At 45.1% G+C, this 122,750-nt stretch overlaps 3 protein-coding genes and 2 long non-coding RNA genes across 5 annotated transcripts; 2 read left to right on the top strand and 3 right to left on the bottom strand.

Moving 5' to 3' along the window:
- Nucleotides 1-14,107: 14,107 nt before the first annotated feature.
- SIRT4 (sirtuin 4) lies at nucleotides 14,108-29,288 on the top strand. The gene is made up of 5 exons (XM_079151416.1): nucleotides 14,108-14,309; nucleotides 22,127-22,624; nucleotides 25,730-26,024; nucleotides 26,147-26,357; nucleotides 28,824-29,288. Exons 1-4 carry the CDS (start codon nucleotides 14,125-14,127, stop codon nucleotides 26,297-26,299), a joined length of 1,131 nt encoding a protein of 376 aa, XP_079007542.1. The 5' UTR covers nucleotides 14,108-14,124; the 3' UTR covers nucleotides 26,300-26,357; nucleotides 28,824-29,288.
- LOC306668263 lies at nucleotides 26,482-28,302 on the bottom strand. Its single transcript, XR_013765801.1, has 2 exons — nucleotides 26,852-28,302; nucleotides 26,482-26,814 (listed from the first exon to the last, which is right to left on the bottom strand). It is a non-coding gene; the product is annotated as an uncharacterized lncRNA (long non-coding RNA).
- Nucleotides 29,289-35,793: 6,505 nt separating the features above from the next.
- On the bottom strand, nucleotides 35,794-43,838 carry PLA2G1B (phospholipase A2 group IB). The gene is made up of 4 exons (XM_079151613.1): nucleotides 43,729-43,838; nucleotides 42,110-42,269; nucleotides 40,964-41,091; nucleotides 35,794-35,980 (listed from the first exon to the last, which is right to left on the bottom strand). The coding sequence occupies exons 1-4, from the start codon at nucleotides 43,760-43,762 to the stop codon at nucleotides 35,862-35,864; spliced, it is 441 nt and encodes a 146-aa protein (XP_079007739.1). The 5' UTR covers nucleotides 43,763-43,838; the 3' UTR covers nucleotides 35,794-35,861.
- A 12,940-nt stretch (nucleotides 43,839-56,778) lies between these two features.
- MSI1 (musashi RNA binding protein 1) lies at nucleotides 56,779-79,959 on the bottom strand. The gene is given in 17 exon segments (XM_079150606.1): nucleotides 56,779-58,567; nucleotides 59,529-59,592; nucleotides 60,036-60,190; nucleotides 60,961-61,029; nucleotides 63,743-63,799; nucleotides 65,134-65,214; nucleotides 68,366-68,483; nucleotides 68,913-68,935; nucleotides 68,938-68,957; nucleotides 68,959-68,992; nucleotides 70,371-70,419; nucleotides 73,873-73,965; nucleotides 75,507-75,548; nucleotides 78,448-78,532; nucleotides 78,634-78,715; nucleotides 79,278-79,318; nucleotides 79,486-79,959. Coding segments are annotated over 16 exon segments (1,263 nt in total). The 5' UTR covers nucleotides 79,758-79,959; the 3' UTR covers nucleotides 56,779-58,567; nucleotides 59,529-59,550.
- Nucleotides 79,858-113,369, top strand: LOC306667813. Its single transcript, XR_013765650.1, has 3 exons — nucleotides 79,858-79,973; nucleotides 112,006-112,373; nucleotides 112,805-113,369. It is a non-coding gene; the product is annotated as an uncharacterized lncRNA (long non-coding RNA).
- Nucleotides 113,370-122,750: the final 9,381 nt, after the last annotated feature.

Below are 122,750 nucleotides of genomic sequence, written 5' to 3'. Positions count from 1 at the left end.
ATATATATATTATAAAATATATACTTTTTTATTTAAAGCTTCCATTCTGGAATGCTCACACAAAGTTTTGGCATAGCTATTCACATGCCTTCTCTGTGGGTCCCGCACATTTTATCTGAAATCTTCCCCACACTTCCATCAGACCCTATCTCTTTATACTGACTTACTTTCCTTTATTTCACTTTTGACATTATGTTCCTGCATTATTTGTCTAACCTGTTCATTATTCGTCTCTCTCCTCCCCATTAAAAGGTCACGACTAAAAAAAAAAAAAAAAAAAAAAAAAAAAAAAAAAAAGGTCATGACTATGGAAACAGGGACTACATCTGAGTTGTTTGCTGCTGGTTCACCAGGAGGTGTTCAGTCAATAGTGTTAGAAAGGGTCTGAGATGTAGCTCAGGTAGAACAGTTTGTACAAGGTCCTGAGCTCAATCTCCAGCACCCAAAAACAAAACCGTTGAAAAGAATGAAAGCTTCAAGCCTTTGTGTCTCGATGGAGACACAAAGAAAAATGCTGAATGGGTTGTGAAGTTTCATTGCAAGATCAGGATAAGAACCTCAGGTACAGGTTCCCAGCCCGATTCTCTGCCCTCAGCTGCAGACCATCCACAGCAGGTACAGGGTCCTAAATGCCAATGCTATTTCTCATCCACAGCCCTGCAGTGCTGTTTTTAAGGACAAAGGATTAAAAACAACCCAAATATTCATCAATAAGGGATTTGTTAAATAAATTACAGACAGTCCTACAGTGGAAAAAGATGTAGCCACAGAAAAGATCTAGTATGCTCAGGAGGCATCCTGGTACTGACAGGAAACAATCTTCAAGATTAAAATTGAGCCAGGTGTGGTGGGGCATGCCTGTAAATCCAGCAGCTCGGAAAGCTGAGGCAGGAAGATCGAGAATTCGAAACTGGTCTCAGCAACTTAGCAAAGCTCTAAGCAATTCAACAAGCTCTTGTCTCTAAATGAAGGGCTGGAGATGTGATTCAGTGGTTAAGAACCCCTGGTTTCAATCCCTGGTACCCCTCCCCAAAAAAAGAAAAGAATAAATAAAATTGTAACATGCATATCATTTGGCAGGGGGAGGGAGCAATATATTTGTTTCTGAAATATTTATACTGCTGAAGTGTCCTGGAAGGATACCTGGTAGGAGGTAGGGTGGGGGACCTCGTGGCTGGAGATCAGAAGTTGCAAAGAGACTCCACTAAATACCCTTTGGAATTTTTTTTCTTTTTCAGGAGAATAACTGAATACATTAACCTCAAGATACAACTATAGTCTAATACCATTATTTAAATTTAAAGAAACAGATCCTTGCAAGACCAAAATGACTCACAGGGCATGAGGTTGGTTTTCCTTTTCTTTTTTCTTCTGTCTTTGTTTGTTGATTATTTGTTTAAACAAATGTGCATCATGTTGTTTCACTAAGTAAGGCAAAGGCCATGAATTGAAAGCTGAAGTTTGCAGTGTACCACAGAGAACCCAGGAGAGGTGGATTAGACAGAAGTGGAAGTCATTTTAATTAAACAATCAGGTAACATCATGAAAAGCTGTTTGCAGCATCAAACTGTCCCATTTAAATTTCTTTTTCCTGACAATCAAAGATCCCATGTTGTCTCCAGTCTCTTCCTTATGTCTTGTGTGGGAACCCATCACAGAATGGGAACTTCTGCGACGTCCCAGCACTGCAGAACAAGGCTTTATCTCCCAGATCCCGCATGTCAAAAGCAAGTACTACCTTGGGGTTGTCCTTCCCGGATGTGAAGATTTACCATGGCTTTATTCTAACGAGTACCGAGGATTGAACCCAGAGGTGTTTAACGACGGGCCACATCCTGGCTCTTTTATTTTGAGATAGGATCTCACCAAGTTGCTGAGGCTGGCTTTGAGCTTTGCGATCCTTCCTGCCTTAGCCTCCAGAGCCACTGGATTGCAGGTGTGTGTTACTACACAGGGCTGGTACGCTGATGATCTTTAACACAGAATCTTCGGTGAGCTAGGGTAACCAACTGCAGCAATCCCAGCAGCAATGACAACTGCTGCATCCCAGTCAACTCTGAATGGAAAGATCAGACCCACAAGTGAGTGGTGCTGTCACTCACGAGGCGTTTGTTTGCACAGGAACGGACCACAATGGGGTCACGCAGACTAGTGGGCGTCAAGGCACAAGAAACGGCTAAGGGCACCGGACTGGGGGGTTGCTACTCGCAGGTGCTGCAACAGCCTGGAAGCCTGGAATTTTTTTTTTTTTTCTTCTTCTTTTCAGAATTAGGGATCGAACCCAGGGACACTCTACCACTCAGTTACATTTTCCAGCTTTTTTATTTTAGTTATTGAGAGGCAAGTTCTGTCCAAGTTGCACAGGCTGTCCTCAAACTTGAGATCCTCCTGTCTGAGCCTCCTGAGTCTCTGGTACAACAGGAGTAGGCACCATGCCCAGCTCCTTTGGCATCTTTGAGTTTTTGAACCACATATGTGATTTCACCTATTCCCCAAATGAAGTAATAAGTAGAAAGTAAAGTAAAACTACATTTTTAAAATGACACTATGGGGCCAAGAATGTTTCTGTCAACTGCTCACATAATTTCCCTAACATATGGCTGCCCTTACTGCTCTTGTGCTCAGAAAGCACAGGGACCCCCGTTTTCTTCTGCATTGGCAGTAACTCCTTTGTCATGCTTCTGAGGATCTCCATAGACTGTCCTGCTAGTTACAGTAGTCCCCATGTCTGTTGGTGAACCCCTGTTCACAAATGACCCTCTCCATTCATTAACACTGCACGCGTGCCACCCACATGGATGGCTGGGCTTCCTTCACATCACCTTAAATGTCCAAACCATGCTCTTCCAACGCAGTGTAAGTTTTACTTCTTCTTAAATTTAATGGAAGTTGGGCTGGGGTTGGCTCAGTAGTAGAGCACTTGCCTAGCATGGTGTGAGGCGCTGGGTTTGATCCTCAGCACCACATAAAAATAATAAAATAAAAGGTATTGTGTCCATCTACAACTAAAATATATTTTGAAAAATAAAATAAAGGTCTATTGACAACTAAAAAGTAATTTTTAGAAAATTTAATGGAAGCTAATGATTTTCTGCTTTTCCAAATTGCAGTAACAGCAGCAGTCTGTGCCAACAATAGTTTATTGCTTCATTTTTTTTTTTTTTTCTCACATTCTGGGTAATACCTTATCTCTGGCCCCAAAGTCCCCTCCCAAACCATCCTAGTATCCCATTTCCCTTTCCCAAAAAAAAAAAAAAAAAAAAAAAGAATGTAGCTAGGTGATACAGGATGTGCTTAGCATGCATGAGGCTGTGGGTTTCATCCACCCCTGGCAGAAAGGAGGAAAGGAAGAAAGACAAAAATAAATAAATAAATAAACAAACAAATACATAAATAAAAGAAAAAAGAAAAACAAAACACAGTGATTCCAATGAGACTTGCAAAATATTTTCTGGAAAAGAACTAACCCTGACCTGGTTTTGAAGAGGACTGTAGGAGAACATTCTGGAAGGAGAGGCTGATATTCAGACAGGGAGGCTGAGGGCCTCAGAATAGGGGTAGCGAGATTGAAAGCTTATCTCAGGGAGGAGCAAGTGACTCAAGGCTCAATGGGTGGATCCCAGCAGGGACTCTGGGACCTCGGGGGAGGAAGTGTCTGGTGTCCAGTGATCCTGAGACAGGTAAGAGTTCAAAGCCAGTTCTGCCACCTGCCCAACTGTGCCACTTTGGGCAAGATACCTCATCCATCTGAGCCTCAGTTTCTTATCTGTACAGTGGAAGTGAGCTTCTTTAGGGCTCTTACTTAGTAGCTATGTGGTTTTAGAACAACTGGCTTAACCTCTTGAGTCTCGGCTACTTTAACTGCAAAATCTGCAGAATAAAACCTATACCTTCATGGTTGCTATGTGGATTCAACAACAGTAAAAATGTATGAAAAGGACAAAGTGCACCTAAAACTATCATCGAAGAATCTGGGTAGGACTTGAAGGCGAGGAGACACAGGACAGGTTTGGACATTGGAGCTGGCCCCAAAGATCTGCAGAACCAGGGTGATTATTAGTAATTATTGCATGAACTACTCGTCATAGTATGATCATCATTATCATCATCATCATTATTATTGGAGCATTTATTGTTTAACACACGAGAAACCACAGTATTAAGTCTTCTACGTTATCGCATTTCGATTCTTTTGAAAAGTCACTGGATGTTTCATGCCTGTTTTGTAGGACAAGAAAATAAGGTTCATAAATAAAGCCACCTGCCTGCAGCCACGCAGCTGTGGAGAGGAAAAACTCAGACCGGAACCCAAGACGCAGCGTCCTGATTCGTGGTGTGGTCTGAGCCACAGCTCCTTGGCAAGTCCTAGTCCCTAGCTGGCGTGGAACACATGCCTTTGGAAGGCCCTGCTGCCCCTGAATTTGGGAGGGCACTGTCTGGGTCACTGTCTTGCTTAAAACCTTCATGACACCAGAATAAACCCACGACTCTGACCTTAGTAAGGAAACATTGCCATGAACTTCCTTCCCGACTCTCCCTACTTCCTCCCTGACTCTCCCTACTTCCTCCCTGACTCTCCCTACTTCCTCCCTTTTCAGCATCCAGTCACAGGGATGACATTATAACACTTTTTCAACCGCCAGTGATGAAGACTGAACCTACAGCCTGTGAAGCATTCCAGTACACCACTGTGTTGCAGCCCAGCCCGAATGACTTTTTTTTTTTTGGTACCAGGATTTGAACTCAGGGACACCCAACCACTGAGCCACATCCCCAGTCCTTTTTTGTATTTTATTTAGAGACAGGGTCTCACTGATTGCTTAGCACCTCACCATTGCTGAAGCTGGCTTGGAACTCATAATCCTTCTGTCTCACACCTTCCCTGCCGCTGGGAATACAGGTGGGTGCCACTGTACCCGGATCCAGAATGACTTTTAATTCCTCCAAGGGGCCTCAGTCTCGAGTTTCTAGGACTCTGCAGGTGCTTAAATCCATCCTGCCCTCTCTCTCCTTGTTATCTGCTCTCTGCCTTCCATTCAGAGCTTAGCTATCCTCTCCTCCAGGAAGCCTTCCATGACTGCACTCAAGGCTTGGAGAGTCAATGCAGAGGTGCTTTTCCTATATTATTTTGTTTAATGACAAAACTCTGTCCAGCAATGGGTCTCAGTTTTGGAGGCACACTGGAATCACCTGGGAAGCTAAAAATAAAATTAAAAAATTTTTTTTTTCTTCCCCCAGACCCAGTCCCCCAGACATTCTGATTTAATTGGTCTGGAATGCAGTCTGGTCATCAGGATTTTTAAAAGCTCCCCAGGCAATTCTCACACACAACCAGGGTGGAGGCCCACTGGCCTCTGAGATAGATACAACCATAATTCTCCTTTTACAGCCTCAGACAGTGAGGCACAGAGAGGCTAAGTGAGTGGCCTAGGGTCACACAGCTGGTGAATACTGGGGTAATGATTTGAACCGAAAAAGCCTGGAGTCTAAGCATCATGGGGGGGAAAAAAGCAAATCAACTGCCTTCGTTAATTGCCCCCAAGATGGCGAACTCATGGAACTGTGAGGCAGCTCTGTTCTGAGACAGACATTGAAGGCCCCAGGGCATGGGATATTTTTAACCTAGAAGCTGGTGATTCTTGAAAACATCCTGCAGTGAGTTAAACACTGAGCAGATTGTTTGGGGCCCTAGACCCTTTCTTTGCCACGATAACCCTCAGAGTTGGATTTTTCCATCCCATGGAGCCAGTGGATCCAGGCAGGCCTCAGGAGATAGAGGGGGTGGGGGTTTGCTCCTTTGGGGGCTCGTGTTTTGGAGGACATTTTTATACGTGGTGGAGGGGGAGCAGATCAGTTGGGATGGGCCCAGATTCTTCCTTCCTCCGCGAGGACAAGGATTACTTCACCCAACCCAAGCCCCTTCTTGCTCCCTGCCGGGGGACGGTGGGAGGAGGGGGCCAGCAAATGTGGGATCTGGATGGCACAGCGCCAGGGCCTTCCTCAGGACAGGGGGCGTGCGTTGCCCTCTTCCCCCTTCTCCAGCCTCGTGACAGCTGCAGAGCACACATATCAGATGTTCCTACTCGGATCTTCTCATACGTGGCTTCTCCAGCAGGTACTTTGGTACAGATTTTGAGCAACAAATTGGAGGGAATCCTCCAAATGGGAAACACGCGTGGCTCTTAAGCAGGCAATCCGCCAGTGGACCTTTCCCCCAGGGAACATCGAGGGTCAGTCTTAGTGATTTGCAGAGACATTCTTTCAAGGATTCAGGAAGGGCTGGGACTGTGGCTCAGTGGGAGAGTGCTTACCTAGCACACAGGGAGTCCTGGGTTCATACCACTACCCCTGTGAAAGAAAAAGAGAAAGCACAGAATGAGCCCATTTTTCCAGAGCTGGGACCTAGGGCCTGGCATGTGCTAGGCAAATACGCTGCCACTGAAGCACATCCCAGCCCGACTGGTCTAAGTGTTCACAGAGGGAAATCAGGAGAGAACTCTGATGCCTGACTTGCTTTGACACCTAGATCCACCATCTCAAGCAAACAACAGAGGCTGAAAAACAAACCGGAGGGCATTTCCAGAGTACATCATGGAAGATATTTACAGGGCTTGAAATTTCTGTTCTAGGGTAGCACCTGTTGGCAGTTCCTGAAATCAGTTTATCACCGAATCCCTCTTCCATCCCTTGGGCTCATCCTGACACATCAACTTGTCCAGGGGACTCTTGATTGTCTTTGGGCTGCCAGGCCTTGTACACTGGTCTGGTACTTGGGAACCTACCCTGGGTTCCAGAGAAGTGACATTAATTTATCTCATTCAGTCATGATATCTTCCCGGGTTAGGGGAGCGAATTTGGAAGGTAAAAAACTTTTAGCATCAAATGGGGGTTCCTATGTAAAATTGATTGTTTATTTCATAATTACACAGGGAAACATGCAGCTTTCTAGTTGAGGGGGAGAGAGAGAAAAGTTACTGGCTTAAGCAGGTGCTCAAACTGAGCATCATGAAGTAAGAGTTGACAATGTTACTTCTGAGTTCTTTTGCTGCTTTTCTTGGGGGCACCGGACAGCACCAGGGCCTAGCACCTGCTAGGCAAATACTCCCCACCTGAACTATACACCCAGTCTTTCTTACCAAAATTAACCTGAACCTGATCAGGCTACCAGGTGTAACTTACCATTTTTCAGGAAAATCCAGGGTACAAAGGAACATGCTAAATAGTACCATGGGGACCACAATCAAATGAAGCCAAATGTGGAACATTCTACAAGATTGCCAAGGACTCTTCAAAAAATCAGTGTCACGGGCTGAGGGTATAGGCTCAGCGGAAAAAGCACTTGCCTACATGCACAAGGCTCTGGGTTTGATCCCTAGCACTGCAAAAGAAAGAAAAAAAAAAAAAAAAATCAATGTCATAAAGGAAAGAGAAAAAGGCAGGGGCTGGGTTGTGGCTCAGTGGGAGAGCACTTGCTCAGCATGTGTGAGGCACTGGGTTCGATTCTCAGCACCGCATATAAATAAAGGTCCATCAACAAGCAACTAAAAAATGTTTAAAAAAAGAAAGAAAGGCAGAAGAACTGATCTAGATGTAAAAAGATTGCAGAAAAAAATTCTCATGCATTATACTTCCATTTATATAAAACTAGAAAATGTAAATTGATCTATAATGTCAGAAAGAGGAAGAATGATTGGAACTGGGGAAAATGAGGAGAGATTGAAGGAATGGGGAGAGAAGGGAGTGGAGAGGAATACAAAGGAACACCAAGAGACTTTTTTGTGGGGTGGGTACCAGGGATTGAACTCAGGGGCACTCAACCTCTAGCCACATCCCCAGTCCTATTTTTTATTTTATTTAGAGACGGGTCTCACTGAGTTACATAGAGCCTGCTGTTGCTGAAGCTGGCTTTGAACTCGGAATCCTCCTGTCTCAGCCTCCCGAGCTGCTGGGTATACAGGCGTGCGACACCGCGCCCAGCTTTATTTCATTATTTTGAGACAGGATCTCGCTAAATTGCTTAGGACCTTGTTAAACTGCTGAGGCTAGCTTTAAATTTGCGATCCTCCTGAGCCCCTGGGATTACAGGGATACGCCACAGCGCCAAGCGACTCTATTTTGAGATAAGGTCTCCCTAAATTTCTGAGGCTGGCCTAGGATTTGGTGATTCTCTCACTTCAATCTTCCAAATCGCTGGAATTACAGGCATAAGCCATAAGGCTCAATAAAGTTGTTGGGGGTGGGGAAGGAATGGTTTCTGTGAGAATGAAATGAAGTAAAGCAAATTAAGTACTCTGCACTGAGTCAGGCACACACATTAAGTGCTCGATGCTCAATACTATGTGAAACTTGGAACTTGGATGGTCTTCATCATATCTCCCTGTTTATCTTCATAGCGCTGAAATAATTTTTAATTACCCATCTTATTTATTCCCTTGTTTAGGTTTATTTACAGATTGCAAGCTTCTTGAAACAGAGACCGAGTCCAATTTATTGATAGGGCTGTCTTCCCCTATGCGTTTTGAACCACCTGTTTGCTAAGTGACCACATCCTTTAGCTAGGTGCCAGAAGGGTGTTGGAACAAGGTGGTTTAGACTCCAAACGACTCGGGCGGACAGAACAGTTACCGAATGAGGTTAGAGTTGTAGAAACCAACTGAAACCTCGGAAAATAGCAATACTAACTAAGCTCATCAATGTTCATTAGTTGGAAGAACACACACAAAACATATCCCGCGAGTAACAACACCTAAAAGCGTAGGTTACTAGAAAACCTTCCTGCAAAACAAACGAACGCTTACCTTTAAACTGAGAATATTCAGTCTCCGTAGAGACTGTCAAAAATTGCCAATGCCGACTATATTTCAAGTCGTCATGGCGGGGTATTGGGAAAAGTTTTCAATTAGCAATAATCGCGCCTCGGATAAACCTCATTGGCTACGATACTGCCACTGCGCAAAGCTGGCAGACATGATTTCTCATTCTGCGCTCCCATGAAAGATAACTACCTTTACAGTAAGGGTGAACAACTACCAGCACACTTGTGGATATAACGTGTTTTTATCCGATCACTTATTTTTAAGCACCGTTTTCGTATAAAGCTATTGTCGTTGGGTTATCTCACGTCCAATATACATTCATATTTTAGAAATAGAGAAGTCGCTGGGGATGCTGGGGACTTTAATGCAAATTAGAGTGACGTCATAGAAACGACAGGGTTGGGACTTTCAGAAACACCAGCCGGAAAGCGAGGACGAGCTGTAGGATCCTGGCTGGGTGAGGCGGGTGGAGAAAGAGCGCACAGGAGTTGTGCTTTTCCGAGAAAGCAGCTCTTTGAAAGACAATTAAAAACCCACTGCATTAAACTAAAACTTGAGCCAGGAAACTTAACGGGATAAGCTACTAGAAAACTAAGGAGTTAATGTAATAGCACAAGTAGCCACACAGCAGCGACTAGACACACACACACGATTACTTACAAAGTGCATAGGCACTTTCGCTCGCATTTCCACGAAGATTGTTCTCATGTTTAAACAAAGAATATTCAGTCTCCGTAGAGACTGTCAAAAATTGCCAATGCCGACTATATTGCAAGTCGTCACGGCGGGGTATTGGGAAAAGTTTTCAATTAGCAATAATCGCGCCTCGGATAAACCTCATTGGCTACGATACTGCCACTGCGCAAAGCTAAAGAGCAACGCCCACTGGCCTTTGTCCCCAGTAAGTGAGGTTCCTATTACACAAAGGCGAGTTTGAGTCTAATGGAAAAACTTTAAATTATTGTTTGATTGAAAATTCTGCATCAAGAGGATCGTCTGAGGGGCTCTAAAAAGTACATAGGGATTTCGGTTGTGATTTAGTTTAACTAGGTTTTGGTGGAGGTTGAAGCAAAGCACTATGGGAGGGAAGATGCTAATAGACCTAATTCACAGACTGCTAAGGGAAATTGAGGGAAACCGCTTGAGTCAGGGTGTTTTGGGCTCCAGTTCACTGCGTAACTACCTTCTCCAAGAGGGTTTGTTGGTTTTTATTGTTGTTTATTGTTGTTGGTATATGCAATAAAATTTGTGTAATGGCGCATACCTGTAATCCCGGTGATGTAGGAGACTGAAGCAGGAGGATCATAATTCAAGGCCATCCTGGCAATTAAGCAAGGCCCTGTTTCAAAATAAAAAATAAAAGGGCTGAGGCTGTATGTAGCTCAGTGGTAGAGCATCCCTGGGTTCAATCCCCAGTACCAGAATAAATAAATGAAATTTGTGTAAAATATACATAATATTTACCATCTTAACTAATTTTAAGTGTAAATTTGGTAGAATTTAATACATTCACATCATTGTGCAATCATAATCACCATTATCTCTAGAACCTTTTTATTTTTCTAAACTAAAACTCTGTCGCCAGTTAAACTCTTAACTCCCCTCTCCTTTCACCTCTGCAAAGGCTATGCCGCTTGTTAGTATGAACTTTTTTTTTTTAAACAGGGTCTCTATAAATTGCTCACATTGGCTTTGAACTTACCATCCTCCTGCCTCAGACTCCTGGAATTACAGGTGTGTGCCAACAAAGCCCAGCTGTCTTTATGAATTTGACCACTCTAGGTTCCTTACATAAAAGTATTATATGAAATCATACATATTTCACTGAGTATAATATTTTTGTGATTCACCCATATGTAGTACATATCAAAATTTAATTCCTTTTTAAATTTGAGCAATATTCCATTGGTGGAGTTTTTTAAAAATCCATTCTTTTTTTTTTTTGCTGTGCTGGGGATTGAACCCAGGACAATTTACCAACTAAGCTATATCCACAGCCCCCATCCTTTTTTTAATATATATATATATATATATATATATATATATTTAGTTGTTGATGGACCTTTATTTATTTATTTATATGTGGTGCTGAGAATCAAACCCAGTGCCTCGCACATGCCAGGCAAGTGCTCTACCACTGAGTCACAACCCCAGCAACCCCAAATCCATTCATTCTTTGATGGATGCTTGGTTATTTTCACTTTTAAGCTACATCCCCAGCCCTTCTGTGAACACTTCATTTCAGAGGAGAGAGGCTGAAAGGCTGTATTTCCACAGAAATTTCACTGTATGTGAAATTTGAAGTAACTTTCACCCTTACTATTTTTCTTCAGCGAGTAGAAAGCTGTTAAAGCCTATGTCTAAATTTGTTTCCTCCCCAAACTATATCCTCCAGAATATTTTCTTTTTGACTTTTGCTATTTCATTAAAATTTGAAAAATTGTCTCCGAAACAGTGACATTTCTCCAGTGTTTTATTTTGTTTGGTACTGGATTTTTTTTTTTTTTTTTGTATCAGGTATTGAACCCAGGGGTACTTAACCACTGAGCCACATCCCAAGCCCTTTTTTTATTTTACTTAGAAACAGGGTCTTACTGAGTTGCTTAGGGCCTCACTAAATTGCTGAAACTAGCTTTGAACTCACAATCCTCCCATCTCAGCCTCCCAAACTGCTGGGATTACAGGCATGGGCCATTGTACCTGGCCTAGTACTAGATATTGAAACCAGGGGTGCTTTACTAATGAGCTACATCCCCAGCCTTTTTTATTTTTTAATTTTGAGACAGGGTCTCACTGAGTTGCTTAGGGCCTCCCTAAATTGCCTAGGCTGGCCTCAAACTTGTAATCCTCCTGCCTCATCTTCTTGAGTTGCTGGGATTACAAGCATGTGCCACCTTGCCCAGCTGTAAAACATTTTCATAGACCAAAAGTTCAACTCAGGTGCAGTGGTGCACACCTGTAATCTCAGCTAAGGAGGCTAAGGCAGGAAGATTACAAGTTTGAGGCCATTTAGCAAAACTTTGCCTCAAAATTAAATTTTTTAAACAGGCTGGGGATATAGCTCAATGATGAAACCTAGCATTGTGTGTTAAGGCCCTGGGTTCGATCCCCAGTATAGTTAAAAAAAAAAAAAATCAAGGGTTTGTGGCTCAGTGGTAGAGCACTTGCCTAGCATGTGTGAGGCACTAGGTTTGATTATCAGCCCTGCATATAAATAAATGAATAAAATAAAGGCCCATGCCTATAATCCCAGTGACTTGGGAAGCTGAAGCAGGATTGCAAATTCCAGGCTAGTCTGCAATTTAGCAAGACCCTATCTCAAAATAAAAAATAAAAAGGGCTAGGGATGGGCTGGGGTTGTTGCTTAATGGTAGAGCACTTGCCTAGCATGCGTGAGGCACTGGGTTTGATTCTCAGCACTGCATATAAATAAATGAATAAATAAATAAATATTCATTGACAACTAAAAAAAAATATATTTTAAAAAAAGGTCTAGGGGACTAGGGCTGTAGCTCAATGGCAGAGCGCTTGCCTAGCACGTGTGAGGCACTGGGCTCCATCCTTAGCACCACATAAAAATAAACAAATAAAATAAGGGCATTCTGTCCATCTACAACTACAAATTTTTTTTTTTTTTAAAAAGGCCTGGGGCCAGGTGCAGTGGCACATGCCCGTAATCCCAGATGCTTGGGAAGCTAAGCCTGAGGATCTCGAGTTCAAAGCCAGCCTCAGCAACTTAGTGAGGCACTAAGCAACTCAGTGAGGCCCTGTCTCTATATAAAATACAAAAAAGGGCTGGGGATGTAGCTCAGTGGTTAAGTGCCCCAGAGTTCAATTCCTGGTACCAAAAAAAAAAAAAAAAAGGCCTGGGGATTTAACTAAGTGTTAGAACTCCAATAAATAGAGTGTCACTATTTTGACATTTTTATAGGTTTTTATCAAATACCCTTGTATGCAGAAAATGTGTTGGACTGCGTACGCTAGGGATCAAACCCAGGACCTTCCTCATGCCATGAGCGTGCTCTACCACTGAGCTACAACCCTAGCCCTGTAATTTTTTGCTTGTATTTTGGTTCTTTCAGTCAAAGTGATTAGGTTAACTAAGGCACTTAGGGCTCTCAGGTGATTGATTCTTCTGGTCTAGTAGATCCTATAGATAATGACCTATCCCAAATTACTTAATGAAGTCGCTTGACCAATATTTATCTCCATACATAGGATGAGAGAATCAGCAGACACTGCCTCCAGCTTCTTTATTGCTCCTCTGGGCTTCATTTCTTCTCTTAAATTTTTTTTTTTTTTTAGTTGTAGATGGACACACAATACCTTTATTTTATTTACTTACTTTTTATGTGATGCTGAAGGTGGAACCCAGTGTCTCACACTAGGCAAGCCCTCTACCGCTGAGCTACGACCCCAGCCTTTCAGTTCCTCTTTAAGCAGGGGAAGAGGGTTCTTAGGTGATCTTCAAGTCTCTGCTAGATTATGTTCTAAAATATACATACTAAGTGAGTGATGTCTTATTTAGGTGTGACAGTTCTCACACATGTTAGGAACAGCCAGGAACTCACTAGTAAACAAACTTAATACCCACGCATCTGCTCAGAACAATTAAATTAGAATCTCTGAGATGGAGACACAGGTATTGTGTGATTAATTCAATTAAAACATAAGAAATAACATTGGAGATGTCAAATAGGTGAGCACATTAGTCTAAGTATGTATTTGATTTTAATCATATTAACTGTAAAAAAAACAACAAATTTGCAGATACTTGTGAATCTATTTCATCAAAAACCCACCACAAAGTATTTGACCTATAGCAGGCAAACTTGATTCCATTGTTTTGAATGCAAAGGAACATGAACACTGAAGACAAAGATGAGTCAAGTATAGACTCGTTACTAAAAACGCCTATTAAGAAAGGATGAAATACCTAATTTTATCGCTGTTTGGATGGGCTTCTTTTGCACCCAGGACATTGGTACATAAGCTCTAAAGCTGGTACCTAACCTCTGAAAGACAACAGCTTCTATCATTGGCACAGCTGAGAGCGCACACCCGTAAGCCAAGATTCCAATACGTCTGACCAGGAAAGACGGGACAGGGGGCGCTCGCAGGACGATATGGGTCCCGCAAGTGTGGGTCCCAGAGGATTGTGGGACTTGTAGTTTTTCTTGCATCATTTTCCTTCCATGAACTACAATTCCCGAAATGCACTGATAACCGAACCGCCCCGATATCGGGTGTGAGGTGTCCCCTAAGCTGTGAAAGTAAGTGTGTTTTGAGCGGGCTGCAGGTTTCTAGAATGTTGTGCATTTCTTTCACTTTTCCTCTTTGCCCTGGTGGGATCTGGGAGAGGAGCCCCTGTTCCCGTGGGACGTGTTTTCACGCGGTGTATCTCTGGCCCTTAGGTTGCAGGAAAGAACTGTGTACTTGCTCCTTTCGCGGGTTGCGGTGGAATGTCAAGGAGAAAGCGGGGTCTGAACTCAGGTCTGCAAAGCCAGGCATGAAATGATGATTGCATATGGGATGCGTGTCACTAGAGAAGTTGCGTCTTGACTAATAATATATATACAAAGCCTTGCTTTCACAGCTAGAAAAGCTAACACGCAGGGGCCTCTCTCTCTCTCTCCCTCTCTCTCTCTCTCTCTCTCTCTCTCTCTCTCTCTCTCTCTCTCTCTCTCTCTCTCTCCCCCTCTCCCTCCCTCCCTCCCTCTCTCTCTCTCTCTCTCTCTCTTTTTTTCTGTGTCCCAGCAGCAGATTTTATAATGGAGAGGTAAAAAGTAATAGTGGTAAAACACTTGCATACAAGGACCCTAGATTCAATCCCAAACACCTCCCACAAAAAAAAGAATATTGGGGTAATTAGCCTTTTGAAATATATAAGGAATTCATTTCTGACCAGCCATTTCTTCTATTACAGAATAGACCTTATGTTATGTTAGAATCTGCTTTACCAGTTTTTTTTTCCCCTCCGTTTATTTATTTACTGTGATACTGGGGATTAAACCCAGGGGCACTCTACCACTGAGTTATAGCCCCAGCTCCAGCCTAGTCAAATCTTATTTCCCTGGTAGCATGCTCACCTAGCATGTGTGAAACCCTGAGTTTGATCCCTGGTACTACAAAAAAGAAAAAAAAAAAAAAAAAAAAGACTATTATGAAATAGTTTTGTGCCTAGATAAGACTTTATTTGGGGGCAGGTATGAGAGAGTCTTGATAAAAAATTTTTAAAAAGGTAATAAAGAAGGTGGGCTTAATTTCAGATTGGACTTGAAGGACCCAGGACAGGTTCTGGAATTAGTTTATACTGCTGAGGGGCCAGTTATTAAATATTTGGAAATTTGCTGAAGAGTTGTTAAATCACTTGTAGCCTGAAATGACCATGATGGGATTATTTTCCTTCCTTCTTGGGTGTGGAAGCCAGTTTATTGGCATACCCCTGGCAAAGCCAGTGTTTCTCTGTAAACCTGGAGACCTAGTGTTCAGTGCATCCCTGAGTTCTCAGATTCTTAACTGGCTCACACCCTTCACAATTTTACAGAATTTTGATTTTTTTTATATATTGGGGATTGAACCCAGGGGTGCTTAACCACTGAGCCACATCCCCAGCCTTTTTTTGTATTTCATTTAGAAACAGTGTCTTGCTGAGTTGTTTAGGGCCTCATTAAATTGCTGAGGCTGGCTTTGAACTAGTGATCCTCCTGCCTCAGCCTCCCTAGCTGCTGGGATTACAGGCCTGCACCACTGTACCCAGCTCAGAATATTGATTTGATTTTAAAAGAAAACACATTATCAGGCACAGTGACACACACCTGTAATCCCAGCAACCAGGGAGGGTAAGGCAGGAGGATATCAGGTTCAAGGCCAGCTTCAGCAACTCAGTGAAACCCTGTCTCAAAAAATAAAAAGGGCTGGGCTCTGTGGTAAAGCGCCCCTGGGTTAAATTCCTGGTAACAAAAATGAACAAACAAACAAACAAACGAAAAAAAACACCCACACTTTATAATATAGAGTGTTACATCATGGGGACTCGGGGGTAGCTCAGTGGTCTAATGCAGTCAAGGCCCTGGGTTCATCTTTAGCATCAAAAGAACAAAAACAAAAGCAGAAACACTGTAATATGGAGAAGAGGAAGAGGGGACTCTTTCTGTGACAGATGTATTTATTTATTTTGAGTGCATTGAAGTCATTGATCCATTATGAGTTGATTGATTATGAGCTGATAAGCATGGAATCTGCCACCAGGAAGAGTACAGTCTGGATAGATGTCTTTCTTAGGTTATAGAAAAACCTGTGCTTCTCTCCAATACATTTTTCTAATACTTAAATATCCTTCTTTTCCATAAAACAGTCTTGTATGAGTTTCTGATGAATTGTTACTCCTTGGCTATTTCTCAATATCAAACTGTCGTTGGCTCTCATTAACCTCTGCATAATACTTCGGTGTACAGATTTGCTGATTAGTAGATACTTTGGGTTGGCAGCTTCCCAAGAGGGCTTGATATCTCATCAGTAGGAGCTGGGGGTGTACAAAGCCATGAGTTAGAAGGTTGTGTTTGGGGGGAATGTCATTAGTAATCTGTTCTCGAATACAATTCAGGGTTAACTGTATGGGGGAAAATAAAGATGCCACCCAATCTTTATTTGTGGATTTCTTTTTTGTGTATGATACTGGGTGGTGTTGAACCCAGGGCCTTGTGCATTTTAGGCAAATGCCATACCCCTGAGCTACATCCCCAGCCCCATTCCCTCCTCTCAGCCACCCTGCAGCCCCTGTTCTGAGTACTGAACCCAGGCTTGCTCTTACCACTGACTTCCATCCAAGCCCTTTTTCATTTCAAGACAGGGTCTAACAAACTAAGATACTCAGGTTGGCTTTTAACTTCCTGCTTTGTCCTCTGAGTTGCTGGAATTAAAAGGCATGCTCCACTGTGTCTGGCATGCCCAGCCCTATTTAAAAAATTTATTTTGAGCCAGGGTCTTGCTAATTGTCCAAGCTGGCCTCGAACTTGTGATTCTCCTGCCTCAGCCTCCCAAGTATCTGGAATTATAAGCACACACCACTGCATTCCCTGTTTGTGAATGGTTTATTATCCTTATCCTTATTATTATTATTTTGCAGTGCTGGGGATGAACCCAGGGCCTCGAACATGCTAGGTAAGGGTTGTACCACTAAGTCCATCCCCACTTATTTGTGGGTTCTTAACAGAGACCCTGGTTCTTTGTAACTTGGGTACACATTTTTTCTTCTTTCTTTGCTTCAGTTATCTCCAGCCTATAATTTGAGTTTTGTCTGTGTTTTTTCAGGCTTTAGCCCTTGTTTCTCTCTATTCTGTTGATAATCATGAGCCCCAGCTTTCAGTTTTGTCTAGATCTAGGGCAACATGAGGGCACTGTATTATCAAGTTGTTTGGCCTAACTCGCTTTGCACATTTAGTTTATTTTTTAATTTTTTAAATTTTTACAGACTGCATTTTGATTCATTGTACACAAATAGGGTACAACTTTTCATTTCTATGGTTGTACACAATGTAGATTCCCACCATTCATATAATCATACATTTATATATATATATAGGGTAATACTGTCTGTTTCATTCTACTGTTTTTCCATCCCCACCCTCTCCCACCCCTTTTTCCTCTATACCATCCAAAGTTCCTTCATTTTTCTCTTCCCCCCATCACCCCCCTCATTATATACTGTCATGCACTTATCAGAGAAAACATTCAGCATTTGGTTTTTTGAACTTGGCCTGTTTCACCTAGCATGATATTTTCCAGCTTCATCCATTTACCAGCAAATGCCATAATTTTATTCTTCTTTATGGCTGAGTAATATTCCACTGTATACCACAGTTTCTTTATCCATTCGTCAATTGAAGGGCATCTAGGTTAGTTCCACAATCTAGCTCTTGTGAATTGAGCTGCTATGAACATTGACGTGGCTGCATCATTATAGTATGCTGACTTTAAGTCCTTTGGGTATAAACCAAGTAGTAGGATAGCTGGGTCAAATGGTGGGTCCATTCCAAGCTTTCTGAGGAATCTCCATACTGCTTTCCAGAGTGGCTGCACCAATTTGCAACTCCACCAGCAATGTGCAAGTGTGCCTTTTTCCCCACACCCACGCCAACACTTATTATTGCTTGTGTTCTTGATAATAGCCATTCTAATTGGAGTTAGATGAAATCTTAGGGTGGTTTTAATTTGCATTTCTCTAATTACTAGGGATGCTGAGCACTTTTTCATATATTTGTTGATCACCTGTATATCTTCTTCTGTGAAGTGTCTGCCCAGTTCCTTAGCCCATTAATTGATTGGGTTCTTTGTATTTTGGGTGTAAAGTTTTTTAAGTTCTTTATAAACTTGGAGATGAGTGCTCTGTCTGAAGTGTGTGTGGAAAAGATTTTCTCCCACTCTGTAGGCTCTCTTTTCACATTATTGATTGTTTCCTTTATTGAGAAAATGCTTTTAGTTTGAATCTATCCCATTTATTGATTCTTGCTTTTATTTCTTGTGCTATGGGGTCTTGTTAAGGAAGTCTGGTCCTAAGCCTACGTGATGGAGATTCGGGCCTTTTTCTTGTATTTGGTAAAGGGTCTCAGGACTAATTCCGAGACCCTTGATCCATTTTAGTTGAGTTTTGTACAGGGTGAGAGATAGGGGTTTAGTTTCATTTTACTGCATATGGATTTCCAGTTTTCCCAGCACTATTTGTCGAAGAGGCTATCTTTTCTCCATTGTAAATTTTTGGCACCCTTGTCTACTATGAGGTTACTGTACTTATGTGGGTATGTCTCCGTGTCTTCTATCCTGTGCCATTGATCTACCTGTCTATTTTGGTGCCAGTACCATGCTGTTTTTGTTACTATTGCTCTATAGTAGAGTTTAAGGTCTGGTATTGTGATACCTCCTGCATCACTCTTCCTGCCCAGGATTGCTTTGGCTAGTCTGGGTCTTTTGTTCCTCCAGATGAATTTCATGATTTCTTTTTCTGTTTCTATGAGAAATGTCATTGGGATTTTAATTGGAATTGCATTAAATCTGTATAGCGCCTTTGGAAGTATGGCCATTTTGATAATATTAATTCTGCCTATCCAAGAACATGGGAGATCTTTCCATCTTCTAAGGTCTTCCTCAATTTCTTTTTTTAATATTCTGTAGTTGTTATTGTAGAGATCTTTCGCCTCTTTAGTTTGATTGATTCTCAAGTATTTTATTTTTTTTGAGGCTATTGTGAATGGAGTTGTTATCCTCATTTCCCTTTCAGATGTTTCATCGCTTATGAATAAAATAGCCCCTTAGCAGGGGCTATGGCTCAGTGGTGGAGTGAACGCTTAGCATGCTCAAGACCCTGGGTTTAAGCTGCAGTGCCATACCCAAAAAACAAATAAATAAAATACTAATATCTTACTATCATCAATATCCTATTAATGTTCAGTTTTTCAATTGTCATATTGAAAAATGTCATAGAATGTCTTTTTTTTTTTTTTTTTTTTTTTTTTGGTACCAGGGATTGAATCCTTTGGTGCTTAACCACTGAGCCACATCCCTATCCCTTTTTATATTTTGAGACAGGGTCTCACTAGGTTGCCTACAGCCTCCCTAAGTTGCTGAGGTTGACCTCAAACCTGCGATCTTCCTGCCTCAGCCTCCCAAGCTACTAGGATTACAGGTGTGCGTAGAATGTTATATTTTAAAAGTTGGTTTGAATTAGGATCCAGATATTGCAATTGTTGATATGTTTTTAAATCTCTTTTCATTTTAATCCCCCTTCACATCTATCTTATGTAATTTATTTGTTGAAGAAACTGATTTGTTAGTCCTGTAGAGTTTCAGTTTCCAGTGGTTTGGACTTTGCCAGGTGAAAAATGGTGTCTTCTTACACAATATTTTGTCCTGTGTATTTTCTATAAATTATTAATTAGAGACTTGATCAGAGTCAAGTTTGATTTTTTTTTTTTTTTTTTTTTTTTTTTTTTGCCAAGACAACATCTTAGGTAGTCTTCCATCAAGAATCTCATCTTATAGTTCTCACCATATCTTTGTAATTTTTAAAAATTAATTACTTTCTTCTTGCAGTGCTGAGGATTAAACCTAGGATCTCACATGTGCTCTGCTGTCACGGCTCTTTGCAGTACCAAATCCGCAGATATTTGTCACCGCTTGCAGCAACAATTTGCACAGGTCTTATGGGTGGTGGACTGGAAACTGAGCTATTTCTATCTTTCTCTTTAGTGCACTGCTTTCTTGCTTGTTTGTTTATAGAGGATAGAGGAAATGAGGTTTACTTGCTTTGAGAGGAGAGAGGGAGAGACTTTGCTTAAGAGAGAGACTTTGAGAGAAGGACAGGCTTTGCTTAGAGCTTAGAGGAAGAGAGACTTGCTACACCTTACTTAAGGTCTGCTGCTTCTTACTGGTGCATCCTGCATCCTGTGAATTAGGGTGCGTCTACCTAAGGTGCTTTAGTGATGCGTCTCAGTTCTCTGCTCTGCGATCTGCCTTCCGCTGCTTTCTGCTAGCTGCTGTTCTGCTTTCTACTAGCTGCTGCTCCGCTGTCTTTTCTTTCTGCTTGCCACTTCTGCTAGCTGCTGTGTCTATCTGCTAGCTGCTGGCACTCCTTTCTACTAGCTGCTGTGTTGCGCAGTCTCGCTCCGCCTATACTTATATCACCTCCAGGAGGCGGACAGCAGGGCCACGCCTCTTACACAAAGATTAGCAAGACGCTAGATGTCCGAGCAGGCACAATTAGGAGTGCTTGAGAACACATGCGCATACATTGTGTGCATGGACGATAAATCACCTGAGTGTGCTTATGTCAATTAACCTCCTCGCTGCCGATGTGATCAAGCGCCATTCTGGCGCCGTCAACATGGCACAGCCCCCAACACTCTGCAAATGTTCTACCACTGAGCTACACCATCAGCCTGTCTTTTTGTAATCTTAGCAGCTGTTGATGCTCAACACCTATATCTTGCCTCTTATTTTTCAGCTATATAAATGAATGAATTTAGCTGGGCACAGTGGCACACACCTGTAATCCCAGTGACTCAGGAGGCTGAGGCCGGAGGATCACAAATTTGAGGCCAGCCTCAGCAACTTAATGAGACTCTGTCTCAAAATAAAAAATAACAATAAAAATAGAACTGGGAATGTAGCTCAGTGGTAAAGCGCCTTTGTGTTCAGTTCCTAGTACCAGAAAAAAAAAAAATGAATGATGAATTTTTTGCATATGCTTTAGCATTCTCCCTTCTGCCATTGGCAACTATAAATCAACTTTCTATTTCTATAGCTTTGCCTATTCTGGATATTTCATATAAGTAAAACCATATAATATTTGTCTTTTCATAGCTGACTTCTTACACTTAGCATGTTTTCAATGTTATAGTTTTTATGAGAACTTTTTTTTTTCCAGTACTGGGTATTGAATTTGGGGGTCTACCACTGACTTACATCCCAGTCCTTTTACTTTTTTATTTCAAAACAGGATCTCAATAAGTTGCTCAGGCTGTTTTGAATTTGTGATCCTCCTGTCTTAGCCTTTTCAGTAGCTGGGATTGCAGACTTGGGCCAACTGCCTAACTTCATTCATTTTTTTTAATATATATTTTTTTAGTTGTAGATGGACACAATACCTTTATATAATTTATATATATATATATATATATATATTTTTTTTTTTTTTTTAATTTTGGCACAGAATCTCACTAAGTTGGTTAGGGCTTTGCTAAATTGCTGAGGCTGGCTTTGAATATGCAATCCACCTGCCTCAACCTCCCAAGCCACATGGGATTATAGGCAAGTGCTGTGGTGCCCACCTCATACAATCAACATAAAAACCAAGGAACTACAACCTTAAGCTTACTTTAACCTCCCTTACCCCTATCTGCCCTACCCTGTAAGTGCTAGTTTCATCTATTTCTAGGTTTTGCTTTTTTTTTTTTTATTGTAAACAAATGGGATACATGTTGTTTCTCTGTACATGGAGTAAAGGCATATCATTTGTGTAATCATAAATTTACATAGGATAATGTTGTTTGATTCATTCTGTTGTTTTTTCCCTTCTCCCCCCCACCCCTCCCAATTAATATATTTTTATGTGTTGCCGGGGATCGAACCCAGGGCCTCACACATGCTAGGCAAGTGCTCTACCACTGAGCCACAACCCCAACCCCACTTCATTCATTCTGTACTTTAGACTCTCCACTGAATGGATAGACTGCATCTTGTTCCTCCATTCATCAGTTGGTGGTTACCTTTGTTTGCAAAACTCAGCTTCTCACATAAGGTTTCTTTTTCTCTAGAATGAGGATCAGCAGTGGGTTGACTTTCAGGTCAACAAAAGGCAGTTGGATCAGAAACTTCAGCCGGCAGGGCTCAAGCAGATCTGTCGAGTTATTTGTGCCACCAAGTCCTCCTTTGGACCCTGAGAAGGTCAGAGAGTTACAGCGCTTCATCACCCTTTCCAAGAAACTCCTAGTGATGACCGGGGCAGGAATCTCCACCGAGTCAGGAATCCCAGACTACAGGTCAGAAAAGGTGGGGCTTTATGCTCGCACTGACCGGAGGCCCATCCAGCATAGCGATTTTGTACGCAGTGCTCCAATCCGCCAGCAGTACTGGGCAAGAAACTTTGTGGGCTGGCCTCAGTTCTCGTCCCACCAGCCGAACCCTGCACACTGGGCTTTGAGCAACTGGGAGAAACATGGAAAACTGCATTGGCTGGTGACTCAAAATGTGGATGCCTTGCACACCAAGGCGGGGAGTCAGCGCCTGACAGAGCTCCATGGATGCATGCACAGGTGCAGGAAGGTCTAAACTGTTTGAACGTGACAATGTGTGTTGTTCCGTGAGAGCCAGAACCTTTTTTATCCTAGTCAAGCTTGTATTAGATAGATCCTGAGAAAAGAATTTGGGAAGCAAGTTGTTTAGTTTAGCGTTGATCCTGGTAAACTCAGTGAGGGAGTAGGGACACAAAAAAGGGGATAAAGACAGGGTATGTTCAAGGCTGGGGGTGTAGCTCAGTGCTAGAGCACTTACCTAGAATCACAAGGCCCTGGGTTGATTCCCCAGCAATAAGGGGGAAAATAAGTGTGTTTATGAGTGGGTTACTACTTTGAACAGATGGGCTCAGTCCTGCCAGGGACCCTTTATCTCGAACATGCTTCAGAATTATCTAATTGAAAGTCAAGGAAGCTGGGATGTCTAGCCACCATTTCCCATGGCTCACTGGTCTACAGTCGCTCTTGGGGAATTAGTTCCCTACCACTTTGACTCTGCTTCTCTCAAGAAGGCAACCATGGTCATAGACCATTCTAAGCAAGAGAGATGCAGGAAACTGCTTATAAGAATACTGTGTGCAGGTGGCTTTCAGGGTGTCCTGGGGATGTGTATGAGCATAACGCCAACAGTTTGTGCTACAAATTGCTCGGTCTCCAGTGCGTAGCCAAACAGAATACAAGATAGCCTGGAATATAGTCAGAACTCTAAATAATTATAGATGGAATGAATACATGGGAAGGGTCTCATGCCTCCAGCTTTGGCAATAACTTGTAGATAATTGCAGTCCCTGAGAGTCTCCTCTGAGGACTGAAATCAGTCTGCCAATTTATGAATTATTTCCTGAGTGCCTGTGATATGTGTATTGGCATGCCGCTTGATAGTATGGACAAGAGGTGGTCTACTTTATATGCAGTAATTCTGTAATATTTGGTGGGGGAGACACAAAAATAACATGTTTAGCAGCAAACAACTCAACACGCATTTGTTAATTTGTGTGGTCCTTGGTATATATGATGTGCACATTCAAAGAAAGAGACGTAGTAAAGATTGGCATAGGGCTGGGGATATAGCTCAGTTGGTAGAGCACTTGCCTCGCAAGCACAAGGCCGTGGGTTCAATCCCCAGCACTGCAAAAAAAAAAAGATTGGCATAATTGAGAAAGCTTGTATAGGTATGGTGGGACTTGAGACTGACTCAAGTTTGACTTAGGCAAAGGATTCTGGGAAAAGAGGGCTTTCTAAATGAAGGGAATTCATAGAGCCCAGGGGAGACAGGCCTGACCTCTGTGGAGGGTTTGGGATGTTAACTAGTGTGAAATCAGATTCTGAGAAGGTTAGACCCAAATCGGTTGCAATTGAAAATCAGATAGTGTAGTTTGGGTCTATTGTGACATAAAGCGGACCACTAGTGGTTTCTGAGCAAGAGAGCAACATGATAAAAATAGCATTGGAGAAACGCTAGATAGGACTAGATGGGGTCCAGGAGGTCAGCATGCAGGACCCAGGTTATGGTGGTATTGGGGGAATTAGAGAATTAATGGTGTGTATATGTTGATATAAAAATAAACAAAAACCTCTTTTTCATGATGAAAATTTCAAAATTCACAAAAGAGACTAAGTACTCATATACCATTCCCCAGATGCAAAGATTTTTTGAAGGGGGTTACTGGGGATTGAACCCAGGGGTGCTTCACACTGAGTCTCCTCCTCAGCCCCTGTTTATTTTTTATTTTGAGGTGGGGGTCTCACTAAGTGACTTAGGGCCTCACTAAGTTGCTAAGGCGGGCCTTTGAAGATTTTTATCAAGATGTTTTCATGTCTACTTCATTCCTTTCCCCTATCTTTTCTTAAATATTCTAAAACAAATTCAAGATTTGTCATTTTATGACAGGGAAAGAAAAACCAACATAATCCGATGGCTGAATAGACTATAAGAAAAAAAAAAATAACTGGAGGCATGAAGGTGACAGAGAAGTTGGGAATGGGGTTGATCTCAATAGGATAGTCAAGAAGACATGGAGATGGGCTAGGGTTTGGAGAAGGTGGGAGTAGAGTCTCAGAGGAGGGAACCATCATACAGAGACACTGAAATGAGGAGAGAGCTCCAGTCAGTGAGGAGAACATAGAAAGAAGACAGGGTAGAGGACTGAGGAGTCTCCAGAGGTGGAACCAATGGAACCACCTTTCCTTCTTTCTTTTCTTTTTATATTTTCAGAGGCAGGAGCTCGTTGTCCAGGCTGACCTCAAACCCCTGGGCTCAAGTGAACCTCCTACCTCCCCCTCCCAGTAACTGAAACAATATTTTTTCCTTCAACAGCTATTTAATGAGTTCCCAATCACTAAATTGGATGCAGGCACTATTGTAGGTGGTGGGCATTAGGGCAGTGACCACAGGATATGACATGCTTGCCCTCACGCAGTTCATGTTCAGGTGATGTGAGAAGAGAACCAGAAGGGGCTGTTTTTGGTTGGTCGATTGGGGTTTTTGTGCAGCGTTAGGGAGGGAATCCAGGTCCTTGCACATGCTAAGCACGTACTCTTCCACTGAACTATAACCCGAGCCCAGAAAAGTCTGAACAGAGTGGAGAATAAAGGGAAAAAGCACTTGTTCAGGTGCTCAGGAAATCATTTGGTACAGCATTTACTGTTGTAAGGATAGAAGTGAGCTGGCTGCAGTGTTGCACGCTTATAATCTCAGTGGCTTGGGAGGCTAAGGCAGGAGGATCACAAGTTCAAAGCCGGCCTCAGCAACAGCAAGGTACTAAGCAACTCAGTGAGACCCTGTCTCTAAATAAAATACAAAATAGGGTTGGGGCTAGGGCTCAGTGGTCAAGTGCCCCTGAGTTCAGTCTCCAGTAGAGAAAAGCAAGCTAGCAGAAGCCTACACAGGGGGTTATAGGGAGGAAACGGACGTACGTTACTTGCTCTAGAAGGCTAACAGTAGAGATAGATTTATGAAAGATCACGAATGCACAGGAGATCATGAAAATGGATGCCTAAGATGGGGAAAATTGTAGGGTTAGAAAAGAAAGTGACAGGGGGACTGACTGCTTGGGGAGGGAGAACCCAGGGACAGATATGTGCCCCCAAGGAGAGAGCATTCAGTGGCCTCACCTTTGGTTTCAGGGTCCTTTGCTTGAACTGCGGTGAGCAGACTTCCCGGTGGGTGCTGCAAGAGCGCATCAAAGTCCTGAACCCCACTTGGAGTGCCGAGGCCCAGGGCCTGGCTCCCGACGGTGACGTCTTTCTCTCTGAGGAGCAGGTGCGGAGCTTTCAGGTCCCATCCTGTGTTCGATGTGGAGGTCCTCTGAAACCAGATGTCGTGTTCTTCGGGGACACAGTGAACCCTAACAAGGTTGATTTTGTGCACAGTCGTGTGAAGGAAGCTGACTCCCTGTTGGTGGTGGGATCGTCCTTACAGGTATGACAGGTCAGGGCGGTGACTGACCCTTTCGTGGGCTGGAAAGTCCCAGAGGCTCCCTCCTATTCAGGTTGTCTTTTCCTGGATCTAGAGAGCTCTTACATGTGTCTTCTGCTGGGCAGGTGTATTCTGGTTACAGGTTTATCCTCACTGCCCGAGAGAAGAAGCTACCAATTGCCATATTGAACATCGGGCCCACCCGGTCGGATGACTTAGCATGTCTGAAACTGAATTCTCGTTGTGGCGAGTTGCTGCCTTTAATAGACCCACACTGACTACAGCCTGATGTTTCAGATCCAGAAACAGGGCTTCCTTTAAATCCTGCTGCTGAAGGTAAGTGCCTTCTCAGGTAGCAGATTCCAGTTCCCATACATAACATACGGTCATTCTTAAACCAGTTTCTTAAGACCCATTAAGGGACAGTATCAGAAAGATTATGATTTTTCAAATTCTAGCCACCTAGCTATTTAAAACACTAAAGGTTATAAAATCTGCCATTGATTCCCCCTGCTTTTTTTCTGGGTGCTGGGGATTGAACCCAGGGCCTAACACATGCTAACCAGGCACTCTACCACTGAACTTCACACCCAGGTCCCCATTTTTAAAATAACCACTTTATTGAGCTATAACTCACATACCATAAAGTTTACTTTTAAAAATGTACAACTGAGTGGTTTTTATTTTTTTTTAATTTTTCATAAAATCCATGAAATTGATAATTAAACTATCTATGAAACATACTGAAACATCTGAAATGCTTTCAATTGTTTAATATATGAACAATTAAATGCTTTTAATTGTTTAATATATTTCTTTGCACATTATACAGTGCAAAGAAATACAAATTTATCCTAAAGTTTCTTGATGTTTGCCTGAAGGTGACTGACAGGATGGCTAGGTTAGTCACGCTGCCCGTTTACCTCCAAAAGCTTATTTGGTGCATCAGAAATATCTTTTCTCTTGATATGAGAAAAAAGACAGAGTGGTTTTTAGTATACTTACAAAGTTGTCCATTGATTACTACTAATTTTAGAACATTAGAACATTTTGATCTTCTGCAAAAGAAACCTTGAACCCTTGAACCCACCGCTGCTGCCACCACCCAGCCTCTGGGAACAATTAATCTTTCTGTATCTGCCTGCTCTGGACATTTCATGTAGTGTGTGGCTTTCTATTTGGTTTATCCACTTAGCATAACGTATTCAAGGTTCATCCATATTATAGTATATTTTAGTACTTCATTCCTTTTTTTTTTCCTGGTACTGGAGATTGAGTCCAGCAGTGCTGTGCTCTACCACTGAGCTACACCCATAGTCCACTGATTGATTGTGGTATGGGAATTGAACCCAGAGCTTACCACTGAGCTACATCCCTAGTTTCATTTTTTATTTTTATTTATTTATTTTTTGTGTGTGCAGTGCTGGGGATTGAACCCAGGACCTTGTGCATGCAAGGCAAGCACTCTGCCAACTGAGATATATCCCCAGCCCTTCATTTTTTATTTTCGAGACACGGTCTTGCTAAGTTGCCCACGGTAGCCTTGAACTTACAGTCCTCCTGCCTCTGCCTCCCTGAGTAGCTGGAATTACAGGAATGCGCTACTATACCCAGCTTTTCTCTTTTCTTCCTTTCTTTTCTCTTCTCTTCTCTTCCCTCCCTCCCTCCCTCCCTCCCTTCTTCCCTTCCTTCTTTGGTTTCTTTCTCTCTTTCTTTCTTTGTGTGTGTGGGGTGGGGTGGTAGGTGCTGGGGATTGAATCCAGGGCCTCCTACATGTTAGTCAAGTGCTCTACCACTGAGCCATATCCCAAATCCCTTAATTCCTTTTTATGGTTGAATACTTATTCCATCATATAGACACACAATTAATGACTTCATCAGTTAATGAACATCTGGGTTGTTTCCACATTTGTGTGTGTGTGCTGGGAATCAAACCCAGAGTTTTACATGTGCTAATAAGCAAGTGCTCCACCACTGAGTGACACCCACAGCCCTCTAAACTTTTTGGCTATTATGAATAATGCCATTGGGAACATTTGTGTACAAGTTTTTCTGTGGAATTATGTTTTCATTTAAATATACAGCTGGGGGTGGAATTGATGGGTCTTTGTTTTACTCTCCTGAGAAACTTCCAGGCTATTTCCCAAAATGCCTGTCCCACTTTTTATATTCCCACCAGGAATACATAGGGGTTCCAATTTCTCCACGCACTTGCTAACACTTATTATTATGTATTTTTTGTAAAAGCCATCCTTGTGGGTGGGAATTGGTATTTCTTGGTTTTGATTTGTATTTCCCTAATTTCAACTAATGATGTTGAACATCTTTTCATGTGCTTATTGGTCACCTATGTGTCTTCTTTGAAGAAATATTTATTTAAATCCTTTTTTTTTTTTTGGCGGTGCAGTACTGGGGATTGTATCACACGCTGCTTTACCACTGAGCCTTACCCCAAGCCTTTCTTTTTTTTTTTTTTTTTGAGACATGTTTCACTAAGTTGCTTAAGGCCTCACTATAATTTGATGAGGCAGGTTTCGAACTTGCAATCTTCCTGCCTCAGCCTCCCAGTTTTTAACTTTTTTTTTTTTCTGGGTCAGTGCTGGGGATTGAACCCAGGGCCTTGTGCATGCAAGGCAAGCACTCTACCAACTGAGCTATCTCCCCAGCCCAGTTTTTAACTTCTTTAATCATTAAAGTATAAAAGTTGTATGTAGTGCCATGTATAAGGCTGATGTTCACAGTTATTCCCTCTACCCCGTTCCCAGCTTATTTTGGCATTAACTTGTTCCATTTCTTTTTCAGATCCCTCAAGATTCATCCCCTTTTCCTCCAACTAATTGAAATAGAGGGCAGAAAACTAACTGTTCTCTGCCAGCCAATCTCCAAACTGGGCAGGTTTCTGAGCCAAGAAGTTAAAGTCTTTAGGCTGATGAGATTTGCCTCTGAAGAAAGTCTTCCAGAGAAGCAGCTGCTCTTGATGGGAAAACTGCATTCATTTCCTTTTTATGTCACATGGCAGAAGAAATAGCCTGGGAAATATGTAGACCACAGTGGTCTAAACCAGGGATCTGGCTAATTCAGGGTTACCATAGGGTAGAAGGAAATGACTTATTTATAATTCCAAATAGTTGTGTCTTTAACTGAACCATCTGACACACACACACACACACACACACACATACACACACACAGTATTTTTTGTAACAAAATGAGAATTGGCATGATTTTTTTATTAACTAAGGAATAAATTAATCATTTTTAATAGCACACCAGGTGTGTGGGCTGTATGTTTATTTATTTTAATCAGCTAAAATAAGAATGTGGCTTTATGACACACTTCTCCAAGATTTTGACTTGATGTCATCTGTCAGACCAAGACACCTGCTTTGAATCTGGTTTGCAGAGAGAACACAGTTAATTCCCAAGTGGGCTCTTAAGTTAATTTGTTTCTGCTGAGGAAAGCAGTAAGCCTTGTTTGATTACTGCATTAGCCAAAAGAATCAGAGTACTCTGAAAAGTGAGGCAGATGGAAGAATCAGGCCTAGTCCGGATATCCTTTTGTCTAAAATTAGGGTGGGCAATACATGCTCATCCTGCACCTGCCTAGGAAGTAATTTCAGTTCTCTGGGACAGCCCCAGATCTTGAAAACACAAAGTTCTTTACATGTGCACAAACGTGGGTTTGTAAGATTGTAAATCTTATGCCAGTTTATTTGCAGATGGGGATCCTAAGGTGCTTTGAACCAGATATCCTCAGTTACTAAAAGTCAGTACTAATTAATGTATTAAAATCTGGGTCTTTTGAAACTCAAACCATTCTCAACCACAAATCTCATAAAGTTATTGATGGACACTATTAAGGTACTAAGGATTGAGGATATCACTTCTTGCTAAATAGCTCCAAGAAAATATGCTGCTCCTTCCAACCACCATCTTATTCTCTACCAGGAAATGTCACGAAGTAGTGCACACAGTGACAGAATTAGAGAAAATTTAGTCCTTCCCCCTCATTTTATTATTTTTATTTATTTATTGGCAGTCCTGGGGATGGAACACAGGGCCTCATGCATGACAGACAAGCATTCTATCACTATTTTTGAAGAAACTAAGATCTTGATTTACCTAAGTCCACAGGACCAGAATCCAAGTAGACTTTCCATGTTTTTTCCTTTCTTTCCTTCCTTGAAACTTGAGGCCCAGGGTCTTGCTAAATTGACCAGGCTGATCTCAGTTTTTTTTGTTTGTTTGTTTGTTTTTGCACCTGGGATTGAACCCAGGGGTGCTTAACCACTCCTGAGCCCCATCTCCAGTGCTCTTGCCCCACTTTTTTTTTTATTATTTATTTAATTTAATTAATTAATTTATTTATTTGCGGTGCTGGGGATCGAACCCAGGGCTTTGTGTTTGCAAGGCAAGCACTCTACCGACTGAGCTATCTCCCCAGCCCCAACTTTTTTTTAGACAGGGAGCGTCTCGGTAAGTTGCTGAGGCTGGCTTTGAACTCATGACCCTCCTGTCTCAGCCTCCCAAGCCACTGGGATTACAGGTGTGCGCCTTAGTGCCCAGCTTAGTTTTTTTTTTTTTTTCTTTTTAAACAGTGTTTCTTGTTTATCTACAGATTATGGTTAGATTATGGCAGATTTGTAGTTGGCCAAAAATTGCAGTAAAAGCTGGTCCCTTAATTTTTATGTCACAAAACAGATAAACTCCATCCACTTCATGAAGGAAAAACTTAAGCCAATCCAAGAAGAGACACCCCCGCCATGCCACCTCCTCTTACTAGAAAAGGAATATAGCTGGACACAGTGGTGCACGTCTATAATCCCAGCTATTTAGGAGACTGAGGCAGGAGGTTTGCAAGATCAAGGTCAGTCTCAGTAACTTAGCCAGACTGTGTTTCAAGATACAAAATTAAGGGGCTGGGATTGTATCTCAGTGTAGAGTACTTGCCTAGCATGTGTGAGGCACTGGGTTTGACTTTTAGCACCACATATAAATAAATGAATAAATAAAGGTCAATTGACATTATATATATGTATATATATTCCACACACACACACACACACACACAATTAAAAAGGGCTGGGACTGTATCTGTGGTAAAGTATCCCTGGGCTCAATCTCCAGTACTCTACCCCGCCCCCCAAAAAATCAGGGTATACATAGATGTGGATCCCAGTCTTGCTACTTACTAGCTAGATGAATTTGGGTAAGTTATTTTATCTAATCTTCAGGCTCTTTATAGTTGATATTAGAAGCTAACTTACTGGGTCGTTGAGTTTGAGGCACATAGTAAAAAGCCTGGTATGTAATAAAGAGATGTCACCATTATCATCAGGAAAAGGGAGGTGGGCAGCATGGTGGGAGGTGAAACAAACACATCTGCTAAACCTCTGTCCCTACATTAACTAGACTTCTCAATGATTCTCCCCAGAGTCTCATTTTCTTTTTGTGAATCTGCTTGTCTTTTGCCAAAAATTACAAAAGTGTCTTGATGTAATAAAGCCTTCCTAAAGAAAATAAAAGTGCCAGGAGCAGTGGTGCACACAATTCCAGCTACATAGGAGGCTGAGTCAAGAGGATTGCAAGTTCAAGGCCAGCCTCTGCAACTTAGTGTCTCTCAAAATTAAAAAATGAAAACGTTTTGGGATATAGCTCAGACGTCTGAATTCAAACCCTAGTACCACGCAAAAGAAAAAAAGGAAAGTGTGTATCCTTCCCTCTCCCTTTAGGAAAATATTTAACATTTACTATACAACGTACACTGTAGGAAACGCTCCAAAATGTATTTGGTCACTTAAATCCTATAACTCTATTGTAGATGATATGGGCAACACTATTTCTTTTGAAAGTTGAGGATCCTGAAGTTTGGAGATCTTAGCTAACTAGACCAAAGTCATCCAGCATGACCAGGTCAGTAATCAAACCGTCCATCTAGTTCTGAGTCCTCTCTTTTCAATACTGTAGAAATCTGATGGTGTAACTGAGTCACAATGCCTGGATAAGGAAAAAGGGCAAAACTCAAAAATTTTCCAGAAGCGATCCAGGCTAGGTCCTGAATGATGAACAGGCTTTCACCAGGCGGGGAAAAGGAGAGATTTCCAAACCAAGGAAACAAACGCATGGAGGGAACACCAGCAAATCCCTTCCCTTTTTTTCCTCTTCAAGGTAAGGATGGAGATTTAAGCTCCAGAGGCCCTGGGCTCACCCAGCACCCACTCTCCTCTCTGCTTGGCTATGCCTCCTCTCCACTCCCCTTGACTCCCCAGCACCTCACTTTTCCGACCCCGTCCTCTGTCCCTGGAATAAAAACACTGGAGGGTTGACAACCGGAAATAGGCGGCGGACAGGTGGGTGATGTGGCAAAGGGTGAGAAGAGCAAGCTCCTCTGTCACACCCCTGTGAGCTCGCCTTCTTTTTATATTCAAGTGCCCATTCTATCTTTACTATCGGATAGCTCAGGAAAATAGCACCAACCAGCTCCAGGAAGATGCGTACAACCATTACCACCCACCGCGCCTGCGCAGCCTCGGGCCTCCACAAACGCAGGCGAGGGTGGGGCCTGCGCCTGGGGGCGTGGAGGTAGGCCAAGGGCTGGGCCGCCGTTAACCAATAGGAAAGAGGGTTCGAGCGTCACGTGGTCATAAACTATCCAATCACACCTTCTACTCCGGAATGCCTCAGCCTTGGAGTAGAGACTGGAAATACACTGGGTTGGATGTGCAGGGCCACGTGAGGTGAGAAGGTAAATACGGCCACGTGGATTTTCCCCTTTGTAGCTACGCTGTACTTTCGTGGAACAGTTATTTAATGAGCGTGTGTCGTGTGTACGGCACTGTGAAGGCATTATGCTGCTAAGATGTAATCCTGCATCATTGCAGTGTATTTGGATATTTATTCGTTCAGATCATCCTAGGTTTTGTGCCAGAGTTTCCTGCATCCTACTTTCCACAACGAGCGCCCAGCAGATGCTCACTAAAAAATGTTAAAGAGGGCTGGGGTTGTGGCTCAGTGGTAGAGTGCTTGCCTAACATGCGTGAGGCACTGGGTTCAGTCCTTGGCACCGCATATGAATGAATGAGTGAGTGAGTGAGTGAATAATAAAGGTCCATGGACAGCTAAATTTGCCGGGCGCGATGGCGCATGCCTGTAATCCCAGCAGCAGCTCCGGGAGCTTGAGGCAGAAGGATCTTGAGTTCAAGGTCAGCCTCAGCAATTTAGTGAAACCCTGTCCCTAAATAACATATTAGAAAGGGCTGGGATGTGGCTCAGTGGTTAAGCACCCCTGGGTTCAATCCCCGGTATAAATAAATAAATAAAGGTTAAAGAGCTGGGGCATGGTGCAAGTCTGTAATCCCAGAGGAAGTTGGAGACTGGTAAATTCCAGGGCAACCTGGGCAATTTAGCAAAACCCTGTCTCAAATTTTTAAAAATTAAAAAAGGGCTCAATGCCCCATATGCAGGAGACCCTGGATTCAATCTCCAGTACCTAAAAAAAAAAAAAAAAAAAAAAAAAAAAAGCTAAAAGAAATTATTCTCTTCCAACTCTTGCGGTAATGGGAAAGAAGTAGAATTTTATGTCGGGGTTTTTTAAGGGCCCAACTACAGCCTTAATACGTGTGTGACTCTCTTCTGTTTTGTCATCTGAAAAAAAAGAAGAAAAAGCACTAATTTCCTAAAAGTCCACATTTTGTTCCATCTGAACAGGAGCTTGTAGCCATATATATGTATATATAGTTTAGTTGTAGGTGGACAAAATACCTTTATTTTACTTTTATGTGGTGCTGAAGATCAAACCCAGGGTCTCACCCGTGTGCTAGGTGAGCGTGCTACCACTGAGCCACAACCCCAGCCCTGTAGTTTCTTTCCATTGAGAAAAGATGTTTACGGACTTCATAATTCACTAAATGTTAAGACCAGCTCTCATTTAATTTTGCATCTCTTTAGGGTTGACGATGTATCTCGGTGGCAGAGAAAGCAAGACACTCTGGGTTCGATCCCCAGCACTAAAAAGAAAAAAAAAAAAAAAACTATAATTTTGTATCCCTTGCAGTCCTACCATAGTACAGTATTCAAAAATGGCCATCCAATTTATGAAGATTTGGGTTCCAAGCTCAGTTGCGCCACTTGGGAATGAGTGACCTTTGGAAAATCACTTACCTCTTTGAGCCAGTTTCCTTATTTGTAAAATGTGGATGTAATAGGACTTGCAACACATAGGTAGGAGAATAACTAAATAGTTGCACAAAATACACCATCTGGAGTACAGAGCATAGCATATATAAAGATGCCACTTTGAGGGCTGGGGAGATAGCTCAGTCAGTAGAGTGCTTGTCTTGCAAGCACAAGGCCCTGGGTTCCATCCCCAGCACCGCAAAAAAAAAAAAAAAAAAAAAAAAAAGTAAAGATGCCACTTTGAAAAACAGGAAAAAGCAGGGTGGGTAAGTCTCAGACCAGATTGAATTGCACAGAGACCTAACAATAAATCATTGTCTTGAGGCCAATCCCAGATACATTTTATTCTATGCCTTTTGTACACTTCCTGACCCAGGGTAAGTCATTGAATGGATGGATAAGATGAAGGAGAAATTGGCCCAAAAATAATTTTGGGGGAATTCCCTTCTTCATACTGAAGATCTTTTGCTGCCTACCACCCACCCAGAAGTGGCACTGTTCTGTCAATCTCCAAAAGTTTGAAATTGCTGCTTTGGTGGCTTCTCACAGTCCCTATTGTCCTTTCTTATTTTTGCTTTTTAAATTTAGCTCTCTTTGACCTCCACTGGTGAATTTCAATGCCATGGAGAAACATGGGTGGATAATTTAGTGGTTAAGAGCTCAGACATTTCTATCAGACAGACTCTGCCATTTATGTGATTGTGGGTAAGTGACTTATCTCCTCTGAGTTTTTTTTTTTTTTTTAGTTTCTCCTGTATAAAATGAGAAGGAATAACGGCAATATCATAGAGCTAATGAACACTTAAGATGCATAGAGCCCTAGCACAGAGTGGTGTGCAATAAGTGCTCAAACAATGCAAACCATTATGGCTTATTATATTTGATTGCTACAAAGTAAAAATCAGCTTATAGGGCGTGATGAAGTCTTTGAAGTGTTCAGAAAAGGTAAGAGTTGTAGAAAAATTATTTAACACAGTAAAAATGGAGACAAAAGAATGACAGTAGGTTATATCTGGCTCAGACTAAGCCAGAGTCCAACTCTACAGGCAGGCAACTCTAAGATTTGCTGATAATACCAACACCTCATAGAGCAATCCAGAGGATTTAGACATACACTGTCCTTGTACAGGGTAAATAATCAGTAGATGATGGTTGATGATCAATGCTTATGTTTCAGAGTGCTTGTGAGACTGGGATTGTGGCTCCGTGGTAGAGCACCCTAGCATGTGTGAGGCACTGGGTTCGATTCTCAGCACCACATATAAATAAACAAATTAAATAAAGGTCCATCAATAACTAAAAAGACATTTAAAAAGTGCTTCCTTCCTAGAAACGTCCTTCTAATTCAACTTCCATTTCCAAGGATAGAAGGAATGACGTTCCCAAAAGATCTAGTTATGAGCCCAGTGCAGTGGCACACAACTATCTAGAGACTCTGGAGGCTGAGGAAGGAGGATCACAAACTCTAGGCCAGCCTGGGAAACTTAGGGAGGACCTCAGTGCCCCTGGGTTTGATCTCCAGTACCACACATGAAAAAAAAAAAATCTATGTTCAGCCAACTGAGAATAAAATGATACCCAAACGAGATCTTTCCAACAATATGCTTTATTAGAGGGCACAGTGTAAGGTGAAGGCAACGAGGCAGATAGGGGAGACACTAGGTTCTAACAGTATTTCTCAGTATCCAGGTTCTTGTGCTCCTTGTTGTATGGAGCCTTGGAAAAGCAGATGGCAGCTTCGCGGTCGCAGTTACAGATGAAAGCTTCACACTCTCTGTTTTTGCCTGGAGACAGATAAGAGGAAAGGGTTGAGTAAGGCAGACCCTCCTTTTCACAATCCAAGAGCAGAAAGAATTAACTGGAATAAGCTGGGGGCCAACCCCTGGGTGAAGATTTAGGATTGAGAGATAAAGCAAATAAAAAACGGATCAATCCCAATGTCCAGCACCCTTTGACTTCCAGATAAACAAGGAATATAATCGTTGGGACATGCTTATACTAAAAATTCATTTGATGTTTATCTGAAAGTCTGTGACAGCAGTCTTTTGGAAAGTCCTGACTATTTCATACCTTACAGGAACTCACTAATTTTAAAACCTGTGTAGTTACAGATCTCTGATAACATAGGCAAGCAGTGATAAGCACCATGGAAAACACTAAAACATATACTTAAGGTAGTAAACTATTGTACATTTCAATTTAGTGAAATTTGGCAATCCAATTTCTCTACCTTAAAGTACTTATTTCTAAAATTACAGAATGGCCTCAAGTGGAATATTAAACAAACATTTAGAAAAATTAGGTATGTTTACATGTGAAAATGTTTCCCAGATTTTTTTTTTTTTTTTTTTTTTATGGTGGGGCACTGGGGATTGAACCCAGGGTCACTCTACTACTGAGCTGCATCCCCAACCCTTTTTATTTTTTATTTTGAGACAGGGTCTGGATAAGTTTTCCAGGCTGGCCTTGAACGCAATCCTCCTGGCTGAGTATTACAGGCATACACTACTCTACCTATTCTAGATTTTTATTAAAGAAAAAAGCTAGGATATGCCTGAAAGTTCTGGAGGGATATATATCTAAATGGCTGTCTTAGGGTAACAGAATTTTAGGAATCTTCCACTTCACATGATAAATATTTCTGTAGAGTGTGAAGTTGCATTACTTTGGGCTTGTTTTTAGAACCAAAAGAAACAATAAAGATAACATTTGGAGCTGGGACTGTAGCTCAGTGGTAGAGGATATGCTTATCATGCATGAGGCCCTGGGTTGATTCCCAGCACCACCAAAAATATATATACATATGTATTTAAAATATGTATGTATTTAAAATACATTCAGAGCTGGGCATGATGGCACACACCTGTAATACCAGCCACTCAGGAGGATCACAAGTTCAAGGCCAGCCTGGGCAAACTGGCAAGACTCTGTCTCAAAATAATAAGGGCTGGCCAAGCTGGGTGCTGTGGTACATGCCTGTAATCCCAGCAGCTTGGGAGGCTGAGGCAGGAGGATTCCAAGTTCAAAGCCAGCCTCAGCAAAAGTGAGGTGCTAAGCAACTCAGGGAGACCCTGTCTCTAAAAAAAAAAAAAAATAAAAAATAAAAAAAATAAAAATAGGTAGGGCTGGGATGTGGCTGGCTCAGTAGCTGAGTGCCTCGGATTTCAATCCCCATTTCCCCTCCCCTGTTCCAAAAAAGAGGTGGGGCTGGCCAGGCCCAGTGGCTCATGCCTCTAATCTCAGCGACTCAGGAGGCTGAGGCAGGAGGATTACAAATTCAAGGCCAGCTTCAGCAATTCAGTGAGACCCTCAGCAACTTAATGAGACCCTGTCTCAAAATAAAAAAAGAAAAAAAGACTGGGGATGTAGCTCAGTGGTAGAGTGCCTGTGAGTTCAATTCACAGTACCCCACCAAAAAATGCATTGAAACTTTAATATCTATGATTTATGTATAGCAATAATCTTATTCAAGTTTTGTTTCCCTCTGATTCTTTTTTTTAAACAATCACAAATATTTCTCTTACCAGTAAATTTCCATTAAAGTATAAATTAGCATGCAAATTACAAAGTATTCACAGTGAGGTAATTCTGTAGTGAGCTGTTACTGTGAGCAAACACCTTCAAATGCAGGCTACTTGGCCTGATTAGTGGAGAGGAGTCACCTGCATTAAAAATAAATTTGTGTGTGTATTCCCCTGGGGAGAGGATCCATAACTTTCATCAAATTTCTGAGTCACACAAAGGAGTCCTCAATGATCAAGCCACAGTGCAAAAATATATTTTTATGTTTTTGCTGTGGTTATTTTGTTTCATTTTGTTTTTGGTGCTGGGAATGGAAAGCAGGGCCTTGCACTTGCTAAGCATGCACTCTACCATTGAGTTATATCCCCAGCCCTGTAGTGCAGAATACAATTTCCCATATATTTGGCTTTCTAAAGGGGAATACAACCTAAATACCTGTTACCAAGCAGATGAATAAGCAAATTAAGATGTTATACAGGGTTGGGGTTGTGGCTCAGTGGTACAGCGCTTGCCTGGCATGTGTGAGGCACTAGGTTTGATCCTCAGCAACACATATAAATAAATAAAGGTATTGTGTCAGGCTGGGGTTGTAGCTCAGTGGTACAGTGCTTGCCTCACATGTGTGGGGCACTGGGTTCGATCCTCAGCACCACATAAAAAATAAAGGTATTGTGTCCATCTAAAACTTAAAAAAAAATTTAAAAAGGTATTTTGTGTCCACCAGCCACTGAAAAAAATTTTTTAAAAGATGTTATACATCCAGGTGTGGTGGCATACACCTGTGACTTGGGAGGCTGGAGCAGGAGGATTAAAAACTGGAGGCCAGCCTAAGCAATTTAGCAAGAACCTAAGCAACTTAGTGGGAACCTCTCTCAAAATAAAAATAAAAAGGGCTGGGGATATACCTGGTTTAATCCCTGGTAAGAAAAAAAAAAAAAAAGAAAGAAAGGTAGGTTATACTGAAATTAGAATAATAACAATACCTATGAGGCATTGTTTTTTGTTGTTGTTTCTTTTTGTTTGTTTTTTGTTTTTGTTTTTGTTTTTGTTTCTGTACCAGGGATTGAACCCAGGGGCACTTAACCACTGAGCCACATCCCCAACCCTTTCTAAAAAGACTATTTAGAAACAGTCGCACCAAGTTGCTTAGGGCCTTGCTAAGTGTCTGGAGTGGTGATCTGAATCAACGGGAGCTGGGTGCTTGCACTGGGAACTTCCTGTACAAAGTTGTAGGTCCAGACTGCCTTGGTGCGATGGTGACTCCCTCCTTAAAGGAGGTTCTGTGCTAGGCACAGGGATATCGGTCTTGACCCTGAGGTTCAGACGCCAGCTGCCATGGGTTCATAATTATAATTATAATTGAGCTCTAGTCTTTGACCTTCAATTCTGCATGCTTTGAAGAAACTTTTTCACAGAAAATCTTTTTGATAATAAAACCTATATAATAAACGTGCTGAGCTAGTTCTGGGTCATTGTTCCTCCATCACAGGGTAAGGTCCCACCTAGCCCGAGATTTTCTCTATGTCTTTGTATGTCTTTTCTCGGTCCCCCGTCTCCCCTCGCTAGTTTCTAAATTAACAGCCACAGCAGGCAGGTCTCAGCAGCTAAGTTGCTGAGGCTGGCTTTGAACTTGGTAATCCTCCTGCCTCAGCCTCCCGAGCCACTGGGATTCAAACTTGCACCACCTCACTCAGCCTATTAGGCATTGTTACTGAAAATCGTCTTTAACATGGTGTAATGTGAGACAAGGCAGAATGTCAGATTGTATCTAGGCTATGCATTCATCAAATATTTACTGAGCACTTGCTTGTATGCCCAGCCCTGTTCTAGACTCTGGGGATATATTAATAAAAAAATAAAACAATCCCTGTGCTTATGGACAGAGAAAAAAAGAAATAAGTTAAATATGTTAGATGGTGATTGATACTGTGGAGAAAATAAACCAGAGTATTAAAGAACATGGAGAAGGTAGACCTCACTGGGAAAGGATGTCGGAAGAAAGACCTCAAATAAGGAGCTATAGCAGGCAAATCGGTGGTAGGAAGTGTTTCAGGCAGAAGGAATGAAGGACTCCGAGTGGGTGCATGCCTACCCAGGATTAAAATGACAGGAACATTATTCTAAGGATAAGGACAAAAGGGAGCAGGGCAGCCCAAAACGGTTCACTTGTTAGGACTACGGGATTCTGGGTAATCTTTTTTCTTGGCACTTTTGGATTTGAATTATGCAATTATGGTAATTTCACTGCGTTTGTGCAGTTTTGAAAGGTGGGACCTGTCAATGAGGGCACAGTGGAGGTCGGCGAACACCTGCAGTGCTGGCCCAGCATCACAATGCTCTTCTCTCTTCTGTCTGCTCAGAAACGAGACCCACCTTCATGGCAGGGTGGTAGACCATTTGTCTAGCATGCTTAGGACCCTGCATTCCCGTTCCATTCCATCACAGAGAAAAAAAAATCTTGGGGAGGGACATGTCTCACTAGGGACACATTTCACATTTTGCCATGCCACTACGGCCACTTAGTGGCTAAGATGAGAATCTTTGAAATCAAATGAAACTCAGTTCAAATATCAACCTATGACATACCAAACTATACCATTCAGGGAAAATGACTGTCTTTGATCCCAGCTTTGAAAATGGGAAAAAATAAAACTTATCTTGTTTAGTTGCTTAACCCAGTACCTGGCATATAATAAAAACATAATAAATGATAGTTATTGACTCTTTTTCTCTTCCCCCAGTACTGGGGTTGGAACCAAAGCCTCACATATGGTAGGCAAGTGCTCTACTACCCGTTGCATCCCCCAATCCTTTTAATTTTATTTTGAGACAGGGTCTCGCTAAAGTGTCCAGGCTGGCTTTGAACTTAGGATCCTCCCCCTTTTAGCTTCCCTGGTAGCCAGGATTACAGGCATGTACCACTGCACCCAGCTTGATTCTTTTTATTAAAAAAAGGAAGCAGTATATCATAGTACTTAAGAGCAGAGGCTTTGGAGTCATAGAGTTGTGTTCAAAACCCAAACACCATGAATGAACTTGGACAGATGGCTTAGCTTTGAGCCTCAGTTTCCTCTCCTGTAAAATGGGGAAAATAAAAATATCTTAAAGGGTTGTTGTGAAGATTGAATGAGACATTGACCAACACCAAGAAAATGATCACTACATGGTGGCTATCATTGTTGTTACTTCCTCAAGGTCTACTTAGGGTCTACTGGAATTCATGGGTCAAGGTTGGGCAAACTTACTGCTGCAGGTGACCTCAGTGCCAGAGCAGGTGTATGAGTAGGTGTTGGTGTAGGGGTTGTCCACGAGGTTTTTACAGCTGGGCAACCTAATTGCCTGGTTGTAGCAGTGGTCATGTGTCTGACAGCACCTGGAGAGGGAAGAGAACAGTTGAGGAGCAAGGACCCCATGACAGGTCAGCCCTCACCTGCTCTCAGGCACAGGTGGGGTGTCTACCGGAGAAATGGTCCTATGGCTTGAAAAATTGTAAGCTCTCTTGTCATATATTTATCACTTTTTTTTTTTTTTTGGTACCAGGGATTGAATCCAGAGTTACTTAGCCACTGAGCCACATCCCCAGCTCTTTTTTAATATTTTATTTTATTTTTTAATTTATTCTTATTATAAACAAATGGGATACATGATATTTAGAGACAGGGTCTCCATAAGTTGCTTAGGGCCTCACTAAATTGCTGAGGATGGCTCTGAACTAGCGATCCTCCTGCCTCAACCTACCAAGCTTCTGAGATTACGGGCGTGCGCCACTGCACCCAGCACATATATCTATTGAAAATGATTTTAATATCGTTGTAAGAATACAGTAAAATTATATGTTCTGATGATGCTATGACACTTTTTTTTTTTTTTAAACCCAAGGTCGATGCCTAGATTGTGGTTGATGGTTTGCTTTGCCATTTTCTGCCACTAGAGGGGAGCATCGCATCGCCAACTGTTCTACATCAGCTATTCGGCAATTTTTTTTTTTTTTTTTTGGTATCAGGGGTCGAACCTAGGGGAACTTGACCCCTGAGCCACACAGCCCTAGTCCTTTTTACTTTTTATTTTTATTTTGATACAGGGTCTAATTTGCTCAGGGCTCTCGCCAAATTTTTGAGGCTGGCTTTGAACTTGCGATCCTCCTGCCTCAGCCTCCCGAGCCGCTGGGATTACAGGTGTGCGCTGCCACATTTGGCTTCTGCTTTCCATTTCTAACAGGGTTCACTGAATACAGGGCACTCTTGGACTATGCTTCTTTATATAAGAAGCGGAAACATGTTGTCCTTAGCTCACAGGCACGTCCCCCTTTGGTGCTTCATGAGATCCTTGGCTTGTGCCCTTTCCCCGCCCCAACACAGACTCTCCAGCCTCCCTCTAGATGGATCACTCACCTGTCCAATTCATCCACAGGGGTGCCTGAGCCACCCAAGCCACAGTAGCAGCCATAGTGGTTGTAGTCCTTCAAGGGGTCGCTCCCGGGGATTGTGCACTTGATGATATTGCGGAACTGCCACACAGCCCGAGGGCCGATGATGTGCTCAGTACCGCCCACTGCGAGAAAACCGAGTTCAAACCGGTCCTGGTGGGCTCTGCCAGCACCTCCAGAGGCCCACTGCCTGCCTGCTCTCTGCACCTTGACCCCTGCCGGCTGCCTCCTCAGAAGAGCGCTGAACCCAGGAACTTAATAAAGTGAATGGGGATTGATTTTTTTTTTTTTGGTCCTGGGGATTGAATCCAAGCTTAACGCTTAACCACCAGCTACATCCCCCCAGCCCTTAAATGGGGATTTTTTTTTTTCCAATGAAAAATTTTTTTAAAAAAACTTTGTATTGAAATGAAATCCACATAACATAAAATTGACCATTTTAATCACTTAAAAATCTCTTAAGATCACTTATCAATCTCAGATTGATTATTTTTTTCTTTTGGTACTGGGGATTGGACCCAGGGCCTCACACTTGCTAGGCAAGCACTCTACTACCAAACTACTTTTTTTTTGTTGTTTTTGTTTTGAGACAGGGTCTCACTAGATTGCCCAGGCTAGCCTTGAATTTGCAATCCTCCTGCTTCAGCCCCACAAGTCGCTGGGCTTACTGGTATGCACCACCATGCCTGGCCAAGGTACTATTTAACCAGCCACCACTATTTTCTTATTGCCCCATGATTTGACCCTCTTTTTCTCAATCTTCTGGGCACATTGGGACCACTCACTGTGCTTAAACCCAGGGCCAAGGACAGGATGGTAGCTGGTTGCTCTTTGTGAATGGCATCCAGGAGCAGAGGCCTAGAGCCTATTCTGGCAACAGTGACCTGACTGCCCCCTGGCTCTCCTGCTTTCTCTCTCCTCCCCTCTCTCCCTCTCTTTGATCCAGCCAACTCTACTCTGCAGAAGCCAGGCCTGCACAGAATCGCTGCTTGGTGCATGTATGCCCATGCGCGCTCGTGTGTGTGTGTGTGTGTGTGTGTGTGTGTGTGCGCGCTTGCACTCCTGGAGTGGGAACGTGGCTCATTCATCTCTGAGTTGCTGGTCTCAACCCAGAGCTTGATTCCTTGGAAGGCTCCATTAATGCTGAATGAATCATTGAACAATGGATGAATTAGGTGAGATTCAAACTCTGAGTTTAACTCACTGTGTCTGATCCAGTACAAGGTGCCAGCCATGTGGGTGGGACAGAAACAAGTGATTTAATCAACAAGATGAGAATTGCGGGCACAGTACCTTCTGGGAGGTCACCATGTCAAGGCAATATAGCAGAGAGAAAGAAAGGGGGCTGTCATAGCTTGGGTAGACAGGCAAGGGAGAACTTTCTAGAAGGGGTCATGTGAGTTCAGATCTGGAGGCCAAAAGGGAGATTTGAGAGAGGAGGAGGGAACCCCAACCCAGGAGATCTTCAGTCCCACAGGGAGGTTCACATGGAGCCTCTAGGTGTGGCTAGCCCTGTCTGCCATGACCTGAGTCCCCCATTCATGAGGAATATCTAGCACACACAGAGGGGAAAGGTATGCTTACCTGTGAGCAGAGCAGCCAGCAAGAGGAATTTCATCTTGAGTACGAAAAAGGCTAAAGAGACCAGTGGCCTCCCTCCTTATATTCAGGGGCCCCACACCCCCAAGATAAGGCTGTTTGTTTTGCTCTCAGCCAATTTGGGTTGGCCTTGAGTCTATTGGGGGAACAGCCCTGATGAGTTTGCCTGCAAGGGATCAATGGAAACAATGTTACAAATTCGTGGTTGGCACTTTTTAACTAAAGAGATGATTTCTGGCTTTTTGTAGATCTTGCAACCCTGACTCTCACCCCCTGGTACTCAGCCAGCTCCGTGTGGGAGGGATGGAAGCCATCAGTCCTGTAGTACGACTGGGAAAAAGGGGACAGGAAGGAAATGATGCTTGCCAAGTGCCAGTGCCGGACTGTGGGTGTCACTGAATAGTTCCAACAATCATTCACTTTGCAGATGAAGCAGCTAGTTTAGAGGGGTGAAGTAACTTGCCTAAAGTTACACAGCTAGCAAATGGCAGAGCAGGGGCCCGAGCTTAGGTCTGTCTGATGCTAAAGCCCAGGTCCCCTCTCCCCTCCCCATACCAAAACCACTTTCTTTCCCTACTTGCCAGTTTGGGTTTCAGAAATCCAGGGCTGTGGGGTTTCAAGGGCTTGGATGTGACTTGTAAAATAGAAAAGAGTTTTGGAACTGTCATATCAAATATTTACATATCACCTTTTTGGTGAATTTTACTTAACATTAAACCACTTTTGGTATACAATTTAGTGACATCTAGAACATTCATAGTGTTGTGTAACTACCACCTCTGTTTAGTTTCAGAACATTTTTGCCACCCTGAGGAAGCTTTGTGTGTGTGTGTGATAAATGGAAATTGAACCCAGGGGTGCTCTATCACTGAGCTATATCCCCTGCTCTTTAAAAAAATTTTTTACTTTGCACACACCTGTAATCCCAGCGGCTGAGGAGGCTGAGGCAGGAGGATCACATGTTCAAAGTCAGCCTCAGCAATTTATCAAGGCTCTAACCAACCGAGCAGGACTATGTCTCTCAATAAAAAATAAGGGGTGGGGATGTGGCTCAGTGGTTAAGTGCACCTGGGTTCAGTATCTGGTGCCTCCCCCCAGTTTTTGTTTTTGTTTTTTTGTTTTTTTTTAATTTTCAGATAGGGTCTTGCTTGGTTGCTCAGGTTGACTTTGAACTTGGAATCCTCCTAACTCAGCCTCCTGAGCCTTATTCAGCCCAAGAAGAAAACTTGTAGCCATAGGCAGTCACAGTACCATATCCCTTGACCACTGCTAATCTGCTGACTCTACAGCTTAACCTATTCTAGATATTTTTCATATAGATTGAGTATCCTTAATTTGAAAATATGAAATGCTCCAAAATCCAAAACATGAGGTCACAAGTGGAAAATTCCATACCTGACTTCATTTGATAGGTTGTTGTCAAAATACAAGCACACTAAAGTATTGTGTAAGGTTAATTTCTTGCTATGTGTATGAGGCAAAAATAAAATATTGATTAGACTTAGATCGCATCATCAAGATAGTTCATTATGCATATGCAAGTATTCCAAAATCCAGCAAAATCTGTAATCCAAATCCCAAGCATTTTGCATTTTTGGTTTGGTACCAGGGACTGAACTCAGGGGTGCTAACCACTGAGCAACACCCCCAGCCCTTTTTTATTTTTTGTTGAGATAGGGTCTCACTAAGTTACTGAGGGTCTCCCTAAGTTGCTCAGGCTAGCCTCAAACTTGTAGTCCTCCTGCCTCTGTCTCCCGAGCTGCTGGGATTATAGGACTGTGCCATTGTGCCCAGCTCCCAAGTATTTTGGATAAGGGATATTGAAACACATAAAATGCAATATTTATAAATTTTTATAATTTATTTGGTGCTTTTTGTTAAGTTCTTTATATTATACATATATGTTTAGTTATAGATGGACACAATACCTTTATTTTATTCATTTATTTTTATGTGGTGCTGAGAATTGAACCCAGTGCCTCACACATGCCAGGCAAGCCCTCTACCACTGAGCCACAACCTCAGCCCTCCTGCTGAATGCTTATGTGATCTCTACAACAACTCTGTGGGGTAGAAAATGGCCTTGTTATTTTAATTTAATCTATCATCGACTCTGTTTTTGTTTTTTTTTTTGTTTTTTTTGTAGTACTAAGGATTGAACCCAGGACCTTGAACATCCTAAGGCAAATCCTCTACCACTGAACTACATCCACAGCTGACCTTGAACTTTCAAATTCTCCTACCTCAGCCTCCTGAGAAGCTGAGATTATAGGCATATGCCACTGAACCCAGCCAAATGGCCTTTTTCTATTCCAGAATAGCATATTACATTTAGTTCTCATGTCTCCTTGGGCTCCCTTGGCTGGGACAGTGTCTCAGACTTCCCTTATTAATGACCTTGATAATTCTGAAGAGTTTTGGTGTATTGTAGGTTGAAGCCCTACTGGAATTAGTCTGATGTTTTTCTCATAATTGGAGTTATGGGTCTGGGGGAGGAAGACCGAGGAGGTAAAGTATCTTTTTTCAAGTACATGGCCATGTTTCATCTAATTTCTTTTTTCTGGCATGCATCTTGGCCACCTTCCAGATAAGGAAACTGAGATTCAGCATGGAGAACAGATGGAAATGGCCATGCGTGGGCTTGAACCTGTATCTGCCTCTTCCCTCCATCATCTCCCTCCATTCCAGACAGGGCTGTGTTGTGTGTGTGAATCTGTGTAGAATCCATTTGCCCGTTCTAACCTGGTGACCTCTGCCCGGGCCGGATTCCAGCTCGTTGTATGGTTCCCTCGAGGATCTACATCAGGGTCATGGGAGGAGAGATAGAGGCCAGCACTGTCACCCATACCTGTAGTCCCTACTACTCCGGAGGCTGAGGCAGGAGAGAATCGTTGGAACCCACGAATTACAAGCCTGAGTTAACACAATGAAACTCTGTCTAACAGTTAAAGAAATTCATTGAAATTCAATAAGATTAAAAAAAAAAATCAGTTTCTCAATCTCTAGCCATGCTTCCAGTGCTCTGTGAGCTCCTGGCCCTAGTAACTGTGTAGTAGAATGTTTCTGTTATCCAGAAGATTCTATGACCTATTAATGCTATAGATGCTCACAGAACCTGTCCCTGTGCTGACCCAGGGGCTGGTGGGGCCTATAAGAGCCACTGGAGGGAGTTTGCTCAGGACCCCACTTCTGTCCAACTGACTCATTTTGCCTCTTTATCCCCAACTTGAGTGACAGCTGCCGTAGATGGCAAAACACTATGTCTCTCTTTGTATATTTGAACCCTGTGCCTCCCACATGCTAGGCAAGCACTCTACCACTGAGCCACAACCCCAGCCCACTGTGTCTCTCTTGTGTGGGTTCCTTGGGGGTGAGAACAAGACAGAGATAGGCACAGCTCCTGGATTTGGGTCTGGAGGATGCTAAGTGGTGATTAGGGTGGTTCCAGGAAGGAGCAGCTGGTGCTAGAGTCTTCTAAGGCTAGTTAATGACCATGAACTGAGAACTAACTCTACCAGGTTGCATGATAGGAACTGGCACAAACCTTTGACACAGGTTGGAAATGATGGCTCTGGGACTCGAGGTAGCTCCAACTACAAACCCTATTTTACAGAGAAGGTAGTGGAAGCTGAGAGAGGTTAAGTGACTGCCCCAATGTCACACAGCAGAATCAAGATGAAAGTCGGGTTCGGTGTGTGTGGTACCAGGACAGGGACTGCCAGAGGTGCCGCTGGAAGTCCCCCCCCCCCAAGGGTAGTCTGGACGAATTCTGAGGGGGGCGGGGAGAGATAGCTACAACACTCTCTCCCATCGAAAGAGGCATGCTAAACTGTGACAGCCGGATCTGGGTGGCGCCTACCACAGGGTAGCAGAAGAATGGACCTGGCAAGTCACCGCGTAGAATTCTCCAAACCCTTGCTCCCTTTGTTCCTTTACCTTCTGCTGGCCCGGATCCATGCACAGGTGTGTAAAGCACAGCCTCTCCCAGCCTGAGAAAAACAGTCCCCGGTGGAAAGAACAGCTCATGATAGCTTCTTGACTTTCTCAGGTGACGGCCTACCCACACTCCAGCAAGGTCACATCAGCTGGGCCTCTGGAGGATAAGGTCCCTGCTCCCAGGAAATGCTTAAAAACGGCTACTTTATTTGCCGAGTGCTTCTGTAGGTTTAGCATTGTAAGCACTGAGCTTTACATCATCTCTCAGCCTAGTACATCTTCTGGCATAATGCAGGTGTTGTCATTATTGTCATCATTTGACAGATGGGGAAGCAGGTTCAGAGAGGTTGAGTAATATGCTCAAAATCACACAGCTAGAAAGTGGTGGAGACAGGATTTGAATCTGTGTCTACCTGCTTCTTAGTCCAGGGCTTTCTTCAATGCTAATGACAACGATAACAGAAGCAGCAGCTAACATACCTTGAGTGCTATGCCAGGATGGATACTGAGAGCTTTACCCAGGCTAGGTTACGATCAAGTGCTCCTGCAGATGAATAAACGGAGACAGTACATCGAAGTATCTAAACCATTTTCCCACGCTCAAAGCCACCAGCCTCAGCATCTGGATGTTCAAGACAGCTTTCTAACTGCTCTCACAACATCTGCTCCCTACCTGTCCTATCCAGAAAGGGTGCGGAACACACGGGATGCAGTGTCAGTAGTTCCCAAACAAGTGATCCCTGGAATCCCCTGGGAAACAGGGACAGAGAAACGTAGATTCTTGGAGCACAAGGTGCAGGTTGAGGATTGGGCTCTGAAATCTGTGCTTTTTAATTTTTTATATTTATTTATTTTTCAGTGCGGAGGACTGAATGCAGGTCCTTGTGCATGCTAGGCAAGTGCTCTACCACTGAGCTACAACCCCAGCCCTCATAATATTAATTATGTCACATAAATTCATGTATGAATTAGGCACGGTGACACAAGACTATAGTTTCAGCTACTCAGGAGGCTGAGGTAGAAGGAGGGCCACTTGCGCCAAAGAGTTCAAGACCAGCCTGAGCAACGTAGTGAGACTTCATTTAAACACACACACCCCAAAAAAAACAGAAGGAAAGCAAAAACCAAAAAAAAAAAAAAAGAAACAAAAAGAAAAACACTAGTGTATGCTACATACTTTTTTTCTTTAATTTTTTTCATTGTGCACTTGTGAAAATTTCTAATATACAGGAGAGAGTAGTATAATGAACTTGTATAACCAAATTTGGCTTCAATTCTTATCACATTTCCCAGTCTTTTTTTTTTTGGGTGGTGCTGGGCTCCCTGTCTTTTTTACCTACACCCTAATTCTTCTTCTTTGTCTTATTTTTATTATTACTACTACTATTACTGCTACCACTACTGTTATTTGGTACTGAGGGTCACACCCCCAGTTGTTTTTCTTTTTCTTTTTTTCTTTTCTTTTCTTTTTTTTTTCTTGAGACAGGGTCTCACCAAATTGCTGAGGCTGGCCTCAATTGAACATGCAGACCTCCTGCCTGGGCCTTCCGAATTGCTGGGATTACAGGTGTGCACTACCACGCCTACCCATTAGCACTTCTTTTATACATTTCTAACTTATGAGGATCTTTTTATTGTGGTTAAAAAAAAAAAAAATTACCACTTTAGCTTTTTTTTTTTTTTTCTTGCAGCGCCAGGGATTGAACGCAGGGCCTTGTGCTTACAAGGCAAGCACTCCAGCAACTGATTTATGTCCCCAGCCCAGCTTAGCTAATTTTAAATGGATAGTTCAACAGTGTTAAATATATTCATATTGGTGAACCTTTTCATTTTGCACGTCTGAAACTCTGTACCCATTAAACAATTCCTTTTTCTTCAACTCAGCCCCTGGTAACTACAATTAAAATTTCTATTTCCATGATTTCAGGTGCTTTAAGAGCCCTTATCTGGGCCGGGGATATAGCTCAGTTGGTAGAGTGCTTGCCTTGCAAAGCACAAGGTCCTGAGTTCAACTCCCAGCACACACAAATAAAAGTCCCCATCTAAGTGGAATCACAGCATTTCATCCACAGGTTTATTTCATGTAACACAAAGTCTTGAAGCTTCACCCATGTTGTAGCATATGACAGAATTTCCTCCTACTCTACTAATGAGATGCATACCCAGCCCCTTTTCATTTTTATTTTGAGACAGTGTCTCACTAAGTTGCCCAGGCTGACCTGGAACTTGCAATATTCCAGTCTTAGCCTCTCAAGCCACTGAGATTACAGGCATCCTCCACCACATCTGGGGATTTCCTTCCTTTTTAAGGCTGAATAGTATTCTAATGTATGGATATATCACATTTTATTTATCCATTTACTCATCCATCAGTGAACTTTTGGGTTGTTTCTACTTTTGGCTCTTTCAAACAATGCTACTATTAACATTGGTGTCCAAAATACCTATTTGAATTTCAGTTTCCAATTTCTTTGGGTATACCCCCAGAAGGGAAATTGCTGGGTCCTTTGTTAATTCTATGATTAGCTTTTTTTTTTTTTTTTTTTTTGTACTGAGGATTGAACCCAGAGATGCTTAACCACTGAACCACATTCCCAGGCCCTTCTTTTGTGTGTATATTTTATTTAGAGACAGGGTCTTGCTAAACTGCCGAGGTTGGCTTTGAACTTGTGATCCTCCTGTGTCAGCCTCCCAAACTGTTGGGATTACAAGCATGTGCCACCTTGCCCTGCTTTGAGAAACTGCCAAAATGTTTTCTTTTTTTCTATTTCTTTTTGGTTACCAGGGATTGAATCCAAGGACACTTAACCTACTGAGCCACATTTCCAGCCCTTAAGATTTTTAAATTTTGAGACAGGATCTCACTAGGTTGCTTACAGCCTCACTAAATTGCTGGGGCTGGCTTTGAATTCACGAACCTCCTCCTTTGGCCTTCCCAGCCCCTGGGATTACAGGTGTGTGCCACAGTGCCCAACTGCCAAAATCTTTTCCATAGTGGCTACATCATTTTACATTGCCACCAGCAATGCACAAGGGTTCCAGAATTCATTGTCTTCCTCCCTCCCTCTCTTCCTTCCTTCCTTTACATGAAACAGTTATCTCTTGACTCTAAGCTCTGAGGCTGGTCAAGAAAGTGGAGATGGCTGGTTGTAGGGATGCATGCTTGCAATCCCAGCAAGTTGGGAGGCTGAGGCAGGAGGATTGCAAGTTCAAGGCCAGCCTCAACAATTTAGTGAGACCCTAAGCAACTTAGTGAGACCCTGTCTCAAAATAAAAAAAATTAAAAGGGCTGGGGGTATCATTCACTGATAAAGCCCTCTGGTTTGCCCCAGTAACCCCCCAAAAATGTACATAAACCAAATATACCCCAATTCACTCTTCCACATAGGATCAGGATAAGAAACTAATCCCATGATGTGACTCAAGACAGAAATCACAGGTCAAAGACTGAGGGGCATCAAATGAAAGCCCAGAGACTGTGATGAAGGTCATGGAGGCAATTTCCTGACTACTTCCAAATTTAAATTTCCTAAAGAATATGAGAAAAGTGAAATGTACTTATGAGCTCCAGCACACACCTATAATCTCAGCAACTCAGGAGGCTGAGGCAGGAGGATCCCAAGCTCAAGGCCATCGTGGGCAACTGGGCAACTTAGCAAGGCTTTGTCTCGAACTAAAATGAAAAGATTTGGGGGCAGGAGCCCAGTGGGAGGGTGCTCCTGGATTCAATTGCCAGTGCTGAAAAAATTTTTAAAAAGGCCCAAAATTTTTATCAGATGGGCCAGGGGGTTCCGGAGAAGCCAGGCCAGTGTATACAGAAGGAGAAAATGACTGAATGGGAACTGGGAGGATAGGGCCAGGACCTATGGGCCAGCTAAGTAAAGATAGGCAGTTAATACCAAGTTGGCAATGCCAAGTGCTTTGGGCAGTGAGGTTCAGGCCAGGTGCTCAAGTCCAGGAATGCATGGGCTTCCGGATGGGGGCTGCAGGGCCGGGCAAGGGTGGAGGACCAGGTAAGTAAGTCCAGTAGACACAGATAGGGCAAAAGACCAATGGGGTGAGGCCAGGTGGTAAGGTCAAGAAGATAAGGCCAAATACTGAGGCCACCTCAGTAAATCCAGATGGTTAACACCAGGCTGGTCAGGCCAAGAGTTTAAGGCCAGGAGGGAAAGGCCACGTAAGTGTTGGCATGGGGGTGTGGGCAGCAGAGCTGGGCAGGGTGTACAATAATGGAAATATGGCCAGGGGTCTGTCTGAAGAAATGGCCAGGTGGGCCAGGCAAGAGGTAGTTAAGGGCAGGGGGAAAAGACCAGGATGCTAACACTGGTTATTATAAGGGTGGGTGATTCAAAATGATTTCCTAAGGGCCTCTTTTTGAGGCAATGAGACAGGAAAGTAAAGTAAAGGGGGTAAGGGCTCAGGATCAGGCCTGGGGCTGAGGATAGCCCATACTGTCGGGGAAGAAGGCCAGTGGGGAAAAGCTAGGAGGAATGGCCAGGTGAGCAAAGTTCATGGGCAAGGCCACCATGGGACACTTAAGCCCTAGAGCTCAAGACCAGGGTGTGAAGGGCAGCTAAGTAAAATATAAGTGGTCAGCACCAATTGGTGAAACTGTGCCAAGGGTAAAACACTCAAGTCAGGTGGGCAAAGCCAGGTAGATAAAGGTGTAAGGATGTGGTGGGAGGTGGAAGTGTGGACAGAACCCAGGGTGGAGGAAGTAGAAACTCTAGGGAGAGTCGGGATCATGGCGCGGTTGACCCATTAAAAAAAGCAGGTTAGCACTGGGAGGGTGGGTCGAGGATTAGAGGCCGGCTCAGTGGAGATAGGTGGCCCACACCAAGTCGGTGTGGCGGTTTGGGATGAAGGGATTAATAAGGCCAGGGTTGTTTGGGCAGGGGACTCGGGCACAGGTGGGGTGCCCGGAGAATAAGGAGAGGAAGTCCAGCCAGTACAAAAGTGCCTGCGGGGAGGGGCCAGGAGCTTAAGGCCCCTTAAATAAAGATAGGCCAGTTAAATAAAGATAGTGGTAAGGGCCAGTTAAGCCGGGTGTTGACCGCCTGGAGGCCAAAGCCAGTGGGCAAAGCCAGGTGGGGTTGTGTGTGGGGATGTGGTTGGGGACAGAAATATGGTTAGGCGATAGGGCCAGGGGAGTAGTGCTTTTGGATAAAGCCGTGAACAATGGCTTGGTGATAAGGCAAACTGGCTTAGGCCAAGAATTAAGGCCAGCCAGGAAAGATGAGGACTCAGACCAGACGAAATAGGTGGTAAAGCGCCGGCGTCATGGGCGTAGGACGAGGACCAGGTACACTAGGCCAGGGGTGTTCGGGCACAGGGCTGGGTCTGGGCATTAAAATAACTTTATATATATACACACACACACACACATATAATTATATATATATAATTATATAATGTATATATATACATTTATATATATATATATTTTTTTTTTAGTTGTTGATGGATCTTTATTTTATTTGTTTGTATGCAGTGCTGAGAATCAAACCCAGGGCCTCAAGCATGCTAGGCAAGCGCTTTACCACTGAGCCACAACCCCAGCCCTTAAAATAACTTTTAACTTTTAATCCTCTCCATATAATTTAGTTGATCCTTCCTAACTTAGCACTCTGGCTAGTATATAAGTGACCACCACTACCTACTTCTTTTGAGGTATTTTTTCTTTTTTCTTTCTTTCTTTTTTTTTTTTTTTTTTTGGTGGTACTGAGGGTTGAACCCAGAGGCACTTTATCACTGAGTCACATTCCCAGGCCTTATTAATTTTTAAAAATTTTATTTATTTATTTTGTATTTTATTTTATTTATTTTTGGTATTGGAGATTGAACTCAAGGGCATTTAACCTCTGAGCCACATCTCCAGCACTTTTTTTTTTTTTTAATTTTTAGTTGTATATTGATACAATACCTTTATTTTATGTGGTGCTAAGGAGCGAACCCAATGCACCATGTATGTGAGACAAGCGCTGTACCACTGTCCAGCCCTTTTTTAAACATTTTATTTAGAGACTTATTTGCTCAGGGCCTTGATAAGTTGCTGAGGCTGGCTTTGAACTTGTGATCCTCCTGCCTCAGCCTCCAGAGCTGCTGGGATTACAGGTGTGTGCCACTGTGTCTGGCTCCTTTTTTTTTTTTTTTTTTTTTTTTGAGACAGTGTTTCACTAAGTTTCTTAGGGCCTCCCCACGCTGCTGAGACTGGTCTTGAACTTGTGATCTCCTGCCTCAACCTTCTGAGTCACTGGGATTACAGGCGTTGACTACTGTGCCTGACTTTTTTCACATTTTTAATAGATGCATTATAGTTATATGTAATGGTGGGATTTATTGTTACATATTCATGTGTGCATGCAATATAACAATATAATTTGGCCAATATCACTCCCCAGTATTTCCTCCTTCCCCTCCCTCCTCCTTCCTCCTGACCCCTTTCCTAAATCCTACAGATCTCTCTTTGATTTTCAAGAGATTCCCTTTCTTTTCCTTTTTCCTTTCTAGCTTCCACATGAGAGAAAACATACAACCCATGACCTTCTGAGTTTGTCTTGTTTCCTTTAACATGATGGTCCCACGTTGTAACTATTTTCCTACAAAGGACATGATTTAATTTTTCTTTATGATTGAGTAAAACTCCGTTGTTTGTATATCCCACATTTTCTTTATCCGTTCATCCGTTGATGGACATCTAGGCTGGCTCCATAGTTTAACTATTGTGAATTATGCTGCTGTACACATGGATCTGCATCTATTGCTATAATATGCTGACTTTGATTCTTTAGGATAAACACCGAGCAGTGGTATGGCTGGGTCATGCGGTGGTTCCACGCCTTGTCTTTTGAGAAACCTCCATACTGATTTCCATAGTAGTTGTACTATTTTACAATCCCACCAACAGTATAAAAGTGTTCCCTTTCCTCCACATCCTCTCCAGCATTTATTATTGTTTGTATTCTTCATGACAGTCATTCTGAATGGAGTGAGATAAAATCTCAGTGTAGCCAGGCACAGTGGTGCACACCTGTAATCCCAGCAGCTTGGGAGGCTGAGGCAGGAGGATCTCAAGTTCAAAGCCAGCCTCAGCAACTTGGTGAGGCCCTAGGTAACTCAGGGAGACCCTGTCTCTAAATAAAATACAAAAAAGGGCTGCGGATGTGGCTCAATGGTTAAGCACCCTGGGTTCAATTCCTGGTACAAAAAAAAAAAAAATATATATATATATATATAGTGTAGTTTCGATTTGCATTTCCCTAATTGCTAATGATGTTGAACATTTTTTCATGTTTGTTGGCCATTTGTATTTATTTGAGAAATGGCTATTTAATTCACTTGCCCATTTATTAATTGGGTTAATTTTTGTGGTGTTTTTTGTGTTCTTTATATATTATATTCTAGATATTAATCCAGCCAGAAGAGAAGTTTGCAAAGATTTTCTCCCATTCTGAAGGTTCTCACTTCACATTTCTAATGGTTTCTTTTGCTGTGCAGAAGCTTTTTAATTTGTTGTCATCCCATTTATTAACTCTTGGCATTATTTCCTGAGCTTTAGGGGTTCTATTGAGAAAGTCATTGCCTAAACCAAGGTGTTGGAGTATGTACTCTGTTTTCTTCTAGGAGTTGTATGGTTTCTGGTCTAATTCTGAGGTCATTGATTCATTTTGAGTTGATTTTTGTGCAGGGCAAGAGAGAAGGGTCTAGTCTTGGTCTTATACACCTGGATAACCAGTTTCCCCAGCACCATTTGTTAGAAAGACTGTCTTTTCTCCAATGTTTTTGGCATCTTTGTAAAGGATCAGTTGACTGTATCCGTGTGGGTCTATCTCTGTGTCTTCTATTCTGTACTGTTGGTCCATGTGTCTATTTTAATACCAGTACCATGCAGTTTTGTTACTATAGCTCTGTAGGATAATTTGAAGTCAGGTCAATGTTGTGATACCTCCAGCATCGCTTTTTTTGGCTGAGAATTTCTTGGGCTATTCTGGGTCTTTTATTCTTCCAAATGAATTTTAGGAGTTTTTTCTAGTTCTGTGAAGAATGTCATTTGTATATTTATGGAAATTGCCTTCAATCTGTATAGTGCTTTTGGTAGTGTGGCCATTTTTAACGATATTAATTCTGCCTCTCTATGAACATGGGAGGTCTTTCCATTTTCTAAGGTCTTCAATTTCTTTCTTTAGTGTTCTAGTTTTCATTGTAGAGGTCTTTTACCTCCTTGGTTAGATTTATTCCTAGGTTTTTTTTTGTTTTGAGGCTGTTGTGAATAGGATTGTTTTTCTGATTACTTTCTTGGCAGATTCTTTGTTGGTATACAGGAAAGTTGATTTTTGAATGCTGATTTTTGTAACCTCCTACTTTGTTGAATTTATTAGCTCTAGTAGTTTTTTTTTGGCAGGGGGGATCAGAAATTGAACTCAGGGACCCTCAACCACTGAGCCACATCCCCAGCCCTATTTTGTATTTTAGAGATAGGATCTCACTGAGTTGCTTAGCACCTTTTGTTGAGGCTGGCTTTGAATTTGCAATCCTCCTGCCTCAGCCTCCCAAGCCACTGGGATTACAGGCAGGTGCTACCTGCCCAGCCTTCCTGTCCTATTTTTGTCCCTTTTATTTCCTTCTCCTTCCTAATTGCTCTGGCTAGAATTTCTAATATTATCTTAAATAGGAGTGGTGAGAGTGGACATCCTTGTCTTGTTCCAGACTTTAAAGGAAGTGCTTTCAGTTTTTCCCCACTTACTGTGGGTTTGACTTTGGGTTTTTCATATACAGCCTTTATGATGTTAAGGTAGTTTCCTTCCATCCATCCCTAGTTTCTTCAGTGTTTTTATCATGAATGGGTGTTGAATTTTGTTGAAGGTATTCTCTGTAGGGTTTTCACGTTTTTAATGAAGATGTCCACACTATGTAAAACTTGCATTAAATAAATGGGTACACTTTTCCTCTGTTAATATGTGAAAAGTCAGTTTAGTCCTTGGACCCATGAGGGACCCTAAGAGGATGGAATTCTGCCACCCTGTGCAGGAAAAATGAGGTATCCTGGGGCACTGTGACCTGAACACATAGGGACAAACTGCTCACAAGCTCAGCACCGTTTTCAAATAATTTATTAGGAATTTAAAACTGAAAATAAAACCTGGAAAAAGAAGTTACAGATGTGGAGAGAAGAGACACCGGAGGGTGGTAACGTGCTGGCTTCAAAACACCATGTAACATCTTAAAAAAAAAAAAAAATTCCCCAAACAAATCAGAAAACAGAATTCCAGGGCCCTGAGCCCACGGCTGGGCCCAGCGGGGTGGGAAGGTCAAGGGATGGGATGAAGAGGGAAGCTAAGTCTCTTTGAACTCAGCTCAAATGTGTAGAAAATTAAAAATAAAAACCAATAAAATGCAGCTTCTCTTTTATTAGGAAACATTTAAAAAAAAGAAAAAAGAAAAAAAAAAAAAAAAAAGAAAAAGAAAAAACCAAACAGCCGCGCATCTCAGTAACAAAGATTATTGCTTTGTGTTCTCAGGGCTAATAGGTTAAGCACCTCACACGGACAATTAACTCTCCAAAGGGTGGATGGGTGGGGTGGGGGCTCTGATGGGGCAGGGAGCTTAGGCCTCCGGCTTCAGGCCTGGGGGAGAGGGACACAGAATGGGGACAGTGGGTGGGCACCAGCCCTGCCACGCCAGCCGGGTCTCCCTTCGTATTCATACCCTGAGCCGCTTTTTCCTTTGAAGGGGGCTCCGGGGTAAGGGGCTGCCAAGGGCCTCTGGCCACAGGACCATCCTGGTGGGAAACTTCAGTGAGAGAATTGGGGGTTCCCTGAGAAGCCCTTTGCTTTCCCCAGGCGTCTGTTCCTTACCAAAGTGCCCCCAGCTTCCACTCACGTGGAGTGGGGGCTCAGAGCAGAAATCGTAAAGGTCCAACCTAGGCAGGGGACAGGGGAGACCTTTGGAGAGCTAATTCCTTTCCAGCAGTGGCTCTGGGCAAGCCCTTCTCTTCCCTCGCCCCCACACTGGGTTTTCGGGTGAGCAGGCCCAAGGCCTTGACCCGAGGGCCTGAGAGAGTGGGCCTGCTGCGGCCAGGCCAGGCCTGCAAGCTTACAGTAACGGTGTCTGAGGAGGGGACAGAAGGGGGGTGGGGGAGGCCTTTGCCCTGTGGGGTCCGGGCAATGCCCTCACCCCCAAGGGGTCTTAGAGAGGGGTGGGGGCTTCACCTCACAGTATTTACATATGATACAGGACGGGATGGTTCCAGGGGCTCGGCCTGGCCTACCCGCAGCCCTGCCCTCCTCTCCAGGGCTGGAGGGAGGCGGCCAGGGGCCACACCCACATAGACACTTTGTTCTCAGCTGGTGGGGGGCACCTGGCCCCTTGCCCCCTGCGGCCTGGGGCTTCACATTCACAAACCTAGAAATAGTTTAAAAACGGTTTCTTAACAAAAAAAAAAAAAGAAAAAAAAAAAAGGAACAAATAGAGGAGGGAAAAATCAGAATAAAAAACAAGGGTAGGGGCTGCGGCCTGTGGCAGGCTCCCTCCGCCCTCACTCTAGCTATGCACAAATACAAAAGCCTTCCTGGGGGCGTGTCCTACAGGGCGCGGCGGGAGGAGGGGCCGCGAGAGGGGAGGGCCACAGGGGAGGGGCGACCGGCTAATCCAAAATAAATAAAAGCGGGCAAGGGCGAGAGGCAGGTGGGAGGGGTCAGGGCAGAAGGGGAGGTTAGTAGGGGAGCCAGACGGATGTCGGGGCAGCAGGGCAGGGGCCGGGGCCCAGGGAGTGGGGGGCAGGCAGTAGCATCCGAGTCGCTGCAAGGGGAGGGGGCGGCGGCTGCGGCTGAGGTGTCCCCACCCCCTCGCTGGCTCACTCGTGGTCCTCTGTCAGCTGCAGGCTGGGGCGCTGGGAAGACATTGGCAGGTTATAGGGGCCTCTGACCCTGCCGGTCCCTATGGGGTGGGGGTGTCCCTAGAACACATACACCCTTTCCCTCAGTCCCCTTGCAGAAGAGCTTCGTCCAGACTGCTTTCCCCAGATTCAGAGTGGCTGGATTTAATCAAATGTCACCTTCTCAGGGGGCACCTCTGAATCCTAAAAGAGTCCCTCATACGCTATTTAGGATTCTCCCACTTATTTGCTTCACTTTTGTCTGGGGGATGAGAGAAAACCTCATCTCACTACCCCAGAATAGGGCTTAACAGATATTTGCATGAAAGAGGTAAAGAATGAAATATCACCAATTCACAGGGGGCCCCACCATCCCCACAGACACTGATGACTGCAGAGTCCCATGTGCCAGGGGTATTCTATTTTATAGCTGTGCAATACCCCGATGTAGGTACACTAATGTATCTAATCACTCTCCTTTTGATGGGCATTATAATTATTTGCAGTTTGGGGGTATTTTGTTTTCTTTGTTGGACTGGGGACTGAACTCAGGGGTACTCTACCACTGAGCTACATTCCCATCCTTTTTTGTAGATTTTTTTTTTTTTTTTCCTCATTTGAGGGGCCGGGGATTTGAACCGCGGTCCCTGGGCATGCAAGGCGTGCTCTCCCAAAGGACCTATTTCTTCAGCTCCCCAGTCCTTTTTATTTGAGATAGTGTCTTGCTAAGATGCCCAGGCTGGCCTCCAACTTGCAATCCCCCTGCCTCAGCCTCCAGAGTCGCTGGGAGTGTGCCAACATGCTTGGCTGAGCAGCTTGTCCTACATTCATGCACCACTGCTAGAATAAACGACTGTCTTCCCCAGTAGACTATGGTTCTGTGATGACAGGGACAGGATCTGTGTCCCAGATGGGATCAACCAGGATCAGCTTCCCCAGTGCCACCCTTATCCCATACCTGTTCCCACCTTCTCACCTCCTGCCACCTGTCCCCTGCTTCAGTGGTACCCATTGGTGAAGGCTGTGGCAATCAAGGGACCCTGAAAAGAAAAGAATTAGGCTCCTAGAATCTTGGGGGAAATGCAGAAAGTTTAGGGGCTCCTTCTCTCTCCCACAGGAAGCCCCAGATGAGGCACCAATCCTTCTCTACCCTACTGTAGACTGGTCAAAAGATTCCAAGGCAGGGCCTGGGAACCTGAGCACCCTGGTTAATGCTAGGACACCTCTGAGCTAGACTCTAATCTCAAGAGATGGCGTGACTCCACGGGCACACCTCGGAGCCCACCGAGTGCTGACATACACAGGGTGATGATTAAACGTCTACTACGCCAGTGCTGTCCTCCACTGTTCCCCATGAGTGACACTTTCATTCTCCATCCATCCTCTCTTTGCCCTACCTTTTGCCAGAGAAGACAAACACCTCTCCCTCCCTCACTTTGGGGTCTCCCAAATGAGGTGGAGGCAGCCAGACCTGGCCACTCACCCCAAGACTGTGGCCAAAGCCGGTGCTGGGGGCGGGGCTGGCGGCACTGATGTAACTGCTGACCCCCGAGTCCTGGTTGGCTGCCCCATAGAGCTCAGCCATGGGGCCAGGGCTGGTGGTCCCCAGGAAGCCCCCTGTGCGGCTGGGAGTTGAACCTGGAGGGGGAGCCATCGTCCAAGGGTGAGAGCCTGGCAACCCAGAAAGAAGATGGTGATAGCCCCGGTGCCCCCTGTTGCCCCATGGCACCCCACCCAACTCTTCCCCCCCGGCCTTGACCCCTGCATCCCAGCAATCCTATGTGTCTACCCCATGGAGATCTCTCCACATTCCTTTACCCGCCACCCGACCCCTGGCCCCCATCACCTCCTGTCTGCTCGCTCAGTAGCCTCCCCTTGAGCCCCTTCAAACCTGTCCCCAACCCACAGCCCCGTGCATTTTCTAAACCTGACCTCTGTCACTCTGCTGCTTGAAATTTCACTGCCCCCCTCCCGACTCCTGCACTCTCCCCATGCAACTGGCCTCCAAGCCTTTGCACAAGCTGTGCCCCAGGCTAGAAACCCTTTTCCTCTTCTTGGCCTTTAAATCTCAAGTCAAGAGGCCCTTGGCCCGGGAAGCCTTTCCTGACCTTCCTCAGAAGCCCCAGCTGGGAGCTCCCTCTGGCACCTGACTCCCCCCAGAGCAGAAGCATCCTTTGGTGTTATGGCCTTGTCCCCAACAGCCTGTAAGCCCCAGAGGGCAGAAGCCCTGTCAGTGTCAATCCTGGCTGGCTCACTGTGCGGGTACAACACCCAAGCCCAGTACAGAGTAGGTACTCAGTTAACACTTAAGTGAATAAATCAGTCCCTCTGTCAAGGGATAGCAGCAGCCACCTCATCTCCTCACTGCCATTCTCTGCTCCCTGCACTCCAACCCCAGAAGGCCTCACCTGTCCCTCGAACCACAGCTGCCGCCGCTGCTGCCGCCGCCATTGGTCCATAAGCAGTGAGAGGAATGGCTGAAAGAAAAGGTTTGAGCACCTCAGCGTGGCCAGAGAGGGGCAGCGAGGGATGAAGGAGGCCCCCAACCTCTGGGCAGAGGCTCTTCCTCCTGACCCTGTCTCAGTGCATCCCCAAGGCCAAGGCACACGAAGCTACCTTGGGCCACCATCCCATGCCCTGATGTGATGGGTAGAAAAAAGGCAGGAAAGAAGAAAGCTTCCCAGCAAGCAGCTCAGCCTCAGTTTCCCCCCGAGACTCAAACGATACACTGGAGCAACCTGTGGCTCACAGAGGGTGGCCCCCTGAGCTGTGTGAGCATTCAGTGCGGATGCCCCTTCTCCTTAGCACCCTTGGTACAACACAGGTCATGTAGCCCAGAGGTGACCAGAAGGTTATGTCCCTCTTCCCAGCCAGTGACTGACTGGGTGGGGATGCAGAAAGCCAGGCCCAATGCCCCAGCCTGCCATCGACTCTGGTGCATCAGGGCTCCAGAACTCCCCGTGGAGTAGGCTGAGGGCAGACTCCAGCGGAAGCCAAAGCTTTGCTGTGCCCCTCAGGGCCTCCCTGGCCACCCAGTCAGTAAATCACTCCTTCCCCAAATTCTTTGAGCCTCTTTTCAGTCAAACTCTCCTCAGGCACAGGGACCTTGCAGAGGGACCTGGCTCTTCCCTTGTCTGTTTACCTTACCCCCACCCAGACACCTCATACCTTTCCGTCTACACAGCAGGTATTTAATAACTGTCTGCTGGAGGAGCAGACGTGACCTCTGCTTAAATAACCTGTTGGCTTGAGCAGGGAACTCCCTGAGGCTGAGGTGAGTATCCCCACTGCGGCCCCAGAAGGGGCTCCAACCCCTGTCAAGCAATGGTCTTTCAGGATTTGCATTTGGCAAGCCTTAGGCCATCACTTCCCCCCACAAAAGTGCCCCTTGGGGCTGTTTGGGTGACTCTGGTCTTGAAATGACAGACCTGGGGCTAGGGATCCAGACAAGGCCCCCCAGAATCCTTGGCAAAGTCATTGGACTGGGAGATTCAAAATGAAGACTGTAGTTCCTGCATCCTGGAGAAATCTTTCCCAACCCCTTCATACAGCTGGTTCCTTGCCACGCAGAAGTCACCTCCTGAGAAGGCTTCCTTGACCATCCTCCCCCAGGCAGTGCCTTGGCCAACCCTAACCCCTCAGGACAGCTCCCTGCTCTGTCTTCCCTGGGGAACTTCTCACCCTCATTTACCTCTAGAGTATCAGCTCCCAGAAGACAGGGGCCTTGTCGATTTATTTACTGTAGTGTCCCCAGGGTCAGGGCCAGCATCAGCACTGGAAATATGTACTGAATACATGAAGGAAATATCCAAGTCCCCTTTTCTCCACGACAAGAGAAAAGTTCGGACCCTAGATTCCCAAGAATTGCTAGCCACAGAACCTACTTCCTCCCTGGCCAAGATAACAATAAAGCGGACACCTCTTGGTCTGGTCTGCCAGGGGCAGGGCTGGGGACTGGGTGCTGAGGTCTGTTTTTTGGCCCATACCACAGAGGGAAGGCAGAGAATGGCCAACCTTAGCCAGTGCTTATCACAACTGTAAACAATGACTTCTTTGTATGCCATTTGCTTTCCTGTCTAGCCCACATGCTCTGTGAGAGCAGGGTCTGGCTCTCTTCTGTCCCTGTCTGCTGGCACATGCCGCGCATAGTAGGTCCTCAATGCATGGTTCTTACTGAATTAGAAAGGAACTGCCCTCCTCCCGATTGCTGTCAACACCCCTCTGCTCAAGGTAGAGCCACTGTGTCTTCCGCCATCAGGACTCTCCTCCCTCCCCTTCCTTTATCCCTTGTCTCTCTTCCCCCGCCCTCTTCCTGGGGGAACCCTGAGCACCCCTTGGAAGGAAGGTCTCCACTAAAGCAGCATCCATGCTCACATCCTCCACACACGGCCAAGATAGGGGAGAGTCTAGGGGTGGGGTGGGGTAGAAGCAGATGGGACAGAGAAACCCCTTGTAGCCCCCTCCTGTGTACAAAGCCCACCCCCTCGGCCCGCCCAGCTCTGCAGCTGAGCTGCTTGGCTGGAGTGAAGGCTCCAGCTGGAGAGATGGCCCCCAATGGCCAAGCACCTCCATCCAACTTTCCCAGCAGTGACAAACGGGCAGACCTAGGGCCAGATTTGGCCCTTGGATGGGTTTCATTTGGCCCCGGGCTATTTTGATCATTTGGAATTTGTTGTCAGTATTTTAAAATGATCGAAAAATTCATAGGAAAGCAAAAGGTGGGTTTCTGGCTTCTCTAGAAAAAGGAGATGGGCGAGTAGTGGGTGTGCGTCCCCTTCCACCAAGGACGGGCTCGCACGGAGCGCAGGCATGCCCACCACGCAGGTCCAGAACTCCCCCACCTTCCCGCCAGGGCCCGCTCGGCTCTGAGTACGCGATCCTGGCCACTTCACTGCTGGATCCCAGAGCTTCTGTGGTGCCTGGCGCACGGGAGGTGCTGGGTAAATATTTGCCAAATGGGTGAATGAGCGATTTTGCCTCCATCTGTTTGGCTTGGCCCTATACCCCACCCTTAAGGGCAACGTAGCCATACAGACTGGCCAGTGCCCAGGCGCAGTCTGTTGTGTCCTCCCAGCCAGGGGGCTGGTGGGCAGGAGAAAAGAGTCCCACCGGCTCTCCCCAGGAAGGTCCGTGGGCCCTCCTCTTTCTCCCCACGTGGCCTATGAGATGTACGAAATCCGAGCGACTGACCTGTAAGCTCGGGGAGGACTGGGGCGCTCGGGAGAGGGGTCCGCTCTACACGGAATTCTAAAATGAAACGTAAAACAGCTTAGGAAGAAGTATGGGAGGCCCCTCAGACATGGCCCAGGGAGGACGAATGTACCCACAGGGACACTGGGTGAGGGGACAGGCCATGCACAGGACCCAAGAGCTGAGGATGGGGAAAGAGAGTCCCCAGCAGGGAAGGGAGGGAAAGGAGACACAAAGCAGAGAAATGGAGAGAGAACACAGGTAGAGTTGCCACCTAAACCCTAGGCTCAGGGCAATGCTGGCGCCAAGACTCTGGGTACTTCTTTAAAGGAGTTGCGGAGAGTGCTCAGGTAGCATGCAAAGGGCCCAGGGTTCAATCCCCAGCACCACCAAAGAGAGAGAGAAAGAAAAAAAAAAAAAAAAGGCTTAGAATGGAACCAAAGACACCTTCCAGAATCCTCTGCTCTCTCTCTCTCTAATGGGGAGGAGAGAGCTACAGAGGCAGCTTTAAGAAAAATAACCCTAACCCCAACCCTTTCCTTTCCAAACCTGTTTTCTCATCTATGAAATGGGAATAATCATCTCTCCCATGGAATTATTGGGAGGATTAGACAACATAATGTATATAAAGGATTCCAAGTTAAATCATAGCCCAAGGGGCAGAGGATACAAGTGCTTAGGAACCCTTCAAATAAAGAGGACCAAAAATGGACTGGGGGTGTAGCTCAGTGATAGACCAGTTGTCTCAGGTTCCATCCCCAGCCCTGCAAAACTAAATAATAAACAAATAAATTGCCTTGCAAAAGTTTGACATTTGATATTTCAAAAACAAATTGAATAGTCATCATGGAATAGTCCAGAACTTTGCTGGGCTTCCTGATCCTTTTTCAAGGTCTAGTGTTACCTTTATGTTGAATCACAAACCAAGGTGGTGATTATAATGCTTTTAATTTGTTTCTTGGCATTTAGAGTCTCAAGAGGGCTTGTGTGACCTTGAAAGGGCTCCGCAGAACACCTGGTCATTGTAAGTGCGTCCCTGAAGGCACAATGCACAATGATCCTTAGGGAGGGTGACCCTGCTGCCAACCTGGTGTCCTCTTTGGTGGAAGTGGCAACCCCAGAGTTGGGGAGAGGGGGTACAGAAGGCAGGAGGCAGGCAGAGAAGGACCTGGGAGAGAACAGTGCCATGCAGGGCCACAGCAGGAGCCTCTGTCCCCAGCTTCTGGGGAAGGGGCGGGTGGGGGAAGACCCTCCTTCATCAGACATGCCCTTCCTTCCAAGCCTCCAGCAGGCAGACCCCCAGCCATGCACCCCAGACACCACCCTGAGGAGTCAGACTACCTGGGAACCGGGGACATGCTAGCAACAGAAGGACACCAAGCAGGACTTACCGGGGAACTGGTAGGTGTAGCCAGGGGCAAGGCCTGTATAACTTCGACTGGCATAGGTTGTAGCTTGGAAACCTGGGTAACCTGATGGGGCAAAGGGGCAGCGTCAGATGCTGTACCCACAGCTCAGACCCTGCTAGGAGAGGAAGGATCTGAGCCAATCACTTCCTCCTCCCACACCTTGTTATCATGAATAATCCTCAGTCATGCTTTCCAAGTACCTTCAGAATGCCAAGCCCTGTGCTAAGAAGTGTATACTTTATGATCTCATTAAATCTCAAAAGCAAATAGTACTATTAATAGCCTCATTTTATTTACTTATTTGGTACTTGGGATTGAACCCCGTGACACTTAACCAGTGAACCACATCCCCAGTCTTCTTTTTTTCCTTTGACACACGGCCTTGCTAAATTGCTGAGGCTGGCTTTGAACTTGCCATCCTCCTGCCTCAGTCTCACGAGTCGCTGGGATTGCAGGTGTGCACCACCATGCCCCAAAAGCCTCATTTTATAGACAAGGGAACTCAGGCTCAGAGAGGTGATATTTACTAGCCCAGAATATTCTAAACCCCTTATCAAAGCCCTTCATGCTCTGATTCCCGCTCCCCCTCTCCCTGCTTAAGCCACACTGGTTTCCTTATTGTTTTTCAAATCCAAGCTCATCTCCACCTCAGGGCCTTTGCACATGCTGTTGCCTATGCCTGGAACACTCTTCCCCAGATGAGCATGACTGAGTCCTCATTGTACAAGTCTCAAAGAGGTCTTCCCACAGGAGTGCACCGTCCCAGCAGTTATAATCTTTACCAAGTCACCCTGGTTTTTTCCCTTTCATAGCACTGGTGATCACTGTCTGAACTTATCTCATGATTTCTTCAAGGGCTGATTTTCTGTCTTCCCAAAGAAAAATCCTATAGTTAGTAAAAATGGTGCAGCTGGGATTCAAATTCAGGTCTGACTGGCTCCAATACTCCTAACCACTAATCTCACTACTTATTAGAGGTTTTCTTTTTAAATGAGGGTGAAATCAGTTCAAGAAATACTCAAAAAAAACAAAACAAAAAAACCTTTCTCAAGGTACAAGATCAAAGGAGGCTAAACAGACAGGAAAATTAAATTCGAAATCTGATTCTGGTCCAGATCTTGTTCTGGGGGACAAAAGTTAGTATGTTATACAGAGCACCATTGGCAGGGTATGGTGGTGCATACCTGTAATCCTAGTGACTTGAGAGGCTGAGGCAGGAGGATCACACATTTGAGGCCAGCCTCAACAACTAAGGAGACCGTTAGCAACTCAGCAAGAAAAAATAAATAAATAAAAAAGGAGTGGATGTAGCTCCGTGGTAAAGCACCCGGGGTTCCATGCTGGGTATGGGGTGGGGGGAAGCATTATTGATAAAATTAAAAAACAGAAGATAGAGTAGATGAATTTTCCCCCCTCAGTGCTAGGGATCAAACCCAGGACCTTTCACAAGCTTGGCATGTGCTCTACCACAGAGTCACATCCCCGCACTAAATGAAAATAACTGCATCAATATAAATTGATGAGGTTGACAATTATACTGTGGTTATGTGAAAGATCATCTCTAATCTTAGGGAAAAAGGTAAACGACTCACATGTGTAATTTACCCTCAAATGATCCAGGGAAATATCACATGGGCATGTAACACACACACACACGCACATACTATGTGTAAACACACATGCACAGAATGAAAATGACAGATGCAGCAAATGGGATCAAACAGTAACAGGTGAATATGATACAACAGTACATGGATGTTCTTTTATGTTTTTATGTTATTCTAGTATTTGCCACTCTCCTGAGAGTTTGGAGTTACTACCAAATAAAAAGTTTAAAAAAAAAAAAAGCTTCAAGAGAAGACTGTGCTGCCTTTGTGTGTGTGTGGTGCTAGGGATCGAACCCAGGGCCTTGGGCTTGCAAGGCAAGCACTCTACCAACTGAGCCATCTCCCCAGCCCCAGACTGTGCTGCCTTTGGAGGGTGCTCTCGTCCCACCTGTCCTGTAATCCCAACCCTGACCTTCTAGCCCCTGCCTCTGAAGTCTCCGAGCGCCTCTCTGTGCACCCCTCCCCCACAGCAGGCATAGACCCCCTCCCACTGTCCTCTATGCACATCTTGCCTTTACAGGGAGACTGTGAGCTTTCTCAAATTTACCAGGCCCAAACTGTGACTGATCCCTGCTAAACTTTCAAGACTGATCGCAGCCTTTACCTCCCCCAGGGAGCCTCCCTGACTCCCATGTGGGTCTAGGTGGCTCCCTTGGTTCTCCCACAGTCCCCAAACACTCCACGATGACAGTGGCCACTTACTCCCGTCTCTCACTTAAGAACTCCATGAGGGCAGGTCCTGACCTCAAAAGCTGAATGAAATAAATTTTTGCAGTGGTTATCTGAAAGAATATCTCAGGACTGGGCTTGTGGCTCAGTGGTAGAGCGCTTGCCTAGCAAGTGTGAAGCACTGAGTTTGATCCTCAGCACCATATACAAATAAATAAAGGTATTGTGTCCATCTACAACTAAAAAAAATATTTAAAAAAGAAAGAATATCTCTAATTTTAGGGATAAAGGCAAAAGGGTCATGATATGTATAATTAGGAATAGAAATCAGCTGAATGAATAAGGAGAGGCAGCCTTCCTTTTGCCTTCTCACGTCCTCTGTCGTTGCAAATGCTGTTCTCCCCCTGCCCTCCCTAACTGGCTCTGACTCAACCTGCAGGCTCAGTGTAAATAGTACTTATTTTCCATTTTCTCCAAGTCTTGGTCAAGTTCCCTGTGACCATGCTCCCTTGGCACCCTACTGTCCACCTAAGTCTATTTGTCTTCTTTCTCACTTGTCTGTTCTCACAGACCATAACTCTGAGAAAAGTCATGGCTGGGATTCCTGGAATACTGCCTGGCCCATACAGGTGCTCAGCACCTATTTACTGAATAGGTGGATGGATGGAAAGAGAAAGGATGGATGGACGCAGGAATCAACTAATATGGAGCAGTTGGGCCATTCTTCTGGCTACCACGAGAGGGCAGCACTCCACAACCAAACCATCCCACCTTGGGCAGGACTGCCAGCCCTGACAGAGAGGCCTGGCCTCCACTGCCGCCCAATGACTCAGACAGGAGGGCAGACCACAGAAGAGATGCAACACCCACACAGCCCCTGGAAGTCCCCGGAGTAGTTCCGGGTAGAAAGAAGCCGCAGGTGCAGGCCTAGCTCATACCCAGCATGCCGATTCCCAGCATGAAGGCGTCCATTCCATAGGGCATGACTCGAGACCTGCCCCGGGCTGAGCCCGTTGGCGACATCACCTCCTTTGGCTGAGCTTTCTTACATTCCACCTGCAACAAGACCTGATGGTCAGTCCTTCCTCCAGCTAGGGTCACCACTCTTGTGAGTCCCCAGCAGAGCCTTTTATTATTAATTCGTAGTTACCATTTATGGAGCACTTATTGTGCAAGGTCCTGCGTAAAGGCTCTGCATGCAGTAGTCACTGAATGTTTGCACCAAGTCTGTGATGGAGGTGGTATTATGGGCTTCCCATTTTACAGATGCAGAAACTGAGGCTCAGAGAGGAACCCAGTTAACCGGTGACACTGCTTCCCTGTCTAGATTGTCAAGAGCTAAGAGAACCAGCTCTGCCCTGCTCACTTCGGACACCTCCCCTACCCGCACACCGCACCTCTGGAACCCTAGGGCTTCCCTGGATGCTCGCCTGGAGCCCCCGCTCTCTCTACACTTTGTTACCTTGCCATCCAATTTCAGCTTACCATTTTGTTGTTGATTTCATGGAGTGGATTTCACACACTTTTCCCGATGTCCTCGCTTTCGAATGTGACAAACCCAAACCCTAGAGGTTGGACAAGGGGCAAGGGCAGGGTCAGAACCAGGGCTCATGGTCAAAACCCAGCCCCAGGCTATTCCGATACCACAGATCCTCTTGTGGCCAAGTGTCTGAGAGTTAATGAAAGGCTCTGCCCACAGCCTAGGATTCTCTCAACTACCAGCTGAGACAGGGTATCAAGTCCCAAATTACAGATGAGCAAACCAAGGCTCAGTGAGGTGAAGTAACCTGCCCAAGGTCACACAGCAAGTTTTGAAAGTGGCAAAGCTGCCACGAGAATATAATTGTCCCTCCGATGGAGGGGGATTGGTTCCAGGATGTCTCACAGACACCAAAATCCGTGCTATGCTCAAGGTCCCTTATAAAATGAATTATTGCATAGAACCTGTATAGCCTCCCTTATACTTTCAATCATCTTCTAATACCTAATTCAACGTGAATCCTATGTACATAGCTATTATATTGCATGGCTGAGGTCAAAATGGGCAAGGAAAAAAAAAGTCTGCACAGATTTAGCACAGAATTTTTTTCTGAATATTTTTGATCCACAGTTGATTGAATCCAAAAACAGAAACTACAGATACAGAGGACTGATGTACACTTAGCATGCCTTCTCTCTCCCTCAGATGCTTACCAAGGAGGGGAGAAAAGAACACCCACGGACAAACTCACACAAAGGTGTACATGCCTGAACATACTTTCGTACACAGACACACACGCCCCTAGGCACCCATCCTATACACTCATGGCACCCTACAACTCCATAACGTGCTATTGCCCCAACAGACCAGACACACATATTCAGGCATGCGCACATGCCTGAGCGTGCGTGCATACACACATGGCCCAAGAAAAACTAAGAGGCCCAAAGCCCTGAATCAGCTGAAGACACTATCCTGTCTCCTCATGAGCATGCCCCAGGGGCTACAGTGGAATTTCTCAGAAGGTCCTTAAGAGAAAAATAACCAGGCAGATCAGAGTGTGGCCCAGCTGCTCACAGGTTCAGGGCCAAAGGAGCTGGGGGACAGTGGCAGAGCACTGGGGCTGTGAAGTCAGCTTGACCCTGGGGCAACCTGGCCTAAACTCTGGTTACCAGGAACAAGGTAAGCCTGGCAGGGGCAGAGGCTGGCTAGGGAGGGGGCGGAGGGCGCCATTGGTGGGAAGCCTGTCCTCCGCTCTGCAGATTCCAATTCGGGCAGTTTCTAGCACAGGAAACTCGTGGGACAAAAAGCCTTCTGTAGGCCAGGCCGGGAGGAGGATGCAGATCCTCAGGGATAGGATGTCAGGAGAGGAGATGCAAAGGGCATGCTGTGACCTGCACCCCCCTCTGGCTGACCACAGGCCCCAGAACCCAGCCTTGGGATGGGGGAGGGGACACAATCACCGCGGTGCCGGTGGGTGGTTTTGTCGAACATCAGCATGGCATCATCCACCTAAAACACAGCCTGCCATAGAGGATCCACCAGACACCAGGGGCTCCCTTGACCCACTCCCCTCTTGCCCATGACAGGCTTTCCCTTAAACCTGTTCCCTGTTCGGGAACAGCTTTCCAACTGCAACCCCACTCACTGGACACCACAGCACCCCCTAGTTAGTCACCAGGTTCTCAATGCATCAGCCTACATTTATCAAGCTCCCAATAGGTGCCTGGCACTTTCCCCATCATCCTAACACTTCCTGCAGGGGGAAATCCCTATTGGGTAGATAAGAAATGGCTCAGAGAGATGAAGTTGCCTGCCCAAGGTTACACAGCAAGTCCTGCACCAAGACAGAGAGGAGGTGGCACAGGGCAGGTGCTAGAGGAGAAAATATGGGAGCAAGATTGAGATGGTTTAGGAAAAGCCTCTTCTTTTTTTTTTTGCAAAAGGCCAGGCGGACAGGACAACAGCAAGACTAGACTCCCCTCTCCCAGTACAGATCTTTTCTCTAATTGAGGTTTCCTTTAGCTAGAGGCTGTAATTAAAGCAAGTAGAGTTCAGTGCCTGGACTGCTTGCCTCCCACTGTCTGGGGGAGGGGAAAGGATTGAGGAAGGGGAGGGTCTCCATTAGCCAACCTCCTCTTGAACCTCAGTCATCTCTCCTTGCTTCTCAGCCATTCTCTCAGACATGAAGGGCCAGAGGCTGCTCCACCTTCTCCTTCTTCCCTGTGCCTGGATCTGCTGTCTCCTCCTGGTCTCTTCACTAGGTCTGATTCACCCTTGGTGAAAATCAGGGGCTGCCTCTGATCCTCCCCAGGCACATCCCACTCTAGCCCCGGATTCTCGAGCAAATGATCAGTCATCCAAAGGGTGAGGGAAAACTTTCCTCAGGCCACAGGGCACAGCCTCTCTCCCACCCCATCCTTTCTTCTACTTCCCGAGCCCTTTACCCTGCCCTAGTCAGGGGCCATCCCTGCCTCATTAAAGTAGAAAGTGCAAACTCTGAAGGTGGTCCTCCAGCTCTCCCTAGGCATCACCTAAGCATCCCCTGTACCAGAGGGGAAGAAAGTACCCTGCCTAACAGGAGACAGAGGGGTTTCCTGGAGAGCCTCAAGAAGGAAATGGACACCTCCCCCTCCCAAAGGGCTTCCTTCCCCAGAACACTACAGCAAATGCCATCTCTGCCACCCCTCCCTGCCGCCCACTCTGAGTCCCAATCCCCAATCAGCTGGACAGAACACTGAGCTCAAACACATCTTCCCCATCTCTCACTTAAGCAATGGAAAACAGAAACCCAGAAAGGGTTTTGATCAAAGCACAGGCTTTAAGTAGGACAGGCCCAAACTGGAATCCTGGGTCCTGTATTTGCTGATTGGGTAACCTTGGGCAAGTGGCTTTAGGTCTCCGTGACTTTGGTTCCTCATCTGTGAAATGGGCATGGGAAGGAGTTAAATGAGATAGTGCATGTATAGCTCTTAACTCACAGCCCCTGGATTCAGTAGGGTGCTGAATAAATACAACTGTTATTATTATCTTTATTATGGAGGAACTTGCCCACGGTCACTAGAGGGAGCAGCCCAACACCCTGGCTGGCAAGTTCAGGACCGTGTCATCTGTGAGCATGATCACCATTCCGCTGAGCACCTTGACTTGTGCTCAATTAATTATTTTTTGAATGGATGAGTGAATGAACAGAAGAACCAGCCACACCTTTCTCCTTATCCTACAGCTTGGAGTTCTTGCCTGATCCACAAATTTGATTCAGGCCAAGTCCACAGTCTTTCCGACCTTCTTCCACTTAACCTTCTCAGTCCAACATCCCTGGTGCCCCCACAACCCTTCACCTGGGCCTTGGCTGGACCGACCCCAGTGGGGCACCTGAGGTTGAGGCCAGGGCAAGGAGCAAGGCAGGAGAGTGGCTGGGGGTCCTGGGTACCCCCACCGGTTGTCCCCTCCTGGGGCCAGTGAGGTGAGGGAGGCTCCCGGCCCAGTGTCCTTAATAGGCTTTGGTCTCCATGGGAAACCGGGGGCAGGGGGGCTCTGGCGGGGGGAGGGGAGGCGCACCGAGGCCTGCTGACCAGTGGGAGCCGCCAAGTTCGGCGGCCGCTAAGCCTGAGTGGCAGCCATGGCGGCTGACCATTGTTCCCCCCTCGGCGGCGGCCCCTCGATCCGGGCGGGGGGCCCCCGCCGGCGGGGCCCTTGGCATTCCCGGCTGTCCCCCCTCGCTCCCCTGGCAGCCTATTCTCCGGCTCCCCCTGGCCTCCCCGGGCCGGTTTCACATGCCAACGCCGATTTAGGCCCGAACAAAAGACGCGGCCGCTGACGGCTTCTCCTGGGGCCCGGTTGCCATGGCAACGCCGGCCCCGGGGGCAGGCGGCCTCCAATCACAGCTGCTGGATCAGATTAGTGCGAGCTCTAATGCTCGGCGCTCAGACACAAAGACCACCCCGCCGAAGCCGAGCCGGGCCTGCTGCTTCCCAGGAGCGCCCTTCCTCTGGGGCCCAGGCCCAGCCTGCCCAGCCTCCTGGACCCAGGTCCCCAAGGAGGTGCCTGAGCCGAGGCCTCTGCCCCCACACGTCAGCATCCGCGGCCAGGGGACCCCCCAACCCGCCACAGCTTACAGTCTATTTCTCTAGCCATCGTCCAGCTGGGCCTGCTGGCGAACGAAATGCCTTGCTGGGAAAGTGGAGACCCAACCTCTAGCCACTGTCACCTAAAAGAAACACCAGGGACCTGGGTCTCAAGCAAAGCCAGCCCTCTTACCTCACCAGAGCAGGGATTTGGAGCCCTTTCCATCTCCTCATAGGACCTTGAAGTTCATATTGCTCACCTTTCCAGGGACACCCCATTGTCTGACATTGCCACACTGCCTATCTTTCCATAGCCTACCTCTTCTTAGGCGCCCAAATTAAGGTTTGATACAACCCAGAACTGAGAGCAAAGTCTTGGTCAGATCAGAATTTGGGGGTGCTTTCTTCAGTTTCCCCCAGTACCTAGCAGCCCCTCAGCTCCTGCTCCAGGCTCTCCACCTGTGCAAGCAAGGTACTGAGTGCGATGGGGACTCTTATTTATTGCCTCCTTATCATCCTCCAGGAAGGGGTGGGGGGATGGTTACAACCACCCATGGCCTGGACAGGTGCAAACTCCCAGGAGGCCAAGGGGTGACTGGATTGAACTGGCTACAGAAGCACCCCCTCCCTCAGGAGAATGAAGATAAGCAGGAGAAAAATACAGAAGGGCAACAACAGGGACATTACTGTGTGGCTTCACTCCCTGGGGATGTCAAGAGTCAGAAGCCCATAGATGGGCCAAGAGCCCAAAAGGTGGGTTGGCCTGGCCTCACCTGCAGGACACAGCTTCCCAATAACCTTTTGCAGGAATCGGGCTGACCTGGCTGACCCGGCTTGCTACTGACCACTCCTCAGCATTTTCAGCCCTTGCAAGCACCCACCCCCAGTTAAGACCCACCTTCCCGAACTGTTCAAAATATTGCTTCACATCCTCCACTGTGGTGTTCACTGAGAGTCCCCCCACAAAGATCTTCTTCGTTCGAGTCACCATCTGTTAGGGGAGGGAAGGAGAAAGTGGGCATCTGAGGCCTGTGGCCTACCGCCACCAGCAGGGGCTGGAGCCCCCCTGCCAGGATGCCAGCTGACAAGCTCTCTGTGGCCCCAGCCTCTCAGAAGGCCCCCCACAAGCTCCACCTTAGAACCCCACCTCTAGGCTTGTCACAGGCAGCTGTGCATCCCACATCCTGACTGTCTTGAGTGTGCCCCGCTCCCTGGGGTCTATGTCTGGAAAAATCCCTTCCCAAAGGACTCACACAGGGAAGGGGGCGGGTCAGTGACCCAGACCCACGGCCTAGCTCCAAAACCCCACCAGCCCTCCTGGGAGATGCCAAGGCCATTGCAGGGTCTCCCTGAACTTAACTCCGACATTTTCCTCATCAACCTCTTCCCAGCCCAACCTCTGGCAGCCCCGTGGCCCCAGCCCTGTTTTAGGAAGAACACATGGTCCTAATTACCCCAGGAGCGCATGGCTAATCCGCGGCAATTCCCAGCCCCATCCTAACACTAAAGCACCTTCTGTCACCAAACTGCTTAATGGAATTAACCCAATTCCGACCATGTGCTCCCTGGTGCGGCTTCCTTCGAATACCTGCTCCATAATTGCTTTCAGGCCCTCTGCTGGACCTTTTCCAGAGATGCCCCTTTCTTGTCTCCTAAAACTGTTCCTCTCCCTCTACCCTGGCAGAAGTTCTGGGAACCTTGATGGAATTCACTGGCCAGAATCATAAAGCATCCTCGTTTCCACCAACTTCTGATAAAGGGGAAACAGATCTCATGGAGAAGCACCCAGTCCTAGGACATATGCTAAGTCAACAAACTCAGGGGTCCTGACTTCCTGTAAGTTAGCCCTTCCTCCTGCCCTCCTATAGTGGAAGACTTAAGAACTGGCTACCTTGCCAGGAGACCTAGACTCGAATCTGAGGCTTCTGCCCTGCACCGCAAATTTTGAGTGCTCTAGTGCTCAACTGCTCAGAAATCCATTTTCTGTATACACTGTCCCTCTCTCCAGAACACCAGGGAAAGTTACCTAAGTGGAAAGACAACAGGTGACAGACCCCCATGGTTCTCCTCCCCGTCTGCAAGTTCAACACACCTCATGCCAGAGGTAGGAGGGTGACTTGGGAGGTCAGAGGAAAGTTCCCTGGCCCAACTCTAGCTCAGCTTCAGTGGGCAGGGCAAATTTGCCCTGTGTTTGCTCTGCCAAGGCTCTGGGCAAAGAGGCTGTGACCTACGAGGTCAGAATTAGACTCGGGGTCCAAACTGTACTGGCTTCAAATGCAGGACAAAGAATCCCCTGAGCGGTTTCCCATTCTCTGCACACATGCAGTCCTCTTTCCAGAGCAGGTTGGGAAGATGCAAAGTGTCTTCATTCCACAGAACAAGGACATGAAGAATCCCCTCTTCCCACACCCCACTTATCCAGAAACACTCCAGAGGTTCCAGAAGCATCTGCCACCAAAAAGAAGGCTGGGGAAATTTCTGCTCAGAGTTGCCCTCAGTAACAGCGCTCCTCCCAGCCACCAATACACCTACCTTAGGCTGTGCTCGCCGAGGAAAGGCCACCTTGGGGTCGATCTAAAAGAGAAGGGAAAGGTAGACAGGGTCTTGCTTATCACACCTCAGATGGTAGGACCTCTCTCATCTCAGAACACAGAGGTGACAGAAACCACAACAGCCTCAGACAGGAAAGCATAATAGTTAAGCATGAGTTCAAATCTCACACTGCTTCCCTGCTGTAAGACCCTGGGCATGTTGTTTAACCTCTCTGAGCCTCAGGGTCACCTGCAAAATGGACAAATAATAATATCCCCCTCAAAGGGTCATCTGCAGATTATTTGAGATAAGTCATACAAAGCACTTGGCATGGTGTCTAGCTCAGGGCAAGAACCAAAAGTAATGCCAACCAAGTCTTATTATTCCCTTAAGTATCAGGTATATTGAGGGCCCTCCTTTCTGAACTGACTTCACGCAGATACCTGTCTAGGTAAGATATGAGATTCTGACTTTAGAGGCCTAGCAAATGGAAATACTCTTTGCCTGAAACAGGCTACAAGATGAGAGTTCATAACTGCCAAGAATAGACTCAGTTGTTTCTCCAATACCCTCCAGTCTCTAACAGCCCTCTGAGAGCAAACAGCTCCTGATAATGCAGCCAGGCTCAGGGTGAGGCAGAGTGCAGTCTTTGGTGACATGAAAGGGCATGGGACTTGGACTTAGAAACTTTGGGCTGCTTGCCAAGCCTGTGATCTTGGTAACTTGCTTGCCCTTCTGAGCCTCAGTTCCTTCATCCGCAAAGTGGGGACAATCACACCCATACTTCCCAGGGGCAGCTGTAGGGAATCAAATGAGATAACATGGGTGAAAGCAGCCCTTTGTAAACTGGCCTTCATTGCACAAACAAAGGTGCTATACCAGGAGGCCACCTTTGCCCTCTGCTGTGAACAACCAGAGGGAAAAATCAAGATGCACCTGGGTACTCCTGGATACTCCAGCCATGCCGACAAATAGCAAGAGACAAGGGCACGAGCCATTATGATTAACATAGGACCTTTGAGGCCAGGTCATGCCAGAGTGTCTTGCCACCCGCATGGGTGGACATCATTCAGAAGTTCACCAGCCAATCCCAGAGAAGATCTATCTTTCCCCAAAGTTCCTTCTGTTCAAAACTCAGCCTCATTCTAAGCAACTGGCTCTGGCTTCCCTCTGCTTGAATGGCACAGACCAGGAACCAACATCCTGCAGGCTCTCCCACTGGAATCTGCCCACAGAGATGGAACCTCCACAATGCACACTAAGCCAATGACTCCTCTCTTGCAAAGGCCCACTGGGCTCTAGGGAAAATCAAAGCTTCCCATTGCCCCTGTCTGTTGTTGATTTCATACCTCTAGGACATTTTCATCCTTCTGTTTCTCCCAGAAGCAGCCTCCCTAGCCACTAACACACCTTAATCACTTCCCCTACACAGATCCTGATAGGAGACAGTACCCAAGACCCACTCCCCCAGACCCATGCACACCCAATCCCTGACACACCCCACCTCCACTCTGCCTCATGGCTGGTAACATAAATAAAACCCAACAAGTAAATAAAAGGTGAAAGTCAGAACCCAAAATAGATTCCCCACAGTAAACCTCCCTCCCGCCCCCTTCCCCAGCTCAGAGATGCCAAACACAGACAAAGCCCTTGCCCTTGGCGAGTCCCAATCTCCTAAGGATACCCATCTCACCATCCTTCCTCCCTGTCTCTCTCTTCACCCCTATCAATCTTCCACTCCTCCAGTCCCCAGCCCCAGTCCCTAAATCTCAGCTTCCTGAGTGCAGCAGAAGCCATCAGTGCATTCTGAGGACAGGGGATGGTAGGAGAACAGGCAGCTTGATGGCAGATAATCACCAAAAACAATAGGCCACTGTCTCTCCTTTCCCAGCCTGGGTCACTCAGGCTGCGCCAAGAAGATCCTTTCAGAGCCCGCAAAGTCGAGGCCTGGCCTCATTTGCTCATTACTGTGAGCAGGAGTGGGAGCCACTGGGCAGAGATAACAGGAGCTGGGGACAGGCGGTAATTTAACAAATTCTTGGGCACAACCAGCCATTGTTGCAGGTAAACAGGAGCCAGTGACTGACCCAAGCAGGGAGGCCCAGGGACAGGGGGAGAATGGGGGAGTGTGGAGAGAGGAGATCACACTGTCCCAGCCCCCTGGCAGACAGACACCCCCATCACCCAGTAAGGCCCTCCTCGATTTTCTCCTTTTCCCTCTCCCCTTGAGCTAGCCTCCGCCAGCGCCCCCTGCAGGGTCCAAGACACTGGGGAGCAGTGGGACAGCAGCAAATGTTCCAGGAGTTTGAATGGCCAAACAAAACAGCTCCTCCTAAGATCAAGTCTGAGAAGGTCTTTTTTTTTTTTTCTTTTTATTCCAATCAACCTAGCTAGCTTCCTCCTCATAAATCCCCTTCATGGTCAAAGCGGTCCGTGTCTTCTACACAAAGCAAGGAGCTCATTGACCAAAAGTCGGGGGAGGAGAGAAAAGGGGAGGGAGAGGGACTCGGTGATGCTTTGCCATTGGTCTGGAATGGAAGGGGGGGTGTCTCGGAGCCAAATAGTAGTTAGAGTTCAGAGAAGCCACCGGGTGGGTCATTGCAGCCCTGACTCACGCAATTTGGGATAGGGGAGGGACCCAGCCCCACCCCAAGCTCTGAGGCATCAAGATTAGTACTTATAGGGAGGAGGTGGTGTCTACTTCTTCCCTCACCAATACTGGGGGGAGGAGGTGTAGCATCTCATCGCAGGCCTGGGATTCTTCTCCTTCCTCTGCCCCCAACTCTAGTGACAAAGTTTCAGAGCATGGCAGACCTCTTACTCAGAAAATTCCCTCTTTCCTCAAGGACCTCGTCCAACTGTCCCCTGGGGAGAGTCCTGACCCTCTCCTCCGGCAGCCTCCCTCTCCCAAAGGACCCCCAAAGCCCCGAGGGCCACTCACTGTTTTGGAGTCGAGCTCGTGCCGCGATTGCGCCAGCACTTTATCCACCCCCGCCTGGTCCATGAAAGTGACGAAGCCGAAACCCCTGCGCGGCGTAGTGAGGGAGAGGCAGATGGTTACAAGGCAGTGAGTGGCAGTGGTGGAGGGGGGTGAGCCGGGAGCAGGAGGAGCGGGTGAGGGGCTCACCTGGATCTCTTCGTCAGGGGGTCCCGCATCACCAGACACTCCTTCACCTCCCCGAACTGGCCGAAGTATTCGCGCAGCCCTTCTGTAACCACACACCCGCCTTCGGACCAACCCGGGCCCCGCGCCCTTCCCCCCTCCCCCGTCCTTTGCCCCCGTTGACCCCGGCGCAGCCCGGTCGCCCCCGTGCCAAGCTGCCCGCGCGCTCTCCATTGCCGGCACCCCCTCCCGCCCTCGCCCGGCTCTCCTGCAGCCTTGTGGCGCCCACCGGGGCCCCGAGAAGCCAAGGGCCAAGCTCGGCTGGAGGGGGGACGGCTCCGGCCGTGTTCCCGCCGCTCCGGGAGCCGCCTCACAAAAGTTTGAGCCGCAGGTGCGAGCGGAGTTGGCGCTGCCGCCGGCGGGTCCCGGGGGCCCGGCCCACCCCCCGATGCCCCCTGAACCCCTCAACTGCTCCCCATCACCCGCTGGGCCGTGCGCGCTAGCAGATAGCCCTGCGCTCTCGGGGCCCCCCGGCGGGGCGCGAAAGAGGGCACGAGGGCGCCCGGGGTCAGCAGGGCGCAGGGCCGGGCTGGGGGTGTCCGGGTTCTGGGGCGCCGGGGGGTCCGGGGTGCTCTGCGGGGCCGGTAGGCGCTCCTGGGCTGGCTCACCCTGCGTAGTCTGCCAACTGAGTCCCCCGATGACCATCTTGCTGCGGGAGGAGGAGACACAAAGGGCCCGCGTGAGCGCCTGGCGCCGGGCGCAGGGGCGCGGGCCCGGCCCGGGGAGGCCCCGGCCCGACCGGATCGGCCATGTGGCGGGGGGCTGGGGCGGGCGCGGGCTGGGCAGGCCGCCGGGCAGGGCCGGGCCGGGCCGTACCAGGGGTCGTGCGGCGAGGCCGGGGAGGCGAGGCCGGGCTGGGGCGCGTCAGTCTCATCGGGAGCCGCGGGCGGCGCGGGCAGCGGAGCGGCGGCGGCGGCGGCGGCGGCGGCGCTCGGCGCGGGGCAGATGAGGAGCGCGGCGAAGGGGGCCGGACGGACAGGCCATGCTGCCCCCTCCCCGACCCGCTCGGCGGGCGGGCGGGGACGGCCGAGGGGAGGGCCCGCCGGGGGCCGACCTGCCGGCTCCTCCCCCCGCCGCCCTGCGCGCATAAAGCCCCGCGCTCGCCCGCGCGCCCGGGCGCCCGCGGAGGCGGCGGCGCCGGGACCCCCTTTCCGCCGGGCTCCCGGGTCCCCCGGGATGAGAGAGACACCGAATCCTGGTGCTGGCCGGGACCAGGGCGCGGCCGCACCCCCCACCCACACCAGCGCGGGGGCCGGGCCGCGGGAACGCCCTCCCGGAATGAAGCGCTTCCCGGTGCCTTCAAGGTAGCTCGGCTCCGGATCGGGAACCCCCCCAGTCCTCCCTCTCAGGTCCCCTCTATCCAGAATGGAAGCGATCCCCCATCTCCCTGGGTCGGGGAGGAGATAGCCCTAGTGGCCCCAAATCCCCACCCACTCCAACTGGTGAGAATCCTTTACCCCAGTCGGAGCAAGAATCTGCCCTGGAGCCCCCAGTTTCTTCTGAATCTAATTTAGAGTCCCCCCTCAGCGGCTCTCAGCCCACTCCCTATATCCCATATCGGATTTGGAGAACCCCCTAGTGCCTCGCGTCCCGAGTGGGAAGCTTCCATCAGCACCCCGGTAGAAACGATATCAGTTTCTCCCTAACCTTCCTCGACCCTTGCTGTCCAGAGCACGAATCCCACTCAACTCCCCCAAATCCCTCTGTCTGCACTGTGGCCCCTGTGATCTGTAGAGCAAATCTTCCGCCCCAAGCCTGGGCTCCCAGTTTTCCGCCACCCCACCCCCAGTGTGAGGAGTCTCTGCTGCTTCACTCCCTGGTTCGCTCTTGTCAGCCCCATTCAGACTCCTGTCTGGATTCAGGAAACCGGGTGCCAGACGCTCACCGCCCGCTCCCCACCGAGGCCCGGGAAGAAAAGTCAGTTTCTCCTAGAGCCTCCGGTGTCCAGTTTAGGATCCTGATGGCGTGGTGGTGCACCTTACCCCCAAATGGCCCACTCTTTTGCAGAGTTCTAGCTCCACCCACTCCGGTTGAAAGAACCTGAACTACCTACCCACTACATTTGGAGTTACTTCCCTCTGTCGGTCTCATTTTGAGGCTACTCCGCATGAGGGCAAACTCCTTCCTCCCCACTCCCATCTTCAGGGACTCTGGGATCCCCCAGTGTTTCACCCAAGCCACCCCACCCACCCCAAAACCTTCTTCCCTCCAGTCTGGGAACAACTTTGAGAAAGTCCATTCTGGATTCCCATGGAAGCCGGAGACCACTCTCCTTATAGCTCCTTCCATATCCGAGCCCATCCCTCACTTTCCTGCTGAAACAGGCTGAGGCCGGGTCAAAGCAGGAGGCTAAGGCAACTTACATCCACGCCCATTCCTTTCTCTGTTGGGGGTTTCGGTGCCACAAATGCCCTTCCTTCCGAACTCACCTCCCATTCCTCCCCATCTCCCTTCCTTAAATCCACCCACTATAACTCCGTGTCACCCTTAGTGACAAGTCCTTTGCTGCTTACCTCCACGTCCATCCTGTATTCAACTACCTTTTATTAATGTGTGCCACGGGACTCTAGGCATCCTAACCTTGCGCCCTAGGAGCGTGCCCATCCCCCTCCTCTTAGTACACTTTCCCTCTCCCCACCCCAAACACCACACATTTAAAATGTGAGAGACTCACATTAATGGTTTTCTTGGGGACCTTCTGCAGTGCTCAGCAGGTGTATCCTGGCACCCTGTGCGCATGGCACTACAAACAAATTTGCTCTTTCCTGTTTGTATTCTCCTAATCTTTCCCAGTTTCTCAGCATCCCCTGGACTGGGGATGGGATGGCATTTCTTAGCATCTCCACACAACATCAGGTGTGTTCTGGGAGAGACACGGATGAGGGTCAGCAGGTGGCACCCCCAGTGTTAGGGAACTGACTGCACTAGGTCTGAACTTCAGGTTCTTTCAGGAGAGATGCTGAGAGGGCGGAGCTCCACATGTCCATGAGATTGATTTGTGTGCTGGTGCTATTGGTAGGTGGCTTGGAGGATAGGATATGGATAAGGGTCATTTGTTCAAAACCAGCCAAGACTGTTTAAGAAGTAGATTGCGCTGGGATTCATTTATTAGCATCCTCATTCAAGACTTCAGAGGAGGAAGCATCTATTTCCTTTTGTCAATAGCCTGGTTGTAGGACTTGGACGTAACAGGTGGGTGGACTTAAGAGAAGTCCCCTCCCCCTGTAGATTTATCTCCACCTGGCAGCTCCAGTCCACTTTGTTCCCAGTAGAGGCAACAAGTCCTTCTAGGGGGGCCCTTACAGGACAGTGAAGCTGTCTAGTAAGCTGAGGATCTCAGTAGGATCAAGGGAAATGATCCACAGAGCAAATGGCCCAGACTCCAGAATTAGGGAAGCATCACTCAGAGAATAAAAGAATAATTTGCTTCATAAACTTTGTAAATCTTCTTGAAAAAAGACAGTGAAGCAATAATATTATGCCCAAGCACTGAGATGATGAAACTTGGCATAAATATTTATTGTATATCTTTTGTGCGCCGGTACTGTCCTAGGTGCTATATTACCAGCCCCTACTCTACAAAGCTTAATTTCTAGAGACAAGAGTCAGATAAATTAGGCTCACTGGTAGAGTACTTTCTTAGCATGCATGAGGCCCTGGTTTGATCTCCAACATGGGGGGGGGGAGCAAAAAAATAGTTTTATTAAGTACTATAGACAAGGGAGGGGAATAGGAGATGGGAGGCATAGGGGAGAAGGTGGTATGCAAGTTTAAATCCAGAAAGTGCTCATAGGGAAGGTGATGGCGTTAGCAAAGATTTGCTGTTATCCAGAGCATTCATTTTAGCAGAATATCTACAACTCTTACGTGCAATGACAGTTGATATTCCCAGTTTGACTTTCACTTTCTAAAACTGGTTCCCAAACCTTGATGTGCATTTTAAAAATCACCCAGTGGTGTTCAGTGGCCTCAGGATAGATGGGGGCTCTGAAAATAGCAGTTTTTAAACAAGGCAGTCTGTCCAATGATGCCATACCTGAAGCTTTTCCTGGACCACTCTTGGAGAAGCACTGCTTTAAAATATACTGAAGAGTCTTCAAGAACACCAACAACAAAACTAAAGATCAAATTATAGTATGTTTGGTTTTAGTGTTGAAAGTATTCCACTGTGTTCTCATTCTTTGAAAATGCAATACCCAGGCAAAGCCCTGGATTACCCAGAACATACCAGTTCTTGTCTGTACAGGAGAAGGGAAAATTTATTGTAAGTTGATTACAAGCCATTCATTTAAAATCAGTCCATTGTACAAACTTCTTCCACTTTTTTTTTTTTAAACATAGATTTTACATTTAGAGCAGTTTTAGGTTCACAAAAGGATTGATCAAAGAGTGCAGAGATTTTCTATATATCTTCTTCCCCTGTGCTTGCATAGCTTCACCTATTATCAACATCCCCAGAGTGGCATTTTGTCACAACTGGTAAACATTGACACATCATTATCACCCAAAGTCCACTTTGTTTGCCTCAGGGTTCAGTCTTGGTATACATTTTATGGGTTTGGACAAATGCAAAATAACATGCACTCACCATTATGGTATCATCATGAACTATGTTCACTGCCCTAAAAATTCTCTGTGCTTCACATATTCATCCTTCCTCTCCCCTAGCCCATAACAACCACTGATCTTTTTACTGTCTCCATAGTTTTGCCTTTTCTAGAACATCTTACAGTAGGAAGCATACAGTACATAGTCTTTTCAGATTGGCTTCTTTCACTTTGCATTATGTATTTAAGTTTCCTCCATGTATTTCCATGACTTGACAGCTCATTTCTTTTTAGTGCTGAATAATATTTCATCGTCTGGATGTACCCTGGCATATCTATTCACCTACTAAAGGACTTGTTGATTGCTTTCAGATTTCGGCAATTATGAAAAAAGATGCTAAAACAGACACATGCAGCTTTTATATGGGTGGACATAAATTTTCAATCCCCTACTTTAAAAAATATTTTTCTCTTTACTAGTTCCTTCTCTCAAATTTGTGGACTCAACCAGGAATTAACCAACAGGGATAATGAGGGCACTTGACTGGTAGTCAGAAGACTTACTGGTTGTCCCTAAGATACCTGCTGTTTCTGGTTGAGTGGGTCTATGGATATTCCATTCAGCCTTCTGAGCATCCATTTCTTTTCAGAGTTGCTGGAAGAAGTATGTGAGATCATGTATATAGAAACACCTTAAAAACACTAAAGCATTATGAAAACATGAGGAAGCTGTGTGACTGTGTATTTCCCAATCCAGCTAATTTGGTCCAATACAAATTCAGTTACTTCAAGACTTGGGGTGGGTGATGAAGCTCAACCTTGCATGTGCAAAGCCCTAGGTTTGATTCCTAACACTGCAAAAATAAAAGGACTTTGTGGTACTGGCATAGATCAATGGAATAGAATTGGGAATGCAGAAATAAATGCTCATCTTTACAGCCAATTGATTTTTAAACATTTTTTTAGTTGTTGATGGACCTTTACTTATTGATTTATTTATTTATATGTGGTGCTAAGAATCAAATAATGCCTCACGCATGATAGGCGAGTACTCTACCACTGAGCTACAACCCCAGCCCTCAACTGATTTAAAAAAAAATTTTTAAGTTATATATAACAGTAGAATGTATTTTGACATATCATATGTACATAGAGTATAACTTCCCATTTTTGTGGTTGTACATGATATGGATTACACTGACTGGTCATGTATTCATATAAGAACATAGGAAAGTTATGCCTGATTCATTCTACTGTCTTTCTTATTCAGTCAATTGATTTTTGACAAGGATACCTAGATAATAGATAATCCATTCAACAAATGGTGCTGGGACAACTGAATATCCACACGTGAAAGAATTAAGTTAGCCAGTGCGGTGACTCACGCCTACAATCTCAGTGGCTTAAGAAACTGAAGTAGGAAGATGGCGAGTTCAAAGCGAGCCTCAACAATGTAGCAAGGCCCTAAGCAATTTAGCAAGACTGTCTCTTAATAAAATATTAAAGAATTTTAAAAGTCTAGGGATGTGGCTCAGTGGTTAACCACCCCTGGGTTCAGTTCCCTATACCAAAAAATAAAAAAGAATTAAATTGTACCCCTACCTCACACCATATACAAAAATCAACTCAAAATGAATCAAAGACCTGAATGTAAAAGCTAAAACTATAAAGAGAAAAATAGATCCAGGCTGGGAGTGTAGATAAATGGTAAAAGTGCTTGCCTAGCATGTACAAGGCCCAGCAGTTTCAACCCCCAGCACCACAGGGGGAAAAAACACAAAGACTTAGATCGATTGAACATCATCAAAATTAAAAACTTTTGACTTCAAAGGATACCTTCGAGAAAGTGAAAAGAAACGTAGTGCGGCAACACACACCTGTAATACCAGCTTCTCTGGAGACTGAAGCAGAAGGATCAAAAGTTCAAAGACCAGCCTGGGCAACTTAGATGAGACCCTGTCTCAAAAATAAAAAAGGATGGGTATGGTGGCATACACCTGTAATCCCAGTGACTCGGGAGGCTGAGGCAGGAGGATCGCAAGTTCAAAGCCAGCCTCAGCAAAAGCGAGGCGCTAAGCAACTCAGTGAGATCCTGTCTCTAAATAAAATACAGAACAGGACTGGGGTGTGGCTCAGTAGTCGAGTGCCCCTGAGTTCAATCCCCGGTACCCACCCCCCAAAAAAAATAAATAAATAAGGACCAGGAATGTATCATAGTAGTAAAACTTGCCTAGCATGGTATGCACCAGAGTCCCTGGGTTTAATATCCAATACCAGAGAGAGAGAGAGAGAGAGAGAGAGAGAGAGAAACAACCCACAGAATGGGAGATAAAAATGAAAATTGTGTATCTCATAGGGAACTTGTATCTAGAATATATAAAACCATACAAACTAATAACAAAAGATTAAAATGGGCACACTCTGCCCTGGTGTGGCACCTGTGTACCCAGCCCCCTTGCCCTTTGTAGTACCACCTGCTGCTTGCTACCTCCATACTTGGCTAATCTTGAGGAGACTAACCTGCTGCTACCAAACCTAAGCACTGTGGGATAGAATGAGCTGGAAGGCTGTGATGCCATCTTGAAGTCCCCTTTCAAAGACTTCATTAGACTTGGGGGGAGTCATGACAAGAATGCCCCTTCGGGTTGCAAAATCAGATGAGCATCCGGAATGGTTTAAGGTGTATAACAAGGCTCATATCACCCTGAGCACCTGGGCCTTGCAGAATGGAAGACAAAGCCAGTCAACTTTGTCAAACAAGTAACAGTGTCCGTGACAGACAACCCTCTCGTGCTGGGGATTGAACCTAGGGCCCTGTGCATGCAAGGCAAGCACCCTACCAACTGAGCTACCTCCCCAGCCCCAGACTTCCCTTCTTTGAATTCCTCAGGGAGGAAAGGAGGCACTGAACTGAGGATCCCCTTGTCCTCAGGACTTGTGACAGTCCAAACAACCAGTTTCAGGGCTGAGTATGTATTTCAGTGGTAGGTAGATATCCAGCACTGAATAAATAAATAAATAAATTGCAGGCTGACCCTGCTCCCTCCATTTGGGGTGAGACCTTGCTGTGGAAAGGAGCCAGCATCACTGCCCACACCAGGAACTGAGAACTTTTCCCTGTGCTGTTTTATGACATTAATTTGAATAAGCTCTCCCCTTTCTTTGCAACTTGCCAACAACAGTAATAATTTCCTTCCAGACCATGTCTTTTTTTTTTTTTTCTCTTTTGGGTACCAGGGATCAAACTCGGGGGCATTTGGACACTGAACCATATCCTCAGTCCTATTTTGTATTTTATTTAGAGACAGGGTATCTCTCTGAGTTGCTTAGTGCCTCGCTTTTGCTGAAGCTGGCTTTGAACTCAAGATCCTCCTGCCTCAGCCTCCCCAGCTGCTGGGATTACAGGCATGCAACATAGCACCCAGCCTAGACCATGTCTTCCTCCCTTTTTAATTTATTTCCCATGAAGCCATGAAAGAGGGTGAAATAAAATCTTATCTTAGAATCAGGACCCTAATGTAAACCCCATTCTATGTCACAGGAACACGTGTGCTTTCATGCCCCAAATAAAATTATTACTTGGGCTAAAAATAAAAGTAATAATGGGAAAAGGACCCGACTAGACATTTCTCCAGAAAAAGATATCTAAGCAGTCAATAAGCACATGAAAAGATGTTGGACATCATTAGCTTTCAGGGAAATGCAAATCAGCACCACAGTGAGATACCCTTTACAACCCCTCGAACGGATGTAATAGAAAGATAGGTAATTGCAGGTGTTGGTAAGAATATGGAGAAATTAAGACCCTCATACATTGCTGATAGAAATGTAAAATGGTTCAGAGCTACGGAAAACAGTGTTGGCATTTCCTCAAAAAGTTAAATATAGAGTTATCAGATGAGCTGGGCACACACTTATAATCCCAGCTATTTGGGAGTTTGAATCAGGAGGATCCCAAGTTCAAGGACAGATTAAGTCATTGAGCAAGACCTTCCTCAAAATAAAACTTGAAAAGGTTTGGGGATGTTGCTGAGTGTTAGAATGTCCCTGGTTTAATCAATCCCCAGTACCAAAAAAAAAATTATCATATGATCCGATGATTCTATTCCTAGGTGTGGACCCCAGAGAAATTGAAAAGTATGCCTTAAGCCAGCATAGTGGCACATGCCTATAGTCCCAACAGCTCAAGAGATGGAGGCAGGAGGATTGCAAGTTCAAAGCCAACCTCAGCAACTTAGTGAGGCCCTGAGCAACAACTTAGGGAGACTCTGTCTCAAAATTTAAAAATTATAAAAGAAAGAACTGGACTGTGGCTCAGTAGTTAAGTGCCCCTGGGTTCAATCCCTGTACCCCTGCTCCCCTCAAAAAAGAAAAGTATGTCTTCCCAAAAACTTGTATGAGAAAATGCATAGTAGTATCATGCACAATAGTCAAAAAGCAAAACAACCCAGATGTCCACCAGTTCCAAACAATGGAATATTATTTGGTCATAAAAGGGAATGCAGTAGTGATACCTGCTACACTATAGATGAACTTTGAAAACACTATGCCAAGTGAAAGAAGCCAGAAACTAAAGGTCATGTATTTATGATTCCATTTGCATGAGGTATCCACAACAGACACATCAATAGAAACAGAATGTAAACTGGTGATTGCCTAGAGTTTGGGGGTGAAGGGGAAAATGGGTGGAGAAATGGGGAATGACCGCTGGTGGGTCCAGATTCCTTTTTGGAGAGGTGGAAATGTTCTAAAATTGATTATAGTTAAGTTCCACAATTCTATGAATCTCCTAATAAATGTTGAAGTAGGTAAATTGGATATGTGAATCCTATCTCCATAATGGTGTTACCAAAAAAAAAAAAAAAAAAAAAAAAAAAAAAAAAAAAAAAATTTGCCTAGTGTGCACTTTTCCCAGTGCCTATCCAAGAAAATTAATTTACTCTTTTCTGCCATATACCTTTCTTTAACTTCTATTACTATCATCATTATTATTCTATAGAAATTATTAAGTACTCTCCATACACCAGATAGTGCCAAGCACTTTTCAGGGATTTTCCCATTTTATCCTCCCAGAAATTCTATGCTTTTATTTTATTTTATTTTTTCTTGCAAGGACTATGGGCACCCAGGGACACTTTTCCACTGAACTATGTCCCCACCCTTTTTATTTTGAGGCAGTCTCACAAAGTTGCTGAGGCTGGCCTCAAATTTGTGATCCTCCTGCCTCAGCCTCCTAAGTCAACTGGGATCTTCCCAGCAATTCTATGTTTAAATATTATATTTCTATTTTACAAATCAGAAAAACAAGTCTTAGAGAAGGTAAGTAATTTGTCCAAAGTCATATAGTAAATGATAAAGTAAGTAGTAGGTAAGATGTATTGAGTAATGACTATGTGTCAGGCACTGTGAGCACTGTAAGCACTGTGTTAGAGCATGAGTTTAATCCTTTCAACTCTAAGAAGCAAGACCCTATTTTACAAACCAGGCAACAGTAGCATTGAAAGATAAACTTGCTAATAAAGATCAGCTTGTCAGCAAGTGGGGGAATGAGGTTTGAAGTCAAGTTTTTTTTAATATATATTTTTTAGTTGTTTAAGGACCTTTATTTTATTCATTTATTTATATGTGGTATTGAGAATCAAACTCCGAGCCTCACACATGCTAGGCAAGAGCTCTACCCCTGAGCTGCAACCCCAGGCCCTGAAGTCAAGTTTAATGCCAGGCTTTCCATTATGAAGTACAACGTTATAATATCTAATTATTTAAGTCGCATATAATGTACCTATTATTACAGATAGTTCAACGCGCTCCACTTTTTTTTTTTTTTGGTACTGGGGATTGAACCCAGGGGCGCTTAACCACTGAGACACAGCCCCAGCCCTTTTTACATTCTATTTAGAGACAGGGTCTTGCTAAGTTTCTGAGGCTGGCTTTGAACTTCAGTTCTATACTGGAAAGAAAGTTATTTAAGGGCAGAGATCCTGTGCTAAGCCTCTGAATTTTTCTCTACTATCATCCTCATCCTCAGGACCCACACCTTACACTGAGTACTTAATACAGTAATTGTTAAAAGCTTAGTCAGGGAACTGGGGTTGTAGCTCCTTGGTAGGACACTTGCATGTGTGAGGCACTGGGTTCAATCCTCAGCACCACAAAGAATAAATTAGTAAAACAAAGGTATTGTGTCCATCTACTGAACATATATATATATTTTATATATTATATATAAAATTTTATATTATATAAAATAAAATTTTATATATAATATATATATATAAAATCCCAGTGATTTGGGAGGCTGAGGCAGGAGGATGGAGATTTAAAGCCAACCTCAACTTAGCAAGGCCTTAAGCACTTTAGAGAGACCCGGTCTCTAAATAAAAAATATATTAAAAGGATTGGGGATGTGGCTCAGTGGTAAGTGCCCTGGGGTTCAATCCCCAGTACCAAAAAATAAAATAAATAAAATGAAATAATGATAGGGCTGGATATAGTGGTGTACACCTATAATCCCAGCAACTGGGGAGGCAGGAGATCACAAGTTTGAGGCCAGTCTGGGCAACTTAGAAAGACTCTGTCTCAAAATAAAAAATAAAAAAGTCTGGGGATGTTGTGCCATGATAGAGTACTCCTGAGTTTCATCCCCAGTACTGAAAAAAAATTTGATAGGGCTTGGGATGTAGCTCAGTGGTAGATCACATACTTAACATGAGTGAGGCCCTGTGTTCAATCCCCAGCACCAAAAATAAAACATAGAATATTAGACAGAGAAATAATAAGGCCAGTGACACACGCGTGTGATCCCAGCAACTTGGGAGGCTGAGGCACGAGGATTCCAATGTGAAGGCCAGCTTCAGCGACTTAGAGAGATCCTTGGCAACTTAGGGAGACCCTATCTCAAAATAAAACATAAAAAAGACTGGGAATGTAGGTCAGTGGTAAAGTGCCCCTAAGTTTAATCCCCAGTGCCAAAAAAAAAAAAAAAAGAAGAAGAAGAAGAAAAGAACAAAAAAACAAAAACAACACAAAAAAGTCTAGTGTAGTAAATAATAAACCAGCAACCTGGTCATTTATTATCATTATCAAGTATTATGTAGTGAACATAATTGTACATGCTCTACTTTTATATAACTGGCAGTGCAGAAGGTTTGTTTACACCAACATTACCACAAACACGTGAGTAATGAATGCATTTTGCTACAATATTAAGAGGGCTATGATGTCACTAGGCGATGGACTTTTTCAACTCTGTTACCATCTTATGGAATCATCGTCCTGTATGTGGTTTATTGTTGACTAAAACAGCATTATACAGCACATGACTGTAATTCTTTTAACCGGGTCATTGAAACATTGCAATGTAGTTCGTACTTCCCCCACTCCCCTCTCTCAATATATTTGTTTTTTTTACTTTATTGGTGCTTGGGACTTAACCCAGGGCATTGCACCTGCTAAGTACAAGCTCTGTCATTAAAATACTCCCCCAACCCCAAAGATATATTTATTTTTCAGTACAAAAGATTGAACCCAGGGGTGCTCTACCACTGAGCTACATACCCAGCTCTTTTTACTTTTTATCTTGAGCCAGGGTCTCACTAAGTTACTCAGATGAATCTCAAATTGGCAAGCCTCCTGCCTCAGCCACCCTCGTTGCTGGAATCACAGCATGTGTATCTGCGCCCTACTCTTTATTATTGTTTTAGTTGACTAGGCTGTTCTTGAACTCCTGGACTCAAGAGATCTGCCTGCCTCAGCCCATGGGCCCAGCCCTACACTTTTATTTTTAAAGGACACACAGCCATTGTACCTTTCTGTGGGGTACAGTGTGACATTTCCATCCATGTAGTAGGTTCTATTCACATGCTTGTCTTACAGATGAAGAAAGAGACTGAGACAACTGAAGTGACATGCCCAAGGTCATTGTGCTAACCACTCCCAGAGCCCGGACTCTACCTGACTCAAACATCATGCTACCCTCTGCCTCCACTTTCCCCCCTGGTCTGGCGGGGAGGGAATTAAATAAACGATTCGATTCTGCTTGCCCAGCTGAGAACACCCACAGTCGGTCCAGACCTGCTGACTCTTTCACTTTCTCACTTTCTCACTGTCGCTTCCAATGACAGCCAGAGCCAGTTTGATGTGTTAGTGAAAAGGGGCATGCTTTCGGAGTTTTATGGTTTCAGCAACTGAAGTCGCCTCTCTGCTGTAATTAACTATTTGATTTAGTCTGGTCGATTAATAATCCCGCAATTCAGAAGCTAAAGACAAAGATGCTAAGAGCAGGCCTCCTTTCTTTTATTTTTTATTTTTTTAAATGTTTATTTTGGGAAACGGATCCTGCAGACCTGGAGAACTGAAACCGCAGGTCTGTCGGTGGTGACTGTGGGGGAGGGGATGCCAGGCTGTTGGCAGGGGCTTCTGCTACACTCAGGCAGGGCATAAAGATGAAGGGCTGGGTAGAAGGCAGGGTCTTCTCGCTGTGCTCTCTCCCAAGAGATTTGGTTTTCAGCAATCCCAGGAAAATAGCTTTTGGAGTCAGTGAATACAGTGGAAAAAACATTAGACAGAGTCAGGAGCCTGGGGCTCAGTCTCTGACCTTGAGACAGGCTCTTCCCCTCTCCAAGCCCTAGTTTATTCATGTGCAAAATGGAAAGTGGCCAGATTATTCCACAGATGGGAAATTGGTTTCAGTTTTTCTACTGATTGGTAGTGGCTAAGGCTGGGCAAGGATAGAAATATCTGATTGATTAGGGGTGCCTGCCATGGATGCAGGTAATCAGGAAATAATGGCAGGTGTGCCATATACAGTCAGCTTTAGTATCTGCACATTTCACATCTGTGAGTTCCACCAAACATGCATTCAAAGTATTTCTTAATTGCATCTGTACTGTAGCAGACCTTTTTAAACTCGTCATTATTCTCAAAATAAAACAACACCTATTTACATAGCATTTACATTGTATTGGGTATTATAAGTAATCTAGAGATGATATCAAGTATACAGGATGGTGTGCGTAGGTTCCATGCAAATACAACATTTTATTTATTTACTTACTTATTGATTTTATTTTGGGGGCATACCGGGGATTGAACTCAGGGGCACTCGACCACTGAACCACATCCCCAGCTCTATTTTGTATTTTATTTTGATACAGGGTCTCACTGAGTTGCTTAACGCCTCACCGTTGCTGAGGCTGGCTTTGAACTTGAGATCCTCTGCCTCAGCCTCCTGAGCCAATTACAGGTGTGTGCCAGAGTGCCCAGGGACTCCATTTTATATAATGGACCTAAGTATCTTTGGATTTTGGTACTAGTGGGGTTCCTGGAACAAATCTGCCCTTAGATACTGAGGAACACCTGTACTTGCCTCCCTTGGATTGGGTGATCTCTATATCTTTTCCAGTTATAGTTTTCTGTACACTTTAGAACAAGCATCACAAGGATGGAGAGCTAGGCAGCATCCCCAGGGATCAATCAGCCAAGGGAGAAACCACCAAAGTGACAATTCTATTAATAAAATAATACATGATTTCATATGTGATAGAAAAGTCTGGAAGGATTTACGCCAACTGTAGCCATTCACATCAAACCATTACCATAGATTTTGTTTCTGTAAGTATGACGTCATCTTTCTTTTTCTTCTTCAGTATTAGGGGTTAACCCAGGAGGCACTTTACCACTGAGCTACATCCTCAGTCCTTTTTTTTTTAAATTTTGCTATTATTATTATTATTATTATTATCTTTTTATTTTGAGACAGGGTCTTGGTAAGTTACCCAGTTTGGTCTCGAACTTGGGATCATCCCACCTTGGGAGCAGTGGGATTATAGGCATGGGCCATCATGCCCAGCCTGGATTCATCTTAACAATCAAAAAAAACAAAGTAAAAATAATTTTAAACCAAGGCAGGTGGCACACCCCTGTAATCTTAGCTAGTTAGAAGGCTGAGGCAGGAAGATCACAACTTAAAGGTCAGGTTTGGAGCTTAGCAAGACCCTGTCTCAAAATAAAATACAACAGGGGCTGGGGACATAGCTCAGTGAGTTTGATCTCTAGTACTGCAAAAAATAAACAAATAAATGAATAAATAATAATTTGAGCAAGACTACTTTAAGACTTTTCGAAGGCATTGATAGCATCATTATTCATAATAGTCAGAAACTGGAAATCATCCAAACGTCCCTCAACAAGAGAATGGATAAACTATGATACATTCATAAAATGGAATGCTACACAAAATTAAAAAGGAACAATTGGTACATGCAATGACACAGATGAATTGTTAATACAGTATGTTGAGCAAAAGAAGCCAGATGAAACAAAATACATGCAAGAAAACATACCATTTATACAAAGTTCTAGAACAGATAAAACTAATCCATGGGAAGAAAAATCATAATACTGTGTATCTTTGGGAAGGGAGGAGCAGATATTGGCTTAGAAGAAGGAGAGAAGAAGAATGGGAGCCTAAATAGAATGTTATACTCTATGTATGTATAAATGGCCAAAATACATTCTACTGTCATGTATAACTAAAAAGAACAATTTTTTTTTTAAAAAGGAGAGACCTTTCTGAAGGAAAAAAAAAAAATCCAACAGAAATAAGATCCAAGGCAAAGTTGCCAACCACATGTTATTCTAAATTTTCTGAGAGCCATACTAAAAAGGAAACAGGCAAAATTTGTTTTAATAATATATTCAAAACATGACATTTTAACATGTAATCAAAGTAAAATTATTAATGATATATTTTACATTTGTTTTTCACATTCTCCAATAATTAATTTTGCACTTACAGCACTTCTCAGGTTTGGACTAGCCACACTTCAAGAGCTCAGTAGGTACACGTGGTGGGTGTTTACTATGTGGACAATAATACAGATGAATTTGCATCTTAGTCCAGGTTTTAGTTATAGATGAAAATTCATCAAGCTATACATTTAAAATTTGTGCATTTTGCTAGGGATAGAGCTCCGTGATAAGAGTACTTGACTAGCATGTATAAGGTCCTGTGTTCAATCCCCAGTACCACAATAAATAAATAAATAATAAAAATAAAATATGTGAATTTTACCTTATGTAAATTGTGCCTCAGTAAAAAAGAAAATGATATTTCATTCAAAAGGCAAAACAGCCAGCTATGGTAGTACATGCCTGTAATCCCAACAATAGGCTGAAGCAGGAAGATCTCAAGTTTGAGGCCATCTTGGGTAACTTAGAGAGACCTTGTCTCAAAATAAAAAATAAATAAATAAATAAAATAAAAAGGGCTGGGGAGACAGGAGCGGTGGCACAAGCCTGTAATCCCAGCTGCCCGGGAGGCTGAGGCAGGAGAATCAAGAGTTCAAAGCCAGCCTCAGCCAAAGTGAGGCACTAAGTTACCCAGTGAGACTCCGTCTCTAGATATAATACAAAATAGGGCTGGGAATGTGGCTCAGTGGTAGATCATCTGTGGGTTCAATCCCCAGTAACAAAAAAATAAAGTTTTTGAGGGAGAGAGGATGAGAGAGGGGGAATAGAAAAACCAAAACAGGAGAGACAGAGAATGAATGTTATATCCATAAATCTATTTCCATTGGCATTCAAGACCATTGAGATTGGGACAGAAAACCACCAAAGATCAAATTTAGCAGAAACTGATGGAGAGCTTAGTTTTTAACATTGTATCCCAATTGTCTAATGTGTCCCATATAACATGTAACTAATAACAAAAAAAGTAGATATTGAGGAGTGAAGGGAGGGGAGGGGGTCTGGGGGCAGGAAGGACAGTAGAGTGAAACAGACATTATTACCTCATGTGCATATATGACTGCATGACCGATGTGATCCTGCAACATGTACAATCAGAAAAATGAGAGATTACACTCTATGTATGATCTATCAAAATGTATAAATGCATTCTACTGTCATGTACAACTAATTAGAACAAATAAAATTTTAAAAAAAATTTTTAAAGGAAAAAAAAATAGATATTGATAGACTGGGTTTGTGGTTCAGTGGTAGAGCACTTGCCTACCTTGTGTGAAGCACTGGGTTCGGTTCTCAGCACCAGAGAAAACAAATAAATAAAATAAAGGCATTACACATACAACTATGTATGTATACATATATGAATTAAATTTTTTAAAAAAATAACAAGTAGATATTTAATGAGTCTTTGACATCCTCTCAGGATGGTCCTCAGTTTTTCTGCAAGATCTAATTTAGGACTGGGGAGATAGCTCAGTCGGTAGAGTGCTTGCCTTACAAGCACAAGGCCCTGGGTTTGATCCCCAGCACTGCCAGAAAAAAAAAAAAAAAAAGAAATCTAATTTAATTTTCTCCATAGTCCTCAGAGGTTGGTTCTATTATGGGCCTCCTATTTGTATATGAGGAAACAGTTTCAGTAACTTGCCCAAGGACACCCCACTTGGAAATGGTAAAGAATATTTTTAAAGGCAGGTCTCCTTAGCTTTTTTGGCCTGCTTTTCTTTTCTTTCTTTCTTTTTTTTTTTTTTTTTTTTTTTTTTCTTCGTACAGGAAATTGAACCTGGGCGCTTAACCACTGAACCCCATCCTCAGCCCTTTTTAAAATATTTTTTTAGAGAGAGGGTCCACTGAATTTCTTAGGACCTTGCTAAGTTGCTGAAGTTAGCTTTGAACTCATGATCCTCCTGCCTCAGCCTCCCCAGCCACTGGAATTGCAGGCGTGTACCATGGTGCCTGGCTTGGCCTGACTTTCTTAACCACTACCTCTAGTGAAACTTCAAAATGCTTCCCCCACTTTAAAAAAAATAAATATAAACAAATACAGAAGAAAAAGAGAGAAACAAATGAGTAATAGCAGAGTCAAGTCCATGTCCTTCCATAACGTCACTCCTGCTCCCTGGCCTTTGGACAGGCTCTCCTGAGGGCGAGAGGAAGAGCTGGGGTTACACAGGACTTCAGACTATCTTCTCTGAATGTCCATGGAAGCGTGTCACAGGGGAAGGTCATGCATTGGTGTCCCAATTTCAAAAAGGTTGAGAACAGCTGCTATAGAGAGGCTCTGTTGCCCTTTTCTTACTTTACAGGTAGAGACACAGAGATCCAGAGAAAGAGGTATCTTGCTCAGGGTCACACAGCTAGTCCTTGATGTCTCCATCTTTGCCTCTTCACTTTCCATGAATCCAAAATGCCTTTTCCACTGTTTCAGGTACTTTAAGAGATATCGCAACCCAAATAAGACCTGATGGCGGATCTTGAGGAATTTACACTCTAATAAAAGGCAAATTATGTAAAACAAAGTATGAGGACATTAAGAGAGCTTTAGAAGCTTAAGGGAGGGAGAAAGAGCAGTCAATTGGAGAGGAAAGGGAAGACTGGCATTTAAGCTGAATCAGAAAGGCAGAAATGGAGGAGTGGGCCGGTAAATTTCCCATCTGTATATTTCACATCTGCCCAACTACTGCTTCTAGTGTCTGCTGGGTCCACATTAAAGCTCAATCAGTGTTGGTTAACTGATGCAGGATAAAACTCATTCATCAGAAACTTCAAGAGTGTGCACCTGTGATCCCAGCTACTTGGGAGGTTGAGGCAGGAGGATCCCTTGAGCCCAGGAATTTGAGACCAGCCTGGCAACATAGTGAGACCCTGTCTCAAAAACAAAACAAACGAACAAACGAAATATCAGAGCAAGGAGGCACACATCTGTAGTCCCAGTGACTTGGGCGTCTGAGGCAGGAAGATCACAGGTTTGAGGCCAGCCTCAGCAACTTAGTGAGGCCTTGTCTCAAAATAAAACATAAAAAGGGATGAGGATGTCATTCAGTGGTTAAGTGCCCCTGGGTTCAATTCCTAGTACCAAAAAAGAAAAAGAAAAGAAAAAAGAAGTACGAAAGAAAAAAAGAAAGAAGGAGTGAGGGAAGGAAATGGAGAGAGAAATGTGCATTCACTCCTTCATTAGTTCAACACTACATGCCCATGATGTTCTAAGCATGCTTGGAACTTGCGTCAAATATACTAACTATTGCCAAGTCCACCTCTCTCGATCTTTTTATTCATTTTTTATTTATCGTGGTACTGGGGATTGAGCCCAGAGTTGCCCTTCCACTGAACTCTATCCCTAACCCTTTTCATGTTTTGAGAAAGAGTCTTGTTAAGTTGCCCAGGCTGGCTTCAAACTTGTAATCCTCCTGCCTCATCTTCCCGTGTAGCTTCAATTACAGAAATGTGCTATCACACTCTGCCCACCTCTCTCTACCTGACATACAACAATAACAGCCACAATTACCATTTGTCACAAGCTAAGCAATTTACATTCATTGATTCCTTTAGTCTTTCCCCAAAAAACTGGGGTAGACACATTTATTATCGTCCGCTTTTTGTTATTATTATTTTGTTGTTGTTGTTGTTATTATTTTGTGGATTGAACCAAGGGCCTCTTGTCTGCTAAGCACATGCTCTACCATGGAGCTACACCCCCACCTCCTGTTATTATCACCTGACAGAAGATGAAACCCACACCATGTCCCCACAGAGATCTTCCATGATTGTCACTTTGATCCTTTATCCTTTTTCCTTTTCTCTGTTTCTTTTTCCCATAACACTTGCCAAAATGTGTGAGTGTGAGTGTGTGTGTGTGTGTGTGTGTGTGTGGAGAGAGAGAGAGAGAGAGAGAGAGAGAGAGAGAACTTGTTTAATGTCTGTGTATCCCTCAGTGATAGGCTTCTTGAAAGTAAAGACGGTTTTCTTCTTGTTCCCCAGGGTATGACTAGCACCTAGTAGGTACTCTACATCTTGGTTGAATGGATAAATAGGTAAAGAGTGCGGTAGACACTTGGCCCCCCACAAGCCTTAGGCAATAATATAAATCACTGTTGTTTGTCGGGCTCTTATTGCAGGCTAAGCACTTTTGCCTGTTGTGTGACTCACCAGCTAACTCTATGATGCAGTTTTAATTATTAGTATGCCCATATGACAGATGAGGACACTGAAGTTCAGAAAAGTGTCATCCCTTGGCCAAAGTCACATGGATGGTAAGAGGAAGAGCGAGGCTTCCACTCCTGGGTCTCTCCATCCCGGGCATGTCTTGCCCATCTGCCCATCACCGTACCTCCTCTCAAAGAAAAAGGATGGCCCCTTCAGGATTGTCTTTCCCTGTTGATCTCTCCTGTCGCTTCCTTTCCCCTCTCCATGAGGTGCTGGCGATTGAACCCAGGGCTTCCAGCACGCCAGAGAAGAACTCTACCACGGGGTGTATCCCCAGCCCCCCTTGCCTTCTTTTCATTCCCTTCCAGTTGCTTCCTTTCTCCCCAGTTAAAATCCCATGCATCTGGGCCGGGGAGATAGCTCAATTGGTAGAGTGCTTGCCTCACAAGCACAAGGCCCTGGGTTTAATCCCCACCACTGCAAAAAAATAAATGAGTAAAATAAAAGTTAAAAATCCCGTGCATCTACACCTCTATCCTTCCAGTGAGGGGTTCCTCCCTTGAATTCTGTAATTAGCAGAAAAGGATCAGAAGGTCTGTCTGGATTTTGCTCCTAATATAGTAACACAAAACTAGGAAATAGAGGGACCTGGGGAACACCCATCCCTCTGACTTCAGATACTGTGTCACACAAGAGAGGAAATCAGACCCAAGATGAAGCGTTCGCTCCTCTGCCTTACTGTGGCACACCCACGGTACTTATTATTATAAGTAAATATAATTACTTATTATTATAAGTAATATAGAGGTGATTCAAAGTGTAAAGGAGGATGTATATAGTTTTTATCAGATACTTGGCCATTTTATAGGAGGGACTCCAATATCCAAAGATTTGGGTATCCACAGGGATCCTGGAAACAATCCTCTGTATACCTAAAGATGACATTTGGTTTTACCCCTTCCTCCCTCCCTCCCTTCCTTCCTGTCTCTGTCTCTCTGTCTCTCTGTCTCTCTGTCTCTCTGTCTCTCTCTCTCTCTTTTTTTTTTTTGGAGGGGGGTTACTGGGGATTGAACTCAGGGACCCTCAACCAATGAGCCACATCTCCAGCCCTATTTTGAATATTATTTAGAGACAGGGTCTCACTGAGTTGCTTAGTGACTCACTTTCACTGAGGCAGGCTTTGAACTTGCCATCCTCCTGCCTTAGCCTCCCAAGCTGCTGGAATCGCAGGCATGCACCACCATGCCGGCTTCTCTCTCTCTCTCTCTCTCTCTCTCTCTCTCTCTCTCAGCTAGGAATTGAACCCAGGACCATGCACTTGCTAAGCACATGTTCTACCACTGTTGATACAACCCAGCCTAGATAGATAGATAGTTAGATAGATAGATAGATAGACACATAGATAGATAGACAGATAGATAGATAGACAGACTGACAGAGTTTCATTTTGTTTTTTTAACATAGATGTGATAACAGTACAGTTGTATATGTATATACTTTGTAAATAAGTAAATATGGATATGCTAAAAATATGGGCTCATATTTCCTCCTAGGTATGTATAATCACAAAAATTTGGAGATCATCGATTAAGACGGCAAAGACAGGGATTAAAAAAAATAAAATAAAATAATTATTATACCAGGCATGGTGGTGCACACTTATAATCCCAGTGACTCTGGAGGCTGAGAAAGGAGGACTACAAGTTCAAGGACAGCCTCAGCAGTTTAGCAAGGTCCTAAATAACTTAGTCAGACCCTCCCTGCCTCAAAATTTAAAAAAGAAAAATTTTTTTAAGGGCTGGTGATGTAGCTCAGTGGTAAAATGCACATGGGTTCAAACCCCAGCATCAAAATAAATAAATAAATCATCATAGCATATTCACATGCAAAAGAATAAAGCTGGTATCACATCAAATACAAAAACTAACTCAAAATGGATCAAAGACCTAAACTTTAAAAATCTTAGAAGAAAACATAGGAATAAACCTTCATGACCTTGTATTTGGCAAAGCATTCTGATTTATGTTACCAAAAGTAGAAACAACAAAAGAAAAAAATCAATAATTTGGAGTTCATCGAAATTAAAAAATCTTTGCCCTTGGAAGGACACTATCAAGAAAGTGAAAAGACAGCCTGTAGAATGGGAGAAAATATTTTCAAATCATGTATCCGACAAAGGTCTAATATCCAGAATATATAAAGAACTTTTATAATTCAATAATAAAAAGACAAAGGACCCAATTAAAATGGGCAAAGAACTTGAATTTTTCCAGAGGATTTATACAAGTGACCAAAAAGCACGTGAAAAGATGTTCGACACCATTAACCATCAGGGAGATACAAACCAAAGCCTTAGCAAGATACCAGCCCTCACCCACTAGCATGGCCATAAATAAATAAATAAATATACAAACGGGCAATAGCCAACATGGGCAAAAGCATGGAGAAACTGGAGCCTTCTGCACAATGCTAGTGGGAATGTAAAATCGTGTGGCACTGTGGAAAACAGTTTGGTGATTGCTCAAGAGGTATAATGTAGGATTGCCATGTGACCCAGCTCTAGGGATACATCCAAAAGAAACGAAAACAGGTGTTCAGACAAAAACTTGTATATGAAAAGTCATAGCAGAACTATTCACAGTTGCTAAAAGGGCAACCCAAATATCCCACCAAGTGATGCACAGATAAACAGAATGTGGTAAAAATGTATAATGGAATACAATGTAACCCTAAAAAGGAATGATGTACTGATACATGCTACAACAGAGCATGATAAATGGACATGGATGCCTTTTGTCAGATACAGAAAGGCCACATAGCATGTGACTCCATTTATATAAAATATCCAAAACAGGTAAATCTACAGAGACAGAAAGCAGGTTAGTGATTGCCAGAGAATCGGGGAAGGAGGAATGGGGCGTGGTTCCTTAATGGAAGAGGAGTTTGCCTTTGGGGTAATGAAAATGTCTTGGAGGCTGGGCACGTGGCACACACCTGTAATTCCAATGGCTCAGGAGGCTGAGGCAGGAGGGTCACAAGTTCAAAGCCAGCCTCAGCAATTTAGTGAGGCCCTGGCTAACTTAGCAAGACCCTGACTGTAAATAAAAAACACAAAGGGCTGGGGATGTAACTCAGGGGTTAAGTGCCCCTGGGTTCAATCCCTGGTACCAAAATAAATAAATAACTACAATAAGACAAAAATAATCCTTATTGTTTATAAAATCAACATACCATCCAGGTAAGAAAATAGTTTCCAAATGGTACAGAAGGGTACTAAGCGCTCTCTTTCTTCTCGTTTTTACTTTTCCAAGGAAGTAAACACCAATGTACACTTTATGCTGTATCCTCCCAAGTTTTTTCTGCACATACAGAAATGTGCAACCCGCGTGTGCACCTCCTTGTTCTCTTGCACAGATGTGATTATACTATGCTCAGCGCCTTGCCTTTTTCTCTTGGCAATACGTCAGTTCCCATTTCGTATCAATACCTCCTTCTTAATGGCTCCATTATATAAATGTCCCTACTCTCCCTGTCTCTCCATTCTCAGACCTGAGGGCTCCAGGGCTTCCCTCAACGACCTGTCCTTCCATGGACTTGTCTGTGACTTTGACCTCAGTAGTCAATCCTTCACAGGCCGTTGTGAGGAGTCTCTAACACCAGCAGGTGCCTGGCCCCATGGGCTTGAAGATCAGGGTAGCTTCTCCCTCCCCCAGTCCTGTCCTCACCCTGACCAGAAGAGTCCTGTAGAGAAACTCTCAAGTCCAGACCCACCCTTCCTAGCTGCTTGACCTCGGGCAAGTGTCCTGACCTCTGGTGAGCCTCACTTTCCCAGGTGCCAATGAGGACATTACCAACCCTACAGGATAAAGTAGGAGAAGCACCAGAGCACAGGGCCTAGCTCAGCTGGCTGGTGTCATTTGATCTCTCAGGAAGACAAGGTGGGCAGAGCCTTGGGTCTGTGACCACCTGCTTTGGGGTGGGGTGCTAATGTGGGGTGCTGAGGCAGGTAGGTGAGGCCAAGTTGGACGGCCCTGGGAACCCGGGAAGGAGGCGAGGTTGGAGTGGAAACGATTAGAATGAGAACAAACTGGCTCCTGAATAGAAGCTTTTATTCCTGCCGCAGAGGGCTTTGTTCCCCAAACACGTGACACACAAAAGCCTCTACTTGAATTCGGGAACCCTAATTGGTTCTCAGGTGGGGGAGGAGAGGGGTGTCCGGATTTAGGGATTCCTTAAAGGGACAAGACTATGGGGAGCTGGTCTCAGGGTTCAGTCCTCATTGTGAGCGGGAGGGTCTGGGGAGGGGAGGAGGCAGAGCTGGACCAGTGGGGGGTGGGGCAGCTGTTCTGGAGAGGACGGGAGGGAACAGGAGGGGAAAGAGGGGAAGGCTGGGAGAAACTCAGAGGCCCTCCACCCTGATCCAAGGCCTGGGAATAGTAACCATGGGAGGAAGGAAGAGAAGGAAAGAGGGGAGGGAAGGGGAAGAGGCTAGAAGAGGTTCTTATTATGTCCCATGGTCCCTGCCTAGTTGAGGCCCTTCCTCCCTTTCCAGCCTCCTCCCCACCGACCCTGGCTCCCTCTCCAAGTGCTCTAGTCACACTGGGCCCAAGCTGGATCTTGTCCCAGGGTCTCTGCACTTGTTCTTCCCTCTGCCTGGCCGGCTGTCCACCCACCTGCAAAGATTTCTCTGCCCCACTCTTCCCCATCAACCTGTCTTCCTGTCTGGAAGGCCCTAAAATGACTTCACTGTTGTCAGACTTCAGCAGAGCAGGACGCTGTGCATGCCTTGTCTGCCTTGCACTCTGCTTGCTCTCTCACTTTTCTCCCCAGAACTCTGCACAATGCTTCCTAGGAGACCGAAGGGTACCTGATCAGATCTGGCGGGCTGTGGACTGAAGCAAGGCCCAGCCCTTTTTCATTTTTCATTTTTTTTTTAGCTGTCGATGGGCCTTTTATTATATTTATTTACATGTGGTGATGAGGATCAAACCCAGTGCCTCACGTGTGCTAGGCAAGCACTCTACCACCGAGACCCAGCCCCAGCCCAGCCCAGCCCAGTCCTTCCTGACATTGCGCTGTTTATAGGGCCACCTGAGCTGGAGCCTCCCTCAGAAACTTTTCGGCTGTGTGACTTTGGACAAGTCACTTTCCCTCTCTGACTTCATTTTCCTTTTCAAAAAGTACAGAACCCACCTCCCAGGGGTGTTAGGAGGATAGAAGAGAATTTAAGCACTGAACTGGGACTGATAGATAATGGGCACCTGACAGACAAAAACCACATTGGTAGTAAGACAGGAGATGTTTTTATGGAAGCGGGAGAGAAGGGCCCCCCAAATGTGGCACATGTTCCCCTATGGTACTCTAACAAATGCATACAAGCAATTTTGCAAGGTGGCAGGGAGGGGGTCTTAGGAATAAAACCCAGGGCTTCATACAGCCTAGGACTTATAAACAATTTTAAAAGTAGACCCGCCTAACCATCCTGGGTTGGGGATAGAACCTAGGGCCTAGAACACGCTAGACATATGTTCTACACCCCCATTTCTAAAGCAGTCCCTCTAGCCCCCGTGATACTGGAGATTGAACCCAGGGCCTTGGGCACACTTTGAAAGTTCTCTACCACTGAGCCGCATCTCCAGTTCCCTGAGGCAGGTTTTAATTGTCCCCATTTACAGATAAGAAAATTGAGCCTCAGAGAGGTTAAGAGATTTGCCCAAGAACACACAGGAGACAAAGAGTCCACCCCAACCCTCAAGTTCTCTTTGATTTCTGGGGCCTGGAAGCTGGAGGGGGTTAAGGAGGGACTGAGGACCTGAGAGTAGAAAGGGCAGAAGGAAGACCCTGAGGGCCCTGCCAAGTGACCTTCATTAGCACCAGTCTTATTAATAGGTAGAGTCCTGAATTCCGAACCATCAGTTCTGTGCTTCAGTTACCTATTTTACATTATTATTAATTATTATTATTACTATTATTGCAGTGCTGGGAATCAAAATCAGGGCTTTACACTTGCCAGGCAAGTGCTCTACCACTGTGTTACCTCCCCAGCCGGTTACCTGTTTTAAAAGCTATATTTGGGCTGGGGACATAGCTCAGTTGGTAGAGTGCTTGCCTTGCATGCACAAGGCCCTGGGTTCAATCCCCAGCACCGCAAAAAAAAAGAAAAAAAAAAAAAAAAGTTATATTTGAGGGAGCTGGGGTTGTGGCTCAGTGGTAGAGTGCTTGCCTAGCATATATGAGGCACTGGGTTGGATTCTTAGCACCGAATATAAATAAATAAATAAAAATAAAGATTCCTCTGCAACTAAAAATAAATAAATATATATGTGTGTATATATCTATCTATCTATATATATATATTATTTTTTTAAAGCAATATTTGAAAGCTAGGTGTGGTGACTTGCATGCATAGTCCCAGCTATTCACGAGACTGAGGCAGGAGGATGCCTTGAGCCCAGGAGTTTGAGGCCAGCCTGAGGAATATAGTGAGACCTTATCTCATTAAAAAAACTATACATATATATATGTATATATATATGTATGTATTTTTATTAGTTGTTGATGAACCTTTATTAATTTATTTATTTGTATGTGGTGCTGAGAATCGAACCCAGTGCCTCACACATGCTAGGCAAGTGCTCTACCACAGCACCACAATCCCAGCCCCTATATAATTTTTTTTTATTTAAAAAATTCTATTTGAGCACCTACCCTTTGCAGAGCCCTGGAATGCAACTGTGAACAGAACATATTTATCCCACAGCTGTCTACTAAAGGGGTTGAGGCAGTGGAAACAGGAACCCCAGGGAACTCACTCTGGCCTGGGGTGAGGCACCAGGATGGCACCCACACTTGGCCCGGGCAGAAGGTATTGTCAGGCAGTCTCCAGCTCCCAGCTCTAGCCTGGGCCCTGGGTGTAGGAGCCCTTTAAGAAGGTTGTGCCCCCCCACACTCCGCCTGCCCCCGCACCCCCTCCCTAATTAGCTAGCTAAAGAAAGAGCTGGCTTGAAATGGGATTGTGCAGACCCAGCTTTGGGCCCCGAGGACGACGGATCGGGGATTGTTATGCTAATCGCCTGAGATCAGCAGTTCCCGTGCCCTTCAGATGGCAGGTAGTGATGGCGCGCTCTGCCCAGCGGCTGCGGCTGGAGGAGGGCTAGGCTTCTGCTTCCTGCTTCCTCTGCCCCCACCTACCCCGTCAGACTCGCCTTGCCTGTCCTCCCACCTGCCTGTTGGCTGGCATCGTGGCCTCTCCTAGAAAGGTCCAGCCCAGTTCCTCACACCCTCCAAAGAGAAAGCTGCTTGCCTTTGAGTTGGGAGCTAATGGGGGACACAGGCAGGAAGGAGAAGGTGCTTACTCCTCCCTATAACCCACTCTCATCTCCAGGCAAGAGCCTCATCAGTCTCTCCTACCATTTGGCTGCAGAAACCACCCTGGGAGGTGCCTTTGCCACTTAAATATTCCATCTTAGGCAGTGACTTTGCCTCCAAGAGCCTCAGTTTCCTTATCTGCAAAATGGGCTGATTAGAACAGTACCTACCTCAAAGGACTGAAATGATGATGCAATGAAATCGGGCAACTCACAGGCCCAGCTCATCAATTGCTACTGTCCATCAAACACTTGATAATAGCTCAAGTATGGAGCACCCACTATATTCTGGCCAGCCATGTGCTGTTTACTTTTATAAAGCATTTTTCCATTTTGCCATTTCAATTACCGTGGGAGATAATTAGCACTATCATGCTTATTTTACAGATGAAGAAACAATGCTCAGAGGAGCTAACTCAGTTGCCCAGGATCCACCCAAGGCTAGCCTGCTAGCTTTTCTTTCTCTCTTCCCTTCCCTTCTCTTCTCTCTTCTTCTCCCCTCTTCCCTTCTCTTCTGTTCTTTCCTTTCCTCTTTCCTTCTCTCTCTCCCCTGTGGTGCTGTTAATCTAACCCAGCACCTCGCACATCCTGCATAAACACTTTACCACTGAGTTACATCCCTAGCACTAGCATGTTCTTTGAGACTATTGGGTAGTTTGGCATGTGACCACTGACGGTACAGAAGGTGGATTTGGTCCATACAAAGGCACTCATATAAACATATGTAATCATTTCATCCGTGTTTAGTGTGCAGGAAAAAAAAAAAAAGTAAAAGTATCATTTCAAGTCTATGAATTCACAACTCTTATTGCTTACGTTAAATATATTTAAGTCATTCAATGACTAGGACAAGTATGGTCACAGCAGCTTTGGTCAGAGTAACCCACCCAAACCTGGAAACACCCAAGACATTCATTAACAAGAAAGGATGAACAAACCATCTCCTCAGTCAGCAGCAAAAGGCAAAGATAACATATCCACCTCATAGACGTGATGTTGAACTAAAACACCAGACTCAAGAGAGTGCAGGCTAGATGATTCCATTTGTATGAAGTTCAAGAACAGTTGATGTGCTGGGAGAAGTGGCGCACACCTGTAGTCCCAGTGGCTTGGGAGGCTGAGGCAGGAGGCTCACAAGTTCAAAGCCAGCCTCAGCAACTCAGTGAGGCTCAAAACAATTTAGTGGGACCCCCATCTCAAAATTAAAAATAAGAAAGGACTGGGGCTGTAGCTTAAGTGGTTAAGTTCCCTTGGGTTCAATTCCTGATACAAAACAAAGAAAGAAAGAACTAACAAATAACAGCAACAACACCAGTTAATGTGAATCTATAGTGACAGAAGTCAGAATGGTGACTGCTACCTGGAAGGATATTGCCAAGGGTCCAAAGGAACCTTCTGAGGTGATGGAACGAATATTCAATATCCTGATGTGGGTGCAGCCACAGGGGTGTTCCCATTAGGTAAAAATTCAGCAAGAGGTCCGTTTAAAATTTGTTCAAGTTCATGTAGCTCTCCAAAGTCATTGTTAATATTTTACTTTTTAAAAATTATTTGGGGCTGAGGTTGTGGCTCAGTGGTACAGCACTCACCTAGCACGAGTGAGGCACTGGGTTCGATTCTCAGCACCCATATAAAGAAATGAATAAAATAAAGGTCCATCAACAACTAAAAAAGTATTTCAAAAAAATCAATTCTTTAAGAAAAAATAGTGTCTAAATACTAGTTCAGGGTTGGGGGTTGTAGGTCAGTGGTAGAGCGCTTGCCTAGCATGTGCGAAGCTCTGGTGTGATCCCCAGTAACAATAATAATAATAACAACAACAACAACAACGACAACAACATTGGTCCAGGGAGTGTGGGAGAATAAACAAGCAAACAAAACAAAATTCCAATGACTAAATGTAGGGGGATGTAAATGCTGGGCAACGGCGCTTTATTGGATTTCCCTTTCTCCTGGGTGCCAAATAAAATACAGGATGCCTCCTTAAGTTTGAACGTCAGATAAACAACAAATTATCTTTTCAGTATAAGTATGTCCCATACAATATCTGGGACATACTTATACTTAAAATTGGTTTTGGCTTTTATTTGTTCTGTGTCCAAAACTCTTAATTTCTTCGAGCGTCCTGCATTTTTATTTGCTCGATCCAGCAGCCCCACCCTCTCGGACCCCGCCCGGCCTCGCAGCCCGGTGCCCACCGCAGGCGGGAGCGCCCTGCACGGTGCAGTCACGGCGGGCGCAGCCTGGCAACGCGGCCACAAAGGGAGCCCGGGAGGCGGAATCTTTCCACATGCCTGATCAATGGGGGCGCGGAGACGGCGGCGCAAACAGGCCTGAGACAGCCGCACAAAGAGGAGGCCCCTCGGCCGCTCCCGCCTTCCATTGATCCCAGTCCTTTGTGGCTCGGACAACGGGGGCGCGAGAGGCGCCTCGCAGGGACTTGGCCCATTCTCATTAGAGGGAAAAGGCCCTCGAGGACCCCTGTCCCTCCAGCTTTCACCAGCGTTCACCCTCCCACAGGCTCCACGCTGCAGGTCTGGGGGTGTCTAGAGTCTATCAGGGGACAGGGTGGGGTCAGACCAGGCCAAGCGGTGCTGGAAGCTGCCAATAGGACCAGCCACCCAGACCCCGCCTTCTGAGGACCCTCCAGACTGCCCTGGCAGGCCTTCACTGTCCCCCTGGTTACAGGCAGGCCTTGCAGTCTCTATTTTTTTTTTTTTTTTAATTGAGCAAATATTTATTGAGCGTTTCCTCCAAGCTGTTCCCACTCCCTCCTGCCCCCACGACCACTTAAACTGGCCAATTCCTCTTCCAAGCATCACCTCTCTGAGAACACATCCATGACCCCTCTCCCACCTCTTGTTGGGAAGGGGGGCCTCCCTCTGGGCCCCTTTTTAGCTCCCTGCTCCTCGGTCACGTTGGAGCACCTAATAATTATGAGCACTTACTATGGCTACCCTTTCTAAGCCTTTGGCATTCAGTGACTCCTTTAATTGGTACGACATCCCTCTAGGTTGGAGCTACTTTGATCTCCATTTTCCAGAGGTGGAAACTGAGGCTTGGAATGACCCAAAGTCATACAACTAGTAAGTGGCAGAATAGAGATTCAAACCCAGGCAACAAATCCCAGACCTGAGATTTTCAGCACTCCAAGTTCCCGACTAATAGGATCTATTAATTTGGCTCAGTAATGAATTTCTTCGCTTACCCCATCAGAATGTTTAGCACACTGTACTTTTCTATTTGTCCATTTTCTTCCGTTTTTTCATACTAGACTGATGACTCTGTGATTTTAGCTGCTAGCACAAAGAAGACACCCATGGTATATTTTAAACCATTAGGTTTAAAATTTTTGCTAGTCCTTGGGGTGGGTAGTAAAGAGATGATCTAAAGATGAATCTCATATAGTTTCGGTCCACAAATGAGCTTGAACTCAAACATTTAAGTAATATAAGAAGGACTGCAGGGCTCTGGAATCTGGTATACAGTTCCTTCACCTCCCTTTAAAAAAAAAAAGGTCTATTTCAGCAGGGTGCAGTGGCGCATGCCTGTAATCCCAGGGGCTTGGGAGGCTGAGGCAGGAGGATCCCATGTTCAAAGCCAGCCTCAGCAACTTAGTATGTCCTTAAGCAACTTAGCAAGACCCTGTCTCAAATTAAAAAGGACTGGGGATGTGGCTCAGTGGTTAAGCACCTCTGGGTTCAATCCCTAATATATAAAAAAAAAAAGTATATACATCTATATCTATATCTATAAATATATATATATATTTTATTAAGATAAAATTAACATGAAAGAAAATGTACCCACTTTAAGTATCCAGCTCCATGAACACTGACAAAGGCATACAACCATGTAACTAGTATCAATGTCACCTAAAAGACTTTTCCATCTCTGGGCATGGTGGTGCATGACTACAGACCTAGCTATTCAGGAGGTTGAGGCAAGAGGATCACAAGCTTGAAGTCAGCCTCATAACCTCAGCAATTTGGCAAGACCCTCTTTCAAAAAAAAAAGGACTGAGATTGTAGGTCAGTGGTAAAATGCCCCTGGGTTCAATCAATCCCCAGCACCAAAAACATATATAAAATCCCCAGTGCCAATATACGTATTTTTTTCTATCTTCCCCAAAAGGTCCCACATGCCTCTAGCAGTCACCTTTTACCCTTATTCCTAGCAACCATGATCTGTTTTCTGTCACTGTAGGTTAGTTTGCATTTCCTATAATTTCATGTAAATGAAATCATACCACACACACTCCTTTGTGTTTGGTGTGTATGTGTGTGTGTGTGTGTTTAGCGTGCTAGTTTGGAGATTCATCCATACTGCTGAATGACCTCTTCATTTCAAGTCTTTTCCTGACCTCTTTGAGCCTCAACCTTTTAATCCATAAAATGGGGGTGTGTGCTGTGAGATTTAGTTGAGCGGATGTCTGCAGCATGTATAGGATCTTCTCACAGTAGATGTGAAACAAATGCCCCTGGTTAGGATAATCATTGTTGCTAGACTGTAAGTTCCATGACATCAGAGACCTTGTTCAATTTCTGACCCTGTCTTCACCAGTCACCATGGCTACCATTTACTAAAGATGGTGAATGGAGGCTCAGAGAAGTATAGTGATGCAGCCAAGGGCACATAGCTAGTAAAAGGCAGAGTTGGGACTTGAACCCAGGCAGACTAGTGCTGGAGTCCTTTTGTTTTGTTTTTGCAGTGCTGGAGATTGAACCCATGGGCACGCTACCCCTGAGCTAAAGCCCCAACCCTTCATTTTCTGTTTTGAGTCAGGATCTCACCACATTGCCCAGGCTGGCCTTGAACTTATGATCCTCCTATATCGGCCTCCTGAGTGGCTGGATTAACACTCCTGGAAAGGAGTTCTTATTCTTTTTTTTTTTTTTTTAGGAGTTCTTATTCTTAATCACTCTACTAAATTGCTTCGCAGGTACTTTTTCTCCTCTTTCTCCTTGTACCTGTTCTTGTTATCTTACCCTTTAGTGAGTTAATAACCCAAAAAGCAAAAAAACATAAGACTGCTGATATATATGTTAGTTTATGTGCCAGGCAGTATTCTGAGCACTTTACATGTATTACCTCACGTAACTTCCCAAGGATGCTGTGTGGGAGGTTTGAAGCTCCTCCCCATTTTACAGATGTGTTCTGGGAGCCAGGACATCCCCCTTTGCCATGCCAATGAGACTTTGGCAAAAATCTCTTCCCTCGATGTCCTTTCAGTTCTGCTTTGCCAGGTCTCCCCAGATTCCCTTCCTGACCTGGTATTTTTCTGGACACTTCTCTCTGACCCCTCCCACAGGGTTTTCTCTTCCTGCTCATTCTAGGTTTCTTTCCTCAGTCCCTCCCGAGCCTTGGCAGGCCAAGGTTACAATTTCAAAAGGAGTTGAGCTCCTTCTGGAAAGGGGCTGGGACCCAGCCCCTCCCCTTCCCGTCTCTGCCCATAAATACCCCCTGTGTGCAGCGCCCAGGGGCCCCTGGGAGCCTGCCGGCTGATCTGTAATTAGAAACTTTTCTCCCTTCCCTGGCAGGAGGAGGGAGGGCCCAGGTCTGGCCCAGCATTTCATTTGTCATGAATTATTCAGGAGATGGGAAGTGGAGAGGAGAGGGCCCCTCTACTGACCAGACCAGCTCAGGTCCTGCCCAGAGCAGTCTGACCCACCCAGCTGTCCTTTCACCATTTCAGTTTCAAAGAATAAACAAGCCAGGCTTGACAAAGTAGGGGTTTTCATCTGACCTCCTGTGGGAGGGGTGTTCTTCACCTGAGGCTGGGTTCGGGGACTGGGAGCCACGAGGTGAGGGAGAGTGGCCGAGCCAGGTTCAAACCCAGGAAGCAGATGCACGGAGCTCATTTCGTGCTATTGCAGCTATGGCTATGGAAACTGAGGCTCATAGACACGGAAAGAGTTGGTTTGAGGACATATGCAACTGGTTAGTGGCAGAACAGGATCCCCTCCGTTCACGGTACACTCACTCGTCACCATTCCTGGTGAGGAGGCATGGACACCCAGGAATCCTGGCCCCTAGGCCCATATCATCCTGCGTGGACTTCCCTCGTCAGACCTCTCTGGGTCCAGGCGCTGCTCAGGACAGGCCCTCTGGGGATCATAAATGACTGTAAATGATCATCTGGATGATATCTGCCATTCCACACTGGTTAGCCCCGCAAGGTGGCCTTCGAGGAGGCTTCGGGCTTCCTCTGTGGCACAAAGCCGACAATTCCGACAGACTAGCTCTCAGTGTAGTTTCTAGAGAAACGGAGAGCTCAGGATTTGGAAAATGACTGCCTAATTCCACTCCTTACTTTCTGTATGAACTTGGGCCAATTCCTTAAACTCTGAGTGAACTGGAATAAAGATAAGGAATAAAGATGAGTTGCAGTGAAGAGTAAATAGGATAACATAGGAAACATTTGACAGAACGCCTGGCACATTGTGAGTGTTCAATAAATGTTGCCATTATGATTATTTATTATTATCATTACCATTATTCTAATTCCTGATGACAGCCTCTCTTTAAACTAGGTTAACTGGAAGGCGGAAACTACCAGATGTTGAACACATGCCTTCTTTGGAATCAGTAGTGCAATTTTTCCTGGGGAAATCTCCCTCCTTTGATGTCAGTCCCTATATCCTTGAAGGGAGCTTCCTCTGCCCCTGCATCAAGGGATTAGACCTGTGACCCAGTGGGGACACAGGATTGGTGGAAGAATGGCATGTGACCCAGTGAGAGCCAATCAGAGGAAGTACTGAGATTTTTTTTCTCTGAAGAGAGACCCCCTTTCCTCCTGGGGGGGAAAAGCATGCCTGAAGTTTCTGAGCCCCAAGAAAGCAGAACCAGGACATGGCCAAGACAGTAATTGAAATCTTTGAACACACGGATCTTTGAGTCAGTAAGTAATAATTATTATTATTACGATTTTTAAAAAAATTTTTTTGCTTGTATCCATTTGAGTTTTCAGTCACTGACAACCTAGTTTTCTGACAAAACATGTCAATAAGGTGAACTTTCTCTTTTCCTCTCTATAGATAGAAGACTATAAAAAATATATATCATATATATACATGTATACATATACACACACACACACACACATATATATATATCTTTAATTAAAAAGACAGTGTATGTTGGAGACTCACTTCTAATTATTACTTTCGTTTCACAAACTTAGGTCAAGAGAAAATGTCGAGTAGGACTTTAAGATTCACAACACCTAGGTACAAATTAAGGGCCTTTTACTCATTCGATTTACACTGCCATGGAGTCGCAGACTTGGAGTCACTGCTTGGTTTTAACCATGGTTTTCTTTTCTGCTTTCAGGAAAACATTTAATTTCCACCCTGGGCGTTGTCTGGGCCCTGCTTCCTTGTGGTGCTGTGTTCCCGTCTGCCCTTTGTCTGTGTGCGGCTGGTGTCAGAGCTGGTAACTATCTGTTTACAGTTGCAGACAGAGGCATTAATTGCCTTTTGAACCTCCTATTTTCCTCTAAGAGTTCCCGCTCAACTACATTTACTGTATCACTTATGTTTCTTTCTGCATGAAGAGGAATGTCTGTTTTTCCCCACTAAAATCTGATCACCTGCAAACCCTTACCTATTTGCTTGTGAGCAGGCAGCATGAGAGACAACCAGGTAGGCAGCACCTACTTGCATAGGCTAGAGTTTACAGGACAAATTGCCACAACCCAGAAGTTTCTAGACCAAAGAACAAGGTAGCTTTTGGGTGGTAGAAAGAACACTGAAATTGGAGTCAGATCAATGTTTGAAATCTGGTTTTTACTGGGGAGTGATAGTGACCAAGTTATATCTTTATATTGTGTGCATGTATGAATATGGAAAAACAGGTCCCACCAATATGTACAACTGTAATGTGTCAATAAGAAATATGGGGGGAAAAAAAGTCTGATTCCTTTAACTAGAGAGAGACCCTCTAGAAACAACTGACTGTAATTCAAAAAGAGAAGAAGTGTGGTTTTGTCATTCACTTGCTGTGTGACCTGGGGCAAGTTACCTCACCTTTCTGAGCCTCAGTTCTGATCTATAAAATGGGCATGATAGTATCCGTTTCGCAAGGCAGAATCATGTAATAACTTGATAGAAGCACTTTCCTCTGGAAAAGCATTCTTTCTTTGCCCTTTGCGTGTCTGGCTTGGGTTCCAAATAATAAGAAAACTATCATTTGTTGAGCACTTACTATGGACTTATAATTGTTTCCAGTTGTATTCAGCCTCACAAGAACCCCTTCAAAGTTACTGGTACTATAATATTTCTACTTTACAGGGGGTAAGGCAGAGGATCAGAGAGGGTAAGTAAGTTGCTGAAATCACACAGCTAAGAGGCACAGCTGGGATTGGAAATCAACAGTTTCACTCCATAGCTATCTCTTAATCGTAACCGTAAGGCTTCCACCATGGTGGGAGATATCAGCCACCCCCACTGGGGCCACACAGGTCCAGAGGCTAGGGTTGCTGCCTCCTGGGGGAAACCATATAGCGTGCTGACTTCCTGGATCCACATCCCAACTCTACTCCTGCCAACTGTGGTCAACAGAGAGCTCGAAGTCACTAGAGTCCAGGCCCTCGGACTCTTTGGAGACGTGATAGGAATAAGGAAGTGGCAGTTTGGCTCTGGAATTCAAATCCTGGTCTCTCCTGGCCACTCATGCCTCCTGAGGATTAAGAAGGGGAGGAGCCAGGAACATGGATCCTGTGAGAACCCAAACAGGGGAATCCATGTGCACATACCTCCCACATGCCACAGAGCCCAGGCTAACATGTGCACGAACCCATGCAGCCAGGCTCCCAGTGGACACATGAGAACACATGGACACGTGTGTGACTCCACCAGTAACTGCATTCCCCTCTCATGCACCGACACATCCACCCACCCTGGATTGAATTCCTGGACTTGAGGTCAAGTACACAGACTCCATCCTTGGCTGCTGGGTTTGAGTCTTGGTTCTCCCACATACCAGCTATGTCTCTGGGCAAGTTCTCTCACCTCTCTGTACCTCAGTTTCCTTATCTGCAAAATGGGATAATAATACATACTCTCTTCATTGTTGTTAAGAATTTTGTGTAGATGTATTTTTCCCCCGTGCGGCTGGGGATTGAATCTAGGACCTTGTGCATGCGAGGCATGCATTCTACCAACGGAGCTACATCCCCAGCCTAGTAAGCCACCTTTAAAGGATGCTGTGTGCTTTATCTAACAGGCCAGCTTTTCTGGGAAGCAAACTAAGAGATGGAGTTTGGCTTGCAGAATTTTATTAAGCAGTGCCTATTTTAGTCAGAATTTTCATCCCTGTGACCGAAAGAACTGACAAGAACAATTTTAGAGGAGGAAGAATTTATTTGGGACTCACAGTTTCACAGGTCTCAGACCATAGACAGGCGGCTCCATTGCTTTGGGCCCAAGGTGAACTAGGACATTATGGCAGAAGAATGTAGTGGAGGAAAGTAGCTCAGGACATGGCCACCAAGAAGCTGAGAAAGAGATAAAATATAAACCCCAAAGGCACACTTCGGTGACCCACCTCCTACCTCCCTATAGTCACCACCCAGTTAATCCCTATCAGGGGATTAATGCACTGATCAGGTGAAGGTCTTCACAACCCAATCATTTCAAACCTTCTTGCATTGTCTCACACATGAGTTTTGGGGGGCCACCTCACATCTTAACCATAACAGTGCTCTTGGTATTAACACCTGTCAAAGGAAGGGAGGGAAGCAGGGCTGGGTAGAGGGGGAAGTGGCTGTAATGCAGCCTCCACGTAGTGAAAGTCTCAGCCAACCCCAGGGGGACTTTGGAAGCCAAGATGGTCCATCAGAGTTGTCCTGAGTTGAGATGAGAGGGCTCAGCATTTAAACCTGTCAACCAGTCAGAGGATATAAGTCACACCAAGAAGGGACTGTAACCTTGGTGAGGTGACTTCTCAATCAGGGGTTCCACATGAGCGATCAGCAACCGACACTTCCAGTGTACAGGGAAACGTATGCCTGATCCTAATGAGGAATCAGGGCTGGACCTCTCAGATCACATCTGGCAAAGGGGTCCATTCCCTCCTTGGACTCCAAAAGAAGAAACCCTGAAAACAGAATCGAGGAACAGGCGCTTCAACATTCCCAGACTTGGCCCTCAAACCAACTGGTTTGCTCTTGCTTCTACATTCCACGGCACTTAGTTCAAACCTCAGGACCCCACTGGCTACATCCTTAACTAACAATGAGTGATGCTAACATTAACAAGCATTTGTCCAATAGACATAAACCAGTTCTAAGTGCTTTACATGGATTAACTCATTTAATGATGACAACAACTCTATGAGGTAGATATAATTATCTACATTTTATAGATGAGGACATAGATGAGGAAACTAAGACCCAGAAAGGCTAGGTAATTTGCTAAAGGTCACACAGCTTGTATGTGCTGGGCCAAGTTTTTAGCTCACAAAATCTGATTTCAGAACTCATAGTCTTGCCGGAAGCAGTGGCACATACCTGTAATCCCAGTGACTCTGGAGGCTGAGGCAGGAGGATTGCAAGTTCAAAGCCAGCCTCAGCTACTTAGTGTGGCAATAAGAAACTCAGAGAGAACCTGTCTCTAAACAAAATATAAAAAAGGGGCTAGGGATATGGCTGAGTGGAAAAGTGTCCCTGTGTTCAATCCTGGTACCAAGAAAAAGAAAAAAAGGAACTCACAGTCTTAGTTGGATGCAATAGCACATGCCTGTAGTCCCAGCTACGTGGGAGGCCGAGGCAGAAAGATCATTTGAGCCCAAGAATTCAAGTCCAACCTAAGCCACATAGTCAGGCCCTGTCTCTAAAAATAAAGAAGGATGAAACGAATGAATGGAAGAATTCAGTCTTAACCAGCAGAATTCTGTGATCAGTAGTTAGTGTTAGCAAGGATGACGGATACCTATGAATCAGTGAATGGATGAACGGATGGATGAAGTAGACGGACAAGTGGACGGATAGACAGTTGGAGTCTCAGATGAATGAATACATGGACGAATGGATACCTAGCATCCTGGTCGTCCTGGAATTTTCCATCATAATCGTTGCCTCTCTATCCTTGACATAAGAGCATCTGGGTCAGCATCCATAGGGAGCATGACTCAGACCCTTGTGAAGAAGAGAGAGCTAGATCTTCACTTCCTGGGGCTCTGACCATCAGCCAAGAGGTCAAGACAGGACTGTGCAGCTGAGGGAGACCTGAGAGGCAGTGACGGAATCCGTCTTTCGGCTCTGCAGCCTGGGGGTGAGCCTTCCTCTCCATGCCGCAGAAGCCTTATATATATGTAATGCATATATATAAGGTGTCTGGAACTTCTAGGCCAGACACCCTGTAAGTCTTTGAAATAGGAACTGTCTCAGGGCATTTAATCCTCTTTCACCTGTGGGAATCAGCCAGTTCCCAATTTAGTTCCCAGGTACCATCTTCCTCTCTGTTGCTTATTTTTGTGATTCTGCCCAAGAATTCTTTCCTTCTCGGGCATTTTCCTTTTCTTTACTACCTCTTTTCTGCTCCTCTTACTGTTCCTTTCTCCTAACCACGGAACAGCCGTGGCTGAGCATGCACTGAGGCTGCCCGATTTCCTCCCTGTCTGGGCATGTGATCCCTACCTGCTATTTCCTTTTTTTATGATGGACAGGCAGCACCCAGCCCTGGAGGGGAGATGCACAACTGGGGGTGTAGTTCTGAGAAGCTTTGAGTCTTCTTGGAACCCAAAAGCCCCATGGGAAGATTTTCTAAGGCCGTGTTTTGAAGTTCCTACATTCGCAAGTTCTTGGATTGGCACCCTGAGACCACACCATGGATTATAGTGGGGAAAATCTAGTCATCTAAGCTGGGCTTTTTCTTTGAATTTGGGCAAACCACAGCCTTTGTCAGAATCCCACATTTTCAACCTGTAAAAGGAGATTTTGAGCTGGGCATCATGGCGCATGCCTGCAATCCCAGCAGCTCAAGAGGCTGAGGCAGGAGGATCGTGAGTTTGAAGCCAGCCTCAGCAATCTAGGAAGGGCCTAAGCAACTTTGTGAGATCCTGTCTCAAAATAAAAATAAGAAAGAGCTGGGGATGTGGCTCAGCAGATGAGTGCCCCTGAATTCAATTCCTGGTACCAAAAAACAAAAGGAAAGTTCGAACGTGCAAATTCATGCAAAAGGAGTCATATGACCTAATTCTAATCTCAGTGGCACCCCTCACCAGCTACATTTACCGCTCTAAGCCTCAGTTTCATCATCTGGAAAATGGGGATGATCAGATCACCAACTTTATAGAGCTCTTGTGAGAATTAAATGCTATGACATTTAATTTAATTTAAGTGGAAAGGACAATGCCCAGGGACAAAATAAAGGCTCAATAGATGGTGGTCATGTTAGAGAAGAAGGAAAGGGGCAAGCTTCCAGGCAGAGATGGATAGTCCTTTTTTTTTTTTTTTTTAATTTTGTTTGTAGTTGCAGATGGACAGCATGTCTTTATTTTATTTGTTCCTTTTCACGTGGTGCTGAGGATTGAACCCAGTACCTCACACGTGCTAGGCAAGGGCCCCAGGCCTGAGAGGGATATTCCTATTACAGGTGTTCCTGTACCATCTTGCCAAGCTAATACGCCTTCCCATCTTTTCCTCCCTCTCCAGAATTCCTGTGCCCTTCATCCTTAGTGGGCACAGCATCTCACAGACTATGTGGAGATGTAAATAAGACTAACTCACCTGGGTGGGGACAGGGGCTCATACCTATAATCCCAGTGACTCAGGAGACTGAGGCAATTGGATCACCAGTTTGAGGCCAGCCTGGGCAATTTAGTGAGATCCTGTCCCAAAATAAAGCTTTAAAAGGTCTGGGGATGGGCTCGGGTTGTAGCTTAGTGACTGAGTGCTTTGCCTAGCACATGCGAGGCACTGGGTTCTATCCTCAGCACCACATAAAAATAGGCCAGGTCGGGTGGCACCCGCCTGTAATCCTGGCTACTCAGGAGACTGAGGCAGGAGAATCAGGAGTTCAAAGCCAGCCTCAGCAAGACCCTGTCTCTAAACAAAATATGAAAAGTGCTGGGGATGTTGCTCAGTGGTAAGTAGAGTGCTCCTGGGTTCAATTCCCAGTACCACACATGCAAAAAGAAGACTGACACATTTTTAATTATTGGTGTTAGAGATTGAACTCAGTCAGGGCCTCACATGTGCTAAATACCTGCTTAACCACTGAGCTGCAACCCCAGTCTTTTTTATTCTATTTTGAGACAGGGTTCTCACTATGTTCCAGGTTGGCCTCAAATTTACAATCCTCCTGCCTCAGCCTCCAGGTGCCAGTCTCTCAACAATAGTAGGGGAAATGACTCAGTGGTTAAGCATCCCTGGGTTCAATCCTCAGTATCAAAAAATAAAATAAAATAAAATAAAATAAAGAGACTGGGAATGTGCCTCTGGGGTAGAGCACCCCAGGGTTTCAGCCTCAATACCACAAAACAAAAACTAGAAGGAAATAAACCAAAATATAACCATGGTTCTCCTTGGATGGTATAGGGGGATTGTATTTTCTTAATCAACACTCTATTTAATAAACTTAGTGTTCATTTAATGAACATTGCATTTCCTTTAATGAATGTATATTAGAATCATGTATAGCTAACCACATTTTTATTAGTTAATTTTTAAAATTATAAATATAACCTATGCTCACATTAAAAGAAAAATTCAATCAGTATGCAAAGGTGTAAGGTGAAAAATTGAAAATTCCTGGCAAATTTTTACCCCTTACATTTCTTTTCCAAATGTGGCTGTTACTAGTTTCATATCTGTTCTTCCAGAAATTTGCTGTGCATGTATATTTAGGTGTGATTATTCATTTTAAAAGTGCATGCCTGTAATTTCAGTGACTCAGGAGACTGAGACAGGAGGATCCAAGTTCGAGGCCAGCCTCTGCAATTTAAGGAGACTCTCAACAACTTAGCAAGACCCTGTTTCAAAATAAAAGATAAAAAGAGCTGGGGATAAAGCTCAGTGATAGAGCACCCCTGGGTTCAATCCCTGGTAGGAGGAGGAAGAGGGAGGAGGATAAGAGGAAGAAGAGGAAGGGGAGGAGGAGATACAGAATTACATGACATAAATAATTTTGGAACTTGCTTTGTTATTCAATGTAGTATAGTTTTTTGGGGTATCTTTGCATCTGTGATATACTTTGGTGTGTGTGGGATACTGGGGATCAAACCCAGAACCCACTGCATGTCCAGGAATTACTCCACCACTCTAGCCACACCCCACACCCCTGTTATAAACACCACTGCAAAGAACAAACGTGTTTCTATTATTTATCTTTTCTACTCATGCTAATATATCTGAAGAATAGAACTTTAGATGGGGAACTGCTGGGTCCAAGGGTTTGTGTACAGTATTTTAAATTTCCAGATATCACCATCCAGTCACACACACACACACACACACACACACACACACTGGAAGAGATAAGATGAATGACAGAAAACCTCAATATGTTAAGTTGTACCAAAAAAACTTGTGCAAGGGCTGATATGTAGCTCAGTGTTAGAACATCCTCTGGCAAGCTCTGGCCTTGGATTCCATCCCCAGTATTGCAAAAACAAACAAACAAACAAACAAAAACAGTGCCAGGCACAGTGGCTCATGCCTGTCATCCCTGCAACTTGGGAGGCTGAGGCAGGAAGATCACAAGTTCAAAGCCAGCCCCAGTAATTTAGCGAGACCCTAGACAACTTTTTGAGACCCTATCTCAAAATAAAACACAAAAAGGGATATGGCTCAGTGGTAGAGCAACCCTGAGTTCAATCCCTGGTCCAGAAAAAACAAAAAAACAAAAAATGTGTATGTGTGCATGCAAAATGATTTGAGATATTTCTTTTTCGCCTCCCTCTCTTTGGTACTGGGGATCAAGTCAGGTCTTGGATATGCTAGGTAAATGTTCTACCACTGGGCAACATCCCCAGCCTACGCATGCAAAATGGACAAAAATAAAAACAAACGTTTGCATAGAAATAAATAATCAATGCCATATACCTCTGATCATGGTGGCACACGCCTGTAACCACAGCTACTCTGGAGTTGAGGCAAGAGAATTGCAAGTTGAATGCCAGCCTGGACAATTTGGTGAGAGCCTGTCTCAAAAAAAAAAAAAAAAAAAAAAAAAATTTTTTTAAAGACCGGAAATGTAGCTCAGACTAGAGTGCCCCTGAGTTCAAACCTTAATTGGAAGAAAGAAAGAAAGAAAGAAAGAAAGAAAGAAAGAAAGAAAGAAAGAAAGAAAGAAAGAGAGAGAGAGAGAGAGAGAGAGAGAGAGAGAGAGAGAGAGGGAGGGAGGGAGGGAGGGAGGGAGGGAGGGAGGGAGGGAGGGAGGGAGGGAGGAAAGAAAAGAAAAGATCATCCACCTAAACGTTTAAAGTGATTTTTCTTCGGAGGAGTTCATAAGAGGTTTTGTTTTACTTTGTTTCTTCTGAGACAGGTTTTGCTAAATTGCTCAGACTGACCTCAAACTTGAGATCCTCCTGCCTTGACCTCCTTGGTGCTGGGATTGCAGGTATCACCATGATGCCCGGCCCTCCTAGGTGGTTTTTATACTTTGTTTTCTTAGTGCTTTACAATAAATATGAATTTCTTTTCTAGTCAGAAAACAACAACATGGATATTATCAAAAGAAACCCTAATTTCTTTTTAATTACAAAAGGCCATACATGCCATTTTAATAAGTCAAAAATAAAGAAACATAGGGCTGGGGGTGTGGCTCGGCGGCGGGTAGAGGCACTGGGTTTGGTCTCTAACACAGGCAAAAAAAAAAAAAAAAAAAAGTGTGTAAAGAAAATGTTAATAAAATCCCTTTGCTCACGTCCAAACTCACACTCTGAGGTAAACGATGTAAGAGACCTGGTGGAAATCTTTCCATATTTTTTTTTTTAAGAATATGTTGTTTTTACATTGGAAAAGAAAGAATGAATAAAAGATCTTAAAAAAAAAAAAAAAAATTTTTTTTTGTTAATTTTAAATGAACCCGCCTCTTTCCGGGTCCTTTAGCCGCATCCATCCCTGGATACCTCCCACTCCGCAGAGCTGTTTGCCCTCCTTCCACGTCTAAACTCCGGCTCTCAAAGAAAACCACTGGGGGCCACTCCCTGGAGGCACCTGCGCCTCTGCCTTGGCCCGGGTTCTGCGGAAATCAAGGCCAGGCCTAGGAAGTGCCGGCCCCAGTGTGGCCCAACCCGGGCCCAGGACAGCCAGGCCCAGGGGCCGAGGGCCAGGCGAGGCTCTGGGCTCCCAGCGAGGCCCCCTCCCGCCGGCTTTCTCTAGGAGTAATTAAGAGTGAAATCCTCCTCCTGGTGACCCCGTGCTCCTGGCCCGGGCTGATTTACACATGAAAGGTCTACGGAGGGCCTGGGCTTTCTCCTTTTCACATTCACAATGAGGCGCAGCCTATAAATAAAACCTCTCTGAGAAACAAGAGGCTTCAAAAATGTCTTTGTGTGTGTGTGTGTGTGTGTGTGTGTGTGTGTGTGTGTGAAAGAGAGAGAGAGAGAGACACACACACACACACACACACACAGTTTGAAAGAACCAGAAGGATGAAAAGTGTGAAGGAGGAATATCTAGTAAAATGATAACTGGCATTTATTGAGTGCTTACTGTATACCAGGCATCCTGACAGCAATGGGGGCATTACAGTTCCCATTTTATAGATGAAGATGCTAAGGTTCAGGGAGGGAATGATTTGCCCCAGACAACACCGTAAATTAGGAAGAAATCTCTCACTCAGGAAGCGGGATGAGCATCCCATGCCAATGATGTTCGGTTTCCTTTATAACGGTGATTACAGGACTGTGTGCATTTGTCAAATTTATGGGACTGCCTACTAAACAGGGAGTATTTTATTCTATGTCAAGTATACTCCAAGAACCCTGACTTTTAACAAGGTAACATAAAATAAAATATATACAAAGAGCAGTGAGTGGGAAAGTCCTGTGGTTCCTTGAGGCCGCTGTATATCCTTCTTCGAGGCTGGCTGATGCCTTATGGACCTCTGAATCCTGGGGGAAAGACAGATACTAGAGAAACATTTGCTTGTTTAAATGAACAAATGATTAGGTAATTCTTTCTAGATTCATTTCTGCATGTATAAAATGAGAAATTGATGAAATACTATGGCCTTCCTATCAGCTCAGAGGGTCACCTCTTCCAGGAAGCCCTTCTGGATACCCTCCTACCCTGTGATTGGATCAGGAACTCTTCTGGGCTCTCACAAAG

This window comes from Sciurus vulgaris (genome assembly GCF_902686455.1).
Source record: "Sciurus vulgaris genome assembly, chromosome: 8".
Classification (NCBI taxonomy): domain Eukaryota; kingdom Metazoa; phylum Chordata; class Mammalia; order Rodentia; family Sciuridae; genus Sciurus; species Sciurus vulgaris.
This window is presented reverse-complemented; position numbering and strand designations above follow the sequence as displayed.

What these genes read in the sequence shown, in the direction of transcription:
- PLA2G1B (XM_079151613.1), bottom strand. Translation starts at nt 43,762, where the DNA reads ATGAAATTCCTCTTGCTGGCTGCTCTGCTCACAG. An exon ending in GCTGGCTGCTCTGCTCACAG is followed by an intron (nt 42,270 to 43,728) that starts GTAAGCATACCT and finishes GTTTTCTCGCAG; the next exon opens with TGGGCGGTACTGAGCACATC. An exon ending in CACTGAGGTCACCTGCAGCA is followed by an intron (nt 35,981 to 40,963) that starts GTAAGTTTGCCC and finishes ATCTGTCTCCAG; the next exon opens with GCAAAAACAGAGAGTGTGAA.
- SIRT4 (XM_079151416.1), top strand. Translation starts at nt 14,125, where the DNA reads ATGTTGTGCATTTCTTTCACTTTTCCTCTTTGCCCTGGTGGGATCTGG. An exon ending in CTCCATGGATGCATGCACAG is followed by an intron (nt 22,625 to 25,729) that starts GTGCAGGAAGGT and finishes CTTTGGTTTCAG; the next exon opens with GGTCCTTTGCTTGAACTGCG. An exon ending in TGGTGGGATCGTCCTTACAG is followed by an intron (nt 26,025 to 26,146) that starts GTATGACAGGTC and finishes TCTGCTGGGCAG; the next exon opens with GTGTATTCTGGTTACAGGTT.